Source organism: Gnatocerus cornutus, chromosome 9 (assembly GCF_029298725.1).
Source record: "Gnatocerus cornutus isolate USDA-ARS CGAHR chromosome 9, icGnaCorn1.1, whole genome shotgun sequence".
Taxonomy (NCBI): domain Eukaryota; kingdom Metazoa; phylum Arthropoda; class Insecta; order Coleoptera; family Tenebrionidae; genus Gnatocerus; species Gnatocerus cornutus.
Genome location: NC_142241.1, coordinates 10,522,246 through 10,661,647, shown reverse-complemented (window position 1 = coordinate 10,661,647; position 139,402 = coordinate 10,522,246). Strand labels below are relative to the sequence as shown.

Genomic DNA, 139,402 nt, shown 5'->3' with positions numbered 1-139,402 from the left:
GTCGGAGGACGAATTTTCTGTTCACATCTCCATATAAATTTCAGACCAGCCGAGCTAATATCACGTGTATTGGGATCAAAAGAGTCTTCTGCAGTTACAACGACATTAGTCTCCGCAGCTACCATTCTTTCTAATCCTCCGTTTAGTACGGCAACTGGAGGAAACGGCAGAAGAGATAAACAACAATGAAGAGTTGGAGTTTTTAAAATACTGGAAGGCCCATTTGTTACGTGAGATTTTCTTTTTGTTTCCACCGTTATGATGTAATTTTTTGGTGGTAAACCATAAGGAGGTATTTCCAGTTTCATTGTTTTATTAGGCATGAGCTTCAACCAGTCTTTCAGGATTATGCTTGAATCATCAATTTTGTACGTCCAGTCGTAATTTAAGCTCAATTCGTACTCCTCTTTTGACGTACAAGTCGGTGTTATAATTATTGTGTCGTGCGGAAAGAAAGATCGTTCTTTGAAATTTGAGAAACTGTGCCAAACAATTAATTTATTCTCCAAACGTAAAAAGGGTACTTACCAATTTGTTACTGCGAGGTAGTCGCCGCCTGATATTAAAATTAGTACCAAACAAAAACCCGCTTTTAAATTACTTACAAATGATTCTAGAAGACATTAAAACAACAACACATAACTTTAAACTTAATATAGAAGCGCTACGAGCCATTTTGCCTTCCAACTTTTGATAAGTTGTAATAGCAAGACAGCAAGTAAATAATTGTTTTACTTCAAAACCATAGAAACCAGCCACGATTCAAATTTTTTATTTTCTTGCTAATTGAAACAAATAGGCCCCCAAAAGTTTCGTCCCTTCATAAAAAATACGATCAGTTATATTCTCATTATCCCTGCAGGAGTTGGAACCGCGGCTCACCATTGGTAAGAGAACGACGTTCTTCTCCAGTACTCTATCAAGAATTGTGACATTTTCTCTAGCTCTGTCTTCCCGAATCAAACTTGGTTCCTCTTTGTAAATCTAACAAATTCAAAATTAAGTTGGTTCGTTCCTTGTCGGTTTACCTGGATGGTGGCTCGTCTAGCAGCTTCGTAGTTATGACTAGCTACATTTTCATGCCAGTATCGAGTCTCCATTGTAGACTCACACGTAACTTTATTCTCAATTTTGAGCTTCTGAACAACTGTGTTGATGTGGTGGAAAATGAGTGCTTTAGTACTATCAATAATCTGTCGCGGTACTATTTTCACGATAAAGTGTCTTTTGATCTTCGAAGTGTCTTTGTTGGGACAAGTGCATTCTTCAGTTTCTCCCACCCAGATGGATGGCAACCTCCAATAGTGCATTAACAATTTTACTTTATCCCATTTCTGCCTGTATGGCGGTAAAGTACTTCTTCAAAGACAAGTTTAAGTATTTATTCCGCCACTTGAGTACCTACCTGACATCCTCCACATGGAACTCAGAAATCTGCTCATACAACTTCTCTTCTGCTGGTGTAATTTGCGTGACGATATCGCTAAAGTGTGGTATTAAAACCTCGTCATGCTCGTTCACGACTTTCTGGAAGATGTTAACCATGTCGTCCCGCGGATCTGTTTTGGAGTCAGCTACTTTCTCTATAAAGATATCAAAGTGGATGACTCCAACAGTTCCATAGATGATACAAGGATGTTTTTCTCCGATCCATTCAGAATCACACATGACCACAGAATCAATACCAACCAAAAAATCTTGTTTTCGGAGAGTCAGAAAATCGGCCAAACCAACACTGTTATAGTGGTACATCCCTTCAATTATAAACTTGAGATTAACAGGAATGTTGACTTTGCTCTGTTGAAACGCGAGGACTACGTGAAACCACTGCAGTAAGTTCACTTTTCCTTGGGCAACACCAACTCCGTAGATTTTCCGTCCGATTTGTGTCAGCGTCCACGGATCTGTTTTCCATCGACTAACATCCGGTTCTTTAACATCCAAACTGGTATAAACACAAAGAGTTTTCTTCCGCGGATTCGTTCCCAAAGTCGCTAAAAGAACAGTCGGAAGCCTAACTTTCTGACCTCCCAGCTCATGAAAACCGATATTAAAACGCTCGTATTTAAAATCCAACTTTTCCAGCCAATGCTGAGTGAAATCGACCATTTTATGTAGCTCGTCTCTGTATTTCAAACTGCCGGAGACAGATTTGATTTCCACAAACTTCGCGAGATTATCCAGGAAAGGACCACGATGGGAGTCGATGAATTGGATGATTTTTAAAAGATTGGGTTGGACTGCTATTTTTTTGCTTTCATGTTGGGCGTAGTAGTCTCCATAGACGCTGTTTGTGGTCTTCGTTTCGCTGTGCTCCGTTCGGTAGGTGTGGGGATAAACCATTTTGGTGAAGAAAGTAAAACTTCAAAGAAAATAAGATTTGACGGGGCGCCGAAGTTACTATGGATATATTTTAAGTAGAAGCATAGAAACTGAAAGTAGCCCAAAGTGAAAATGAAGAAAAGTTTGAAATTGAAGAAAAATAAGTCAAGAAGAAGCGACGAAGATTTGGGCAAGTGTTACAAGAGGATGAGGAAAAGAAAGAGTAAAAATAAAAAACGCTTAAAATAAAAAAATGTATTGACTTTTGACAAAATAAGTCTTTAAACATTGAAGTTATCTTCATTTTGTTGATATGGCTTCCTCTGCGCGACGAGTTCTATCGTTGCATTCCTTTCGATGTCTTCTTCATTACGTCGGTTACATATCCAGCACAATACACCCGCAAAAGCATATTTGCCAATAGTCAAAATGGCAACAATAGAAGTGGTCGGTACAGCAAAAAAGAAGAAAAGAGCCACAAAGACTCTAACATTACTCCAAAAATCAGTCTCATTATCCAGCAAGATATCTTGAAAGATTTCAGACTTGATACCAATAACTGGTTTATCACGAGAACAGTTAAATCCTCCAGAGATCAAACCAATCAAATCTCCGTCGTTATTAAATATAGGTCCGCCAGAATCTCCAAAACAAGGAATGTTTTCTCCTTCAACTTCCACCCAAAGAATTGGTTCTCTTTCAACACAATCTTCGGACTTGTTCTTGATAATTCTTCCCATTTTTATAAGTGGTACTTCAGAAAATTCGGTGCCATTAACGTAGCCTATCATGTAGACCCGAGTTTTGTCCCGATCAAATTTACATCTCTTGGGATAAAACGGAAAATTTGTTTCGATTGTCAGAGCCGCAATGTCGTAAGGGTCGTTATTTTCGTTCTTAAACTTTTCATGAACCACAATAGTGGTAACTTCGGTGGAGAAATTTCCTTGGTTTTCGAGTAAATTGCCAAAAACGATGGAAATATTCGACGTGGGAAGAACTCTGGATAAGAAAAATGTAGAGAAAATATTAGTTTTACGCATTACTTACCCGTTCTTAGTCGAAATGCAATGTGCTGCTGTTAGAAGAGTATTTTCCTGGATTCGAGTACCGGTGCAGAAAGATTCATTGTGTTCGTGAGTCAAGAGTAATAAAGCCATTGTATTTTCGCAGGAAGACAAGTCTAATTCGGATTTTACTAAGAACACTGAAAGCATGCGAAAGTTATTACATAGTTGTGAAATCAGATGATGCAATAGTAAATAAAATTATATCCTTTACTTACAACTTTCGGTTAAAGCTTCCTTTACATAAGATGACTTATTTAACGTCTGCATATGTAATATGAAAAATGTTTATACTTACACATCATAATTAGAAGAGTAATTTTAGTAACACAACCGTCCTCCATCAATTCAGAACCACAACTAGATTATGACTAATCATTTCAAGATTTGGTTACTATCCTTGATGATTCACAGGGTCAATAAAACAATAAAATAATTGAAACTCACAGATTTTCGGTAATTTTTATTAAAATACGACGACTTTAACGCCTTTTAAATCCGTACTTTTTCCGTTCATAAAACAGATCTGTCTTCGAACTACCTAAATTAACGATTTTCGGACACCCATCTCTGTCTTTTTCCTGTATTGTACACTCTTTACAATAATACGCGTCTGAGACTCCTGGACCCCCACAAATTACACATCTTCCTTGGTATGAACCGTAATTACATTCGTCACATATTCGAACTAGAGTACAGGGCCTTACATACGAATCGCAAATAACACATTTTCCATCGCATTTTTCACAAAGCCTCCCGATGGCAACCCCCGGCTGTTTACGACAAAATATCAGATCTGGATGATGCTTGGCCATGCTGAAATAATTCAATTTAGTAATAATTCAATAAAAAACGAGCGGTTCTTACTTTAATGGCCTAATCTCACTGTATATAAATAACTTTGGTCTTCTGCTTCTATTTACGAATTAGTTGGGTTATGTTTATGACAAACGGTGACAGGTGACAGCCGGGACGCCGGTGTCCAAGGTTACCAGTCAAGCCAATCCCGAACGGTAAAATCCCTAGCACAAATTGTTATAAATCGTGTTTAAAACACATTAGCGCGTTTTTATAAAGTCTGTTGACCATTCCAAGACCTTTTTGTTTGGTAAAATCTGATATTCCGCGACAACAAGTCGAAATACAGCGATTGCAATAACCGTTTTAGTTTTGTCAGGTTGGCGGTTTGCGTATTGACAAAAACAAGAGTGTGTCGCTGTTGCAGCTGTTTTTCAAACTGCCAAAGACAGCAAAAACAGTTAAACGAACCCAAAAAGTGTCTTTTATCTGTTTCAGGTCACATCTCTAGTGCGACTTTACTAGTAAAACGTGTTAATTTTAGTTCATTCTAACCAAGAATTGAAAATGGTTTGGTCACCAGGAATTCGCGTTTTCTCCGACGAAAGTAAGTTCATGATTTTTCTTTCTGCTTTGTCTAACTAAGACACATTTTCAGACGTCGAAACTGTGATGAAGAAACCGGGATCCACTAATTTATTGCCCCGAAAACCGTTCGAGGACAGACCAGTCAACGCCGCCTCTCCTGCCTTCAGCAAGAATTTAAAACCTGATTATTTGGAGAAGACAGCTTCTAAACTCGCTACTGCAACGGTTCCTGCTGAGGCAAAAACTGAAGAAGATTTGTTTTTTTATGACACATGTTCCTTTAAAACTTTTGAAGGTTTGATTTTAACTCCCAGGTCTTGGTGAATCTAATTTGATTTTTCTATTCAGATTCACAACTATTTCCACCTCTTGACATTGTGAAAATTCTACGCTCGTACTGTCAATACGATGAGATGAAAACTCCTCCACCGCTATCACCCAAGGAGGAGATATGGAATGAGTTTGAAGAGGTGCCAGAAATGGATTTTACGTTTGAAGATGATCCAAGTGAGAAACTTGTTGAATACAGCATTGAAGATGTGTCATTACCTGAGATTGAGTTTGATTAGTTTTTTGAATAAAGTTTTCAATTAAAATGTTTATTGAAAATACACTGAGGCCTACATGTTAAAATTCAATGGTATAAATAAAACAAACGTGCTGCCTTGTACAGTTTGTGCTTCAGCCGCCTGCTGACAATATCACAATTATGACGTTTCTGAATTGAAGCTTAAAGTGGAAGACAACTAAACATAATGACTACACATCAAATGAGATCTAATCAGGACTAGTATATGATCCACTAATTTGAAGCTTACAGGTCAGAACACTGCCTCACACCAACAATTCTACCGCTAATGTAATAATTTACGCCTTGTTGACGTTTTCTAAAACCATAGAACACAAATGAAGGCAAAATTTTGTAGAAAACTCCTTCAGAAACCCCACCGAGTCTCTCTTATCTTTAATAATATCATCGTCACTGAAATTCTTGCAAAACAGGAGAATTGACAACGGGTAGAAATACTTATCCATGTTCTTTAAGAGAACGTTTTCTAAAATAGGAACTGGTAAATTATTACTCAACCAAAAATCGATACACTTCATCAGCACGTTCTGCATTAAGATGTGATTCTCAGATACGTAAATCTTTTTTATGTAAAACTCAATTAGTTTCGAAGCATTGTCGATTATCTCCTTTGTCTTTTCGTCTTTAATTTCAAGATCTATGAACTCGTCGTCGCTGTTCGTCCTCCTTTTTATCTCGGAAGCGGAAACTCTTTTAGAAACGCTCGAAATTGGAGGAGAATTATCGTTGCTTTTTAATGACTGAACGTAATGAGTCATACTCTGACGAATATCCCCAATGTCGGACATCTCACAGGGGCTCTCACAGCCCCCTTGGTGCTCCACATCGTCCCCCCATTGTCGAATACTATCGAGAGACGAACTCGTGCTCAAAATATGCGCCGGGGAATGAATGTACGTTTTCTCCCCGAAATCCTCTTGGATGTTCTTCACCACAAAGTCCACGAAGTCTTGTTCTTTCTCTTTGATGTTGTCGTACATTTCTTTGTTAACGAAAATCGAATCTAGATCTAAACTACAAGAGTCCATGTACTTCTTGAACGCTGTAAGTTGGAAACCTAAACTGTCCCCGAAGTGGCCGTCTAGAATTGAAATTTTACTAGCTGCTTGGTGATTGTTCATATCCAAACACTTGGACATGACGTTCTCAGTGTCGTATAGACCATGGTACGCTTCCAGTGCGTAGTGAAGAGTTTTTTGCCCCAACTTCAATTTCGGGATGTTTTGGATGAAACTCAGAGGCGACGTGCTCTTGGTCACTGGGGCGAAAATCGGCTCAAAATCTCCTTCGTTTTCAACTTGCAGCACTGCGTATGGAACATACTTCTTCGCGAATAGCAATCGGTGATCGGTGGGGTTAAACGTAATCGCCATCGATGGTAATCCGGGAACTTCTATAGGGAAACACTCGGAGTTCCCATCGAAATTGTTGGGGAATTTAATAACTCTTCGAGTATTCTTGAAGATCAGTACTCTGCCTTCCGTGGAGGACTTCCCGTCGTCGTCCAAAGGCCGTCCAAGAATAGTCTAAAAAAATAATTACGGTTCTGAAGTGTTAGAAGTTGAACTTACTTGTGCCATGGACGGGCTTCCCCAAGCAAGAAGTTTCCCGCTGTGGTCAATCGCCATGGTGTAATCCAATCCGCACGCAATATGTGTGAATTTGTGAGTGAACAAGTTAATATTGTCCTTGTCTTTGAGTTTGGGGGGGTTCAACTCCTCCTCCTTGCTCTTACCCCACAAAATCTTCCCGTTGTGTAAAATCACGGAATGTCGGTACCCCACAGCTACTTGCTCAATCGGTTTTTTACTACCACTAGAATACACGTGAACACTGGCTTTCCACGAATCAGGAGCTTTCAAAATAACCCCATTCTGCTTCTGCAAGTTCTTTGATTGTAAAATCCGGACTTCTTGGGGGTTCGCACCCCATGTAAACACCTCCTGGTCCACTCGAATCGCAATCTGCAAACAACTCAATGAAGAAACGAACAATTTAAGTTTATTTTCGTACGTTATGGAAGTACCCTGAAGAAACTTTTTCAATTGGTGTGTACATGTCAGGCATAAGTACTACTAAAACAGGACTTGTTGACTTATTGGAGTCAATCTGGCAGCTTTCCAGTTGTCCAAAAACATTCGAACCGAAACCGAACAACTTCCCCTCTTTTGTCAAAATCAAACTGTGGGCATGCCCAGCCACAACTTGCACGATTTGGTGTTTAAATGGTAACAATTTTGGGTAAAAAAGGTTGTCGGAGTTACCATGGCCGAGTTGACCATGAATACCCCAACCCCAACTGTAAACTTGACCGCTGGAACTCAATGCCAAACTGTGGTACTGTCCTGTCGTGACTTCCACTATTTTATTAAACGCCAGTGCGGTTACCACTTGGGGATATGGAGTTTCGTGGATCAAAGGTCCCAATCCCAGTTGCCCGTACGCGTTGGACCCCCACGCATATACCTATAATAAAAATTAGCACAAAAAACACGTTTTTTGGAAGTTACCCCAAAATCTGTCAACGCAAGAGTGTGCTTCCGACCACAACTAACACTCAAGACCTTCACTTTCAAGTCGGATAAAGTTTGGACGAGTTTCGGGGGGCTACTTTGCGTTAAAAGCGGTCCTAAACCGAGACAACCTGAGCTGGAAACCCCCATTGTGTACACAGCTGAATTTCGAACCACGGCGGCGTGCTCGTAGCCGCAACTCAGAGGATGCAAGTCGGGAAGTTTCTGTATAACCAGTTCTTCTTCTGGGACTTCTGGGGGCTCCACGTTCTCCAGCAGATCGATATCGTAGCTACAATCAAAACAATAAAAATTAAACAATGTTTAAATTAAGTTAATTTCACCTTTCTTTGTCGTTTTTCCCCACAAGTCGGACCAAAACCACCAAAAACGTTTCTATTAAGTCTTTCACAGCTATGACCGCCTTGTCGGGGTTTTCCATGTCCACGGATTCTATGGTGGTATCAAAACTCGTCGAATATCTGTTGGAAGAGAAAATTCGGCCAATTAACGGGACCACGCTGGGATGACTCGGATCCAATTGCACCGCAAAGCGTTGAAGGATATCGACAGTAAAAGCATCGACATTTGTGCGGATAAAGTTAAAAATCTCGCGACTGCTCTGTGAGTAAATCACAAGACTCTGCGTTAAACTCGGCTCTGACAACGCAAACAGGAAATCTCTGTCGTTGGCTCTAGGAGCTCGAGCACTTTGTAGTATTTGCCCAAACGCTGAAACGACTTCCGGTTGTAGTCCTCGACACTTCGCCAATAAAGACACGATATTCCACTGACCGGCCTGGCAAGCGACGTTCACAGCGAGGATCTGATCGAAAAACTCCTCAAATCGCAAGAAATTCCTACAAAAGAACATCAAACAATTTATTATTAATTCGATTGTCCATTACATGAAGTCCTTGGAATTTGAAAGCCTCGCAGGTCCTCCGTGTCGTAAAATCAGCTCAGTGTAAGCCATAACGGCTAAATTCCCGATGTGGATTTTGGTGGCTATGGACATATCGACACGACTTGAACTTAAGCAAAGATGTACGAATTTTAGTAGAGTTCGGCAGTCGGCTGATATGGCGAGTTTCAAAACACGTTTGAGGAGATGAACTTTTGCTTGTTTGTACAAAATAATACCAGAATGGAAAGATCTTTTTGAGACCATGAGATCGCCGCACGCTTCTAATAACTGTTGCATGTTTAGTCCAAAGATTAGGGAGAGTTTTTCGGCCTTCTCAAAGTCCTTTTCGACCGTGACGAAATGTGCGAACCTGCTGATTGGCGAACGACTAAAAAGGGATGATTAAAATAAATTATTGAAGAAATAACTTTAGTGACTTACGTAAGAATGACCCTGTAGACAGATGAGGTAGTCACGACGATGCACGTGTCAATTTTCGGTCTTCTTATAGTCAAATCCTCTGTGGTTTTGGGCATTTCAAAATGTTTTTCCTTTTTCTGATCTTCCTTGCCTTTCCTGGTTCTTCCAACGGAAAAATCTGTTTGTTTGTACACGCCCAAAACTTCCTCCTTTCCAATGGTAAACTGAATAATTAAAGCTTCTGGGTTAAACTTCTACAAAAACGTTCCATTAGGGAAAAGAATTAAAAGACTTTAGAACTAACAGCGTCTCCTTCCATCCTACACTCTGAAAGGTGAGTGCTGACGACAGAAACAACATCTCCTTCTTGATTAACAGTGTAAATTAACTTATCAGTTAACAACACAGAATTTGTCCCTGCCATTAATTTATGCACGAACAAAGGTGCAGATTCCACATCCACTGCATGCACAGTGAGTAAACTTGTGGGTTTATAAAAAGCGGAAAATAAATAACGACTTCTTGCATATTGAGGTGCAAAAATAGTATCACAAAGACAAGGCAATAATTCAGGTCCTGAAGGTGTAGATTCCGAATGTGATGATTCGCTTGCTGTATCGCTCTGACTGTCCCGACGACCACCTCTTGCCTCAACTAATCTCTGCTTCAAAGAGGCCAATTTATCAACTCCCATCTGCCTTAAACTGTGCAGTCTTGAACGCGTTAGATCGTCGGAATGACTGGCGGATTCTGGGGGCCATAAACAGCCGACAGAGTTTTGTTCCAATACCAAGCGCCACTGTTGGCCACTCTCTCCATTGATCTAAAAAAGGAAATTTTAATAAAATAAAAGAAGAGTCTGGAGATGTTACCAGTAATGAAACTGAGTCCAAAGTGTTGTCTTGACATAGGGCTAAGCCAGTGACAGGTTCAGAAATGGCGCAACACCCTAAACACCTCCCATCTGTTAAGCTAATGAGAGCTATAGCCCCACTGTCATACCCCACCAAAGCATTCTGGTTGGAATCAAATGTTTGCCACCACACCACACAAGTGGGCTTAGCATCAGGAGTCTGAGAATGTTTAGGAAAATGAGTCAAATCGTTCAGTGACCATTTACAATCAATTCTTTGCTTCTTATCAGTTAAGCTAAGAGCTGGGATGATGTACAAAGAGCCATCAAGAGCTAAAAATGAGTTTAACACAACCTGATTTTAAGTCTCAGAGAACACTTACAAACAACCAAAAGCCACGTCGCTGTAGAATCAAAACAAACAGCCTGTATATACTTGCCAGAGTCTGTAAACCACGGAATTCTTTTCAAAACGGGGGCTAACTCCCCGTAAGTGTAATGTAGCACAACTTCATCCTCACTAAAAAAATGTTGTTATGGTCTGTTTTAGTACAATAAAACTTACCTTGTAACTAAAGCCAAGAGTTGTTTCACTCCACTTTCAATGCGGCAACACAACCTGATTTTTATTTCCGATAAAATACATTTTAACTGAAAGATATCTTGGATATTCTGGACATTCGTCATTTTAACTGTTTAACAGCACTGTATTGTGTTTACATTATTTATCGCTTGTTTATAAATGTTATCTAAAAATCGATTCATAAAGGGCAATGTCAATTATTTAAAAGTTTGACGTTTTGATTTGACAGCTGACAGTTCGGCGCACGGGGCTGCGTTCATAAAAATCACTCTGCGTAAAGTTTGTGTAAAATGTGAGACAAAAGCGCTAATAAAAATGCGCAATGTTTGTTGCCATAAATCATTGTTTCTTAACCTTTCAAATAAGCCGCACCCCTTTGAACCTGAAAATAGGTCTCCGCACCCCGTTGAAAATTGTACAGTATTGTATTACTGGTTGCATATAAAACTTGTTTCGACAAAAAAAAAACACTTCTAGAATATTGAGTTTACTAAATGACGCATAGTATAAATAGATTAAGATATTATAGAATAATAAAAAACTTTTCGTTTAAAGTCAGCCAAATATTTACCTTCACAAAAATTGCATGTAAAGCAGGTAACCAACAATACAGCTGCCTGTTATGCAAGTTACAATCGAATTTCGATTCGTCGTCTCACATTAGTCGAAATTTCTTCGAAAACTAGGATTTCGCACATTTATTTAAATTTTCGCGCAAAAATAATGACAACAATGTGGCGGTCTTAATTCACCGACGAATAAACGCGAAGGGCAGTTTTTACCGAGGTTTCGTAATGACTTTATTCCTTTGTTTAATTAGTTGAGCGCTGCCACTTGGCCGAGTCGGATGTGTTTGTGCATGTGAAGTGAAATTGTGCCGTTTTAGAATTTGAATTGAAAGGTAGGTGCTGAATGAGTTTATTTGAGAACCACGCAGGGCAGAAATATTTCGCGAAAGATTCAAATTTATAACATACGCAACTAACAATACAGTGTATTATTATACACACTTTAGTTTCACTACACTATTTTTTCTATTTGTCTAGAGCCACAGAATCTGACTTGTATTTTAACCGCAAAAATTATTTGAAATCGACGCTCCATGTCAACGTAAGTCCTGCTTTTAAAACGTGCGCAAACTCATCGGTTTGAATTCACTGACGAATGAACGCGAAGGACAATTTTTTGCTCAATTACCGATGTTTCGTAATGACTTAATCACTTCATTTCAATCAGTTCAGCGTTGCGACTGGACGGAGTCGGATGTGTTTGTGCATGTGAAGTGAAAATGTGCCGTTTTGGATTAAAATTGAAAAAGTAGGTGCTAAACAAGTTTATTTGGGAACAATGCAGTGCAGAAACATTTCGCGGGACTTTCGATTCAATGCAAAGTTTAATTGATAGAGCTTTACGCGTTAACTTCTCTAGTGGATAGATACAGTAATTTAATTAAAATATCGGGTTTATTTAATTTCAAGTTTCTTCACTTTGGGATTTAGAAACGTTTATTAGTACACAGTGTTCTTTTGAGATAGTATTATAAGTCGGTCGAGGTGTCAATCGAACCGCGCTTTTAAAATTGAATACTTGCGGGGTGGGTTCTAGCAGATAGTTTAGTTAGTGCCGTTTCAGTTTAGACATTTTGCGTTAGTTTCTCGGGTTGTTTTGTTTATTAGTTTAAACAATTTTGCTTTGGTTTAAAGTTAGTCGTGTTAAAGTTAATCGATAATCAGCGCAGTTCTATGGTGTTAGTCGGTCCGCGCTTTTGGAATTAAATAGTTGCAGAAAGGGTACTAGCAGATAGTTTACTTAGAGACGACTCAATTTAGACACATTTTGCATTAGTATTTCGGAACCTGTCGTTTATTTTTATTGGTTTAAACAATTTTGCCTTTGTTTAAAGTTATTATATGACTTTACGCGTTAGCTCTTCAAGTGGATAGTGACCGAAAAATATAGGAAACGTTCGGTTTATTCCCTTTAAATTTTCATAGTTTAAAAGTGCAGTGCGTTTGTTAGCGCAAACATTTTTTTGCGCAATAAGAAAAACAGTTAGGTAATCACGTAATTAGTTGGTCGGGGTCTCAATCATTTAGCGATTTTGTCCGGGCCTTTGTCTGCCACTATTAATTTTTTTGCAATGACAAAAAAAGTTAGGTATCACGTAACAGTATTTAATTAGTCGGTCGAGAGGGCAGTTGTGCAGTGGCTCTCGACGAAGAAAGACGTGTTATCAGTGCGTTTGTAGAAATAAAGTGACTTTTGAATTGAATCGTCGCAGGGTGAGTACTAGAGTGATAGTTGATTTGGGGACGTTTCGCGTTAGTTTCTTGTGACTTTTCGATTACCTTTTTACCGGACCGCGCTTTTGGAATTAAATAGTAGCAAGGTGGGTACTAGTGGATAGTTCACTTTTAGAACCGTTTCCATTTAGACACTTCACATTCGTTCCTCGGGATTTTCGTTTATTAGTTTAAACAATTTACCTATATAGAACATTCCGTTTATTTTAATTGTGATAGTTTTGAGAGTGCCTTTGTTAGCGAACAATTTTTTGCGCAATAAGAAAAAGAAAAAAGTTAGGTAATCACGTAATCCTATTTAATTAGTTGGTCGGGGTGTAAATCAATTAGCGCCTCTGGTCCGGGCCTTTGTCTGCTACAACAATTTTTTGGGCAATGACGACAATAGTTAGGTAATCACGTTGTAATCGTCTTTAATTAGTCGGTCGGGAGGGCAGTTGTGCAGTGGCTTTCGTCGAAGACAGACGTGTTAACCTTGCGTTTGTGAAAAATAAAGTGATTTTCAAATTGAATCGTTGCAGGGTTGATAGTAGAGAGAGAATGTTTCGGTTTAGGCACATTTCCCGCTAGTTTCTCGGGACTTTTCGTATACTAATTTAAAGTTATATGTGTTTAAATGTCATTCAGTGCGCGGCTTATTTAAGAAGTTTGATTTTGGTTTGATTTGATTTTTAACTCCGCCTGCAGCGTCCTGGAGTGCATTGAGTAAAGCACTAAGGACGCTGCTGCCGGTCCCAAGCCCGGATAAAAGGAGGAGGGTTTGTGGACACGGTTTGCTAGCGACCTGTTCACTGTAAAAAAAAAAGAGAAGCTTCAGGACTCATTCCTGTTGGCTCTCTCCACGGAAATCTTCAGATGGGTTGATGGGAACAAATGTTACACTCTTTTCTTAGTCATAAAGCAGAGAAGCGATACCTTTGACAAACTCAAGTGTGTCCTTATTAAATTCTTTTTTGATAATTCCAGGTTTCAGCAGATTTCGAAGTGGAAAATGAAATTTTCTTCACCAACTGGATAGATAGAGTGTGGATCGCCGAGTGCATCGATGAATTGTCAAGCACCCAACGCAACTTCCCATAACTGACTTCTTGATGCTTTTCACTAATTTTTGTTTGTTTTAGGTGTATTCCAGTTCCATTTTCTTCAGCGATTCTTCTTTCTTGTAATTAGTATCTTTTGTATGTCTTTATTTCAGAGCTCTCCTGTACCTAGTATAGTTAGCTAAGTTAGCAAATAAGTTAGCAATTAAGTAGCAACTAAGTTTAGAAATAAGGTTTTGTGATAAGTTATAGTACAAGTGCACTACTAACAAAACGGGATTTACAATCTAACTGAAAGATTTTAATTAATGGGAAACTAACATTTTGGGACTAACACGAATATGCAACATGATTTGTTTCAGATTTTAGAATTCTGCGAATTTTCCGGTTTCACAACATTGCAATCCACCAGATCGGTCTGTCAACGCAGAAGATGCCAACTTCCAGAAGGACCTTCAGGATGCGACGACTCAACGCCACGGCCAGCAAGCAAGTCCCATTTCATTACTGCTTTCCTTTTCAGGGTTTGTCTAGAAGTTTTTAATGTTCTGAATGTTACAGAGAGCAGCCGTCATCGAGGTGGAGGACACGACTTCGACTTCCAGGGCCGTCTTCAAGAGTGCGAGGATTCAACGCCCCGGCCAGCAAGCAAGTGTCATTTTATTTATACTAGATTCCTTTTCAGGGCTCGCCTAGAAGTTTTTAATGTTCTGAATGTTACAGAGAGCAGCCGTCATCGAGGTGGAGGACACGACTTCCACTTCCAGGACCGTCTTCAAGAGTGAGAGGATTCAACGCCTCGGCCAGCAAGCAAGTGTCATTTTATTTATACTAGATTCCATTTCAGGGCTCGTCTAGAAGTTTTTAATGTTCTGAATGTTACAGAGAGCAGCCGTCATCGAGGTGGAGGACACGACTTCCACTTCCAGGACCGTCTTCAAGAGTGCGAGGATTCAACGCCCCGGCCAGCAAGCAAGTGTCATTTTATTTATACTAGATTCCTTTTCAGGGCTCATCTAGGAGTTTTTAATGTTCTGAATGTTACAGACAGCAGCCATCATCGAGGTGGAGGACACGACTTCCACTTCCAGGGCCGTCTTCAAGAGTGCGAGAATTCAACGCCCCGGCCAGCAAGCAAGTGTCATTTTATTTATACTAGATTCCTTTTCAGGGCTCGCCTAGAAGTTTTTAATGTTCTGAATGTTACAGAGAGCAGCCGTCATCGAGGTGGAGGACACGACTTCCACTTCCAGGACCGTCTTCAAGAGTGAGAGGATTCAACGCCTCGGCCAGCAAGCAAGTGTCATTTTATTTTATACTAGATTCCTTTTCAGGGCTCGTCTAGAAGTTTTTAATGTTCTGAATGTTACAGAGAGCAGCCGTCATCGAGGTGGAGGACACGACTTCCACTTCCAGGACCGTCTTCAAGAGTGCGAGGATTCAACGCCCCGGCCAGCAAGCAAGTGTCATTTTATTTATACTAGATTCCTTTTCAGGGCTCGTCTAGAAGTTTTTAATGTTCTGAATGTTACAGAGAGCAGCCGTCATCGAGGTGGAGGACACGACTTCCACTTCCAGGACCGTCTTCAAGAGTGAGAGGATTCAACGCCTCGGCCAGCAAGCAAGTGTCATTTTATTTATACTAGATTCCTTTTCAGGGCTCGTCTAGAAGTTTTTAATGTTCTGAATGTTACAGAGAGCAGCCGACATCGAGGTGGAGGACACGACTTCGACTTCCAGGGCCGTCTTCAAGAGTGCGAGGATTCAACGCCCCGGCCAGCAAGCAAGTGTCATTTTATTTATACTAGATTCCTTTTCAGGGCTCGCCTAGAAGTTTTTAATGTTCTGAATGTTACAGAGAGCAGCCGTCATCGAGGTGGAGGACACGACTTCCACTTCCAGGACCGTCTTCAAGAGTGAGAGGATTCAACGCCTCGGCCAGCAAGCAAGTGTCATTTTATTTATACTAGATTCCTTTTCAGGGCTCGCCTAGAAGTTTTTAATGTTCTGAATGTTACAGAGAGCAGCCGTCATCGAGGTGGAGGACACGACTTCCACTTCCAGGACCGTCTTCAAGAGTGCGAGGATTCAACGCCCCGGCCAGCAAGCAAGTGTCATTTTATTTATACTAGATTCCTTTTCAGGGCTCGCCTAGAAGTTTTTAATGTTCTGAATGTTACAGAGAGCAGCCGTCATCGAGGTGGAGGACACGACTTCCACTTCCAGGACCGTCTTCAAGAGTGAGAGGATTCAACGCCTCGGCCAGCAAGCAAGTGTCATTTTATTTTATACTAGATTCCTTTTCAGGGCTCGTCTAGAAGTTTTTAATGTTCTGAATGTTACAGAGAGCAGCCGTCATCGAGGTGGAGGACACGACTTCCACTTCCAGGACCGTCTTCAAGAGTGCGAGGATTCAACGCCCCGGCCAGCAAGCAAGTGTCATTTTATTTATACTAGATTCCTTTTCAGGGCTCGTCTAGAAGTTTTTAATGTTCTGAATGTTACAGAGAGCAGCCGTCATCGAGGTGGAGGACACGACTTCCACTTCCAGGACCGTCTTCAAGAGTGAGAGGATTCAACGCCTCGGCCAGCAAGCAAGTGTCATTTTATTTATACTAGATTCCTTTTCAGGGCTCGTCTAGAAGTTTTTAATGTTCTGAATGTTACAGAGAGCAGCCGACATCGAGGTGGAGGACACGACTTCGACTTCCAGGGCCGTCTTCAAGAGTGCGAGGATTCAACGCCCCGGCCAGCAAGCAAGTGTCATTTTATTTATACTAGATTCCTTTTCAGGGCTCGCCTAGAAGTTTTTAATGTTCTGAATGTTACAGAGAGCAGCCGTCATCGAGGTGGAGGACACGACTTCCACTTCCAGGACCGTCTTCAAGAGTGAGAGGATTCAACGCCTCGGCCAGCAAGCAAGTGTCATTTTATTTATACTAGATTCCTTTTCAGGGCTCGTCTAGAAGTTTTTAATGTTCTGAATGTTACAGAGAGCAGCCGTCATCGAGGTGGAGGACACGACTTCCACTTCCAGGACCGTCTTCAAGAGTGCGAGGATTCAACGCCCCGGCCAGCAAGCAAGTGTCATTTTATTTATACTAGATTCCTTTTCAGGGCTCGTCTAGAAGTTTTTAATGTTCTGAATGTTACAGAGAGCAGCCGTCATCGAGGTGGAGGACACGACTTCCACTTCCAGGACCGTCTTCAAGAGTGAGAGGATTCAACGCCTCGGCCAGCAAGCAAGTGTCATTTTATTTATACTAGATTCCTTTTCAGGGCTCGTCTAGAAGTTTTTAATGTTCTGAATGTTACAGAGAGCAGCCGACATCGAGGTGGAGGACACGACTTCGACTTCCAGGGCCGTCTTCAAGAGTGCGAGGATTCAACGCCCCGGCCAGCAAGCAAGTGTCATTTTATTTATACTAGATTCCTTTTCAGAGCTCGTCTAGGAGTTTTTAATGTTCTGAATGTTAAAGAGAGCAGCCGACATCGAGGTGGAGGACACGACTTCGACTTCCAGGGCCGTCTTCAAGAGTGCGAGGATTCAACGCCCCGGCCAGCAAGCAAGTGTCATTTTATTTATACTAGATTCCTTTTCAGGGCTCGTCTAGGAGTTTTTAATGTTCTGAATGTTACAGAGAGCAGCCGACATCGAGGTGGAGGACACGACTTCGACTTCCAGGGCCGTCTTCAAGAGTGCGAGGATTCAACGCCCCGGCCAGCAAGCAAGTGTCATTTTATTTATACTAGATTCCTTTTCAGAGCTCGTCTAGGAGTTTTTAATGTTCTGAATGTTAAAGAGAGCAGCCGACATCGAGGTGGAGGACACGACTTCGACTTCCAGGGCCGTCTTCAAGAGTGCGAGGATTCAACGCCCCGGCCAGCAAGCAAGTGTCATTTTATTTATACTAGATTCCTTTTCAGGGCTCGTCTAGGAGTTTTTAATGTTCTGAATGTTACAGAGAGCAGCCGACATCGAGGTGGAGGACACGACTTCCACTTCCAGGACCGTCTTCAAGAGTGCGAGGATTCAACGCCCCGGCCAGCAAGCAAGTGTCATTTTATTTATACTAGATTCCTTTTCAGGGCTCGTCTAGAAGTTTTTAATGTTCTGAATGTTACAGAGAGCAGCCGACATCGAGGTGGAGGACACGACTTCGACTTCCAGGGCCGTCTTCAAGAGTGCGAGGATTCAACGCCCCGGCCAGCAAGCAAGTGTCATTTTATTTATACTAGATTCCTTTTCAGAGCTCGTCTAGGAGTTTTTAATGTTCTGAATGTTAAAGAGAGCAGCCGACATCGAGGTGGAGGACACGACTTCGACTTCCAGGGCCGTCTTCAAGAGTGCGAGGATTCAACGCCCCGGCCAGCAAGCAAGTGTCATTTTATTTATACTAGATTCCTTTTCAGGGCTCGTCTAGGAGTTTTTAATGTTCTGAATGTTACAGAGAGCAGCCGACATCGAGGTGGAGGACACGACTTCGACTTCCAGGGCCGTCTTCAAGAGTGCGAGGATTCAACGCCCCGGCCAGCAAGCAAGTGTCATTTTATTTATACTAGATTCCTTTTCAGAGCTCGTCTAGGAGTTTTTAATGTTCTGAATGTTAAAGAGAGCAGCCGACATCGAGGTGGAGGACACGACTTCGACTTCCAGGGCCGTCTTCAAGAGTGCGAGGATTCAACGCCCCGGCCAGCAAGCAAGTGTCATTTTATTTATACTAGATTCCTTTTCAGGGCTCGTCTAGGAGTTTTTAATGTTCTGAATGTTACAGAGAGCAGCCGACATCGAGGTGGAGGACACGACTTCCACTTCCAGGACCGTCTTCAAGAGTGCGAGGATTCAACGCCCCGGCCAGCAAGCAAGTGTCATTTTATTTATACTAGATTCCTTTTCAGGGCTCGTCTAGGAGTTTTTAATGTTCTGAATGTTACAGAGAGCAGCCGACATCGAGGTGGAGGACACGACTTCGACTTCCAGGGCCGTCTTCAAGAGTGCGAGGATTCAACGCCCCGGCCAGCAAGCAAGTGTCATTTTATTTATACTAGATTCCTTTTCAGGGCTCGTCTAGGAGTTTTTAATGTTCTGAATGTTACAGAGAGCAGCCGACATCGAGGTGGAGGACACGACTTCCACTTCCAGGACCGTCTTCAAGAGTGCGAGGATTCAACGCCCCGGCCAGCAAGCAAGTGTCATTTTATTTATACTAGATTCCTTTTCAGGGCTCGTCTAGGAGTTTTTAATGTTCTGAATGTTACAGAGAGCAGCCGACATCGAGGTGGAGGACACGACTTCGACTTCCAGGGCCGTCTTCAAGAGTGCGAGGATTCAACGCCCCGGCCAGCAAGCAAGTGTCATTTTATTTATACTAGATTCCTTTTCAGGGCTCGTCTAGGAGTTTTTAATGTTCTGAATGTTACAGAGAGCAGCCGACATCGAGGTGGAGGACACGACTTCGACTTCCAGGGCCGTCTTCAAGAGTGCGAGGATTCAACGCCCCGGCCAGCAAGCAAGTGTCATTTTATTTATACTAGATTCCTTTTCAGAGCTCGTCTAGGAGTTTTTAATGTTCTGAATGTTAAAGAGAGCAGCCGACATCGAGGTGGAGGACACGACTTCGACTTCCAGGGCCGTCTTCAAGAGTGCGAGGATTCAACGCCCCGGCCAGCAAGCAAGTGTCATTTTATTTATACTAGATTCCTTTTCAGGGCTCGTCTAGGAGTTTTTAATGTTCTGAATGTTACAGAGAGCAGCCGACATCGAGGTGGAGGACACGACTTCCACTTCCAGGACCGTCTTCAAGAGTGCGAGGATTCAACGCCCCGGCCAGCAAGCAAGTGTCATTTTATTTATACTAGATTCCTTTTCAGGGCTCGTCTAGAAGTTTTTAATGTTCTGAATGTTACAGAGAGCAGCCGACATCGAGGTGGAGGACACGACTTCGACTTCCAGGGCCGTCTTCAAGAGTGCGAGGATTCAACGCCCCGGCCAGCAAGCAAGTGTCATTTTATTTATACTAGATTCCTTTTCAGAGCTCGTCTAGGAGTTTTTAATGTTCTGAATGTTAAAGAGAGCAGCCGACATCGAGGTGGAGGACACGACTTCGACTTCCAGGGCCGTCTTCAAGAGTGCGAGGATTCAACGCCCCGGCCAGCAAGCAAGTGTCATTTTATTTATACTAGATTCCTTTTCAGGGCTCGTCTAGGAGTTTTTAATGTTCTGAATGTTACAGAGAGCAGCCGACATCGAGGTGGAGGACACGACTTCGACTTCCAGGGCCGTCTTCAAGAGTGCGAGGATTCAACGCCCCGGCCAGCAAGCAAGTGTCATTTTATTTATACTAGATTCCTTTTCAGAGCTCGTCTAGGAGTTTTTAATGTTCTGAATGTTAAAGAGAGCAGCCGACATCGAGGTGGAGGACACGACTTCGACTTCCAGGGCCGTCTTCAAGAGTGCGAGGATTCAACGCCCCGGCCAGCAAGCAAGTGTCATTTTATTTATACTAGATTCCTTTTCAGGGCTCGTCTAGGAGTTTTTAATGTTCTGAATGTTACAGAGAGCAGCCGACATCGAGGTGGAGGACACGACTTCCACTTCCAGGACCGTCTTCAAGAGTGCGAGGATTCAACGCCCCGGCCAGCAAGCAAGTGTCATTTTATTTATACTAGATTCCTTTTCAGGGCTCGTCTAGGAGTTTTTAATGTTCTGAATGTTACAGAGAGCAGCCGACATCGAGGTGGAGGACACGACTTCGACTTCCAGGGCCGTCTTCAAGAGTGCGAGGATTCAACGCCCCGGCCAGCAAGCAAGTGTCATTTTATTTATACTAGATTCCTTTTCAGGGCTCGTCTAGGAGTTTTTAATGTTCTGAATGTTACAGAGAGCAGCCGACATCGAGGTGGAGGACACGACTTCCACTTCCAGGACCGTCTTCAAGAGTGCGAGGATTCAACGCCCCGGCCAGCAAGCAAGTGTCATTTTATTTATACTAGATTCCTTTTCAGGGCTCGTCTAGGAGTTTTTAATGTTCTGAATGTTACAGAGAGCAGCCGACATCGAGGTGGAGGACACGACTTCGACTTCCAGGGCCGTCTTCAAGAGTGCGAGGATTCAACGCCCCGGCCAGCAAGCAAGTGTCATTTTATTTATACTAGATTCCTTTTCAGGGCTCGTCTAGGAGTTTTTAATGTTCTGAATGTTACAGAGAGCAGCCGACATCGAGGTGGAGGACACGACTTCCACTTCCAGGACCGTCTTCAAGAGTGCGAGGATTCAACGCCCCGGCCAGCAAGCAAGTGTCATTTTATTTATACTAGATTCCTTTTCAGGGCTCGTCTAGGAGTTTTTAATGTTCTGAATGTTACAGAGAGCAGCCGACATCGAGGTGGAGGACACGACTTCGACTTCCAGGGCCGTCTTCAAGAGTGCGAGGATTCAACGCCCCGGCCAGCAAGCAAGTGTCATTTTATTTATACTAGATTCCTTTTCAGGGCTCGTCTAGGAGTTTTTAATGTTCTGAATGTTACAGAGAGCAGCCGACATCGAGGTGGAGGACACGACTTCCACTTCCAGGACCGTCTTCAAGAGTGCGAGGATTCAACGCCCCGGCCAGCAAGCAAGTGTCATTTTATTTATACTAGATTCCTTTTCAGGGCTCGTCTAGGAGTTTTTAATGTTCTGAATGTTACAGAGAGCAGCCGACATCGAGGTGGAGGACACGACTTCGACTTCCAGGGCCGTCTTCAAGAGTGCGAGGATTCAACGCCTCGGCCAGCAAGCAAGTGTCATTTTATTTATACTAGATTCCTTTTCAGGGCTCGTCTAGAAGTTTTTAATGTTCTGAATGTTACAGAGAGCAGCCGACATCGAGGTGGAGGACACGACTTCGACTTCCAGGGCCGTCTTCAAGAGTGCGAGGATTCAACGCCCCGGCCAGCAAGCAAGTGTCATTTTATTTATACTAGATTCCTTTTCAGGGCTCGTCTAGGAGTTTTTAATGTTCTGAATGTTACAGAGAGCAGCCGACATCGAGGTGGAGGACACGACTTCGACTTCCAGGGCCGTCTTCAAGAGTGCGAGGATTCAACGCCCCGGCCAGCAAGCAAGTGTCATTTTATTTATACTAGATTCCTTTTCAGGGCTCGTCTAGGAGTTTTTAATGTTCTGAATGTTACAGAGAGCAGCCGACATCGAGGTGGAGGACACGACTTCCACTTCCAGGACCGTCTTCAAGAGTGAGAGGATTCAACGCCTCGGCCAGCAAGCAAGTGTCATTTTATTTATACTAGATTCCTTTTCAGGGCTCGTCTAGGAGTTTTTAATGTTCTGAATGTTACAGAGAGCAGCCATCATCGAGGTGGAGGACACGACTTCCACTTCCAGGGCCGTGTTCAAGAGTGCGAGAATTCAACGCCCCGGCCAGCAAGCAAGTGTCATTTTATTTATACTAGATTCCTTTTCAGGGCTCGCCTAGAAGTTTTTAATGTTCTGAATGTTACAGAGAGCAGCCGTCATCGAGGTGGACGACTTCCACTTCCAGGACCGTCTTCAAGAGTGAGAGGATTCAACGCCTCGGCCAGCAAGCAAGTGTCATTTTATTTATACTAGATTCCTTTTCAGGGCTCGTCTAGGAGTTTTTAATGTTCTGAATGTTACAGAGAGCAGCCGACATCGAGGTGGAGGACACGACTTCGACTTCCAGGGCCGTCTTCAAGAGTGAGAGGATTCAACGCCTCGGCCAGCAAGCAAGTGTCATTTTATTTATACTAGATTCCTTTTCAGGGCTCGTCTAGAAGTTTTTAATGTTCTGAATGTTACAGAGAGCAGCCATCATCGAGGTGGAGGACACGACTTCCACTTCCAGGACCGTCTTCAAGAGTGAGATGATTCAACGCCCCGGCCAGCAAGCAAGTGTCATTTTATTTATACTAGATTCCTTTTCAGGGCTCGTCTAGAAGTTTTTAATGTTCTGAATGTTACAGAGAGCAGCCGTCATCGAGGTGGAGGACACGACTTCCACTTCCAGGACCGTCTTCAAGAGTGAGAGGATTCAACGCCCCGGCCAGCAAGCAAGTGTCATTTTATTTATACTAGATTCCTTTTCAGGGCTCGTCTAGAAGTTTTTAATGTTCTGAATGTTACAGAGAGCAGCCGTCATCGAAGTGGAGCACAGGACGTCAACTTCCAGAAGCTTCTTCAGGATGCGAGGAATCAACGCCCCGGCCAGCAAGCAAGTCCCCTTTCATTACTACTTTCCTTTTCAGGGATCGTCTAGAAGTTTTTAATGTTCTGAGTGTTACAGATTGCAGCAGTCATCATCGAAGTGGAGCACAGGAAGTCAACTTCCAGAAGCTTCTTCAGGATGCGAGGAATCAACGCCCCGGCTAGCACGCAAGTCCCATTTCATTACTACTTTTCTTTTCAGGGATCGTCTAGAAGTTTTTAATGTTCTGAGTGTTACAGATTGCAGCAGTCATCATCGGAGTGGAGGACAGGATGTCAACGTCCAGAAGGACCTTCAGGATGCGAGGATTCAACGCCCCGGCCAGCAAGCAAGTCCCATTTCATTACTACTTTCCTTTTCAGAGCTTGTTTATAACTGAATTCTTGATTCTTTTCACTAATTTCTGCTTCTTTCAGATGTATTCCAGTGAAGAATTTTCTTCGGTGATTCTTCCTTCTTCTAATTAGTGTCTTTTGTATGTTTTTTTTTCAGAGCTCGCCTGTACCTAGTTATAGTTAGTTAAGTTAGCAACTAAGTTTAGAAAGTAAGTTATGAAATAAGTTTTAGAATAAGTGCGCAATTAATAAATCGGAATATGAAAACAATTATTTGGTAACATTGGGGTTTTAACCATAACTAACTATTGGGAAACTAACATTTCGGAGTACTAATACGGGACTAACACCAATATGTAACTATAATACGTTTCAGATTTTAGAATTCTGCAGGAAATTCCAGTGCTCACAACGTCACAGTCCACTAGGTCGAGCTGTCAACGCTGAAGATGTCGACGACAGGTTTGAATTTCGAACGGTTTCTCTTTCAGGTTTTGAAATGTTGAGTGCTAGCACTCAATGGGTTTGTTGATTTGTTTTGTGTTGTGTTGTTTTTGTTTCAGATAGCAGAGTTCTGCAGAGTTCCCTTGGTCACTTGTGGAGCGCTTGCGCCCACTACACCAGGGTCGGCCTTTGGGCCGGCCCGTCTCACTAAAATAAGTTTTTTCCAGAGCCCAAATGGCAGGCGACCAGTAGTCGAACAAGCCGTTCTTGAAGAGATAAGGTGTCCAACCACGGTAATTGATTTTCTTTTTGTAATTGCTGTCTCCAATAACACGAAGTGTAATTTCAGATTCGAAGTCCAAAGGAAATCGATCCTCTCATCGTCTTCAGCCAGGAAGTGGAGAGCCCCGCTCCCGGTGAGTACATTTCTTCCTTTCACTATTACACACAAAACAGATACTTACACACAAACAGATTTTTAACTCCGCCTGCAGCGTCCTGAAGTGCATTAAGTAAGGCACTAAGGACGCTGCTGCCGGTCCCAAGCCCGGATAAAAGGAGGAGGGTTTGTGGACAGGTTTGCTAGCGACCTGTCCACTGTAAAAGAACTTGAGAAGCTTCAGGACTCATTCCTGTTGGCTCTCTCCACGGAAATCTTCAGATGGGTTGATGGGAACAAATGTTGCACTCTTTTTTTAGTCATGAAGCAGAGAAGCGATTCCTCAAGTGTGTGTCTTTATTAATTTCTTTTTTGATATTTCTAGGTAGCATTGGAGGAAAGAGGGAATTTCTAGGGCAGCAGTTTTTGAAATGGAAGATAGAATTTCCTTCACGAACTGGATGGATAGAATGTGGATCGCCGAGTACATCGATGGATTGGCAAGCACCCAACTCAACCTCCCACAACTAACTGACTTCTTGATGCCTTTCACTAATTTCTATTTGTTTCAGGTGTATTCCAGATCCATTTTCTTCAATGATTCTTCTTTCTTCTGATTAATATCTTTTGTATGTTTTTATTTCAGAGCTCTCCTGTACCTAGTATAGGTAGCTAAGTTAGCAATTATGTTAGCAATTAAGTTAGCAACTAAGTTTAGAAATAAGGTTTTGTGATAAGTTATAGTACAAGTGCACTACTAACAAAACGGGATTTACAATCTAACTGAAAGATTTTAATTAATGGGAAACTAACATTTTGGGACTAACACGAATATGCAACATGATTTGTTTCAGATTTTAAAATTCTGCGAATTTTCCGGTTTCACAACATTGCAGTCCACCACATCGGGCTGTCAACGCAGAAGATGACGACTTCCCGGAGGATCTTCAGGATGCGAGCAATCAACGCCTCGGCTAGCATGCAAGTCCCATTTCATTACTACTTTCCTTTTCAGGGCTCGCCTAGAAGTTTTTAATGTTCTGAATGTTACAGAGAGCAGCCGTCATCGAGGTGGAGGACACGACTTCCACTTCCAGGACCGTCTTCAAGAGTGCGAGGATTCAACGCCCCGGCCAGCAAGCAAGTGTCATTTTATTTATACTAGATTCCTTTTCAGGGCTCGTCTAGGAGTTTTTAATGTTCTGAATGTTACAGAGAGCAGCCGTCATCGAGGTGGAGGACACGACTTCCACTTCCAGGACCGTCTTCAAGAGTGCGAGGATTCAACGCCCCGGCCAGCAAGCAAGTGTCATTTTATTTATACTAGATTCCTTTTCAGGGCTCGTCTAGGAGTTTTTAATGTTCTGAATGTTACAGAGAGCAGCCGACATCGAGGTGGAGGACACGACTTCGACTTCCAGAGCCGTCTTCAAGAGTGAGAGGATTCAACGCCCCGGCCAGCAAGCAAGTGTCATTTTATTTATACTAGATTCCTTTTCAGGGCTCGTCTAGGAGTTTTTAATGTTCTGAATGTTACAGAGAGCAGCCGACATCGAGGTGGAGGACACGACTTCGACTTCCAGGGCCGTCTTCAAGAGTGCGAGGATTCAACGCCCCGGCCAGCAAGCAAGTGTCATTTTATTTATACTAGATTCCTTTTCAGGGCTCGTCTAGGAGTTTTTAATGTTCTGAATGTTACAGAGAGCAGCCGACATCGAGGTGGAGGACACGACTTCGACTTCCAGAGCCGTCTTCAAGAGTGAGAGGATTCAACGCCCCGGCCAGCAAGCAAGTGTCATTTTATTTATACTAGATTCCTTTTCAGGGCTCGTCTAGGAGTTTTTAATGTTCTGAATGTTACAGAGAGCAGCCGACATCGAGGTGGAGGACACGACTTCGACTTCCAGAGCCGTCTTCAAGAGTGAGAGGATTCAACGCCCCGGCCAGCAAGCAAGTCCCCTTTCATTACTACTTTCTTTTTCAGGGATCGTCTAGAAGTTTTTAATGTTCTGAGTGTTACAGATTGCAGCAGTCATCATCGAAGTGGAGCACAGGACGTCAACTTCCAGAAGCTTCTTCAGGATGCGAGGAATCAACGCCCCGGCCAGCAAGCAAGTCCCCTTTCATTACTACTTTCCTTTTCAGGGATCGTCTAGAAGTTTTTAATGTTCTGAGTGTTACAGATTGCACCAGTCATCATCGAAGTGGAGCACAGGACGTCAACTTCCAGAAGCTTCTTCAGGATGCGAGGAATCAACGCCCCGGCTAGCACGCAAGTCCCATTTCATTACTACTTTTCTTTTCAGGAATCGTCTAGAAGTTTTTAATGTTCTGAGTGTTACAGATTGCAGCAGTCATCATCGGAATGGAGGACAGGATGTCAACGTCCAGAAGGACCTTCAGGATGCGAGGATTCAACGCCCCGGCCAGCAAGCAAGTCCCATTTCATTACTACTTTCTTTTTCAGAGCTTGTTTATAACTGAATTCTTGATTCTTTTCACTAATTTCTGCTTCTTTCAGATGTATTCCAGTGAAGAATTTTCTTCGGTGATTCTTCCTTCTTCTAATTAGTGTCTTTTGTATGTTTTTTTTTCAGAGCTCGCCTGTACCTAGTTATAGTTAGTTAAGTTAGCAACTAAGTTTAGAAAGTAAGTTATGAAATAAGTTTTAGAATAAGTGCGCAATTAATAAATCGGAATATGAAAACAATTATTTGGTAACATTGGGGTTTTAACCATAACTAACTATTGGGAAGCTAACATTTCGGAGTACTAATACGGGACTAACACCAATATGTAACTATAATACGTTTCAGATTTTAGAATTCTGCAGGAAATTCCAGTGCTCACAACGTCACAGTCCACTAGGTCGAGCTGTCAACGCTGAAGATGTCGACGACAGGTTTGAATTTCGAACCGTTTCTCTTTCAGGTTTTGAAATGTTGAGTGCTAGCACTCAATGGGTTTGTTGATTTGTTTTGTGTTGTGTTGTTTTTGTTTCAGATAGCAGAGTTCTGCAGAGTTCCCTTGGTCACTTGTGGAGCGCTTGCGCCCACTACACCAGGGTCGGCCTTTGGGCCGGCCCGTCTCACTAAAATAAGTTTTTTCCAGAGCAGAAATAACAGAGGACCAGTTGTCAAACGAGCCGTTCTTGAAGACGCAAGATTACTCAGCGAAGGTAACAGTTTTTCTTTTTGTAATCACTGTTCCCAATAACACGAAATGTAATTTCAGATTCGGAGTCCAAAGGAAATCCAGCCTCGCATCGTCTACAGCTAGGAAGTGGAGACTCCTGGTGAGTACATTTCTTCCTTTCACTATTACGCACAAAACAGATACTTACACACAAACAGATTTTTAACTCCGCCTGCAGCGTCCTGGAGTGCATTGAGTAAAGCACTAAGGACGCTGCTGCCGGTCCCAAGCCCGGATAAAAGGAGGAGGGTTTGTGGACACGGTTTGCTAGCGACCTGTTCACTGTAAAAATTGCTGTCCCCATAACACGAAATGTAATTTCAGATACGGAGTCCAAAGGAAATCGAGGCGCTCGTCGTCTACCAGCTAGGGGGTAGAGACCCCCGGGTGAGTGTACATTTGTTTTTTTTTCACTCTCAGATAAAACACGTCTTGTCCTCTTTTGTTTCGAGTCAATCATTGGGGATCCAAGTCTGGAGAGTCCGGTTCTGCTCAAATTCACCGATACGTTACGACGGTTCACATATCTATTTGTCCCTTTCATGGGTTGAAAACGAAGAGTGTTTAACATTTAAAGCTAAAGATTGTTAAGATTTATTAATTTAATAAAGTTATGTTTGCATTATAATAGTATGAATATATTGTATCTAAATTAATAAAATTTGTACAAAAATCAATGGATTTTAATTTATTTCCCTCACTTTGAAACTATACACTTGAACCTCGAAACAGAAAGCACAAATAATCGCTTTTTTTGAAAAAAAAAACAAGTTTAACTAGAAATTTGTATCAAACCACGAAATAGAACACAATGTAAAGTAGCACCACGCGTGGCACCTTTTAGAAATAATAGTAAATTTGGCCCTCCGGCCAAAAACCCAAAATTTTAAACGGCCATAACTCGGTTATTTGTTGACAAAAATTAAAAAATTATCATGTTTTTGAATTCAGCGTAAAATTCTGCGTAAAATGAGACCCAAATTCGTTGAGTTTGCTTAATAAATAAACGAGGTATTTGCCAAAAACTGTTTTGAAAACGTCATTATAGGGTGATTTTCAATCAAATTTGAGATGTATAGGACAAATAGTTTTCGAGTTATGGCCAAAAATAAAAAAAATGAAAAATTTTCATCGTTAGTCGTAATTTTTTTTCGCGAAAAATCGACTATCGAATTTTGGGCTTTTGAGAACATTTTCTAACATAAAATGAGCCGAGAAAAAGAATAGCGCAAACCACATCCCAATATCTCAAATGGTTTCCGAGATATTTAACTTTAAAAATTACGAAAAATGAGGAAAAATGAAAATCAACTTTCCGAAACTTTAATCGGCCATACCTCAGCTATTTCTTGTCGGATGTGAATTTAAATCCCAGATTTGAAATCTGCGGAAAATTCAGCGTACACTGATGTATAATAACTTATAATAATAATAAGTTTAGTCGAAAAAATAAGCGAGATGTCGATATCAGAAGTTTGGTATAGTTTTTGTCATAAATTTTCGCGAAAATTGCGTTTTGTATGTAGTTGATGTACCTATTTGTCGAACATTTAAATAACCACGGAAACCGTGTATAAACGCAACAACACTCTGGCGAATCTCATTAGAGTGTTAATCACATCACTCTGACGTCACACGCGCCAACAGACGTCTCACTTTATGAACACACCCCAGTTCGACGTTTCACTGGCCTTGGCGGTAATTTCAAAATATTGAGGAGGTTTGCCTGTTTCTCGTTTCGTTTGATGTTGAAAGTGAATGTGATTTAATAAAACAACAGAATTTTAATACTATTTTTATAAAACAACCTGTACACATTTTCCATTGGAATTAAAATCTTATTTCTGATAAACATATTTACATTCACATGGCGAAATCAACGTATGAACTTTTTCACGATGTCTTCCTAACTTAAATGCTGAATTTGATGTAAAATAGGACAGGAAATAAGCCTCAAGAGACAAGATTTGTCACGATAAAAAAAAACCATTCCCACGAAGCGAGTCACTGGACTCGTTTAAAGTAATAAAAAGTTTCTGCGCGCTTCTGAAAAAAGAAGCAGATTGGGTGCTTCCCACCGTCGCAAAATTTTAATTTCAATTTAGAATTGTATCCGCGGTTATTTTTAGCGTTAAAAAATTAAGTTTATGAACAAAAACACAGACATGTAATCACAACAAATTAACGATTAACTTTAACCGCGATTTAAAGTATGAGTTGCAACTTGAATTCACTTGTCACAGTGCGTTACGTCTAAATTCTAAGCTCCACTCTGTTATTTCCCTCTTCAAATGAAAGCAATTGGAGAAGCTTATCTTAGTAATATACGATGTGGTTTTAGTTAGTTTGTGGCCACATTTGAAATGATCGTTTTCTACCAGCAGGGTTAAAAAATATGCTATAAATTTAATTAAAGTTATATTTTGTAATAAAATTGAAGAGGAAATAAATTAAGTTGGTTTTGAAAACTTTACTGTGTAATTCATACACACTGTATTTACAACGGTAGATATACCAAAGAAAAAATGTGAACGTTGTATAAAATAAAAGTATAGATACAAGTACATAAACAATAAAGTAACGATACATTTTGCGTTTTTTTTGCTACTAAGACATGACTTCTTAGTTAATTTCTTATCACAATGTCTGTGGCGCACCACCCACACAAACAGCACAGTATAAATAAGTAACATGTATTTTTTAATTATTTGCGAGTTTTACTTATATCGGACATGTTTGGCATTCACTTCTTATATTGCAGCTTCATAATATTTACAAAACAAAGATGACGAAGAATGTACGTTGACCTTTACACACAACCCTAATTTATTCAGCAACTCTGCAATGTACACTGTGCACTGTACAAACTAGGTCCGTACATTTTTCCATCACTTGGTACACTTTTAAACAACTGTTTCAGATCGGATATTTGAGACATTTTCATGGAAAATTCACAATAACCCCACTAATATAAAGTAACAAGCTTTCAAATATATACACCCTGCTAGCGGGTAACATGTATCTAGAAATTATACAGTGTGGCACATGTTCAAACTCGCGTCGTCGATACACATCACGGATACCGTAACGAATATCGAGGGTGAAAGTACCGCCTAAACACTCCTAAAGTTATGCAACTAAATTTGTTCACAATTTTGATACAATATTACGACTACTGTTTCTACCATTCCTATTCTATCGAATTTAAAATTGGTTCCACGTTCTTCAAAACCAGGAGAAGGTGGTTTCAAAAAACTTTAAAATAACTGAGTACTCGTACATATCGATCGTTGGTGCCTCACACTGTATATCGCGTATAATATTGAGGTTATTGACTTTAATCGCATTTTAATACTAGTTTTACGCCCTAAATGATGTATATTTTAGAAGTTTAGAACGAGTCTGTGAAAACAAAAATGTCTCAAAAAGCTGCTGGGAGAAAAATGAGCTTATTAAATATGTTCCAATTTATTTAATAAGCGACCATTTTCGCGTCATGTGGGGATACAAACATGAGCCTTTTGCATATGATACACTATTTAATGAAGAGGGAACAAGACGCAGCGAACCAAATACACACTATGGTACAAAGCAAGGTCACTTCAAAAAAATAACTTAATAATGTTCTATATGTATATAGCTTAGAAAGGAAACATACAGACTATTGTTCTTGTTTCTGTACTGAACTGGACTGAGACTTTGGTTCTCATTATAAAGGTAGATATTTAACCAAATGTACACATATATGTATATATTGCATTTACTCCATACATATGAGGAAAATAGCCAGAGAGCGAGATACAAATAACAGTGTTGCTTTAGTACACTAAGATTCTAGTTCGATCCAACCTTTATAACAAAAACCCTCAAGGGGAAGCGTAAGCAACAAGAGAAAGAAGTTGAAAGAGTCCTTGGATCGCACACACTGCGCGTCTTTTACAACATTCGCACTAGAAATAACATTTTCACCACGCAACTAGTTCAATCTTGATCTGAGCGTCCCACTACAATCGTCAATAATTATTAACTAATGTACGTTTTTATGAGTAGTATTTTAAACATATGAATTAAATAACTTAAATAAACACAGCACTGCACTAAGATGAAGAGGAAGCGTTCATTGCCCCGAAAAGTCCCGTGGAAAACGAGCCCGCTTGTTGCTGTTGTTGCTGCTGCTGCTGTTGTTGTTGCTGCTGCTGTTGCTGACTCGACGCCACTCTCGAATGTTTAGGCATGGGGGGTTGCAAATATTCGTGTTTGGCTAGTGATAAAACGTCAATACGGTCTTCTTTCCTATACGCTAGGCAGCTCCTTATAAAACTCTGAAAAACAATCACATTTTTATACATTTTCAGGAAATCGTACTACTAATCTTTTTATTCATATTCAAACATGTTGGCCTTGACAGTTATTCAAAATACATGCATAATTGATCGCCGTTAAAACTATCGATTTGTAATGAAACAAAGTTTCTATAATATAAAACTGAATTCAATTTTACCACGTAAAAGTTCTTACCTTAGCCTCATTCGTCACTGCCGGTTTATTCGCGAATTGTACCTCAGTCGCCTTCAAGATCGTATTTTCTTCTAAAATCGTCGCTTGCGATTGGTTATGTCCAAACGGTTTCTTGCCGTACAAACACTGATAAAAGATGACACCTACACTCCACACGTCTACTTTCGAAGATATCTTCGGAGGATTTTTACCGACTACGAAGCACTCAGGAGGAAGATACCTAAACCAAAGTCCTCAGTAACACTTTCAATTGAGAATGAAGGAAATATTACCAATAGGTACCAGCTCCTTGCGACGTGAGGTCCATACCATGATCCGGATTGTAGTTTTCTTCATCCATTACTTTACTCAAACCAAAGTCAGTAATCTTGATCTCACCACAGACGTTTCCTTCCGTGAGCAAAATATTACCGGGTTTGAGATCGTAGTGAATCACGGGTGGCTTAATCTCATTCAGGTACTTTAAAGCTGACACAACCTGCATTATTATAGATCTTGCTTCTCTCTCCGGTATTGTCTTATGCTAAAAACAGACATTGCGATATACCACTGGAAGATGAAAGTCATTTTAGAGATAGACGGTTTTGACTCAGTCCCGTCTTGAAACATGATAGCCATCACAGAATGTCTGGCAAAACATTATCATCATTTTATTTTCGAGAAGAAATTTATAGTAATTGGAAGAAGTCTCACCTGCTTTAAATAAAAATCAAGATCATGACCATCACAATATTCTAGGACTGTACAGAAGGAATTTGCATCTATTTCAAAAACATCATACAATTTTACTACACGAGGATGATCTAAAGCCTTATGGATATTGTATTCCCTTAACGCGTGCCTGGAAGAAAACGAGTCGTGTTAAATAACAGAAGACCGGAAGTCGTCGAAATTTTTGAGAAAGTTGAACTGATTTTTACCACTCACTTGATATAGTTTGCTTTCTTATCTTCTTTCCAGTCTTTATTGAGTTGATGAACTTTACAGGCCACATATCTCTGTTCTTTAAGGTCAAAAGCCTTATGCACTTCACTAAACCCACCCTTGCCCAACAACATTAACAACAAATATCTATCGTTGAGCACTGGATGGTTGTTAAACCTAGACTGATCCTCGTTGTGTATACGTTTTAACTCCCTAATATGAAGGTTACGTTCTCGTTCGAGTTTCTCCATCTCCAGTTGAAGATCCGAATCCTCTTTCTTCAGAGCGTTTTGCCTCAGCTTCAAGATTTCATCGGCTTCATAATACTCTTGTAACGTCAAGGAACCGGGAACGGCGTCAGGTTTGAGAAAACCAGAATCCGTTCCGTTGTGCATCGCGTTGGAATTATTTCTTTTCCTACCGCTCTCGTTGTTTGAAGGCCTCTTCTTCAACAACAATTTCTTCTGCCTATCGATTTCCTCCCGTTCTGCCGTAATTTCCTCCTGCCGCCTAACCAAAAGAAACAAATCAGTCCAAAACACGTCATATTATTATATTTTATATTTTACCTCGCCAACTCTTGGAACGCGTGTCCGTCAGTCCAGTTCTCTTGGAAAGTGGCGCCCACCCTCTGCGTCACAAACTGCCCTAGCCTTAGCCTATTCTGCATGCATCTCTGCCGCGCTTCTTTCTTCTCTATCGAACTCTTCTCTTTGAGCAGTTTCTTCACTACTTCGATGCATTTATTAATTTGCTGTTTATGTTGGTCCGTTGCCTTTTGTTGGGTTGATATTTGGTGTCGGTATTCTTCGTTTTGCCGATTCAGTTCTTCGATTTTATTATTTCGAACTTCGAGATCCGACGACGCTTGCGTCTCGAACTCCTGTATCCTGTGACACGTTAATTCAGTCTGGAATCATAGAAAAAATGCCTCAATGACCTGGAAAAACAGACTAAACTTCAAACAACCATATTTACTAATTCAGTTGGTAGTGCATGTTATGTATAATCATGAGGATCATACAGTGGTGAGAAGTTTTCATCATAAAATCGCTCAGTCCAATCAAAATAAACAGTATTACAAAAAGTTGGGTGAATCATAGTCTCTTTGATCGTGTTACGCATGGGGAAAAAATAGTTCGAGATATCACGTCATTGCTCATATTGGACCTTTCGCAAGGTTAAAAAAATTGTGTGAAATAATTTTTTCTCTTTGTCCACCTTGAAAAAGACCTTAACTGCAACAATTGCAATGTTTTCTAAAAACAATGGAAGTAACTTACATCATTTTTGCTACAGGGTCAGAATGACGTGACCACCTCTAATATTAAGTATGTTTTTCAATCAATAAATCCCACTAGTGGGTTTCTCATCGCATCAAGTATTCATAAGAAACAATTCAAACGGAAATTTGGAGCGTTGGTAATTGGCCTTTTTCAGCTAGAAGACGTTACAATGAACAGAATAACCGCTATAATACCAAATTAATTCAGAACAGTGTCTACTACGGTTACAAGTTCGTATTGTAAAATATAACAGAACCTGACATAATGACATTCAGTTGTTAGATCGTGTGAAAGCCAAAATCGACTGATTTTAAATACTGAAAGATTTCTTATGATTGTCGCCAATGCAGTTTTGTATTTTTGTGCAATGGAGGCCGGCTGGCGACAAAAACGCAAACCAAGGTAACAAATGCACATACCTGTACTTGTTTGTTAACCATCGCAGTTTGAGGCAACCGAGGAGGTTGTTTATAAAAATCGTAAGGAACAGTATTGACCTGCGGTGAGGGCAGACCCACCTGTTGAGGTGATGGAGGAAACTGTAACAAAACATCTAAATAACAAAACTTATAAAATAATAAAATTAGATGTGTCAACTATGCGTAATCAGTTGGTAGTGCATGATCGAAGATTAATCATTACTCATACAGTGGTGAGATTGTCATCATTTGGATTTAAAAGAAGGAGGATGGTTTGGGTTGGCTTACCATTGGATAAGGAGTTTGTTGAGGCGACGGACTTTTCGCCCCCCCGTGTCTAATAGGACTATTTCCAGAATGTTTAAAGTATTCATTAATTTTCTTATCCGAGGTAGCGTTTCGTACGCCCTTAACAGGCACACCGCCACTGTCGTCCGCTTTTCTTTTCCTCTTCCTTTCGGAAGGGGTTCTCGGCACCTTCTCCGGAGTATTGGGGTCCACCTCTTTGTCGCTATGAGACGAACCTTTAAGAAAAAGTGGATAAGAACTTGTACAATCGCTACAAATTGGAATTTCATTGTCCTCGATTCGTTCACCTCATTGCATAATTAGCGTTTCTAAAATGTTAGTTTTGATGTTATAGAACACGGAGGAAATCATCCTATATCTGATACCGGCGTTACTAAAAATATCCCGAGTATAAATATACTTCGACTAGAATACATCGCAGGAAGATAATTCCCGAAAACGAGTCTCGTTGGGTGAATTGAATAATTAAAACACTTCTCGAAAGTTATAATAGAGAGGTTCTTGTATCTAATTTCCACATTGAAACTCGATACAACTACAATAACGTATAAACAACATAATAAATGTTTATTCTCAAGGTGAAAATGGTCTAGAACGCCATTGCTTGTAAATGTAAAAGTGTCTCTCTTCCAAATATGCAAAACTTCTTTATACCTGTACTCATATTGGAGTCTTGGCTATGTACGGGTTGATGGGTTGTGTTGATCGTAGACTGCGGTGCCATCTGTATCTGAGATCCAGCTGACATCTGAAAGAAAAACGAATTTGGATTAGTCTGGCAAATTTTGATCTCTCGTTTTAAAATTGTACAATCAGTGAAATATGCAGCCGACGTTTTCAGGTTTGCCAGTAGTGGTATCGAGGAGTGAATATTTTGCTTGTCGAAAGAAATCCGCGGATTCGCACACTCGACACCGGAATGTATTACGCCTTGTCCATTTTAATGTAAACTCCATATTAAAACGAAACCGTAACCAGTTCGCGCAGGAGCATCGTCCACGACGTCATTCCATCGCCAATCGAAAAAACCGACGATTTTTTAGAAACAAACTCAAGCTGGTATCTACACCTACTATACTACGACCGAGCGGACATCATGATCGTGTTAAGGTGCGTCCTCACTTGTAACAGAACATCGTAACGTAACCTCGTCGCGTAACATTTTTGTGGTACGCGATGAAGTTACGATATAATGATTTTTGACGCGTATCGCAACATCGCATCGTAACATAGAAGCGAACATTATGCCGTTCCGATTTCTTCAGTTAATATCGTCCACTGCATCAAGATGGATGTTGCTGCTGCGGCTTACATTGTTATTCATCATTTAATAATGAAGAAAAAAAAACCTAGACAACGACGATATTGGCAGAATCGCTTATTTTACAGTAGAACTGCATATGGTGGAAAAGAGTTACTGTTGGACTTGAAATTTCAAGCAGTTAGTGGCTTATATAAAAACTTTACGAGAATGTTACGAAAGTTACGCATTGATGTTGCACATGCCGTCCACACGTGTAACCAACACTCCATCATGGTCGCGTAACATTCCTTTGATGTGACGCTGAAAAACCGACAAGCGATGGAACGCTCCGATGTTACGATGTTACGGTGTTGCGTTGTTACGGAGTACCCGTCCACATTGATACGCGGCGATGTTACGTTACGATGTTCTGTTACAAGTGAGGACGCACCTTTATACCTGACACGGTGTGCAGAATCTCAACGCTGGCGTTTAATTGCCGAGTTGAAGGAACTATTTTTTCAACTACAACCGACTTAACAAATGTCAACATCAAAACTAAAATGAAATGAGTCACTAGTCACCGATTTAGACTGCACGCAGGGAGAAGTCGGAATTATTCTTCTGTGTACCGTTTGCGTCGGTTTACGTTAAAAGGGTCCGTGCGCGCCATAAGCCCAAACATCTCGACAATCCTATTATACAAGATAACATTTGAACTCGTATTCAAGTTAGCAACATTATGTTTGAGTTTTATTCGTAAAAAATACCGCTTTATCACACATACAGTTTATAATTTGGCCGATAACACCGGTGCTGATAACGTTATGTCTTTCCTTACAAGTGACGCCCTCAAAGTTTTTACCATTTATCGAACACACGGTAGAGAGAACGCCACCGATATCATCTGCTTCCTCTTGCACACCGGGACAACTTGCCAAAAGGAAAACACAATGGCTACACAAATAGACTGAAAAGATCTCACCCCGTCGACTAACAACAGAAAAACAAACTCTCTGCACACGATCGCACTGTCCGATCATCAAACAAACTTTCTTCAACCTTACCAACATTGCAAATTTTGACCTTTACATTTCAATTTCAATTTGTAGTTAAAGTACTACTTGCGTTATCATCTCCCAGCCACGGTCACAAACATCAAACCAAAATGTCCACGTCGATAACTAAAAGATAGCTAAATGAAAAACAATACGAACGATAAGGAAAGAAAGCTGGTCGTGGATTTTTTCTTTAAAACCATTCACCGGTCGAGTTACAACATACCGAAAACTGCTCTGAGATTTTCTTATCTCGCAGTGAAACGCAATGAGTGACTAGAAAATGTTAGCAAAATTCTCGCAGCGGATGTTTGTAAAAACATCTAGTCAAGAGATGTGACATTAAAAATCATCCCAGTATCCTTGACCTCTTGGAATATAACCCAAAAACTTTCCTCTTATCATAGTGACAATAATTATGAATGGAACATCGAATTCAAAGACAAAAGCACGAAGGACACCACCTCCAAAATATGCCCACGTCACGAAAGAAGATACTTTTTGATGGATCCGACTACCTACGATAGTAATGAATAAAGAGGCACCCATCGAGGAGGTAAACATAATCTCGACCTCAGGTATAACTAAATCTAATCCCAAGAGCACAACAGGGTTGCTATTTGACACACAATGGTACTAACCTGAACTTGTAAATTTGTGGAACGAGCTTTATTCCCTCCGACCACGGAAAATAGCCCAACGGTTTAGTTCAAACTTCCACGTGTGCAAAAAAGCGACATTTCACTTCAAGTAAACGCACCTTGAAATGAAAATGTGACAAGACAACGTAAAAAAAAGAGCAGTTTGAACTAGGAACTGATCGTACCGTGGTCAGGCAGGTCGCTGCGCTAACACCAACAACACATCGGGTATCGTTGGAATGAAATAATTTCCTTGTCACGGGCTAATCAATGCAATGTGCTCGTGAGTCTGCTTACGCCATCATCACATTATTGGACTTGGGGGCCCGTTGTGGCTGTACAGAGCAGCCAGACATTTTTAGAACGGCTAATAAACTAAAGGCCTCCTCCTTGGCGTTCATCGACTACTTACTACTGCGAGAGCTGTGTGTGCGACCATTCAGACCAGGTAAAAGACATATAATAGAATGCTTAATAATGTAGGTTATCGACCCATACGAACACCAACCGGCCGGGCTCACTTCCATCCGACTGCTGAGACTTCGGAAGAGCTCGCCATCTTTTTCGAAAGTGGTAAGGACACGCACGCATTACAAAATCCAAGACAAAAATCTTTGAACAGATCGAACGAAATGTGACGTGTGTAATGGTAGTTCGGAACCCAACCACCTGAATCGTTTTATTATGGCACGTCACTTTGGGCGTGTATAAGTTCTCGATTTCGCTAACATCAGATTGAAACAGAGGTGGAAGAGGAGAGGAGGGTGCAATATTGATTATTCCGGAGAAGTTGGACACCCCTATCGTGTACGCGACCTTTCTGTAAGTACACTCGCACACCGACACTCTTGGCTGCCTCTATTTATAAAAGGCACATCTTGGTCGGTTAGCATTCAATTATGAACGGAACTGTACCAAAGCTAGGGACGAAGAGGATATGAAGAACGGAAGGCGCTCACCTGACGCTTTATATTCGACAGGGTCGGAGCTTGAAGCCTAAACCATGAAGAAAATGCGTTTGTCTTTAATTAACGCAAAAAGAAAGAAAAAATTACGTGCACGGGTTGTCGAGCATGAGTGCTTGTCCACTCCCATCAAGTCCACGCAATCTCGCCTACTCACATGAAAAAGGGTTCGTGAGTCGGCCAATGGCCAGTGAAAATTTGCAATAGGGAAAACTCGAAGCTTAATTATGTATGAGGATTATGAATCTGCGATAACCGCCGTGGAAACGATGACTGACAACAAGAACATTTAAGTCGTCGATATATTGACAGGCTATGAATCCACGGAACTTAATCAGAAAAAACTTTCACCTCATTAACAAGTATCACAATACATTTACGTATGCTCGCAATGGGTATAGAAAAACGGAGGTGGTCGTCATATTGTGAAATATTCTGAATCATAACTGATCGTTGCGTAAACAACTGTGCAGCGGAAAACTGAAGATGAACCTGAGATTATCACCAAAAAAGGAAAAACTTCAGTATATTATCAAAAAACATTACAAGCTAGCAACAGTTCAATCAAGTTCTGTAAACTGCTTTAAAAATGCAGTTGAAAGTATAGTGTAGTCAGGTTTTTGTCCTTAATAGCGGTTTTACTACAACTCGGTGATTTATTACCTTTTCAATGCCATTTGACTTCACCATAATTTCCACTAAAATTTTCACTAACTGACTTAAAGAACATAATTGCGCATTCATTCCACCATTTTTGCGGTTCTACTAGAAAATCGATTCCTGATTAATTACTGGAAATTAACCATATTGCTATTCTGGTATGCCTGTGGAAATCCCAACAAATATTTTAACAGTTTCGAATGGTGAAAAACAAATAGTTTGCGCGAGTACGTAAGTTTTTTTATTGTTTTTAACAACAGAACGGTTTGTACATTCAGAGCAAAACTTGTTGAGTAGCAATATGAACAAAATCTCGAACTTTTGTTTACGAAACCTATTAAAATACCAAAAGTGATACGAATACCATTTTTATCATCTCAATGATTGGAAAATTAGTGATCTGTAAGCACCTGCCGTAAACAGCTAAAACACATTTTTAAATTTCTGCGATAAAGATTTTCTTTAAATAGAATTCCATGCTTTTATCTGTCCCACATAACATTTTCACTAAAACAGCCATAATCTGTTTCTAATTGAGAGTGGAAATAATTCAACTACTCCGAAAATCAAATTGAGCTATTAAAACTTATCCAATATTAAAAGCTTCATAAAACCAATTTCTAAGGAATACAGCTAATCAAGCTTGACAATTCTTTAAGAATTGATTCTACTGCGCGAGTTACAATCTACTCGCTCGATCGCTCGCATTTATAATTCGCTGGAAAGTGAAAATGATAGCGAGCGGCGAGAATAAGCAAGCACATTTCTACTTTACTCGCTCCATCGGAGTTGGCAGATTAAAAGCTTAATTGTAATTGAGCTTTTAGTTACTACACCGATGCGAGATGAATATTTTAACAAATTGATAGCTAAATGGGATATGATGGAACTGGGTCAAATCCCCAAAAGTCGATAAAACGCAGAATCTCTGTTAAAATAAATGAATTTAATATCTAGCGAGTGTCGCGAGGCTTCTTTAAACTCGTCGGCCGTGCTTTCGTAGTTATATTGTATTCTCTAAACAAAACCAGACATGCCTACCTCACTCAATAATAATGAAATCGGGGCAAATAACAAAACGTCTTAACAGATAACGTTGAAACAAAATAATTTCACTATCTCTCGTTTGATTTATTGCTAAAGTGGAGTAAGACATAACATTATCGCGAATTACTTGGTTACCCTTTTTTCTAAAATTTGCCGTAGCCAATTCAATAGTTTAATGGCTATTGAACCATTCCATTTGTTCATTGGGTCTAGTTCCATTCACTGTATACTAATTTGTGCCAATTCGTCACCCAGAGAGACCGAGATTAAATAGTGGAACTCTACCACGCCAATAAAATGTTAAATTTCTTGTATCCGAGAAAATTAAAGAAGTCACGTTTATATTCAATGAGAGCGTCACGTGAACTATGGAAAGTGCCAGAAATTTGGAGAATCCTCGCCCCCCCTGTTTGTCTGACATTTTTATTTCTGAACGTAATTATTTATGGTTAGTCAAACATCGATCGCGAGTTGTGGGAAAGAAATACAAACTAGCAAATGTCTGCGAAACGCTTGGAGCGACCATAAAAATTAAACAAAATCAATTAAACTAGGTATGCAAATGAAAACCATCTTTTATAAAATATAAGTTTTCGAACTTTGGTATTCTTGCTGAAAATATGGAGTCCTACCATTAACCTGCTTTCTTGAATTAATTACTGAACATTAGACTATGAATAAGTCGCCATTTTCACATAACCGAAACTCGATTTAGCTAGTTTCCGCTTACTTTGACATTTAACAAAAAATGAGAACTATAACTTCCTCATAAACTGTAATTGCGTTGGATCAAGAATATGAAAGTCAATAAGCGAAAAAGTGAAACTCAAGAAAAATGTAGCTTACCAAAAAGTGCCACGAAGATTTGTTGCAGCGAGCCGAGAAATTGTAAAATTTGTAATTCGCGTAATATGAGGTCAACAAAATGTTGCCAAATACTGTTGTAAAATAAAAAGTCACGACGACGTGGAAATATAGTGGGAGAGTTAGCAAGTAAAGATTAGAAACAATGCAGCTATCTATTACGGTAAGTAAAAACATCGAGCGGACGTAAAATTTATTTTAACGTAATAACGATTTTGTTTGCGACGATAATAATCGCTCTTTCTGGTCGGAACGTTAGAAAGTAGCTGCCTACCTCAATATCGCGAACTCATTCGACAGTCACACGACCACCAAGTATTCGGAAAAATAACTAATATGTTGATAAGAGCTTATCAAGGAGGAAACCAACAAAGTAATCCACGAAAAATAAAAATACCCTGTGAGGAAATCGCAGATAAGATGGCGCGGAAACGAACCGCACATGTCTCAGCCTCATCGTCATATTAATTTAAAAGCGGCGAACAAGTTAAAACTCCCGTCTGGTCCGTGTTGTAAAATCAATGAAAGCCGGAGACTAGGTCAGGCCGTCGTCGTGGCGGCGACGGCGTACAGACGCAGCACGTGTTGGCCGATAGCGAAACGAAAACAAACTAACGCCGCGCCGTCGAAATTTACCTGGTGGCTGAGATGATAGTGAACCAGGAGAGCTTGCAACAGCCCTTCCATGGCGTCGTTGCTTCCCGCACATGTCTACATCACACCAACAGCACCGCACTGCACCGAGACAGACCTTGCAATGCCATTCATCGAGGCCATCGCACGGCAACACCGCCTTCAGCTATCAGCTGGCGCCGGCCGTTGTTGCCGCATCGCGCATGCCGGATCACAACACCACAACTTGGCGCACACGATTCATTCGTCAGCGAGACGTTGTAGCGGTATGACGCATGTTAGCTGTAGTCTGACTATACATCGAGTGACGAGGAGGTACAAGTTATACTACTACGATTGTGATAGTAACCAAGTGACAGTGATAATTACGGCTTGCGCTAACGCGGTGTGATGAATCGGAGTGGTTTGAATGTGAAAAAAGTCGACGATCGGAGTGTACCACACTAATCGGGTCAACTCGGCGACAAATAATCACGCGTGCTAGAAATAGACGAGTTGCAATGTGTGGAATGCAGCGCGATGGCTGCGTGTACACGAGGAAAACAAGTCTGTCGTTTATAGCGGCTCTAACTTCTTTATGGCGAAATATAAACCGCAAAATTACATTGACGCGCTGAAAATAACCGGCGACGTTATTAACCCAATATATCTGATTCGGAACGGGTTTAACTACCTGTCGATGATTCGGACGAAGACGGAGGGTGTACTATACAGGGTCCGGCAACACTTGTGTCCACCCCCAAAATCGTTTTTAATTTTAAAGATAAAATTTTGAAAATTTGCATACACTCATAGTTGACAAAGCTCTAGAAGCCGACGCAAAAATTTATTTTTTATCACTTATAGTTTTGGCGTCGCGACGCCTTAAAAGTGTATTTTTTAGCTAATTGTGAAGTTTTATGAAATGAACCTCTAATTTAATTTTTTTTCAATATAAATGTGTTAAAAATATCTCAGTTGACATTTTAGATTTAATGTAAATTGTATTCAAAATTTGAGGAAAAAATGCTGTTTTATCAAGTTAGTTTTCAATTTTATTACGTCAAAATTGGGAACTACGTTTACACCCATCTGTCAACATCTTGTGTCACAAAAGACATCTATTCTTTGGTTCGTTTTAGAAGGTAACAAAAGTCTTACTTGGCGAAATTGTCGCTTTGTCGATGTTAATTAACGATTTCTAGTGTCCAGAACGTGCAACATACCCGAGCTAATCAAAATTCACCTTCATATGAGTGAATGAAGTGACTTGTGAAATTTTGGTGTAAACGTAGTTTGTCACTGCACCGTCAAAATGTTGAAAACTAACTTGATAAAACAGCGTTTTTTTCGCAAATTTTAAACACCATTTGAAGTAGATTTAAAATAAAAACTCAAATATTTGTATTACAGTTATGTTGAAAAAAAATTGAATTCGCTAATATTACCGCAAAAAGCCAAAAATCGCTAAAAATTAAACTTTTTAGGCGTCGCGACGCCAAAGAATCCGTGATATAAAAACAAATTTTTGTGTCAGCTTCTAGAGCCTTGTCAACTATAAGCGTATGCAAATTTTCAAAATTTTATCTTTAAAATTAAAGACGATTTTAGGGGTGGACACAAGTGTTGCCGGACCCTGTATACTACCTACTACAAGTTCCGAGATTGGTGCTGGGCGTCGGCTGGGTTATTAGCCCGATCTGATGGGGATCCCCTCCCGATCTCGCCACGACCGAATGATGAATCTTCCGATTCCCATCGCCTAATACGGCATGCTTTCTGTGCTATTACGAAGTAGATGTCGTTGTTTTCACAACTAACTAATCCCGCAGCGCAATTACCAGTGAAAGCCTTCAACGGATTAAGTTTTGCATAAAAATGACGGCTGTTTTCGAGCCAAGGTCTCGAGTCTCGCGAATGGAGAGAGAAGAGAGAGTGAACCCGCTGCGCTTCCACTTGTCTGGTTCTTGGATCGACCCACCGACTCGACTGACTGTTGTGTGTGTGTTGAATCGTTGAATGTGTGTGCCGTAATCGTGTAGTCGGACATGATACTAAATGCCGAGACCGCTGAGTTGTGGCGCAAGTTCAACGCTCGCCGCACAATGCGGCTGGGTAAATCGGGCTTTTCAGTCCTTCAACGCAACACAAGTGGCCCGATTTTAACCGCTGATCCGACGAACAAACACAGTCACGTCCCACGCGAGAGATTATGACGGACACAAAAAATTATTACGATCATATTGGCGCACTTGCGATCTTTGCAGCACCTCGATTGTACCTCCCGCTATTAATAATTATGTTTGTTTAACAAGCTCAATTTAGCATCACGTTCTAATCTACGACAATAATGAAATGTCACACAGTGCTAGAGACCTTGCTGTTTAGAGTTAGAAGACACTTACTTCACCTTGAAGACAAGATAACGATAAAAACCACTCACAACACATATGAAGACTTGGTTACAATAAATCATATACCCCAAGCGAGGAAAAAAAACTCAAGACGTCACACATGTTTATCTAATCTGCGTAATAATACGATTATGCGACCCGAATTACTACGCCGAAATTATTTTCTAAGCAATTAGAAAGCTCTCCAATCTGCAAGACTTACCAACATAAAAGGAGCAAATTGTTGCGCGCACACGTCAGTAGCCATAAAATTTAAAACTCAATGTAACACCGAAGAGACGTCATCGGAAACACAAAATAGATACTGCCAAAGATAATAGAACGTTTTCGAGTTCGTCGAGTGTTGTATAAATAACTTTTGGTGCGGACTGTACTAGATTCGCATTGCAACTAAGTGCAACGACACCATTCTTATAAAACGTACACCTCACGACCGATCTTCTAAACACGTTTACATATTCGACATGACAATGCGTTGAAAAGAGAAGAGGAGCTCGTTTGCAGAATCTTCCTGAAAATCGCGCGCCACTGCCACAATCGAGATAGGTGTACGAAAGGAAAAAATATGGCGCACACGTCCGATTTCCGGAAGCAACGCGCTAAATTCGACGGTTGTGAGTCGACCTTTTTCTGCTATCTCGACACGTTTGATTACGAACGCGAATCGGGACGAACCCCAACTGGTTTCATTCAAGTTTTAAAAAATATAAAAAGTCTGTAACGACGACTCGCACCTGCATCTCCCCCTTTTGTCCACCACAACAATCTCCAAGCTTCAAACAAAGACATTTAGTCACGGCGAACAAAAGAAGATCGATATTTTACTTAATATTTAATCAAGCTAACTGGTTTCTACTAGATCAAATATTCAACCACACAATAGATAGAATACCTACAAGTATGTAAACAAGGCGACTGAAGGAGTTATTTTTAAGACGAGAATGATATTTTTGCGGAATTTTTAGTTTATCTTCGGACGTTTCCGTCTACTCGGGCAACCTTTACCTAGGCCTACGAATTGCTCCAAGTTTTTTTGCTTGTCGCTTTACCGATTCAAAATTAGAATCTAATTAGTAACCCGCTGTGCGCATTCGCCAACACCTTACGTCATTTCCCAAATGTCTAGTCTACGGAACCTGTTAACAACTAACTACTGCCTAAGTCATTATCTAATAGTGGAGAGAAAACCACCGCGGCTGCGTGATGGGTGAAGAAGAGGTGGATGGTTGTTTGGAAAAATAAACAAAATTTGTAAAAAAAAAAAGATAATTTTGTAGGCACTCACCCTAGCGCCCAGGAAGCGCGCCTCCAGGAGCTCCTGTTTCCGGGGGTCGAGCGCCGCCTGGAAATGCTCCATCTTCACTCCAGCGCCTGTAACAACGCCGAGGTCACAGATATATGCATTTCAAGGGGGCTAAAGCGGGATAAAATCGGGACGAGAGAGAGAAAGAAAAAGAGAGGCCGGATGGCACAGGATACCCATTCTACGCTCCTTCAAACTTGACCACGGTACGGTCGCCATCCGTTAATTTTGTTAGTAACGCACACACCCTACGCTACGGAAACAAACGCTTGTATTTTCTGACTTTTTCAGCAATTTGCAAATTAGATTGCTAAGAATAGGTTCAATGTCAATCTGTTGATAGGTCGAAGCAAGCGCGCTGTTTTAACTAAATTAGAGCGAGAAAACTGTCAAGAACAATGGACTATTATTACTGGCTGTTCGTCTGCATGTTACATATTCTTAATAGTCAGCCCACGACTTGTAGAAAAATGCGATTTTTTCGACGAAAGAAAAAAGTACCGTGGGTTAACTTCAGCGACATGTGACTAATGCAAAGATTATCATTGACAATAACAATATGGCGTCGAAAGTCCGGAAGTGGCCTGGCCGTGACGTCATTCGATCTCGCGTGGCACGTTAACATTGATCGGACGGGGGGTCTGAACCGGGGGTGGTGGGTGGATTTTGTACGGCGGCACAAGGACCCCCAATTACGACCGTCAGATGGAGCCACTGAAAATTGAAAAAGTTCCTCCTTGGGGCAACACCCAAGCAGAGAGAGCACACTATATATAGCAGGCAACCAACCACTTTGTCGAGAGCGTCAATTCTAAACTGATCCCGCGAACGACATATCCAAGGAATTTTCACACTGGTGGAGGAGATGCAGAGACAGGGATTCTCAAACGGTTTGAGGTAAACACCGACCTTGAAACACACTCGGCTACATTTCCAAAAATTTCCCATTTCTGCAAACTTTTCAATAAATGGTACGACGAGACCTTGGGGGTTAAGATGTTTGGAGGCTTCTGGGGGTGGAAAATTTTTCTGGGGGATGCGAAACAATCGATACTTCATCAATCCGTTATTCGGCACCCACTGCTAATTCCGTGGGTGTCAATTTGAAATGTCATAGGCCAGGAGCGGGAGCAATTAATAGAATCCATTAGTGTCTTTTTTTCGGTATTAACAGCGTGAGAAGACACACCCAAATTCAAAGATCAATGCTTTTCCGTAGGGGATCAACAGTGGTTTAGGGGTGGAAATCTTACAATAACCTCGTCCGTTCCCTCTCCTTACGCATTGTCCGACTTTCTCGGCTAATTATAAAATTCTTGGATGATACAGTAGGTAAACTCTAGGTGGAAATTGCAGCAACCGCAAGCTGCGAGATCGATATCTAAACAAAGTCGGATGGGATAAAAGCAGAAAAGGTTAGCATGTAACATTCCATCATGCGATTCTGTTCTAACTAAAGACTAGAGCGGTCGGTATGATGTGCATTCAGTTATGGAAGGAACGAAGTCGTTCGACCGAACAAAAGGGTGCACGACGTTATTTCGAAGGAATTATACAGAACGTCTCTACAATCCACGTCTAAAATCTAAATACAGGGCGTGGCCGGATCCTCTTTTTTTTCCTCTCTACATCAGTCAAGGGTTCAAATTATCGCGCGCTGCGCTTCGTCCAACTTTGATCCGCTTATTGCTCCCGTTTGTTCCAGGTGAACTGACCGAAGAGGTGGTGGTTTTAATATGCGGATAAGTGGTATTTCACACCGGAATTTTACCGTAACACCAAAACGGATCAATACACACACACATGTATGTAGACATATTCGGTTTTGCAGAAATTGAGTGACCAATAAAATGAGCAGATCGCAAGATGAAAATCGACGGCGAGTCCACTCGTGCTTATCTTGGGGGTGTCGGTGTAGCCAAATAAATTGAACTTTGTTCATAAATAGCGAGCTTTATAGGAGGCGACAACGATATTTTTACGGACAGTGGAGAACACGGGAAAATTTTGGCCACGCGATGTTCTCAGTCAAAAAAAGGATCGCAAAGTTTTCCCGTTAGCCGGTGATTGACACCCATCTTCTTACGACAATACGTTTTAACAAAACAAACATTAAAGATTATTACCTACTTTCAATAAAACGTGGTCATGCATGAAAAACGCAAGAAATGGTTTTAGCTTCCCGTTAAAAACAACTAACGTCTCTGCGGATAAACTTTTTTGACGCGGGCTTCTTTCTGTCGAATGATTCTAAGATGGATATTAAAAGTTTATTATAAGAGATTAATGCCCTTGTATTAATCCCTGATTAAAGGTAACAGAACTTTTATCGCCAGGTACGATGTAGTTGACACTAATCCGAATGTTTATGATTATATGATTACCAACTTGTCAATAAGATTCTTCTGTAAAGCAGCTAAATTATTTGGCCAATGAATATTCAATACTGTCACGTAAACGTACATTCACCACTAATATTTAAAATATTGTTAAACCAACAATACCTCAATCCTTTGTCATTCTCAGATTCGACATCATATTAATCATGTCGAAATTCTTTTGTGGTGACAAAACCGGGGAGTTGCCAACGATTACTGTTTGTCGTTCACGAAACTATCCTCAGATGGTTAAAATTTAGATAAGTTTAACAAGCATTACACTACTTTTAGAAGACTGTAATATTGTTCACTTTAAACAGATTATGAGATCAGTGTTGACTTTAACGTCACAGTCCTTCTTTCATACGATAAATAACCTTTGAAATATCTTGGAATTTTAAGTTTGCGGTGGGCTTTTCCCGATTCGCGGAAGTTGTCTTCGGACGATCAAAACAAAATGCGGCGTCGAAAAAAAATTACAAAAAAAATCCAAGTCAAATGAAAAGGTACTTGCAAAAACGGGTTTCTCCGTTTCTTTAAACATTATCCGATGTCTCGACCTCATACCATAACTATACGTTTTACTGTATGATTGACCATAAAAGCATATTACATCAGAAGGTAAGGTGAGAAATTTACTATGTACTTGAGCAGTGAAATTCGTGAACGCGGCCTGTGGAGGCACTAAAACTCTCGAAAAAAACTTTGTTGGTACTTTGCCTCCACTACATTTCCCTTGTGATGAGAAGCAAAAAATCTCAAGTTCGCTACTGGTCTAGACCGTTTCGCTAAACGTTCATGAGCTTAATTGTTGCGACCTATTAGTGCCGTCATGAAAATTTCGCGTCCAGAGCTTTTACTTTTGCGTGTGTTATTTTTAACTTGCCGCCTACCAACCGCAGGAAGAAAGATACGCCAAAACCACTTCCAACTTGGCAGTAAGTAGGTGGAGGAGTTGTTTTGACAAAGTCAATCTGAACGCAGCGCCACTGGACCTGATCTCGCCGTCATTTTCCCTTCAACTAAAGAGCAGTCGTAAAAGTCAAATCGCGTGATGCTCCTACGACGATCATATTTTACAGACAAGATGTAAATAATTCAGAAGCGAATCGAACAAAGAAAATTTTATGATGGCGTTTAAATAATAGACCAATATGTATGTAGGTCGGTGTTAATTAGATGTAGCTATCTTTTATGTCGATAGTTTACGGTTCGGGCCGATACAACAGTGTGTTCATTTATTGATGGCCAATCTTCGTTTCGTTATAAATATTTAAGCAGACGGTTGTATTGGTGGAACGCCTGCCATTTTTGTGGAAACAAACGGCGGCAGCGGTTAATACATGCCGCAAGGTCAGGTGCGAGCACGGAACGGCCAACCTCGGGGATAAAATGGATCGATTTCATCTCTCACTCGCTGCACCAACAAACTCTGTACGTCGTTTCGACTGGAAACGGTGCTCGTTCCGCAACATTTTATGCAAAAGCGCCAATTTCGAACAGAGCATCCCATCCGGGAAACCTCTTCTCGTTAACGTCGTGTATGACGTTATGCTATAGGCTTCTCTCCCCTTCGATGATGGCCTCTATTAACGGGTCGAGACCCGGCGGTAATCGGCGAGGTGTCGAGTTTACGCCCTTCGATTCGTAATACACCGACAGAGTCAACATTTTTAGTCTCGTGTGTAGAATGATTCACAAATGGAAGCTGTGGGAATGTGTCGCATACTCTTGGCACGGCTGTACCGAGTGCGGATCGGCGCGAGTGAGAGATTCTAGACACCCCCGTTCCCCTCGTCGAATGTTCGACCTGATGACGGTTCCATTTCAACCAGAAACGGCATCTCTCCGGTTTCCCGGGATTTCGACCTCTTTTCTCCATTTCGAGGTTGATGAAAATGCTGCTGGTACTCTTTCAAGGGGGAGAAAGAATTTCCATATCTCGTTCCGTACACCCAGAAGGACAACATCCAGTCCAGACCCTCTTGTCAAAACGAACAAACTTTGACAAGTTCGCTCTGTGGGTCATAGTAGTCCAACCTTTTTTTCTTGTGAATGTATTCAGATGTAATCTATAATACGGATGAATATTTTGCACGGTCACGGGCATTTTTTCCTGTTGTACTTCTCTCTCTTGCCGACGGAACCCGGCAACGTGTGCCACTCCACAGGTCTCTCTCTGTATATGTTAACATCTCTCGGCACACAGGGCCGCTACTACGTCGAGTTTTGGTTACAGTTGTGTGCACGAAGCAAATCTAAAAATAAATACGGTATTGATCTGGCGTGGAGGACTATCTACACCAGGTTTAGAGAGAGGTTGCTAGTTTTGACGGGTGCGCAATGAAATTAAAAATTCATGGATTTGGTACAAATTTAAAAGTCTTAAACTTCGCCAGGTTCTCTTCGGAATTCCCGACTCAAACCAGCTGGATTGAGTTAAGCTAAACGGTTTTTAGTATCGTGCTAACCAAGTATGTAATTGTTAAAGGGGAAAAATTCAAAGTATTTCGAGTAATATGCAAGTTCAAGTCCACAGATGTCGCGTCGGCGAACAATTTAGTTCACGAACACAACACACAACGTGGATACATAAAATCGTGACGAGGTAAGACGACGAGAGACTAAAATGCCCTTTGACCCCTATCTTGGCGGCCACAGAAATCAATACGTTACCAAGCAAGCTCTGTCCGCAATATGTGTAGATATACACTACGACTTGCAAACATAGCGACGAGCTAAATCGTGTATCTCGAAAAGGCGACAAAGAATAAGTGGATCGGAACTCTTTAGTGCACGTGGGCTAGAGCAAGACGAACAGGAGGAGCGAAGAACGCTCGCGACGAAGACGGACAGCTCTGCGGTCATAAACGATACACCTTTCGAGGCTTAAGCACATACAATCGAAGCTGAACTGGCCCTGCTACCTTAAAATCGTCCCACCCATCCCTTCGTGTTAATTGTAAGGGAAAAACCGAGTGCTTATAATAATAACGAGCTAACGAATGAATCATCGGGATAAGAGGATCTGTGCTCCCAAACTGGCAACAACGCACTTCCTTTCGAACGTTTCCCTTTAACACTTCCTATGCCGTTGTGATTCGGTTTTATTCTACGGCGAAATTTTCGCTCCAGTCGCACAGAAACAGCAAATTTCCTCTCCGTTCCGACGTAGAGAGCGGCCAAAACCCGAATCGCACGGAACATCCTGCACACCACGTGACAAGGTTCGTCCTTCTGGAATGCAAACTGTTCGCCGACGTCCTCATCGACGATAATACCGAAAACTATTACAGTTAGTTGCAAATTATTGATTGAAAGGCAACATCAGTGGGAATTTTCCCGAGTTGAAGATCTCGCCGGGGGTGCATGTTTACGTTGTATCTACGCAGTTGGGGAAAAGTGTGAACCCTTACCAACAGAAGATCTAAGTACAGCCATGGCATATCAGCAAGAAGAAGTGATGTTATTGAAGATTAATCCAGCGGGGGCGGCACCGACGGCACTTACACACCCCTGGCACTGCACTCGCACCACATCACCTCCGGGGTTCGGGTTCAGTTCTGCGGAACTGAATAACAAGGCAAAGTTTAGAGCGCACTCGTCAGTGATGCACTGCGGCCGCCGCACGCTGCTGTTGCTAATAGGCGCCATCCGCCATGTTACCGCCTTGCTTTGATATGTGTATGCGATAGGGTAAACAGAGACGGGCGGGCGCGCGCCTTTGTAACCGGCAGCAGAAGCAAGATGTGACTCTCCGAATCCATCGGGACACGTCCTCGACCGCCGACGCCAGGCTCTATCCGAGTGAAATATCGATTCCGCGATCGCCCTTGTGCATATGTACTACTCCCTTCAACCAACCGCACCGACGGCCTAGGTGAAAATGTCGTCCATTAAACGCGAGACGAAAGAGACAAACTGTCTGCGATTCCCGGCTCCCGTTCTCGCAACGGGGCTGTTCCGTTAAACCTCGCTCAAACGACCAAATGGTACAGAAGCGGTCATGCTTCCTTCATTTCGATGGATCTTACCCTACACACACGTTAAACTTCAAACCTTCTTGTAAACGCGACACTAAAACAACACACCTGACACAGGTTCTAACATATACAGGTAAAACTCCCGCATCTACGCCATCGTTATGCCCTTGAACAAGTCACATATTCTTCAAATGCCTTGTTCTGCAGTAACGGCATTGCAATTAAGGATATCATCGTTTATGTCGCTGTTGAAACATAAAATCTCCACTTGATGTGATTTCAGAAAAGAAATCCAATAAGTTTAAATCAAAATGAGAGAGCGGCCACTGACTCGTCTACTTCAGTATAGGGCAAAAGGCGAAGGAGTGCCATCTACTTGACACCGTACGTCTTAAAAGTCAATACTGGAACCAACAAACTTGCATGTTTTCATTACTATAAGCCACATAAGTCACGTTATTACTAAACGGACCAAACTTAAGATTTGATACAACTTTGTTCAGAATTTACGAACTTCGAAAGAACTTTATAAATCGTTGATATCGTTCGAACACGGTTTCAAAACCTGGTTCCTTTGAAGTCTTCTCTTCACATGCAAATGTGCAGGGTAGTAATGCAACTCCATAATCGCATAAACATTTGAGGTCATGCAAGAAACGTAATGCTCTCTCCTTAAAAAATTTAGCGCCAAGAATGCACTCCGACATTCAAAACATTAAATGGGATTTGAAACTCTCTTACAAACATTTATAACCGAAACAAATCGCACGTATAGATAAATAATTTCAGTTCTTAAACCATGAAGCCTCAAGAGTTCGTTTCTTGCAACGCAGGTTAATATTTGTTCGTATTTTTTTTGTAAAGACTGTTTGTTTGTAGCTGCACCAAATTTTATGGCTACCGATCGTGTTATCTCCGCAGAAGTTCTTTATTTCACCATTAATTGTTGCTCACCGCGCTTGTAAATAAGAAACTCCTACTGAGATAAGTAGATCTACGGCAATAAAACTTTTTCCAAACCACAAACCACCACGACTCACCTTAACGGATCACCAGAGGGAAATATGTATTATTTTCGCAATTTTAAATGCTCTTTAACGGACACTCAACTTTATAGCGCGTGTTTAAATGGATTTAGCGTCAAAGTAGTTATTAAAACCAATGATGTATGCCTTATGTGAACTTTGACAAGTGCAAATAAAAATATAATTCTGTAAATGTTGTGTTGTAAAGCAGCGTTTTGATTAACTATTTGTGTAATTAGCGATTAACACGAGTGAAGTTGCCATAATCACGAACCGCCTTTCTTAAGTTACTGGTTTAGTAAACAATTGCGAGGTTCATCCATCGAAAAGTTGAGAAAATTAGTGCGCCAATAACTAGCTCACTTCCACAAAATGTTTTCCGAAGTTTCACCGGCCGGTGCTTAGTGCAAGTTTAAGCTGAGCTTAACTACGCCAGGCGGTAAGCTTCGCTCAGCTGAATTTCCACGAGCAACGCCTCTCTCTAACTCTAGCTTAACTTAAGACAGGGTTGCTCAATCAAACTTGAGGTGCAAATTTGAAGTCGAAGAAAAGTTAATGTATATATTTGACTTTTTGCAATCAAGGATGGTCATGTTTCGCCAACAAAAATTCCCACGTTTCTTGTTGGTGGTGGTGTAGGCCTTGTTGGCAAAAACCGTCGACAAAAAGATTAATCGTCGTCGAGTTTAACCCTTAAAAACATCCCTTAAATGTTTACACGATCATCTATCGATTGGCGAGGAGAATGCGTCACATATCCAAAAATGTCGAACCCATCGAAACCCACCTCCCCACAATTATCGATAGGAAGGAAGTTTACCAGATTCGTCCCCTCCTTCTATTGATCTAGAAAGTCGTTTGATTAAAACCGGCGGTGTAATTGTCGCCGTCCATAAAATACCGAAAACTTCGTATGGTATTAGAGAATTGAGGAGGGCAGATGAGAGAGCAGTCAGAGGCGGATCAATGTAGCTGCTAGGGAGTCCAAGTGCAATTTACTCAATCCCGCCATCTGCACGCCCGCCAGGACACCTCTTCCTAACACACTTCAACAGGGAGAGAATATTCGGGACTCGCCGTTCTCTCACGCCACCTCCGTTTAAATTCGCAGCTTTTTAAAGCTCTCTGGGGGCCTCGATGTTCGCTCTCTTCGGCGACGCACTGCGCAAATTCCATTCAAGTAGCCGGACGTAAACCTAATTAATTGTTCAGCACGCAAATTACGTGCACGGGATGAGATGATCATTGAAAAGTCGTCGAAATGATGGGTGTTGTTCAGTTGAAAATTTCTCGCCAGGTTCTAGACTGGCGCATCCACCATTTTTACACCGACCGACTTTCGGCGTAAACAAAACTAGAGGAAAGCATCGCGTCGTCGGAAAGAAATATATAATATATTATTGATTTTCTTCCTACGAGTTCGACGGAGAAGTGGCTCTGCGACGCAATAATTCTATGAAAACACCCCACAGACCGTGTATGTATGATTCTCAAATATGTCCCGGAAGGAGCTTGATGGAGCGCATAGTTATAGTTATTTTGCGTTGTGTAACAAACACAAATGTTTCGTTTACTTAAGCAAACAAGATGATTATGGGAGGATTATTAAAACTGACGACTATCGTCTTCTGAATCAGCCTCTAGCACCACGGAACGCAAATTTCAACCTACTTAGCAGCCATGTCACCAATGGAAAATTCAAGCGCCCTCTTTCTAATAATCTCCATCATCAAAACCGGCAAAGGTCTTGTTACACAAACGACTGCTGATATCGCTTTGTCTATAATTGATTTCCCAATTCCTAACATTTACGTATAAATTGATACTTACATAAATCGTTTCGAAACTGAGGTGACAGGAAATTTGATAAAAGCTAAAAATATCCAAACAAGCTTTTGTATGAGAGTTTCGATGTCATCTAAATATGTATCTTAATGTTTCGAAACATCAAAATACACAACAATTTATGTAAATATTGGTCGGGTGTAGAGACCAATTACGTTTTTTACCTTTGATACAGCTTACTTGACACGCCATTTTTAAACCACTGAGCACTGATTTCGGAACAAATCCGTTCACTTATAGTTGTGTTTGTTTATTTGTTCCTCGGCTTTGGAGTAGAGTGAACACGTGAGCGCGTGCTCTGCATGTTCGTTGCGCACCGAACGATTACACGAACGCGTCCTTTGACTGATCTTTGATGAATTAAATAAACGACCAATAATATATCTTGATTGATTCAAGGTGTGTCCTGAATTTGTTCAAAGTCAAAAAAATACTAATTGAAAGTAGCAACTGTGGTATCGATGTGTATACTTTGATAACATACCAATATTAACGGCAAATATTTGCCGAAAAATTACCACAAATAAAACCAGAATTGATCAAGTGTGAAACTTATTGCCTGCAATTCGCATAATTAGAGCTTGTTGATCAGAATAATAAGAACCTTTGCAATTGAACTGTTACGTATGAAGACGAATATAATTACAAACTTCGTTGAATTTCTCCAATTAGCGATCAAGTGAAGTATACGAGTTTTAATGGCGATTGAAACTGAAATTTTTTCTTCTTTCATCACACATCTGTCTGGTCTTTTGTTCGGTCAATATTGTCGTTTGGTCGACACGGATCTTTTTCAGGTAGTCGTGGCCAACATTTGCTTAAAAAAAACGTGCTCGTGAAATAGCGGAAAATCCGACAAAATGCCCGAGCTGTGACAGTTTTCAAGGATACGCATACATTCGGCGCCAATATCAGCCTAACAACAAAATACAACAAGTAAATAGTTTCGTTACCATAAAATGGAATCAATGGAAAAAATTTGAGCGAAAAAAAATTATCTAATCTGACATCAAATCGAGAAGAGTGATAAAGAAGTGAATGCACAGGGCACACAAAAATGTTCCAACATGTCGGATTTTGAAGTGGGTGTTGTCGAAAGCGTATAATTGTAACTTGCAAATTAGCCATGAGGACATGACACAGTTTGAATTTCATCGAGTGTTTGCGCAAACACCTTCACACGAATGAGAGAATATTAGAAATGGTTAATAAAGGAAAAAAAAGGCATACCTGAACAAAACTGCAGCATAACCACCACTTTTGTTGTCTTAGTTTTTAAATGATAAGTTTACGGTAACTATGCCGAATAATTTCCATCAATACGTTATAAAAATATCTACAAGGACACATTAATCCTACGCACAAAAATAAGGCACGGGTAACTTTCCACTGTTTTATTATACTGTCATTGTTCCACTACGTTGTGATGGACCCCGACAGAGGTTAGAACACCATTATCAACAACTCAAATCATTCGATAACAACCGACCCTCATCGCTTATTCACGATCTTCGCCATACACGAAAAATAAAGACAACACGTAACAAACAGTACAAATGGCAACATGATCAATTCCGATCTAACAAAACGCGATAAACCTTGTTGACTCAAATGCTTTTCTAAGAATACCACCGTGTGTGGATTGTGGTTCATTTCACCAGTTCCTTTCCTTGTGTATTATATTTTTTCCAGTGTGAATCTCAGACCGCGGTTTAATTGGAGTTGGCTGTGAGGGCGATCGATGTTCGAGTCGACTTCCGAACAGATCGAGAGTGCCACGACGTAAACGTGACAACGTCGCAACGACGTGATGAGTGCTTCACACCGGCTAATGGGCTCCGTGCGCCGCGCACAGGACTAACTCGCCACCGTCCCACCTCAACACTCGGAAAATGAGCCATTAAAAAACTAAAAATACAAATATTCGCGCCTATTTTTAGAACCCGATACCGATATATCTCCCCACTTCTCGCGCAATTGTTGCGCATAAATGAGTCGATGCAACGACGATCTACTGCAGTATCCCTTCGCGTTGACTCCTGCCCTTATTTTTAGGCATTCCGTTCCAAAAATGACTCCGGTGGCTCCGGTGCATCGATCGAACACTTGTTGCACTCGCTCGCTTTTCCCACCGAAACGGGCAGAGCGATGCCAACGAACGGCAAAAGCTGCAGAATTCCGTAGATATCATCGCCTCTTAAGGCGCACTCAAAAGACAAAGTCCTGCTTTACCAACAATACCAATTAAAATGCACGTTTGGAAAATTTATTTCGAAATCGACCTGCAATGTCCGATGGGAATGGTAAAACGAGAATATCTGTGCACCCTCTACATTCAAAGCGCAATAAAACGGACCGTAAAGTGTAATACTATCGGAAGAAAAATTAAAACTGCGAAACCTGTTGCAGTAATGTCTATACACCGGGGGCAAGAGGGCACTTCTAATAGAGATTTAATGTGACGGAACATTATTACTACATTCTACTTAAAAAAACTTCATTAAAGTAATCAAAAACATGGCTATCCTGCGGAAAATAAATGCAAAATCTACGGACGTCAAGTCAATGAACTTTAGAATATTCTTGACACTCGATGCAAGCCCATTCCAGACCGCATCATCGATTTTCTTATTTAATTCAACTGAAATGCGAAGTTTAGAAAATCACCAAACGCACGGAAATAAAATCACCAGTCTGAAACTATGGGAAAATACTGTTTTCGCTTAAATAAAACACGACCAGGTTTAACAGGTCTATAAATTACAATCCTGACAAGTAATGTTTCTAAAATATCCAAAGGAAAAGTGATTGTTACGAAGATTTTACGACGACTTTAGCTTGGGATTTCAAACTTTTTTGAAATTTTTGCGTTTTTTCTAATGAGTAAAGACCTCAAGTTCTTTCGTTCTCAGATTCTCGCACTTTCAGAACTTTTTTGGGTATCAAAATTTGGAATTTTCCTTTTTCCCAGATTTTTACCTTATGAAACTAGAAGTTTTCCTAGATTCAAATCTTTTAGGGCGCCCTAATTTTTATTTTCCTAGGTACATAATAGGATAGCTTCTGTCCCCAGAATTAAGCTCTTCTCTACATTTTCAGTTCTTTATCAACAACAAGGTAATAAATGACGTAAACATATTTTGAACAGTATCTCCTTTAATTTTTAGGTACAAAACAACAACAGTTACGTCTCTCAAAATAAATATTATTTAACTTTGACTGTTTGGCGTTGCTAATTACACAGCAACAAAAGCTTTGTTATATAAGATGTCGCCCTTTCAATTGTCTGTCTGATAATAACACAAAACGGGATCGTGAGTAAACAGCAAATTGATCAAATCTATTTTTAATATGCAACGTTGTTATCTTAAATCGGTCAAATTCTTTAACCTTTGACTGTGTTGAAATAGGCGAGAATTTTATATTTCACCCAAACATTTAAAATACTCCTCGGTCATCAAAATCCGTTTTAAGTAACGACGAAACATATGATGCAGGTTGTAATTAATAACAATAGAATGCCTTAATTTAATTTCCGTTTTTCTAGACAACTTTTAGAAGCTTTAAAACAACGGAAAATTAAGCACAAAATTTTTGTAGTTTCCCAATGAGACTGTTTCTTTGAAATGACGAGTATTTTGTCATTTTAACAAACATCTTCCAATTTAAAACCCATTAAAAGCCATCATTAATTCAAGCTCGAGTTCATAACTGCATGAATCAATACTGACAGAAGTCTTGCCACGACCGACTTATGAATATTTTATCAAAAGTAATTTAAGTCTGGAAGCTATCCGCAAAAGGGATAAAAACGTAGTTATAATATACACTAGTCAATAGAGACAACAACCCCTTTTATAACGCTTACGATACAATTACCCAAGTTTATAAAACCGACTTTGAAGACTGTTTAAAAATCATGAAAGAAAAATTAGCCAAGTTAACATCTGGAAAGTTTTAATGAGCTTCGCAGAGCTTGAAAGCTCTCAACATTTCGAAAAATACGGAAAATTTTCCAGAGCTCATGGTGAAATTTTCCGGGGGTTTATGTCGTCACCTCTTCATCATTACAGATGCCTAGATTTGATGGTTTGATGCAAACAATACGAAAGTTGCGTTGAACACAAGATTCCGTTTGCAGTTGAACTTTCCGTCGCTAGATTTCGCTACTGCTATTTGTACAAAATAAAATTACTGCAAAATGTATATTATCATTATACAAGAAATACAGTCGTGTGAATCTCATACGCATATGTTTGAATGTATTGCTATAGACCAGATTTACCAAGGTCATGCTTTTCTTTCCAAATGTTTTATTTTATTTAACATCGATGGATTTTGTCGGGCAATCGCTTCACTGAAAAGGTCACGTCTTGTCACCTTTAAAAAAAATCCATAACGGAGCAGCCGAGGCGACATCGGCAAGAAATTGAGAATATTAATGCAAAAAGAACATGGAGCTCCGAAGACGAGTTTACATAATAAACGACCCAGTCGGTTGTTATTAAACATTTTTCAACATTATCTCTACAGTGTTATAAATATTTTGCTTTTCATGATAGCACTATCTTTAACACAACAATAACGACTTAAATTTACTTTACGGTTCGTTGGGACAAAATTTCGTGGTGAACAAACTGGCGAAGCTCGAAGATTCCGAACCGCAATCCAATCAATAAAATCTAATTTTAAGTCCAACTTACCGCCTCCAGAGAAACACCGGTTATCTGCCATACCGCCACTTCCTCTGGCGCTCCATTCGAACCTGCGAACATGAAAGAAAAAATGTCAGCAATTCTGAACATTCCACGAAAAAATTAGTTTTTCTCCGTTATGAGTCATTAAGCGAGAAATTTTCTCGATTCGCCGTTTCACCATCGTGATTGATATTTCCAACTCCGATGGCTGACACGAGATGGAACTGAAGGCGTATCGAAAGGACTGCTTTCTGCGTGGGCCATCGCCGCAATAATTCGCTGAATTGATTCCAATTTTAGACCAAATGCTTCATCTGAACGAGGAAAACAGTACATCACCGAGGAAAAACTACAACCGTGACCATATCTGATAATTTACCCATACTATTCAAAACCAATGAACACAGGAAGAAGTGTGCGGTTTGCGGCTTGCGAAAAAATGTTTCTTTGAATTGACACTTTCGCTAACACAATTGAAAAAAAAACTCAAACGATCTTCATGTTTGCACGGTTTTATGAGAGAATTTTGCATAAAAGTCATTGACTCTAACACCACTCGTGGTGGTGCTAAATAACAATCACTTGAACCTGTTATACTTGTTCCGTTGAAACAATTTTTAGATGCGACTCTATTTTCCGTTTTGTTTTTCCTCGGTAGAAAGCAATGGTTAAGGCGTGGGTTCAAAAAATGCAACAAGTTTAACATACCAGAGAGTTCAACAGGCAAGATTTTTCAATATGTACCGACATTTTGAAAAAATCTTACTTAATTTCAATTATTTCCTAATGAAAATCTACGGAATGCAAAAAACAAAAAAACTAAAACCCGAAGAATCTTGAGCCGTTGAGGAATCTAAGTACGAACAGGATCTGAAGGACACAAAAATCTTCAGGATCTATAACTTTCCAGTTGAGAACGCCTTTAATTTGCTAAGATTCCCATAAAAACCTCGAAAACTAAGCCAACTTAAATACCCATTCGATTAACCGACTCGTATCCTAAATTCGGTTTCATTAAACAAAGCTCTCCACAACAAAAGGTTATTAAAAGTTTTTGTTTCCATTTTATGGCCGCTTAAACTTTAGGATTACAACTTTTGGAAAAACGTATAAAAACTTGTTAACCAAGTTGGAATTGGGTTTTAATTGTAAGGACGTCCCCTTGGCTACTTTGCTGGTCCACTAAGAAGAAAACAATTACGTTCACTTCTTAAGGCACCGTCTGTTTTTGTATTACGTAAGTGATAATAATTGAAAGGTTTTACGACTCAAGTCGGTGAAGTTGAAACATTTTGTAAAAATGCAAATGAAGAACCGAAACTTAAAATTAAGATATGGACGCCTTTTTCAGATTAATAAAACAATACCGCATTAGAGTTGGTTGAAAAAACAAGAAAACCTATCGACGCTAAACTGTAATAATAATTCAAATCAAAATGAACGACAGTGGATTGTATGCTAATTCCTTCCTCAGTAAACTCTGTTATCTTCGGATGTAATTTAATAAAATAAATTGAACTCGTTTTCATTTCAATTTAGTCAAATTTCCCCCGATATCTCGGAACACTATAAAAGAAAATTAATTTTGTTATCGCCAGCTTTCATTTCAAACTTGACTCTAATTTTATTCGTACGTTTAAAATTGAACTGGTTACGATCACGAAGTAAAAAACTATAAAAAACTGCAAAGATGTTAATATGTTTAGGTTTTCGCAATAAACATTCAGCCTTTAAACAAACAGTGTTATTATTCCCAAAACATTTCATTTCCTCGAAGAGCCAAGGAAAATTTTCTCTCACATTTTCTCTCAGATTCAAAATAAAAACTTGTTTACAACAAAGGTAGCTGATTTAACTTAAAAATTTAATTAAACAGCCCACGCCATCTCTTATCCTAAAAGACTGTAAAACACTGGAAGCATAAAAATAAACTGTAGGTAAAACAGGTGAAAATAATATAAACTTGGCACAACAAAATAATGACAAAACCAATTATTCTCGCCAAAATAGATGACATTTCCATCTTTGTGGTTAATTCCAACGTCTCTATCTAGCACGTGCAAACGACACGTGTCCTGCAATTCTTTGAAAACATCAAAACAATTAACAGCTATTAGTTACTGTGAACTTTAATCAAAATTGTGACGTCTCAACCAAAGATAATCAAAAATCGTTTTTCTGAAGGTGTACGACTTCGCGATTATCAATTTTACTTGTAACCTTTGAAACTAATCAGCTGATAGCATAATGTATTGTAAATGATTGAAGCAAATTCAGCGGTTGGTATTCTTCAGCAGTTTTTAAATTCAAATTTTCGTTTTTGATAGGAACACGATACTCAGAATGTCAGTAACTTTCAATAAATCCTTCGAACGCGAAAAACATTGCCGAATTTCTACCGCAGATTTGCCAACTGTTTAAATTGTTCTCTCCGATTCAAATCTTCAAAAAAGATCGTCGAGATTAAATTTCTGACGCAAAACATGAAAAGTGTATTACCTAATCTTCTTGGTAATTTCGATGTTGATTACATTTTCTTTAACTTGATTAAGACTTGAGATAAAGTCGTCTCAAAAACACGAGAAATGACGTTATAGAGAGTGAAATGATTCTATTTTATAAATCGTCACCTTTTTATGTGACCATAAATTGTCTACTTTTCATAAAACGACTAGGCGCGAACACTTTTCCGATACATTTTTCATTGTAACGTCACACCTACAAGGCATTAAAATTTTTAATTATGGAATTACCACGCATTTATGGAATGGCACTTTTCTTCAAGTCATGAATTTAAAAAGCTGTTATCTAAAAATGTAAAATTTAAATTTTCTTAATGACCATGTTTAAGCTAGGAATGTCAAAAACGTTTGCAATAATGGTACAAGTTGGTTCAGTTTTAAACATTTTAAACGCAAACCAAAAAGATAAAAAAATTATAATAAAATATTTCCGCCTCATGTTCCTTAAAACATCAATTGTCGATGCTAAGAAACAAGAAAGTAAAGGCGGGCATTAAACAAATCCTTTCAACATAAATTTCTTATTTTGAAACGTTTGCAACATCAAAGGCATGAGCTTTCATTAGCACTCTACTTTTGATAACAGCAAAGCCTTCCTTACTGTTTTCGTAGTTACATTAATCTCTTCATTGAATGTAATTTACAGATGTAAATTTACAGATGTAAATTTACAGATGTAACACTATAAAAAATTAAATTAAACCGGCTTATCCTGAGATAAAATAAAAAAATCTCTTTGCATACCGAAAATGTATAGATTGCATTGCAGTTTCAATTATGCACTGTACTAATCCCCGTGTTGGAAAAGAATTAAATATGATTATTCGACCAGGCTGAAAATGACATTGTGAATGTCCCCATTTCGCAGTTAACGAATCACATCCGATATTTAGCGTTCAATAACCGAACAACCTTAACTAAAATGAACCTAAATCGGTTAAAAGAACGATTCGACAAGCAATGCTAACTAATTAGCCACGTAAATCCAAGACGAGAGTTAAATGAATTCATTGACATGATTTTTATCTTTTTCAAAAACTGTAATGTAAAAGTTTCGAGCTCTTGTTAAGAAAAGGTTTCTCAAGATTTAGCAAGATTTTTCATAGAAAATACAAGTTTTTCACAAAAAAAATACATAAAAGAGGCAAGAAGTGTGTGAACTATTCAAGAAAACAATGTATTCAGCTCAACGTACCAACAAAGTTCTAGTAGAAGCAGGAAATTCAATCTAAATTTCAACTGTCAATTTATACTGTGTTCTGTCTATAGCGAATAATGAGGAACATTCAATGTCCTCTGAAATTCATTGGTGTTACCTAGGTACAATTGCGGGTTAAAATCGCAAACATTATAATTCTGTTATATTTTAGAGTGAATTCAAAGGCAAGTCTAGAGTAATTTTACATATTTAAAAAGTGTTCTTTTTACGGTAAATGTAAAACTGGGGACCTTACAGTATGGCTCACTCAAAAATTTTGACCGCGATATCTTTATTATTTGTAAACGAATTTTAACAAAATTTAAAACGAAGATTATTGAGTACATAAGGCTTAATTGGACATTTAAAAATGCAATTTTAACCATTTTTTAACAGTTAAATTTATTCACAATGTTTACTATCACGTAGAGTACAAAAAATTACATGAATCCACCAAAAATTGACTGGATCCTTGTTTCCGTTCAAGAGAATTAGTCGATTTGGCCTATTAAAATAGTTATTTTTGAAACGATTTAGTAACAATATTTTTGAAACAAAAAATGAAAGAACTGATTTTATGCACCCCTGCTGACACTGCTTTTTGAAGTTTGAATTTCTACACATTTTAACAGTTTCTGTGTCAATACATCGCATATTTTCGACACAATCGAAATAACAAACCATAATAGAGCCGGAATAATCCTCTTTCCAAAATGAAAAATGCCAAAAACGGTTAAAACAAACTCAGGGATGTTCAAAACTGTCCTCGGTTTCATAGCCGGGGATGATTTTTGTAGTTTTTGGAAATGTTAGCTTGGTTTTTGCTCTTTTTTTTTAACCGAACCTTATGGACCTATTATATTATTGCCGCTTTATAAGATAAGATTAATTTTAAATGATTCTACTTTAAATTAAGACAAATAAAAATAACCTTTGTGCGCCTCCGTCGATTTTCATGAGATTTGTGATACTCATTTGCAGCAAGAAAATCACCTTTTGAATGTCTAGGCAGTCAAACGTGACATTTCGAATAGTTGGTGTTATTTTACAAGTTGGCATCGCTGCATAAATGTCAATTGTGTCAATTTGTGTGCAGATTTGGAAGCCAACGACCTTCGAAAATAATAAAGGTAAATTAATTAAGTAGAGATACCAGAAAAATTTGATGAACACATTTGAATTTACATTAATCTGGAATCGTTTTATTTGAATGGGGTGCTACCAACCTATTTCCCAGCTGATGAAATTCCCCTAAATGAGGGAATGACGTTTCAAATTCAAACCAAAAGTCAAAATAAATAACTATTAATAATTGTCGGCGCACAAAATTTCGTGTTTGTCACGGCTAGAAAATGTTTAGGAAATGCTTGGATTTCAATACTTTCCTTGCATTTCCAAAAAAACATTTTCTAGCCTAGTGAAACAAATAACTATTTCCAGAAAAGGGTGTCGGTTGCAATGCTAAATCAATCTTTACTTGTTCAGTTAACTTGCTTTTAAATTTCATTAAAATCCGTTCATAAAAAAAAAACAGGAAAATCTTGGAAATATCAAAATTTTATATTAAACATTCACAAAACAGAAAAATCAAATCAGAGTCTACTTGACAATCTACATAAATCGAATTCTCCATCGGACTGTACTTTTTTTTTAATAATATTTTTAATAAAATTTTTATTAATATTAGATGCATTTATTTATTTTAAGTTACCTAAGAGAAATGTTGAGGATCCAACTGATACCTGTCAATGCAGAAATTATCTTTTTTTTAATTTTTCTCGCATAACGTAAAATTCTAGTCGAATTTAAAACTTTTTAATTAAGTTTTGAGATTAGAAATGTCAATTGCCCATTTAGTTACCACCATCGCCAACTGTCACGTTTAGAATGTCTTGTTTTCGCCAACCTTAGTAATTTTAGTGTTTTGGAAATGAATATTAAGTTATTGGAAGGTTTCGACGAATTGCCTGCGACTTTGACACCTTGAGGTTAAACAGTTCAAAAACAACGGATAATAAAAGTAAATTGCTCAAGCATATGCCAATTCTTAACGCGTAAGACATCTTCAAACAATTTCAACGAAATCTATGATTTATATTGACATGAATCACCCTGTAAATGTTTCATAATTTTTGTTTTGGCAGTGACAACTGTATAAAGCTTGCAAATGTTCATCCCGTCAGGGTGACATGTTAAAATTCACTTCGGTTGTCTACCAACCTTGTCCAATATAAATGAATTTTTACTAATAACTCTAGATTTCTTCGTTGCTATAAAAGGAATCTGTTGTAGAGTCTGAATCTGTGCCAATAAGAGGTGAAGTGCCTTTAAATTTATTGTCGTTAATTTATAGCCGTCCATTTATTTAACATGTAAGATTGTAATTTGATTACACATTTTAAATCAATCCACCGTAATGAAAAATTCCAATATAGTCCTCCTACCATAGTTGTACAGTAAAACCAACAAAGTGGAGCAAAATGTTCCTGCAATTTATGAATTATTAATATTAAAACCACACGTAAATGTGAAAAAAATGCACGCATGCGTTCAAATGGTAAAATTTGCGTTTTTCATGAATCCTTCAGGAACATTCTCTGTGACGTTCGTGTTGGTCAAATAAATATAATAAAGTCGTAATCTCGTCGTCGAAAATAGCCAGTGGTTTCACATTAAGGATAATGGAATTTTTTTTAACAATTGAGCAATTCGTGTCTTGGTGGGCGTCTCGTCATTTTTCGACTGAAATCTGCAAGACACGTTGACAGAAAACTGTAAAAATGATTAGAGATTAAATGGTTCGTATCCGAGTTCAGTTACGTAGTCTGAGAGGCACGGCTTGAACATTTTGATGTCTTCAGGGTTAGTGAAACCTCATCTTTGTTTAAAACATGGGTACAGTTGCACCAAAAGAAGAGAATAGGAGGAATGAACATACACACCTGGCATCCTAAAATTAAATATGGCCTACTTAAAGACACACGCAAATAAATCTTTTTTATGTGCTTCGGAGGTGACTAGCAAAAAGGTTATAAAGAGTTTACTTCTTCGGCCCGATTAATGATATTTTTAGCACATAGGTAAAGTCGGGTTGTCTCGCATGATTTTATTTGATTGGGCGACATTTCCGATGAATTATGCATGTGTAGGAAAAGTACTGGGGCTCCAGGGATGAGTCTAGGATTGAGGATTATTAGGACTGTGTTTCCATCGCAAAATTTGACGTTTGTGGGACAGAGAAGAGGCCGACTTTTGGCAGTTTGTACGACGGGAGATTAGTCGTTGGCACAACCGTAATGGCTACACAATAGCTGTAAAATTGGCGATAGAAACACAGCTTGAATGCGAGGATGGTCAAACGAAGGCGTTGATGGAGCGCGATATTTGCGAACTCACCTGAAGTTTGTGGGGTGTATAATCCTCTGGTTAAAAAGTCCAATTAGCGGCACTTGGAGGGCACAAAACGTCAAACGCCGAAAAGCATCATTATCCCGTATTAAATCTTGAATAATTACAAGAGAAAAAGTAGCGAGAAAGATGGCGACCGCCTGCTAGTTACGGATAAATTATTTTCTTTCACGGTCATTTTGGATGTTTGTTGGTCAACAAACCGCACTTTTAACACCACTAATCACTGCTTGAAGGTTCACACTGGCCAAATTCCGACGCGAAAACGCTTATCCAGGCTTAATAATAATCGAGGAAGGACTTAAATAACTTGACATGCGTTTACCGAGAATCACAGATTGATCTACTTTGTAATGTTTTGCATAGAGGAGCAGGATGTAAGCAAGCAAGTACGGATTGTTCGGACGTAGGTGACAGGCCTGTCGGGAAATCGGCTGTGAACGGTGGGAAAATAAACAAACTATTATACCGGCTCAATAGCGCGCGAAACCGCCCTCTATTTACTCGCACCGAAAAAAAGGAACCACGACCATTAAAAAAAAACAATAAATGCGCATTTTTTACTGTTTTAACACCATGGAAGGTCGGAAGTCCCATGGGTTCGGACAGGAGAATGGAGCAAACGGGAAACTATCCTTAATTGAGCGTAAATGATTACAACCCCCGCGCGTGTATTTATTTATAGACCTTTTATTTTATTTATATTCTGTATTTTTACAATCATGTACAATAACACAGTTTGATTATATTATTAACAAAATTAGTTTCATTTGTTGTATCTTTGGCGGTTTTATTGCTTTTAAATAGTGGGCTTTAAAAATTTAAGTGACTTTTTGTGGCAACTTTTGTGCGAAAAAATCCCTAAAACGCGGCACTTTCTCTTTCTTAAACAGGGTCTCAAAATACTATTTTTATGTGTGAAGCTTGAAAATAGACCGACACAACAGTGTCACAAAAATTAGCATCTTACAGAGTTTCCTGTAAAATTACTGTAGACCTAATTTTTTTGACAATTTAAAAATAAAATTTGAGTGTAGTCTATATGCATTACTGTCAATTTTGACATGAGACATTTAAGCGATTTTGTAAAAAGTGAGAGTAATAATGAAATAAATAAAGGGTGCTTTACACTTTACAAATAATTTGGCCGCGATTGTATCCACAGTATAAATTTTTTATTTTTCATATGTTACTTCATGAATGATTCAAATTAAAAATTAAGTTAAATCAAATAATTGTTTTAATTTATTACATAACAATTTTTTTTTCTTTGAATATTGAAAAAAAAAAGTTATTACAATTTTTTTTTTTTCAAATCAGTTTTGGGTATGACTATTATGGAGGAGACCATCTAAACTCTAGTCCGCCTTTTATTAATTTTACACCGTAATTAGCTTCTTCCTGTTTTGGTCACGAAAAACTCAACATGGAAGCAGTGACGTATCATTACAAAACGCAGGAAAAATTGAAGATAATTGAAGACTTGACATAAATAACGGGCTAAGCGCCAAATCACGTTTTGAAATTATCAAACATTTTCGTTTAAACGAGCCATTAGCCATTGTCCTTTTAACCTGACGGCAAAAATTTTATTGCCAACATAATTTTGACCGTCAGGTTAATAAGACAATAAAGCCTAGCATAAAAGAAAATGTTTAATAAACTCATGCGTGAGTGTGATTTTTTAAATGGTGCTTAGCCCGTTATTTATATCAAGTCTTTAATTTTGATTAAATTTGTTTTAATTTCTATTTGCTATACAGAAAAAAAAAGATTAAAAAGGGTTTCAGATCTGAAGTTTGTTGGTAGTTCTGTTTTTTGACAATTGTATTGACGTGTATCACAAATATTTAAAAAAAAAACAGCGTTGACAACATTTAGAAAAATATATTATATTATATCCTTATTTTTTTTTGTCTGAATTTAAAAAAAATAGAACATTTATCCACGATCATTTGGCAACATTGTGCATATTCTTAAGAAGCGTTCACACCAAAGCAAGATACAGGGTGTACCCGAATAAAGTGCAAAGATTTCAACTCCAATCTCAGACAACGCAGTTTGACATAATGGTCAAATTTCGCGTCACCGTTTCAGGGAAAATTGCCACTTCAATGCGATTATGTCAGTAAAGTTGGGAATAAAAACGCTAATAAACGAGTGGCAAAAAATGTCTTTGGAGTTCCCGTCAGTTTAACAATAATCGTGGTAAAAGAAACATGCATTTTTCAGTGCCCCATTGTTCAAATTTTGATTATTTTGAGTTAATTTTTTTTAATTTTTTGCCTGTGGTTCTTTCCAAAGTGTTGTGATAAACCTAAAATTTTAAAAGTGTTTTCTTTACGGATGAAACTGAATTGGATTGTCCAATGGAGAACATTTTTCGTAACAAATACAGGTAACTTTTTCATTAATTCGTTTCTATGTAATTAATTTTTTTATCCACAAAACGGCTCGGGAAAAATTGTCTCACCACCTTACAAACCAATCGAGATAAAAATTGGCCCTTTTAAAGGCTCAATCTATTTCAAACAAATTAATTTATCGTATAAGGCATTTACGATAATAGCGAACGTTTTTTGTTCGAACGATTTTTGCAGTTTTTAGGAAAAAATTGTTGAATTCAGTGCCATAAGTGTCGAATAACGGGTAATCCGAGGGAGTTTTGCCCTATTCGATTTTCGATTTTTTTTGCAGAATCAGTATCTACAGCGCTTTGCCCTTTATTCCTTATTATAGAAGATCCTTTAAATAAATTCAGTGAATGTTTCAAACTTTGAAACGCTATGGGCCAGTTTACATAAGCTAAATTAAATCTTTAATTTCGATTAAATATTTAACATCGTGTTATTGTGACTTGTGACCGTTTTTCCGCCAATCAAATGTCGAAAATTATCTTAATTTAAATTAAATGAATGTATAAAGCGGCTTTATATATTTTTAACAAAAAGGAAAATAATTATTTCGGAGGAAATTATTCTACACTTTCGCTCATACAATTTTAAACAGGATTTTTACGTTTATGTCAAAAAAAAATATGCAAACTATACTTTTATGTTATTACGATTGATGTTTAAAAACTTGGCAGTAGAGTTTTCATGGGAAACATTTCACATTTCGTCGGCTTAAGTCGTTAAGTGCATTTTGAATTTTTTAACGGAGGTCTAGAAATACTTTTTTTATATTTATCGTCAAATCCACACTAAATCTTGTTATCTACAAGTTGCTGAAAACAACAAAAAAAGTTACTCCATGTTGCTTTAGTGTAAATACTGCTTTATGTTCGAAAATTTTGTATTGAAACTATTGAAATAAATAAACCAAAATAGTTTCGTCATGTCTCTTAGTGCTAGTCAATTAGTGCTAGTGTGTGGTTCTCAATTGTTCTACAGAACCATTTTTGTTCGTTTCCGGATTCGTTTTTACAACTTTCCGGTCTAGATCAAAAAACAATGTGAAAATAAAATCAATTAAAGCCCAGAAAACTTTATGTGCTTGTTACCACTCGAAAATAATAAAAAAAATATTCGAAAGAGTTCGTAGATAGGAGAACGTGTTCCTCATTCCCAAAACTTTTTCGGACGAATAATTTTAATTCTTACGAAGAGAGTCAGTTCTAAAAACTGCAGTTATAAACTGTTACGAGAAATTAATTTTTCTGTGAAAACTGCTCCATTAAGCGGAGTACTAAGAATAACCGTGACATAAACAAAAAGCCGAGTTTCTTCTCCGAAATCCAAAGTTTATGTATGTGAAAAAAGCGTCCTTACTTCGATGACAATTTGACTTGATTAGCTCACTATCAACTTTGATTGCAGAAGGATCGCGTTAAATGCACCAAAGTGCAGTTGAAACGATACCAATAAAAAGCGCGAAGTTAAACCCGTTGAACTTGATTTTCTTGAAATTTTATGATAACATTATGTAGACGATTTTATCACGGACCAAGTTAACAAAATACGATTTTTTAACTTCAATTCGTTTAAAGTGGAAAAAATGTCAACGGACAAATAACTTTTTTACTCGTTCAATTACCAAGTGCTAATTTAAGTAATTTAACTGCGTGGAAATTAAAGGATTCACACTTTACATTTGGTGTACAAATAGTCATTTTTTTGCCTCGTAAGATGTTAGTGTCGCCACCAATTAAAGTAGTGACTGCTTAAACGTCCTACAAATACAAACCGTGGCTTTAGGGGACTATAAACTGTTTTATCACTCTGGAAGCTATAAAGACACACATAGATCAAAAAGAACCATTTAGGACTTGACGTAAATTATAAAAATCAAAATGAAGAATTATGTCCAGTGCGCAAATATTGTACGTTTTTTTTACTCCGGAACTTTGTCATAATAAATCAAATAAAAACTATAAAACGAACAATTAAGATTTATACAAAGTGGAATCGAAAGTTCGAGAAGCTATCAGCTGCGATAAAACAGTAATATGGTTTCACCAAAACATTTATGGTAATTGAATTTAAATTAGTTATTATATTTAGCGAATTTTAACGACCCTTAACCGCAAAGTTCTGTGCCGTACAATAGGAAAGTTATAAAATTAAAACGCGAACGGTAAACACGTATAAAAAGTGGAGAAATATTATAACAAAAAGACAAATCAAATGCATGATTCGTTCCATACATTAATACCAAAAACAGACCTTGAAATTCAAATTGAAATTTATGCAATAAAACCCTTATGAATACCAATTTCAATGTTAAGTACAACAAAGTGGCTAAAGTTTTCTTTTCAAACGTGTACAACACGAAAATTAAAACGTACTTTTATTACCTTTTTACGATCATTGTTCTGAACTGACGCGTTCAAATTTCTGATCCAGGAAGTTAATATAATTATGTTAAAAAGTCAACGAAAGAGAAATGATCAAATACTTTTCTAACAATTAATTAACATATCTTATAATTGTGGAAACCAACCTCTAAATTTGCAAACATTCCTACATAGTTTTCCACTTAAAATTAAAAGCTTTACATTCACGTTTGATCGATAATTTTGTAATACCTCTCGGAAATAAACTAAGTTTGATTCCAAAAACCAAATCAATAGCAATGACATGTTTAAATATAAACGAGGTTTCATTACAACTAGTAAGGCCACAACAAGAACACTTTTTTAAGGATTTCACCCTATTTTTAAACTACCTACTCGTTTTTAAAACTCAAATTTAATCAAATCTACCATGTTTTGACGGCTTTTTTAAAAAGTTTAATTTTATGGAATCTATCTCGTTTTTCAAAGTATGTACCTTCTTTACATTCTACCATTTTGCATTTTTTCAAGTAACAGAAACATTTTCCCTTTTTACGAACTGCGACAGAAAATATTGATTATAGGTGATTATAGGAAAAAGTTCTGTAGATTAGTTAATGTTCGGACAATTTAGTCGTACTTTGAAAAACAGGGTAAATTTGTTAAAAAAATATGTGTGCTGAAGGGGTTAACAGGAAAAAAAGACTGTACAAACTTCAAAATAGGGTAAAATTTTTGAAAAATGTTAATTTTAAAAAAGCCGTTAAAAACGGGTAAAATGCTTAAAAAACAAAGTGTTCTGAAAGGTTCTAGTAAAAATAGGTTTTGCCTTAATTTCATAAGCTGTCTGGACGAAACCGTATTCATTTTTGTGCTGAAGTGGCACAACAAAAAAACAGGGTAGCTTCGTTAAAATTGTAACTTTTTAAAAGTACTTTAAAAAATAGCATAGATTCCATAAAATTTTAACTTCTAAAAAAGACCATTCAAAACATGGTAGATTTGATAAATTTGAGTTTTAAAAACGGTGAAATCCTTTAAAAAGTGTTGTGTTTTGAAGGGGCCTTACTAGTAGTTTCAATCAGATTTTTCTTGATGACAGAAAATTTCCATTGGGTTCTCCACTGTTGGAAAGGTCACGTACACCGAGTCCTCAATTTTCTTTGCACAAAAACAGGATCAAATAATTTAGAAACTCGCGTGAAAATGATGATAAAACAATTTTATTCAGTGCCTGACTTGTTGGTCACATGTTAGTTCGCGTGCCGGATTTTCCTGGTTAGAAAAAATGTCGCATGCGAAATTTTCCATCCTATCGCCACTGCAATCGTTTTTAAAAACATTAACTTACATAACGGGGAGGATAAAATCTTGTTAGTATTATGGCTGAACAATGTGCTAAACGGTCGTGAAATTTGGTAGTCAAATATTTCACTACGAGGAAAATCACAATTAGAAGGTTGAATTTTGGTGGATTCGCCGGGAGAAAAAGTTACTTTTTAAAGTATAGCATTTATTGTGTACAACGTAACATTGTATAACGGCCAAAATAAACATTTCAACATAAAAAAAATAATAAAAAAAAGTATAAAGAATGGTTTTAAGTACATAACACTATTTTGATTCTACATTGCACAATATTTTAAAAATATTTATTATTATGATAATTTGAATATGGTTGGGCCTCCTACTTTAAAAATATCTTATACTTAAAATTGTAGTCTTAACAAAAGATCACAACAATAACATCAATAAATAAAAGCCGCCAGCGCGTTTATACAGTGTGTACTTCTCCAGGCTGGTGAATACTATTTGGCAAGGAACAATCAGACCCCTCCTCATTAAAACTACTTTTTTCTATATTACCATTGCTTATGTTAACACTTTTTGGAATGTTTTGTTCATTTGTGGAATCATCTATCATTGTATTATCAGGGAAAGCTTCCAAAGCCTTTTGTACAGGTTCAGGACTCACTAGTAAATTACTCCACCAGTTTGAAAACACCCCTTTTGCTTGAGAGAACGCACCTCCGACAGCTTTACTAGTTGTTGCAACAGCTCTACCTGTCGAAGCCATCGCTTGGTTGAGTTTCCTACCACTGTCTGAAGTCTGCATTGTACTGAAACAACCAAATAGAGAAGAAAAAACAACTTTTGACTTACTGTGCGAGCCTCAGTTTCATATCAGCTACTGATAATTGACCGGCGAAGGGGTGTCCCGGATTCACGTCTAAAATCCCCGGATTTATCCCGCTCAACCAGATTTTATAATTGTGGGTTTCCCTCCAGGAACACACGAAACTTGAGTTAAAATGTTCGATTTCTTTGCCGCCGTCTACAAAAAATTATTAGTCTGGTTGGTTTTTCACTTTAAGAAAAACCTTGTAAAAGGGACGTCCTCAGAAGACATAATAAGTAAATTCGAAATTGAGTCCTAATCCATTCGTCGCCCCCTTCCCAGCCTACGCCGTCTAAAAACACGTCGTGTCTTTCCTCAGACACGTGTTTTACGATGTAGTCTGCAAAACGGAGATCCTCAGTGGTTAAGTGAAGCTGTTTTCTTAGTTCGGCGTCTTGGCATTCTATTCTACCGGCGTCTATATCTACCAAGACATCGTAGAGTTGACTTTTTTGTTTGAAGAGGATATTCGTCGCTCCTACTACGTACCCCCTTACGTTAATATCAGTCAACAGATCTAAATATGGCAGTGACAGATAAGGGAGGCACATGAAGCCCTTTGTAAAAATGGCCAAAGGAAACCCGCAAGACGATGTACTAAGGTGAGCTAAATAAGCCATATTATTGTGCACAGAATCGGCGATTGTATCCGAGCTAACGTCTCTCTGTAAACTATTACTCTTTCCATTTACCGCGTCGTTTTGGATAGCCTCTGTGATTTCAATGCCCACTTCAGTGATCCCCTTCACTTCATTATTATCTTCATTTTCTCGGTGTTCTAGGATTTTCATTTCCTTCGTTTTTACATTCTCTACTATGTTTTGATTAGTATTGTCTATATTTAGTACTTGCGTTTTAGCAGGACTAGAATTTGGGGACTGGTCATCATCAGAGAACTCAGGCATTGGTGACATTGGTCTTGACAGTCTTATACAAGCTGACTGACTCATACCTTTCTCAATCATTTCCGGGAACAGAGAGACTAAAGTCAAAATTGTTGAGCATAGAGGGTGGACTGGTGACTTGTAAAAAATCAAGCGCCTCTCCAACAATAACAATTTAAATAACAACACCGCTTTGTGTCTCCATTGTAAGACAAAATCTCGTGCCGACAAACCTGGAAATAAAAATCAAACAAGACAATCTTCCACAATGGGGCAACATACCAACAAAAATCTGTTGATAAAAATCATTTTGAGTCAAAATTGAGTTCAAATGGTGGTAAGTATCCTCTAATATCGAAACTTTACTAAAGTCACCCTCATCAAAGTATGCATGTGTAATCAGCGACATTTTTACCTGTATCTGTCCATATAAAGGTATTTTACTCAACACACAAACTGATTTCTGTATAGTTCCTCTCGTCATATCAGACGTGCGGTTCTTAATTTTCTAAAATAAACAAAATAAAACCTCCCCAATACAACTAGTTTTTAGTTTACTTCAATGGGAATTTGTCGAAAACAAGAAATTCCATAAACTGTTTGTTTAGGATTTGTGAGACTTGGCAAGTGAAAAAACACTGTATCTTCATCGTAATTATGAGATCCATCGGGTAAAGCAAGTGTAGGCAAGTATTTCCAACCTGGGGGGCATTCGTTGGGGGAGCCTGGGACGAGAGGTGGAAACGAAAATTCCACCTACAAGACAATTAGTCGCAGTGGTACTATTTAATAACTACAGTACCTGACAGCCCTTCTTATGGTGAAAGCCGACCACTACCACGTAGAGAATGGGTCCGTCTTGCATTTCCATTACCTTTTTTACAAATTATTTAAGTAAAACGGAATTTTGAGACAAAAATATTGGTTGGCTGAAATTGACAGACAGTTGACATTTTAGTGATACAGGGCTGACAATCGTAATTGATGTGGTGTACAATTAATTATTTCAACAAGAAGTAAGCAGACATTACACACTCACACGTGGGATTTTTAATTAGTTTCCACGTAGTACATTGAGTTTGTTTTAAATTACTGTCGCACAAAAGTTATGTGACCGTTACGCAATAAAATAAAATTCCCTAGGGTGTTTGACACATGTCATATTTTGTTGGTAAATAAAAGTGTCCATTCAAATTTAATAATCAACTTTTTGAAGTGTTTCAGACGAAAATCCCGGAAAATGTCCCACGACAGGTATTTTGAAAACCTTTTTGATGACTACAGTGCAGAAACTGCTTGTGTTCTCGAAAATGGAAAGGTATTGTTCTCAGGTTACCCAAACTTTCCATAATTATCGTTTCCAGATTAAATGCGACTGTAAAATAACGTGTAAATTGGAGGAGAAGTGGAATCAGACCTTGTCACTTTTCAAACAGCTCGATCACAATGACTACAGTGTTTATACAGGAACTTCAGGCATAGCTTTACTAAAACTGAAAAAAGACGGTGAAAGTAAACAGAATCTTCAGGAAGCGAAGGAGTTGTTGTCATTGCCCAGATTAAAAAAAAAGAGAGTCACGTTTTTATGCGGGGACGCAGGCCCTCTTGCAATTGGGGCGCTCATTGATTTTAAATTGGGTAATAAATCATATTTGGATTACATTCAACGGTAGGTAAGACATTCTCATTGAAACCACTCATGGAAATTTAGTTTGAAGTCAATGGGCGACGAAATTACTAGTGTGGACACAGATTTACCCAATGAGTACATGTATGGACGTGCTGGATATTTATTTGCGATTTTGTTTGTAAATAAACATGTTTCGCCGGCGCCGTTTGACGAAAATTTTGTCAGAAAAGTATGATTTTATTGGGGATGGTGCAAAATCGAGCAGTATTTGAGGGAAAAACAGTTTTGTTGTTTTTTTTTTGCTTCCACTCCACAGAAAATAATTAGATAAATAAATGAAAATGTTAATTATACTTACAAAAACATTTTATGTTATATTGGATCAGGGATATTAACTTTTTTCGTAATTGCGCACTAGTGCTGTGACATATGCTGCTATAAATCAACGAACTTTTTGTCTACATTTACACCGAAAAAACAGTAAAAAGTTGTTAGAGATGTATTTATGTCGACTTTATCGATTACAACACTCAAATTAGATTAGGAATAATTAAAAAAGTGCACTTATTATTTGATAAAATATTTGATTGTTTTAATCGTATTATATCCATGTATTTGATGTACTCGGATTTACGTTTATTGTTGTTACCATTATATTAATCCGCGGGTTTTACAACCAAATACTGCAATTTTGCGCCCACATTACCGTTTCCACCTCTACTTTTTCGTAGGTCATTGAGATTATCTTACTTTGTGGTAAAAACGAAGCTAAAGCTGGTAAATTCAAATGTCCACTGATGTATCAGTGGCACGACAGTTATTACTTGGGTGCCGCCCATGGCCTGTCGGGAATTCTATATTTACTGCTTCAAGCCGAAGATTATCTAACAGAAACCGAGTTGAATACTCTCATCAAACCAACTATCGACTATCTAGATAGTTTGAGGTTTCCAACTGGAAACTTTCCTTCTTCAGTTGGAAGGGAACAAGATAAATACGTTCAATGGTGCCATGGGGCTCCTGGCTTCTTGTACCTGTTCAGCATGGCTCATAAAGTACGATTTCATATTAGAATAATTGAAATTCTCTTTCGATTTAGGTTTTTGGCGACCCCAAATATCTCCTTGTAGCACTAGATTGCGGTGAAGTAATTTGGTCCAGAGGTTTGTTGAGAAAAGGGTACAGCATTTGTCACGGAGTTGCGGGAAATGCGTATTGTTTTCTAGAGTTGTTTCAAACAACCAACGTAAGTTCAACTTCTTCGAAACTGTTCTTTCATTTTGAATTTTAGGATGAAAAGCATTTATACAGAGCGTACAAATTCGCGGAGTGGTGCTTTGAATATGCTAAACAGCACGAAGAGCACACTCCTGATCGTCCACTTTCGTTGTATGAAGGAAAAGCTGGTATCATGTATTTGCTGCTTGATATACAGAATCCGAAGGACGCGAAATTTCCAGGTTTTACCCTGTAATTCTTTGTAATATTAAATGAAAATTCCAGTAAATAAACTCTCTGTTAATAAATTGTTTTATTTCGTAAAAAAATGTAGCTCGCTTTGTGATTGGGTGAATGAAAATTGCAGTAAATAAAATATCCACTTTATTACAATAAATCATTCAACTAATACTTTTAACATCTAATAATAATCTTATGTACAATTTGTTATCTACTAAAATAGCAAACAGAATTTATAATATGGAATAACAATGCAAAGACTACATACATTCCATACCGTCTGTAAACAACACAAGGCATCATTATGTAGCTAGGAAAACAAGGAAATAATAGATCAATAGTTACTTTGGGTGCAAAAGTAGTCAAGATATTTCCATTCGATATGTAAAAATATATTACATACATACATTTATGTACATTCAATAAGCCTATTAGACCAATAATATTCCACTTTTTTCTTTAAATATTTTGTAACATTACCACGAAAGTAGCTGAAGAAACTGATGGCACATAAACTGAACTGTAATGTTACCAAATATTATTTTTGTTATAAATTAAACCTAAGAAGGCACTCCATCAGGTCTGGACAATTGAAAATAAATAGTTTATACAACATGTTGTTACCAATATTTACATCGGCTCTTAAAAAATATATTAAATGTTTCACAAGCCTTTTTTGTCCAATATTTTACATAATATACATCAGCGTTATTTTCAACTGGAGCACAAAGAAATAAACTTTCAATTAAAATAACAATTTGGATATTTACAAATTAAACCTAAAATATCGTACAGATCAATAAGTAAAAAATGCAATTTGATATTTTATATCATTTTAAAAATAAACCAACATATAGTAAAACTTTCATTGAATCTTTGGTCAACTAAATCCTGAAAATCATTTGATACCATACCCAGGTAACATTAAATGAAGCTAAATCCAGCATGTGCGAAAATTTTACATTGCACTATTTCTTTAGTTACATACTGATCATTTTTAGCACAAAGCTATTCTACTCGGCCAGTTTCCCTTGGTAATGTAGTCCTTCACCACTGTAAAAACAAAACACCAACCTCATTCCGTTTTCTGTTGGCAATACAGTTCTTTAAGAGATTTCAACTCGTCTATTAACGCTTTGTTTTGATTCTCCAACACTGCCACCCTATTTTCGAGGCACTTTATATACTCTTTCTTTTTTCTCCGACACTCTCGCGCCGCCTCTCTATTCTTCAGCAGCCTCATCTCACGCTTCCTGTCTTGGTCCTCCCCGTTACCACTGCTGATGTTGCCTCCCTGTGCTACAACTACAAGAGGAAGTTGTTACTCAAAAATTCCAAGAAAAGGGAAATTTTACTCACCAGGCACGAAGAACTCCTGCCCTTGAGCGTATTGCACAATAGCGCCCCCCGCCGTCGAGTTGGTCATGGTTAAAGTATGAATCCCTTGAGCCCCCTTTCCTCCGGAAATCTGAATTGCTGTTCCCGGCAAAACTGTAACAAAAAAGATGAATTTTACGATCGAACGAGGAAAAAGTCCCACAACACCGTCAGTTAATTTTATGTTTAATGAATGAAATTACAGCACTGAAAAAATGCATGCTACTTAAAAGTGTACAGAATTTGATTTAATGGCTTCAACTATGATCCATACACTTTTAGAAAGTGTTAGTGGACTAAAGTGCTTGGGCTAATCTGGATGGAGTTAGGTGCTTACATTTTTGTTCTTATTAAACTAACCTGTGTGGTATGGGATAGAGTGTGAGGACAACTCACTGTCGGCTTCTGAGGAAATTTGTTCAACCTTGGTTTCTGTGAACACCATCGTCTTATTACTACTTGTCACCTTATTACTGCACAATTTTGAAATGCCCAGTGTTTACTTAGTAAGACAAAGAATCCAAAAAATAAAAATATCCTTTTAGCCCATGCATGCAAATTCAAATAATATTTCATAAAAATCATTTCAAATTTTCGGGAAAACTGGTAATATAACGTACCAACAGACATAAAACCGATAGCGCCGATATGTTATATTACCGTTCATAAAATGAAAGTTTGTCCATGCACATTGGAAAAGAGAAAAACGTTTACAAGTATGGAGATACTAAAACTGCCAAGGGTTGGAGGAGAGGGTGAGAAAACAACTGATTTACAACGCAACTCGTCGTCACTTGTTTTTACATGACTTGAATAATTCAGTTTCGTGACGTCACTGGTAAAGAACTTACAATTTAAAGTAGCAAATTGCTTAATGACTTCTTTATTAAGTGCACAGGCTTCACGAGGTGTTCTTTTGTTTAGCGTGCGCGTTAATCAAAACTGAGTTTTTTTTTTGCAATTTTAAGTTTGGGAGGGCAATAAATAAATTAGATAAAAAGTACGATTATGAAGGTCGTTTATTTATAAGAAGCCAGTTGTAAGGGAATTTGGCAAACAAACGTAGGTTACGATTAAATGAAAGAATGGCAAGGTCATGACGTAATTACAGTAAGAGACCGAAAATGTCCAGAAATTTGTCAGTGCACTTTGTTACGTGTTTATTGTTTTCGCTCAAAACAAAGCAACGTGGAAAATTTTCCCCATCCTCTCCCACTTTTGAACTTTGGTATCCATACCTATAAACTTGCAGGCGCATGCAATAAAAAAACAAAAAAAAAATACCTCACACTTAACATAAATACGTCCTTACAAAATATTGAATATGAACTGAACTAAAAGAAGTGTTAACTTTTCCAAAACATCAAGAGCCTCCCAAAACATGCAAAAAATAACATACCAGCTATCTCACCCCCGCCAAGATCGTTGAGAATCTTTCTGTATGAAGGTCTCCTGGTCAACAGGTCCCGCCTCTTTTTCGGTGATTCCTCCTCCGAGAAACTGTCGTCACTTGCGGTTTCCACCACCTGGAACTCCTACTCTTAAAGCCTCCTCACAAGACTGAAAATAGTAACTCACTTTGACTTGGAGAGTCTGTAGTCCGCTGAGACTCCCTTGTGTGGTTTGTATGACTGAGTTTGGTTTGCTGACAAGTATGACGTTGCCTTTCCCTAGCATGGGCTGTATATTCGCCGCAGTTTGAATGACAGACTGTTGGTTGGGTTGTATGACACTCTGCACCTACGAATAAAAACGTGTGACTCGATTTTCGTCATGAAAAAAAAAAGTCTAAGGAGCATGCACGGTGGGGTAGGGAAACCCCTACCTGTGCTTGGGTTTGAGTGGGCAATGTTAGTTGGACTATATTAGTAGCTGTCATCAGATGAGACTGGGAGTTAGTGACCCCTACCGATGCGATGGGTGACTGTGGGTCCGGCGATGGGGCCAATGGATCAACTGCACCGTTCTCTTCCACTATCCCTTCCATTGCCTAAGTACAAAACCACCTGGAAACAACACATTTCATTAAAGGCTTGATTCACGTGGCAGGGCCGCAACACGTGACCTTATCAATTATTAATTTTCTTGTGACGCCATTCGGGAAAGAAGCAATTTGAGGATTTTTCCCGCTCAAAAGTGTTGGGTGGAAGCTACTTTGTATTCGAGTGACGTAATCATATATTAAAAATATCCACCCTGCTTAACTTACGTGCGCTTTCAAATATTGACTTTTTAAATTATTATAACCTGTTTAATACCAAAACAGGTCATAATGATAACGAACGCCAGTTTAAACAAGCAACAATGAACGTGTTTATTCTTTTAATAAGAATAAAGTAATATGAACGTGCCACCAAGCATTTTAATTCGATCGTTCGTATTTAACTTTAGAACATTAAAATTGACGATGGGTCAAAATAGGGTGATAACGTAACCTTGGATGACGCTCATAGCAAATTAACATATGCTAATCCTTTGGGGTTTTACTGAAATTCGATATCGGTAACTGGGCGGGAATAATAAATCCTTACTCGTTATTACGAACAGTATTTTCACTCTTTTTCATGGAGGAAAACAGACGGGTATTGTCTACTTCATCGAGTAATTAAATTAAATTATAAAAGGAGAAAAAACAAGTTCAGATTTCAAGGAAGCTTTCAAGTGCACGGATTCTTTAGTTGTTTCTACAAATTAGTTGCAGCATTCTTTTCTTTCTTTCGGAGAATAAAAAGTGAAAAATATCAGTGGATCGCACGAAACATTATTTCTCTTATCTTTTAACATTCCACAAAACTCCACAATTTTCTGCAAACGGTATGAATTTGGGGTGCGAAAAAAATGGGGCAAACTACTAGAAATAACATCTCCAAATTTTATCGTTTTTACGTTTAAATCAACAATTTTTGTTTGCTTCTGAAAACAAGCTTCTAAAATTTTGCTACATTGTTCCATTTTCAAATTTGATACACTTAATAAACTTACAGAAAGTAGGAACCCGTAAAATTTCGTTGTTTTAAAGTCAAAATTCAATACAATTTTGGTAGTTGTGGATTCACCCCATTTTTTTTAATTTCTTGAACAATTTTGCAGCGCAGTGTCGCCATGTTTCCAAATTCCATAATTTTGCGCTTGAAACAAAGAAAGTTACGAAACTGAACTGAAAAATGTGAGTTTTGTTTGCTTCTAAAAATAATTTCTCCAATTTGGCACTTTTGGATTCGTGTCTGTAGTAAATTAAGTATTAGTTTCAAAATCCTTTGATCTCGCTCAATAGCAAAACTATCCAATTATCCACCTTTTATTAATGTTATTTGACATCAAGGTGAAGCATTTTTATTAATTATTGTGTTACTCATACAGAAGACTATTATGTGTTCCCTTATCAATAAAATCTGCAGTTTAATGGAGGTGAAGTTCAGGGCACAGAAAAAACGCATTAACTTAAAAAAAGACATTCAATTTAATTCAACAGTCATTCGTTTTTCATAAATTTTAATTTGATTATTATTGGCAGGGCATAAATAAAACATGAATTTCTCCATTGTTGTAATTCTTCGTAACATCATGGCTCCAATGACGTTACTATAAGAAAATGAAAAATGTTAATTGGTGACCAGTGTGGCGATTGATTTATATCTTCCAGGGTGATACAGTTTAGACGAGATTGTAAATAAACATCTCTTTTTAGATTAACAATTATCAAATGTTGTTACACCGGATAAACTAGATAATTTATATTTTTACTTTTATGACGTCATTAGCAGCATATAAAAACACTTACAAGAGATAGATTTTTGTGGGATAAAATTAGAATTCAAAATTTGTGAAGCTCGAACAAATTGGTACAGCTAATTGGTTTACAGGTCTTAATATAGATTTTGAAAAATTTTCCTGTAGTTCGAAGGTTGTACCAATTTTGAGAAAGTAGACTCGCCGGGTATTGTTGGTTGCGGACCGGCGGCGTTAATTTAAAAATTGAAGACTTTTCGCGTAATATTGCGTTATATTTTAAATCATTTCAGAGAACAAGGCTGTATTATTATGTAAGCAAAGCAACCCAGCGTGTTAGCACAGTTAATTGCTTGAAGATTTATGTTTTTATTCAGGTAGAGTTTGGGTTATTATGAAAAAATTGTAAATGTCAGTTTGACACTGTTTGTCCTAACCCCAATTCTCGTTTGAAATCAAAGCCAACACAAATTAATCATGACTAAGCAAATCGGCGAGCATCACCAAGCAAGCCTTGAAACAACGATTTTGACAGAAAGAACGTCAAAAAATACCGAAAAATGTCATACAAAATGTGTGTCCGTGCGTATATCTAAATTTAAAACGCGAGTAGAACAACCAATATGACGCCATATTCAATACCTTTTCCAATAAACTCGCAAAACACTTCGTCGACATTTTAAAAACGTCCGCACAAAACACTGGCTATACTGAATCACCACCTCTGAAGGGATGTCTGGACCACGTCGGCACAGTGTTATTATTCTTCAGCTGGGTACTTACCAGTTACGTATTCGTCGTCACCGAGTTTGCAGCGATCGGAGTGGGTAAGCGGGCTATACGTAGTAACCACGTCAAAATTTCTGGGCGGTCGTCACTGGACGAGAACAGAACACAAGTGCGCGTCACAGCAATGGCGCCCGAGAGCGCGCTTACGACCTCTCCTCCTGCCGCACCTCCTCCCGCTGAACCCTACAGTCGGTCTCCATGCCTTGACCCATGCGAAGAGCACCTCCAGCTAAATTCCTTCGAAACACCCTCGGAATGGGGTTGATACTCGATAATTATGCAATGTTCACCTGGCGATGGGAAAACTGCGATAAATGCAGTTATTTCGAGGAAACCGTTGGAGCAATGGCTTGGTTTATAGGTGGGTATCGGAAGAATGTGGGATTTGCCTCGTTTGTGCAAATGTGCAACTTATTAGATGTGGACAATTAGCGGCTTTTTGAGAGAATGCAGTGATGCGAAATTGCATATTGATACATCTTGCGAGTACAATTTCGTCTTCGTCATCATGTCTACATTCTCCATATGACTGGCACTTTTAAGTTCATTTCATTTTGTTTTTTTATCAATTTGATGTATTACAAGTTTATTTTATTCACCAATACAAAAGAGATGATATTGTTGATACAGGTGTTCCAAAATGCCAACACCACTTGGAACACATGACACGTGAAAGCTGTCCTCTTTAGATTCTTTTTTTTATTTTAGACCCAAAATAGAAGAAGAAGAATTAAACAAAGAAAATTTACAATGCTCCAGAAGTAAATATCTTATTACAGTGAATTCTACCAGAATAATGCTGATGATGCCACTGAAACACCCGGAAGAAATCTCTATTAGAAAATAATTTAAAACAAGTTTGGCAGAAAATCTAATAGGTAATCTTAATCTTATAGAACATTAGTGGCGCCTAAGCAGACTTGAAATTTGACGTCTGTTGCTACTTCAATAGCCCCCACCAAAAGACACAAAGCTTGGTTGCCGCCGTTTTATTTTTCGATCAAATGGTGCCTTTATTTTAGTGCCATTGCAATATCATTCGCTGATTTGCATAGAAAGTGAATATTGCCCCTAATCCGGCAATTAAAATTTAATATTTTTGTTGTCCATTTATGGCTACCTCTGCCTGTCAGTCAAAAAGGGGTTCAATTGAGAACAAATTTATTTATGACCGACCAGTTTTATGAAAGCGGTCCCTGTGGTTAAAAAGGGTAGCTAAAGTTGACGAAACACCAATAAAACTGTCTTGCAGTTAATGCCCTATTGTGGGGGGTTGTTCACTTTCTCTTTGAGGGATCAGAATTATAATGATAAAGTATGGAAGTTTGCGAGGCTTTAAATTGCAGTATTGTTTAGGGTTGACATTTTTTACCTTATCGTTGTGACAAAACTGTTTTATTTCAGTTTTATTAAAAAATCACAAGTTTTTTGATTGATTGAACGTTTATTAGGGTCTCCCTTAATTATTCAATCTGGCTTTACATGTTCAATCGGTCATCAATCTGATCGATCAATTGGAGCCTGAAGAAAAATGATGTGTTTCACAATGGCAAATAATCAAAATATGTTTGCAAAAAATGACAGATATGCGTGTCATCTAAGCAACCTAAAATGATTATGACAGTTCAGAAATGATCCTGAAATAGTATATTAAAAAACTAGTTTTATAAAATGCAGCGTATTAAAACACGAGTTTTATGAAATTTAACTTTTTTACAAGATATTCCGACCTTTCTGTGGTAATGAAGCTACTATCGCACCCGATGCGGAAACGGTGTGTTAACGCACTCCAAACGAATGCGGAAATAGCTCTGTTACCACAGCAAATTAGGAAAAATCTTCGGAGTTCTGCGTTCGCGAACTTGGCAAACATGTTTAATGTGCCTTTAAAACTAACTGAACCGTTGAAACTGATTTAATTAATTTCTATGTTTATTTCATTTATTATTTATTTTTGGAGAAGCACATGTTTGACCACAATATTTTTCCAATGGGGCGAAATGACCGTTTATAAATAGTTAATCGCGTTCTCTTTTCAGGTTTCATTTATAGATTCGCTCATGTGCAAACAAAATCGCTAAGATTTTCAACAATTCATTTTTTCTTTGGGATATTATGTTGGTACCATCTGGAAATGTCACTTTGACACAGTTAAATTTGTAGACAGGAGTGCCACAACGAGTAGAAAAGCAAGGTTTACTAGTCGCTTTTTAATATTCACAGTTTTAAAGAAAGTTAAATAGAACTTCATTAAAAACCACGTCATTTGCAAGCTCGTTTTCCATACAAACGCGAGTAAAATTTTCCGAGCACTTGTTCAATCTAATGAATAGTGGGAAATTATTAATCAAAATTAATTTGATTTACAAGAGTTATCGTAAATTATGTCGTCCACCAAGAAATTTCAATGCATAACTGCATTTATCACATAGTAGGTGTAGTTTTTTATGGTTTTTATAATGAGCTAAATTATACGGTTACCTACTGCACTTCGAATGCATTACGATTGCGGTCATTCTAGTGGGAAACCCAGTTGTTATTTTTACTTTGAAGGCGTTTTTATTAATTTTTGCATAGGTTCTTGAACCGATATGTTACAATACTACAAAGCAACGACAAAAATGGTATCATGAACAGGTCAAAATTTCCATTCGGATATAAAATCGTCCACCAATTAGACTCGGTACATGTGTTATCTCACCATTTTATAGCTTACATTAAGTAACATAAATACTTATCTATATATCTGTAGAAGCTATAGATTTAATTCCATTACTTTACTGCGAAGCACGGTGCTAAAATTAGACCCTTTTAAATATCTACCTGCACTAATTTATAGCAGTGCCCGAAATTTTCAGACAGCTCCAAAAGATAATCACTGATAATGTTCGTAAACTTGGAGTAGCTACAACTTAACTTCTTGTTCAGTTCGAGTTAGTTTGCTCACAAAGACGCTACTTTACGGTTCGAGTAGTTTACAAGGCAAATTTGCAAGAGGGGTTTGGGATTATAAATTATCAGGACGATAAATTTGTGGTTTTATGAATGAAAATTGTAGTAAAACCACCGGTGCGAAAAAGTTAAGGAGCTTTGGAGTTGGTAACACTGACAGGTCTACCAACTGATTCCAAACTCCAAAGCCTTTAAAATTTTTAGTTTGGACATCAGGACGTTTCAGATCCTTGCCAACGCAGTTTTACAAGGTGCCGGTACAAATAATCATAGCTTGATTGATTTATAATGTACCACAGTGAATAATAACAATCTTTATCCTTCTGCATGTCCTCGCAAACTGGGGTAACGTTTAATTATCTGTTATTATTTACTTAGGGATTTCATTGGCATAACTTGTTTCGCTGCTCTTCATTCATTTTTTGCGATAAACTGAACGCGGCGACAGACTTGTATTAGTTAATCTGAGTGAGTTTATTTGTTGTTAATAAAAAGAACAAATGTCATGATATGAGGGTGTAACCAGTAGCAACCACTTATCTTTTAATCTCTTTGCTAGTCAAACTACAATTCTCGGATTTTAGGTGTGTAACAAATACTTGTTATTCTAATAGACAAAATTATAATCACATTTGCTTAAAAGCAAAAACGTCTCGCTCTTACATAAGGCTTGACGTCAGACGGTGTCTATGAAAAATTCCCCCCAAATACGACTAAAACGCGAATTGTTTTTAGCAAGCAAGTTACAACTATTTTGAAACACATTTTCTTCATGCGTAAATATCGTCCTTGAGCATCATCGAAATGTTTTTTTCATTATCGTATTCCATACTAAAACGAAACGAAAACTCAATTTGCGTCGTATTCTCTCCTCTCCCGGATTCATTTCAATTTGTTGGAAGGTCATGTCCCCAGCCCTTGATGACGCAATTGAGCACATGCCGACCTATCTTACGTCATCACACTCTGCGATGACGTCATCGTGAATCATCCGATACACGGTATTACGAATCGCGGATTTCATTCCGGAATTGTTTCGTTCAATGATTTTTAGACGGAGAAAAAGAGATGTTTATGCCAACTGAAAAAAGGTTGCAAACGGATTTATGTAAGCATGTAAAATAGGCTGTCTAAATTGCAAATGCGATTTATCTGCTCGGTTTGTATCATAATTCTGATAGGTTCCGGTTATTGATTGGTAGTTATTTTCTTTTGCGTCGTAGAGGCAATGGGTTGAATAATAGCGAAAGTAGTTTTGCTGTGCGCGCTGGTAGGCACGACGCTCTCAGGGGCGAAATGTTGGTTGCATACGATTGCTCTTTGGGTCTTTATTTTCATTAAATTATTTAATATTATTCTTTCTATATTCTTTGGGTGTTCGTTTTTTTTTATTTTTTTGTTTTTTTGGAACTATTTAATTTTGTTGCATTCTTTTGGTGTTTTTTTTTGTTACATTTACGATCCTTTAGATCCTTTGGGTTCTTTTCAAATCCCATTGATTGTTCGATTTTTTTGAAAAGTTTGTTTAAAATCTTTTAGATCTTTTTTTAATATTCCCTGATATTGTTTTTCCTATTTACTGAACTGATTCCAGTTCTTCCCTTTTTATACTCCAGCACTTCCTGGTCTCTTCTGTCTTCTAACTTTTTATACTCGTCCAACCCGTCTCAGCAGTACTAAATTTATGGTTATTGCTTTTATTTAATGACTTGTGTGCCAATAAAGCGTAAGTTTTATTATCCAAAGCAGCATAAATGATCCACGTCACTTTTATACGTCCTCATAAAACAATTAAACTTGTCGTTTTTTATTATCACTTTTTACAGGACTTAAAATTTGCTTATTAATAAAAGTCTATGATAAGATTTTTTATTTAGACAACCACTGCTCGAGAAGTTCAATTTGTTTAGTTACACTGCTTTTGGCGGTACCTCCGATCGCTTGGTACTGTTCCACGCTGTTTTCGTAGTTCCACACTTTTCCAACATCAATACTAAACGAGGAACTGATATTCTTCAACTCTTCTAAAGTCAAATCAGAAATGGAGACTCCTTTTCGTTCTGCTTCTGCCACGACTTTTCCTGCAACATGGTGGGCTTCTCGGAACGGTACTCCTTTTCGTACTAAATAGTAAGCGACATCAGTTGCCAACATTTCGTAGTTAAGAGCACTTTTACATTTATTTTGATTGATCTGAAATTAGAAACATTAACTGGTCGAATTCGAAACTCCAATCACCTTCAAAGTCTTAACAGTTCCGGTAGCGACTTCCAAGATGGATTTTAACTTATCAAACGTCGTAAACATAGCTTCCTTGTCGTACTGCAGATCCTTATTATACGTCGAAGGCAAACTCTTCAAGACCATCATAAAGCTGCAACACTGTCCGAACAAACTCCCTCCAATACCTCGAATCAGTTCTAAGCTATCAGGATTTCTCTTTTGCGGCATCAAACTGCTCCCGGTCGAATACGAATCGTCTATTTTCACAAACTCAAACTCCTTGGAACTGTATAAAATTAAATCTTCAGCGAGACGACTCAAATGGATGCCGACCATGGAAGCCCAAAACAAAAACTCCGCTAAACGTGGAGCTGAGTCAAGTTCTAACTTTGTAGTTACCAATGAAATCGCGGTCTCCCACAGCTTGCATGCTATTTTGAGTGACTGAACTAAAATTAAGGGATGATGCTAAAGCCACGCGGTCTATAGGGAAGGGGTTGCCGGCGAGAGCTCCACTTCCTAAGGGTAGAAAATCGACAACTTTGACGATGTCATCCAATCGGTCGCAATCTTTCTTCAAATTCCAAGCGTGGCTGTTGGAAAATTGGTATTAAAGGATAGTAGTACTATTTTAGTACCTCAGTAAATAGTGGCTCCATCTAACAGGTTGCGCCCTTTGGAGATGCGTGTATCCTGGCATCAACACGTCAATTTCGTTCTCTGATCGGATGACTATAACCTTTATTAAAGATCGCACGGTATTGTCTAACTCTTTCAAATGTGTTCGTAGCCATAACTTCATGTCAGTTACCACTTGGTCGTTCCTGCTGCGCCCCACGTGGAGTTTTGTAGCGGGCTCCCCTATGATTTCCTATGCAACAATTTTACGAATTTTACTTTTAGTTGAACTCACTTTCAATCGCCTTTCATTGGCGGTGTGGATATCCTCATCTCCATCTTTCACTTCGAAGATGTTTTTCTCCCATTCAATCTTAACTTTGTCTAAACCGTCACAGATAGACGCGGTTTCACCCTCAGTCAAAAGACTGATTTTTTGTAAGGATTGAGCATAGGCTTTGCTGCCTTCAATGTCTTCAGCAAACATGCGCCTATCAAAGTTAATCGACGCGTTTAATTTTTCCAGAGCCGTGTTGGTACCTTCGGTAAATCGACCACCCCATAATTTGTGACTTTCCTAAAAGTAAATGGAGCGTGTTGAAATTCTTTTTTACGAACTTACCATTTTCTTTCTTTCCATTCACATAGTTTACTAGCGTCTATTAATGAAATACAATTTTTAATTATGCAATATCACTGTTTATCTAAAGGTTAAGGTTAAGTTGATAACAATTTGAATTATAACTTGTTCGGAGTTGAATTAGAGTAAATTTGTTTCACGCTGGGAGAAAAATTGGAGTTGGTGGAAGAACGTCGATTTTATTATTTGAAGTTTGTTTTGTTGTGTTTACGACTGCTTATTAGTTATTAACTTATTACAGTCGGCTGACACTGCTTGATAAGATAATACTTTTGGTTTTTTTATGTTTCAAGGCTAAGGTTTTTATTAAACTCTGAGATTTAAATAATTACAACAAGAAAATTTTATTAAATTAAAATGTGCTTTTAAAAACAGAAGTTGAGTCTTGAAAATGACTTCAGACATTGTAGGGATAATCGTGGGATTAAACTGACCATAATCCCACTCGGGACTTGCGGGTAAAACTCTATTTTAATTCCTTGTTGAATGAATATCTATTATGACGAGACGATGGAAGATTTCCGAACATAAACAACATTCCTGTTTTTGTTTTTTATAGTCTAATAACAGTAATAACAATTACAGAGCGAGATTTATTTATAAATTTGAGAAGTAAATTGATTTCGAAATAAATTTATTATGCTAGTCAAAATAATTTTAGTTTTTATCCACAGAGAACAAGGGCGTGTTTTTTTTTTCATTCATTGTATCTAACAATAAGAAACGAATTAACTTAATGAACGAATGAACTTTTTTAGAATGCGCTCTCAAAAATTATTATTTTACGGACTCATTTAAGTCCCTGTGGTTCAATACAACAACTAAACAACTTTATTTGACATCAGTAGAAATAAATTAATGGGTTTTAAAGGAACTCTAAGACAATTTTCTTCGCGTTTTCTGTAATTTTTTCAGAATTCTGCATTTTGTGCAAAAAAACTTCACTTTTTTGTGTTGCGCACTATTTGCGAGTAATAATTAATTATACAAGAGGCTTGAATGCATTTTTGGAAGCTTTACCTAAAACATGTTTGTAACACGCATCTAAAAAGTTTTTTCGGACGCACTACTACTTGCCCGCTGCGTCCGTAAAAAGCAAGGATTAGTACGAAAAAACTGTATTTTAAGTATGTGTAACAAAAAGAGCTACATATTTTCATTCATTGTCTATTTTTTGTGTACGAAGTAAAACTCTTTGTATTAATTATAAATTTATTAATAAAACATCACAAAACCAAAGCAGTTTAAGATCACAATTATTTGAGAAAGTTAAAAATAAATTACAAAATTATTAAATAAATGTTAAGCATTAAGTAAGCACAACTCACATGTTATTAAATGCAATTCAAAACGTCCGTTTTGGTCCTTGGAATTAATTGAACGTTTAAACTAATTTTAGGAACTTACATGCTAGTACGGCAGGATATTATACAATCAAGTCGTATACTAATCTTATAACATACACAAATAACTAAAAAAGGTGGATGGATCTCTTCACGAGTGTCTTGTTCCTTCGTCGGCTCGCTGACATTTCTTGATATTCCTAAAACAGAAAAAACAGTTGGAATGGTTTCGTTAAAATAATGTCGATGACTTTAGTACAAAATTGGCGATTATATTTTACGTGGAATGTCTACAAGACCTACGCTAGGTAGAGGATCAATTACCATTCACTACTCTACCATGATTTGGTAATGGTACATGTTAATGTGCAAGTTAAACTACATTACATGTTTCTTCAAGTCGATTAGCAGGGTATTAGTCCGACTACAAGATTAGTCAAGAAAATCGAAATCTCTACAAAAATTGAAAATTGTTCTACCTAGCGTAGTTCTAATTGTCAAGAACATAAACATGGACACTCGTCAACTTGTTGAGTGCTGTGTACATTTCGACTTCTAGGTCTACAAACAGGTACATACGCTGTGGAAATTCGGTGATTAGAAACCTCTCTGGACGAAGCTGGCTTCTTTAGATCACTTCTCGACGGAATGCCTGCAAGAAAGAATATTCATATCACTACGATAACACAATTTTTACCACCTTTCGAAGTTTCTCTCTTCTGGGAAATCTTCCGCTTCGAATCCTCAACTCGAGTTCTGCTTCTGTCACGACTAGACTTTTCCGCGGTGCTTCTTATCGTGGAAACTGCAGTTTTGTGTCGAATCTCTTGCACAGGTTCCACTCTGAAACAACCAAGTTAGATTATAAAGTACGCGAAATCCCAGTACCTTTCTTCCGTTCTGGTTTTCGAAAGATCTCTCTTACGCCTGGGCGGATTCGGCGGTGTGCTCTTCTTATTCATTTCAATCCCATTGGTAACACTCAACTGTGTCGCCTTCGTCTTCCTAATTTGTCTGGGTTTCCGCGGAGGAACCTCCACCGTCGCCCCTAAATCTTCAGACGAGCTCCCATGAGAATGCAACAAAGCTTCTCTACTACTAGCCCGCTGCAACCTCCTCGCTTTCGTTGTAGCTCTAGTTGAAGATTCATTCGTCGTGATTTTCTTCTTAACAGGAGCCGTCCGCGCCGGTTGTGGTCTTCTAGGTCTCGACAGACTCTCCACCGAAGAAGTCGATGAAGTGTGTCTCAGTTTTGTTTTAACTTTCGATTGTTTGTTAGCCACAACTTCCTTTTTACTTTTGCTCCACGACTTGCTTTCCGCGATCGTATCTAAAGGCTCTTTAACATTCGTTTCGTCACCACTGCACTTATCGTCATCGGTGAATCCATTGACGGCTAACATAATCTGATCGGCTGCTTTCGTTAGTTCTTCAAGTATGTTACTATCAAACTCCTTCGATCGGGTCTTGCTCTTCGCGACGTTCTCGTAGATCGGCTGCTCTTTCTCCGGCGAACTTTTCCTTAATCTAGTTCTACTACTAGGACTATCAGTTTTCATGTGTTGTAAGAGATCAGGTTTTTCAGACAGTTTAGTTTCTCTATGTATCACAGTTTCTTCGAATTTTTTCCGTGATTGTGGTGAAATTCTGACACCGAAGTACGTCATTTCTGACTTTTTCGGTTGGCGAAGGACGATGTCGTTTGAGGAATGTTTTTGGTGAAGTTTTGTATCTGATATATTAGCGAAGTTTCTTTTCGTTTCCGTAAGATTTACGTATTCTCTGTTTTCTGCATGGTTGTAATCTGAGCGCAGATCGCTTTTTGAGCTGCGAGTGACCAGAGACGGACTCGACAATTTCTCGTTCGCTGTGGCGGTTTTTAGCTCGGCTTTTTTCGCGAGAGCCGCGTTTTTCCGCATGACTATGGGAGAGTATTTACTATCTTTTAATTTAATTCGGTAAGTTTTCGATGAGGGTTCGTTTTGATGAGAGTCCCCGGGTCCAAACTTAAATTTGGCACTTTCTTTTGGATCATCTGCAATTGATAGAATTAACAATTATCTTTATTTAACACAGGGGGGGAAATTAACACAGTGAAACACCAGAGTAAGAATCATTTTCCTAATCGACAGGTACCTTTTTCTACTTTTGCACTTATTCTAGAGCTTGGAATTTCCCGAGTTACAGTTTTCTTGTTAATTTGTTCGTTTAGTATCCTGCAAGCTCTCATTTTACTCCAGCTGCCGGAGACTTCGCTCGTATTGTCGAAGTCGTAGTCTCTTCCGTCCATTCTTCCCATTAGAACTTGGACTTCTTTGTCTGCATCGCTATCACTTTGTACGTCTTCGTAGAGTTTCTTCAGTGCTTCTAACTGTTGAACGTGGTTCGTTTTAACTTCGTTCTTAATAGTGTCTAGGACTAAAGAGGTAGATTTGAAGCAGTGAGATCGCTTGGTTTGAGGAACTATTGGGGAGTTTTGGAGTTTCGTGTTAGTGGGTGAAGGACTTAAGTCTATTGTGATTTTCGTTGTGGTCGTCGTGCTTGAATCCATCGACGTAGTTTTAGAACATACTGTATGTTTAGAAGTGCAGTCGTCTCGTCCTATCCTAACCACAAGTCCTTTGTTTAAAATTCTCTCCGAGTCTGCAAGTTTCAGTTTAATGAAGGCTTTTGGTTATGGTTGGCAAGTCAGAAGAAAGGTTAATCTACATTTTACGAAAGGCGCATGCAAAAATAGAATAAGGTACCTTCTACTGATGTACACAACGTGGCTTAATTACAAAAAGGAGTTTAATTCTACTACATTACTCTGCTTATTTACATGTCTGATTATAATATACACTAAATAATTCCACACTCTATAAGATAATGAGTACTTAAATTACTGTTTAGTTAGAGAAAGGTAAGAGGAAAGGGGTAATTAGACTAGAAGCTGCTACATACAAGAAGTGTTAAGTACCTTTAACAGGATTCTCCTTTTTGTTCCATGCCGGTTGGTCTTTTTGCTCCACAACGGCAGCTCCACCATCTCCAAAATTGACCTTGGTGGAATAAACCTTATTTTCTGCCCATTGACTGTCTTCACTTAATTTAACTCTATCAGCAACAGACCATGATTTCCGATTATCGGTGCTCGTGACGAATTTTACACTCGAAAAATTTTCGGAATTTCGCTGATTGGACAACAGATCCGGTTTGTTCCCACTGGTTGGTCTTAAATTCCTCAACAACTTCTGAAATTCCGGCTGTTCATCGTTCTCTTCATCCTGGCTGTAGACCGTGTTATGCAGCGTTACAGTGGACTTCCAATACGGCGGCTCGTTCTTTTGCACCGGCTTCAGTCGAATGCCCCATTTCCCACTATCACTGTCGGAATTGCTGTTCAAAAAGTGTTCTTCTCCAAGGTGGTAGGGCGTGGGTTTGATCGGTTTGTTCTTCAGGATCCCTTTCACGTTCTCAGCGGAGTCCTTTTTTTCGTCCTCTTGGAATTCTAAAGGAGCTGAAGTCGTGTTGACAGTAACAGTACTGCACGAAACATTTGACTGTGAATTCTGGTAGATGTTATCATCGCTTGTTTGCGGGTCCAAATTACTTTCGTCGGTCACACCTAACAGCACTTTCTCATAAGAACTATCACCAAAATGCAGAACCGGTAAGCCGTTTCTTTCGAAATCGTCACCAATGACAGGGCCGGAGTTTCTTCTTCTTCTCCGGAAGTTATTCGTGGGAGGTGGTTTCTCATCTGTTTCTACAATGTTGACTTTACCTGATTCCGCAGCGAAGTGGACTTCCGTTTTACAAAACTCCACTTTTTTTGATTTACGATTGAAGTTGTTGTCATCTACCGGATTCATCGCCAAACTCGTCCGTCTGAATCTATTGTCGTTGTGACCTGTGACGTACTTCGATTCATCCACAGCTATGGAATGTCTTTTAACTTCTTTTTCCGGCACGTCGTCCCAACTCAAATCCACGAAGTTCGAGTTGGGTTTTGAGACTATCGGAATCGTGATCGTGGTGGATTTGATGTCTCGATTGAAACCTTGATCGAAAATTGACGACATTTTCTTTACGCTGGTAAAAGTGTTTTCATCACAGTTCTCCGTCTTTGTGGTTGGCGTGAGGACGATCTCTGAAGATCTGCAGATTCCGCTGTCGGTTGAAGATTCAACTCGTCCTTTGCTCTTGAGCGAAATGGGACTGGGGGTTTCGGCGTGATTGTGGACTTGCTCAAATCCGTACGACTTGCGGCGGTTGTACCAATCTTCGTTGCGAAGACTGGTGCTACCGTTGAGTAATTTTGAGCGGGATTCCAAGCTGCCGGTGCCCACGATGGGTTTTTTGTTTATAGTTTCCATACCATAAACGTAAGACCGGACGCGGGATTTTTCACTTACTGGCATTTCGTTGGCTTCTTCAGTAACTATACCGTCATCAGTCTCTTCGTCTTTATTAACATTGTAAATGTCTTCTGTGGGCGTGCTGGTGCGCCTCAATCGACCCCTGACTTCTTGTAAAGTCTCAACGGTGACGAAAGAATTGCGTTTTTGTTTTTTTGTGTCCGAGTCGTCTGGGTTTTCCTCAGGTTTGTCCGACTGGTTGCTACTCGAACTCGAGATGCTTTGTAAAATCTGGTCTAAAGCTTGCAAGTCGACGCTGTTGTTTCGCAAAGCTGTGCTCAGTCTTCTTCCTTTTTCTAGTTCTTCCCGGATTTTGCGGACACTGCCGCTGTTTTCTGGTAAGTCTGCAGGTTTCGAAGTTTGTGCTTTCGTTTCCTTGGGGTATTGTAAAGATCGTCTCAATTTCGAAGTTCTTCGCCAACTCTGTAACTGTTCGAGGTCTTCGAGATCTTCAGTGCTTTTAGTCGATTTGTCTTCCAAATGCAAGTCTTCGCTGCTTGTGCTCTTCGTCCGTGTCAAGCTCGGATGTCCGTTCAACCTCTCGTTGTCGTTAAATTCGTTTTGTCGAATCGTTTGTTTCACGGCGTTCTCGTGGATTTGATGGCAGAGCCTGGATACGCGATATAAATTCTGCTGGGCGGACCTTAAGGATTCGTCTTTAGCTCGCGGTCGTGAAGGTGGCCGCCTACCGACACTTCTTCCTACGTTTGCTTTAGATTTTTGCGAGCTCAAATCCAGTGGGTTCAGTGAGAGCTGCAACATGACTAACATTCACAACTTTCATTAAACACAATAAACAAACAGAACTGACCTGGAGGTTCTCAAAGTCTTTGATCGGGACATCTTGCAAATGTGTCGATTTGTTGCTCCACCGGCTACTCGAGACGGTCTGGGTCTTGATGACTTGTAGATGACCCCCAGGGATCTGGCTTTGGAACACTTCTAGTTGCCTCCTCGCTTGTTGTTGCAAAGCACCGTCCGCGTTGGTTCGAGCTCGCGAGTCCACTACCTGCAACAACGGAACGATGACGATAATTATCATTTGGTGAAGGTTACTCATCACATGCACAAGTATGGAACATGCATTTGTTAGAAACTCCGGAGGTGATTTTACCTAATAACGTCATAAATTTCGAGAAGGTTTATTCACAGTGGTAGTGACTTTGATGTAAATGTCACTTGCTGTTATAAGGACAATCAGTTCACTTGCGCAACGGTCTTACGACACTGAGTTGCATTCAGGAAATCCAATGATACACGTAATCATAACAGTGCAAAGTTGACTCTGCGAATTATGTGGCAAAACAGCGTACCATCACAGCCTTGTGTTAATTACAAAAATATGTAAGGCTTTCAGGTTGATGTAAAGAGATAATGGGCACGTTTCCAAAGACCTTCGCGCTTGTTGGCACCATTTAATTCGGATCGGAGTTTGTGTAAAACTACATCGTTACCTTTCCGAGAATCTCACTTGCACTCTTTTTTCGCGCTTTTGGTGGTTTCAAGGAAGTTGCCGCAACCTCTACCGAAATTATTATTTCAAAACGGTGAACTTCTGAAGCGTGATGGCAATTTATTGAAATAGTTTCCAAGAAGTATTATTTCCAGAGTGAATATACCCATATCAGGAAAGTCGACGTTATTTAGCAAGATCGTGGAGATAACGCGATACTTTGTCTTTAATTTTAAAGCGTGAATCAACATTCTTCTCGACGAATCAGCCGTAACACTATCGCCACGTAATGACCGGATTTGTTGAAAACGTCTGGAAGGACGGAAGAAGTAATTGGCGGTCCATCCGGATCTCAATTAAATTCACAGCAGGTTGTGAGGTTATCAACTTTGTGAATTAAAATCGTGTGTTAATAAGTTATCAAATATTTAACAAGCTTGAGGATATTTGTCCACCGGTTGAAATTTTCTCAAACGCCTAGAAAACAAATTTTACACCCACGATTTTGACAGCTCCCAATGAGTTTGGAATAAATTTGGCGGTGATGTTGATGAATTGCTGTGTATAAACTAGACGTTTTGAATGGAGACACGCATTTACATAATTTAGCAATAAAGTGTTATGCAACCGAACAGTTCCATGGAAGCAGCTTATCTGGTTTATTATCAAGTAAATTACATGTCATTATTGCACTAATCTCGGGATATCTCCTTGATCCTGATCGCAGAAAACAGGATATCTGTGAACTGGTTAAAGCGACATGGCCTTTTTCGGAGACCAGTCCCGACGATGCATTCCGGGACACCCACTGTTTAGTCTCGGCACTTTATCACCCATCTCCTTGGACGTCAGTTTTTTTCTTTCTCAGCTCTTCGAACCTTACCCTGTGGAGTCCGGTCAGGTTCGTCGCTTGACGCACCATCGGAGTCTCCGAACATGTGTGGTCTTAACAATCGCTTACTTTATGATTCCATCAATCAAACACAAGTTTGTCGAGTATCCCATTTCCATTCTACCGTTAATTTTAAGTATATGCGCTTCGTATTAAGATAGCTTCTAAACGGGAGGTGGGTGTGTGCCGCCCCCACGATACTTTCGACAAATATTAGACGCTAACATATGGCACGGCGTGTGGAAATTTGTTTAGCATTTTCACTTGCTCTATTACAATTTCAAATGTAACAAATTAAGACGGATTACTCAAGCTTGGAAATAATACATGCGTGAAATGTGCATTGAGTTATCTAATTTTCTGAGCGTGCATCAGACTGTGTTTACTTTCACTCTTGATCACCTACTGTCTTCTCTAAGCGAGCTACCTACGGAGCGACTTTATCTAGATCCATGACTGTTCTCTTACTCGATGAAACGAAAATGCGATTTTATTGCATAATTACAACCCTGCTCGCATCAAGGACATGAATTATAGCCACGACGGCAATGGAATGCATCGGGTTTATAGGGGTCGTTGTGCACGTGATTCTTTGTAGTGACATTCGAACTTTGACCTCGCTTGTGCACGCATTTTCGATTTGTGCGGTTTTTAAATCTGCTTTCCATGTAGGGTGACGTGGTCAAAAATCCGCACAAAGGGGCCAAATTAACATAATTTTATGTCTGCTGTTCTTTAGATAAGTTCACGTTGACAGGACCACGCCTTATGGGTTCCCAATATGGATTAGTCATTTCAAAATCGAATTTGTAAAGCCATCATAATCACTCCATCCCAGTTGGAGGTGTTGAAATAAGAAGAGGTGCTTGTCAAAATACGAATTAGAAAAGATGCTCACTGCCAAAACCCACCGAGGTCAATAATCTCAATTAAAACTCATCGCAATTACCGGCGGGATTCCAAGAAATTATGCAAATAGAACAGTCCGGGTCAAAACAAATCGTTCGTTTTTTAATACCAACCCTGCGAGTTCTTGATGCAACATCAAACCGGTATGTTATTCCATTATAACGCTTCGTGATCGAATAATTCGCGAAGGTACTTCTTGACATTGACTTTGAACCGAGCTCGGAAAAATGCTCCACAAGAATGCGCATAATTGCAAATGATTCCGATGCATTGTTTTTGAACCGTGTGTGTACACCTGCCGTAAAAATGGTTCCACTCTTTGAACCTGTCTGGATCTACTGCATATTCATATTTCCATAAATAGAGGAAACTGGCAATTTGGTCCGACAATGGTACATCGCGGTTCTGCCACACTGAATGTGAACTGATGGTACCGTAATCACACACGGAATCAACGTCCATGTAGGGAAAAGAAGCACTTTTGCTGTCACTGCTGCAACAAAGCGTCTTGCTGCACTAAGGTGAGAGTTCAAGGCGAAAGAAAGAAAGAAAGAAATTTTATTCCCATCACTTACACACCTCATTGCATAACAGATGGCTCGAGCTATTGTAACTGCTAAACGACAGTACTACTAGAATACATTTGTTGAGACAATAGCTGTAAAATGGAAAGATACCATCGACACTATTAAATGTACGCTCTAATCTGATCTTTAATTTTTGACAATTGGATTCTCACCAGCAAAAAGCGCTTGCAAATTAACACGTTTCTAAGAATTTCGTCATTGTTGTGGCAATGATTAATTAAGTTTTTTGTTTGACTTATTTGATCACACTCATTATGAGAATCCTGTTTTGGAGAGATCTCTTATTTTACAGATTCTCGTCCCGCTACGAATTCTTCAAAACATGTCAATCATATTTGCCTTTAAAACAAGAAAATCTCGCCTGTCTTGCAGTTTTGTTCTTTTATTTTGACTTTTTCTCAATGTATCCATTTCAGGTAAGAAATTTTTTAAATTTAGCCGCTCCATTTAGAACAGTGAAATTAGATGAAATTATAAAGATTTGGTGTTGTTTTAGAAAAATTAAGTCAATTAGAGGCCGAATTTAAGCATCTTAATATCTGTCCTATTTAATGGAGATATGGAAGCCCCGAAAAATACCAAAATTGATTTTTCGAAAATTTTTGTGGATTTCCAGCACAGTTCAGCCGATTTCTCAAGAGTTAACTGTTAAATCTTTGTAAAACTTTATTATTTAAAGAATTTCGATCTATACTTTGCGGGTACAGACTTAAAAACCGTTTGGCTTCAATTTTAATTGATTTTTCTATGACTTTTGTGGATTTCAAACACATTTCAGCCGGAAATTTTAAATGCTGATAGCTAAATTTACCGTAATCCTTCAAATATAAGACGCATTCTTGTTTCGAGGCACTAAATTTGATTTTTTTTTATTTCTGTCCATCATTTACTATTTCGACCTTAAGAATCAATTTTCATCAATTTATCGATTATAAAAAGCACCCAAATTTTCAAAATTCAAAAACGGGCCTTGGAAAATGCAAAATAAAAATCATGAAAAAAATACAAACCCGAGGCATAGCCGAGGTTTCCTTTTTCAAAATTAAAAAAAATGTTTTTTGTCTAAAAAGGTGGAAGATAATTCTGAATAAGTAATGCAAATAAATTTCTCAAAATTATTTGATCTGACAAATCCTAGAAAGTTGGATAAGAAGCCATTATTAATTTTACCCATAATTGTGAAAAATTTTATAAACCAAAATACAAACCGAGGTTTACTCTTTTTTTTTAAATACAAATCGAGGCGTAGCCGAGGTTTACTTTTTTCAAATTTTTTAAAAATATTTTGAACTTAGTCTGTAGAAAATTGGAATATGGGTCATTATAAATTTTACTGATAATGGTGAAAAAAAAATACAAATCGAGGCGTAACCGAGGTTTACTTATGTCAACATTTTTAAAAATATTTTGTACTTGGTCTGTAGAAAAGTTGGAAGATGAGCCATAATAATTATTGTGAATAAATAAATATATTTTTTTTAAATTATTTGATCTGACAAATCCTTGAAAGTTGGAAAATGAGCGATTATAAATTTTAGTCATGATTCTAAATAAATGTTTGGATTTTATTTTTTTCAAAATTTTTCAAAAAAAATATAAATTTATTGTTTTTATATGTTTAAATTGCTGACAAAATTTAAATTAAACTGTTTCAATAACTACTTTCAAATTTTGAATCTTTAAGTAAAAATGGGAATATCATAATTTCGTTTTTAAATCCTTAATACCGTAATAAAAGGCACCTCGAACATAAACCCAATTTTCGCGATACCAAAACCGACAAAAATCGAAGGATAACAGAATATTGTTATTTATTTTTGCGTTAAAAAGGGTCGAAAACGACCAAATTACCCCAAAGCAAAAATAAAATCCTAATATGAACTACTAAGTGGGTAATTTGTATTTCCTAGCATGATTAAGTGCGCTCAACCTAATATAGACGCATGTTGAGACAATATTTAATTTTTATTTAGCACTAACAGAAGGTTAAAAAATCAGAAAAACCTTCCATTGGAGGGCAACGTTCAGATTAAAATCAAATTAGAGTTATTTGCTATCACTGCGAAATAAAATATAGTTTATAACACGTGACAAAAACCATCAAGGATAACGAAAGATCACGAAATTGTTTGATTACGGCAGTAGAAAGTGAATGTGTCGCGTTAATTGTCAACAAATCAAGATCAATTCGGAGAAATCTTTAAACCTCTTGACCGGAAACACAGTAGTTCCGGAGTCCAAATAAAGGCGTCTGCCAGCAGATGTTAATATAGTTGCCAAAGGAAAAAAGTGTAGAAACGCCCATGATTGCAACGATATTAAAATAATTGATGGACGCTGTCACCGATTTGAATACTTCTTCTGTTGATTTATTACCAGCAATCACTTGCGGCAATTTTGCGGCAGGAAATATGCAAATAAATTTATTTCACCATTGTTGGCAACAATGTGGTACCTTGGGGCAATAGATGTTCCACCTCGAGAGGTGTTTTTTCCACGGCTGGCCAGGGTTAACATTTGCCATACAAGTGTCCATTTAAATTAACTGTAACTGCATTAGAACGTCGCGTGTAACTGTACTATAAATAATACAATTAGAACTGGTCTTTTTGGTTTGTTTTTTGTGAGAAGAGATCTCACATATAAAAATCGGCTACCATTCTGTATTTACAGATGCTTATCGGTCTTGAATGTAAATAGAATAGGATTTATAGGCAGGTGTTGGCGTAAGTTATACGTTGCTTTTATACGTACCGCTGGAGTGTTTCGAATTCATATTTATTCTGTAATATTTATTTATGTATGTACACAATTCCTGTCCATACTAGCTTCGGATACTGAGAATTTTCATTGAAAAACATACAAAAGGTGTAGTTAATGGTTTATCATTTAATACACATGTGGACTGTGGGTGAGAGTGTTACACACATGTTAATGAACGTATTTTATCTTCAATTAACATAACCACTTCGAACGGCTACCGTGTGAAGTTTTGTTCCTCCAATTTTTTCGAATAAAAACGCAATTAAGACGAACGTCTACTTTCACTCCAAAACTCACAACTTCCATGTTTGTGACAAACACAAAAAGAAGAGAAACTAAGCGGTTTTGAAAGCACAAATTGTCAACGCATCGTTGCTCCATACCCAACTTTCCAACACTTGTAGTTTCTGTAAATTTGAAAATAATTGCCGGCCTAATAATTTCGTTACAATTTATTGCTGTCCACCTTCTGACAACAGGTGGTAATAAATTGTTGCTATTTATTCTCCGGTGTTGCTAACGCTTATAGCCCGTCACTCAGCAGTTCCGAGGAAAAAGTGGCAAAGCAACAAATGTAATGTGCCCTAATGAGGGTACTGACATCAAAATGTGATGGGATCCAACCATAACCGGCGTAACAAAGTGTTCATCAAGGAGCGGTTTTCGCTCAATTCCATCAAGAGCAATTTTGGCACGTTAGACGTTTTCTTATTGTTGCAGTTCTATAAATCTCACCTCCGCTAAATCATCCTCCATTGTGCACAAGTGATGCAACAAAACCCAATAATAATACTCGTTCTGGCATGTGGTACAATTTATTTTTCTTGAACCAAGTTCTTGTTCTTATTATTCCACGTTTAAGGTGTTTCAAGAAAGCTTATTTATTGTCCGAAAATTATAGGGATGCTTGATTTGGGATGTTGCCAATAATTTTAAGTGATTGCAAAAATTACGGGTTGTGGAAACTTCATGTGGGTGATTCATTGTTCCCCTAATACTAGGAATTTCAAGTGCAAACCACAAGAGATAGATGGAGTCTGATAAAAAGATGATATATGCCAGGGAGATCCAGTTTTTAACCTTTGTTCTACAAGTTCTACAAGTTCTACGGCTTGGCTGTTATGAGCAGATTTCTCAATATGTACTTAGTTTCCAGTTGGAGTCATAATTTTAGACCGTCTTTATCAAGACACGAGATCCGTGAGACCGCAATTTTATTAAATTCGAATCTTCCTTTTTAACACTGAATAGATTTTTGAAATGTCAAAATTTATTTGTAAAATTAAAAATAATACTTTGGATAAAACGATCCAAAGGTCTAACTGGGCAACGTCAAAAAATTGAAAAAATTAGTTTATCGTTAAATTTTTTCGAATTTATTTTTGTCCTTTTATCCTTTACATTTGTTTTTGTCATTTTTTCCCCCGTAACATTTGCAACCTGCGTATAATGTAGAGATGGGTGGGAAGCACTTAAAATTAGAAATATCTAATACATGCACCATTTTACATTTTTGTTTTACATTCTATTTTCAAAATTTCTCACCCCTAAGAGATCAGATTTTCTTGTCATTCATTTAATCCTGAAAAATTTATTTATGTTTTAATTCTAATTGATAAAATAAACAACGTGTGAATAAATTAAATTAAAACAAGTTATAATTTTTCAGTTATTTAAAAATTTACGTCGAATTTTCTCTTCCCGGGCTATTTCATCAAAACACGGAAACTTTTGTTTATTAAAATTCATATCTTTGTTAGTTTATAAGTTATAACAATGAAATTTGGGAAGGTTACTACTTCTAAAGCATTTATTATTTGTGCCAAAATACAAACTTTTAGAACAAGAAATAGAGATTTTAGAAAATTTCGTCTTAGGACGAACCAAATATTTTCAACTTTTTTTTATTAAAATTCATATCTTTGTTAGTTTTTAAGTTATATTAATAAAATTTGGAAAGGTTACTATTTCTGAAGTGTTCAATAACTGTGTCAAAGTACAAAATTTTAGAATACGAAATAAAGATTTTGGAAAATTTCATTTAGGACGAACTAAATATTTTTAACTTTTTTTTATTAAAATTCATATCTTTGTTAGTTTTTGAATTATAATAATGAAATTGGGTGAGGTTGCTACTCCTGAAATGTTTATTATGTGTGCCAAAGTGCAAAATTTTAGAACAAGAAATAGAGATTTTGGAAAATTTAATTTTAGGACGAACCAAATATTTTCAACTTTTTTTAATTAGTGTTTTTAATTTTTCGAAGTGTTAAGATTGTATTCTTAGGGGTCAATTCTAATTCAGTGCCGCAAATCGGTTACGCAGCGGCAAAGTTGCCGCACTGTCAAATGCAAAATAAAATGAAGCACAGGGCGCTAAAGCATTGTCGAGCGTCAATATTTTTTCAAACATGGAGTAGACAAGTAGTTGAGGAAATGACTTGCATTATCTCATGCTTGTAGTGCTAACCAATTAAGCAAGATTCAAAATGCTAAAATGAAGCCGAATGACAGATGCCGCAATATCCATGGTAACCACGGTTTGCGTTAACGCAAAATCGAATTAGAATTAGGCCGTTAGACAAAAAAGTGCCAGAAAAACGATGGTAAAAACCCCATCTTTCGTTCTGTCTTAGTTTCGGAGATATCGAGCTTTAAACCTTTAGTAAATAAATATTCAATACCTGTATTTTACACGCTTCTAATTAGGTAATTTATTGACATAGGTACGTAAATATATCGCCCAGGTTTGGATTCTACGTAAAATTCTGCGTAAAATGAGCACCAATAGTTTAAAATTGTACCTGAAGTAAGCTAGATATCGACCGCATTAGATTTGGAAAAATTTAAATTTTAACCTGTCCTAAGTATTTATTCTAACAAGGCAATAAACTAAAAAAATAATTTGACGTTTTCTTATTTAGGGAATTCGTCGTGATACCAAAACCGCTTATCGCAGAATCGCCCAAAAATATTTGGAATTTACCATTTGCCAATTTTAGCATCCCAAGCTCAGGAATCCCACTTTACCAGAAATCGTCGAAATCTGCGATAATTCGAACCAGCCAAGCATGTCTCGTTCGTTGTCACTTTTAGAAATGTTTGTGGGATTTCAAGGAAAAAAATGCACATTACACCATTATCTACTCTAATACACCATAAAAATGCCATGGCTGAAATTATCGACAGATAGGGAAACATCTGTTCACCGAAGCAATCTCTTTTATTTGACACTTGAGAACTAAGCGTTTTCGTTTTATTTGTGAACATCATAATTACCAGTTGGAAAGATAATCTTCGATGAGCGTTAGCAGAAGACACGCAAACTTTCGCCTTAAAAAAGCGTTGTGAAGCTAAACACCATTAATTTGTTTATTACCGTGCTCTAGTTATCACCGCCAAGATTATGGAGATTGTCGGTGACCGTGATCCAGATAAGGTAAAAATCGAGTCAATTGTGTAGAAACATAATACAATTTTTGCCAATTTTTTTCTATCGTGCTAAGACTAACCTTGAAATTTCTCTAATTAGGTGCAGCTTCAAGATTGACAGTGAGATAGCAATCAGTTCATTAAAATTTACAGTTAAGTCTATGATTTTTTTCAAAGCAACGGAAATTTTGTAAAGGGCTTACCAGTTCCAGAAGTGATCAGCATCAGCACGCAGTTAGCACTTTTACTGGAACGCACTGGTTTGCGTACAGGATTTTTCTCTTTAAACAAGTTATGGCTAATTGGCGTAGATACAAGTGTTACATTCACGTTAGATCACAGGTCGTACGGGTTATAATTATTAATAACCGTCTTCGATGGCAGAGTTCAACAATGAGGAAAGCAAAACCGCCGAACTACAATGTGGAGCATTTATTACTCGCTCAAATGAACCTTTTGTGTTAAATGACAGCCGATATTTTGCAACGATTTAAGACTTTACCTTTGCTCTCTTTTTGAATAAGGACAGACGGCGAATTACTTTCACTGGACTACTCATTTATTTAAATTGCATTGTGGCAAAAACGCCTGGTGGTCGAAGAAAAATCCAAAAACATGACCCGTGAGAAGATCGAAGATTCATGAAGAGTTGCTAGGATCATCTATAATGTATAGCCTTTAACGCGATCTCTTCACTAATGAGTTGCTTACCGCTACCCGGGATATCATTAATCATTATGATAAATACAAGGGAATGATCCCATATCTCATCCATAATATCTACGTTTTTTCGTATTCGGCCAATTTGCCTAAAACAGCACTACATCATTACCTACCAGTCATAATTGGAAGAAAAACGTTTAAAATTCAATTATTGTAATTTCATGGAGCTAATTTCTGTTATTTTGATATTACGGTGCTTTGCCTCCTCGGCGGAAAACGATGACGAGATAGCAGTGCTACAGTGATGATCTTGCCATTTGCCAAAGTGAAGAAAGAACAACGTCATTGTGCATATATAATAGACATTTCGATTTATTAAGTATCTGCTATATTTCCGTTAGATTCTTCACAGTGACTTGGCATGCTCAGGGCCGGCTTTAGATAGGAAGCACGCAAGCCAATTGCTTGAAATTTTCATTACACCAATTACTAAATAAACGCGATTTCGTAACCATGAAAGCGGAAAATTGGCGCAATTTTGTCTTCTTCTAAAATCTAGCAAAATATTCTCCTATTAATCTAATACTCCTATCTAATTACTAAAAATATCGTGAGCGTGGAGGCGTGCATTTGCATCTTCCAAAAGCGTAAATAATCCGTTTAAGCAGCTTTTTAACTTACCGTCTCTGACTTGCACAATAAATTTTCGTCTTCAAAGCGGCATATTTTATTTGCGTTGTGTCAAAAAATGACATTGACGAATTTATAGCTCGCAGACTCGTATTCAAAAAACAATAGCTCCAGTCCTTCACTAAAAAACTCCAAATCATCATAACTCCGAGCGCAACGACACATTTAAATCGATTTAATTGGTGTTTTATGGAATTTGTTTGGAATGATTCATCGTCAAGACAACATTCCTCGTTAATGGGTTGTTGCAAAAACCAGAAAAGAGGTCATTCTATGCAATTCCAACGAGTTAATAACAAACAAAAGGTTTGGGGAAAATCTGAAGAAGCTTTGGCGTTATCTGATCATCGCGAGGAAGTGACGATAGTTGGATTAACATGTCTGAGAATCGTGACTGAAAAAATCCTCACGTTTATTCAAATTGAATTTAAGTAATTTTCGTCGGTCGAATTTCTCCAAGCTTCCGATAGGTGCAGAAAAATTCAATTACGCCGAGCAAATGTCAGTAAACGGTACCTATCATTTGCTCAAAGGGTAATTGATAGTAATTTAGCTGCTGTGGTAATTTTCTTGTGGGTGGTGCACAGATCAATAAAAATATGTGACTTCCACCGATTACATAAGTCACCACTTTCTGAAGTTAATTAGATAGAGCAACGGTACACACAATGGAATCGACATCATTACAACATAATAAATCTTTTGAGAAGTTAATTCATAATAGGAAGTTTGGTTCGAATTGCACTTTTTCATATCACTCATTAAGTTGTGGTTGGAGCTTTGATAAGGTTAATTGAGGTTAAAACAGTTAGCTTTCTAGCTGTTTATCGACGTCGTTGTGTAACTGTACAATTTTCAGCTGAATTGTTCGTCAAGTTCAACCTAATTATGAACCAATTAACTAATCTGGTATCATTATTATTAGAGATTTTACAGGTCAATTTGCATAATTGAGCACGCTTTTAGTGAGGAGAATGTTCGTTTAATAAGAACCGATCTGAGAATGTTGTTCGGATGGTATAATGGGCTAAAAAAACACGTTGGTTGACGGATTTCTGGAGGAAGCTCATTCCGAAAATGTGGGAATTTCATGGGTTTCACAACATCTCCTTTTAGAGGCGAGTTCATTCTAGTGCCTGTATCCGAATATCTGTCTTCTGCAGCGACACTCCCAGATAGTAGTTAGCATCGTTGCCCTCGACCTTACATGGGTGCGCCGGAAGTACGACTTTTCCACGGTTCTTGTCTCGAGAAAAATTTCGAAAAGCTATTAAGTTTCAAAAACGTCGCACGCTCAAGTGATAGGTTTTGCAACTTTAATTTACGGTTTACATTCCGACACAATCACGAACTTTTCAAACAGGAGTAATGATATCTCGACTTGTAAAAAGCAAGAATGAATCGGTGTAAATCGTGCTTGCCAATCCATGTAATTGTCGATACATTAATTAAACATTCAGTGAGTCTGGTGGCAATTACGAATTTTTATTCAGGGTGTGTAACGGCGCCGTAACACGGCCAAACACCCACAGCCTTTGTTTTCGACACAACTGACCTTTCCGTATTTGTGGCAGGAGGTGCTGGTATTGGCGGTCCAATGGTCAGTTTCCAGGCGAGCCCTTTCCAGAACTCCGGTGAGACTGTCGAGTCGGGACCACTCGCGCACGTCATGGTCGTGGAAAGGAGGCACTCCTCCGGTGCCGGGGGTTGCTGCGACCACTTCCATCTTATTTTGGACAAGGCGTGTTATCAAATGCTATTGACATTGACCTGGAAAAAGAAAGTTGACTTTTACTGAACTTCAAGACAAGATGAGATATAAAATCGATCGGGAAAGATTTATAACTTGTCTTGAGCTAGATCTGTTAGAGTTGACGCCTATGTTCTATTGTCTGGGCGGTGGAATTAAAAGTTACTAGAAAGGGATAATAAATTGTTTAACTTTGTGCTTCAGTATAACAAATAAACCGGAACCGCTTACTCATAGTGTTAATGCAAGAGCAAATAATAACCTCTTGTACTGGGTCAATTTAAATGTAAATAAGTCTTGTGCAACCTTGGATAAGCTCACTTTTAAACAAAAATTTTATATTCTCTGTTAGATACCACGAAAACTTTGAAGATAACGGACCACAAACGTTGTTCTAATGACTAATGACTACTTTTACAAGGTAGGCGTTTTGTCATTTGCCCGGGGACAAAGAATTTAATAGTTTCTCATTTTTCATTAATAAAAAGCGTCTTGAAAGAATTTATGACACTCTCCATCGCAGAAAAATCTTCATAATAAGTGCACGAAACCACAGAACAGATGGCAACGTTTCCTTGTAGGTGTTGGAATATTAAACAATATACTTTCAACGGTTTTTCTCTAGATTAGAAAATCTGTATTTATAGCACTGCACCGACTGCACAACGGTAAAACACGACACAGCTAAGAGCTAATTACTCCATCCAACGCACCTCCAAACTCCCAAATCTGGCCGATATAGTGGCACCATTCGTCAACGTCTATCTAAATGTTTATTTACGTCACTTTACGAGATGGCGGTATTGTCTTGTTTACTGATCCTGGCACAGACTAGATGTTATCACAGCAAAGCACCTGTTGGGAAGCACTTTTACACACGATGCCTTGCCTGGATTAAAATTCAATTATATGACTAAATATGATTTAATGAAGCTCTGAGAAACACAGACCAACTAAATTTTCGGTGTACAGACAGCTGGGTATAAAATCCCACATATGATCTAAATATGGTCAAGACCACTTTTTGCTAGCACGTTGCGTTCCTTTATCCAACAATATGCTCTTCTAACGAAAGCAGGTGTATGTTAAATTTAGCTCGAGGCGTGCATATTTTAAATTACGCGTAATTTTTCGCGCCAGAAATTTGATTTATTAAGGGGGTGGAGAGAGAATTTGTCGCGGTAAATGGGAATGATGGAGATGCAGTTAGTGGCGAATTAATTGGAATGACTTCGAGATTCTAGACGCCTGTTTTAACAGATCTGATAGTTGCATTGTCACATTTTGATGCCCTCGAAGAAGCAAAAAGAAAGTTTGTTAGACAGTGCAATATTTAATTTGTCGGACAAACGTAAAATCTAAATTTTTTAGGTAATTGAATTTGAGTTGAATTTTCCCTAAAAATGCCAACCACAAAACCTAGAAATGCCAAGTTTTTGATTCGTAGAGCAAAGATGAAGTAGGAGCACTCATTTTACTTAGATTTTCAAGCAGAATCTAAAATTGCACTCGAAATTTACCTAGGACTACAAATAACTGAATTAGAAGCGATAAAATTTCCGGGTTGTGGTAAATAAAATGAAATTTTAAAAATTCTGATGCTACAATTTCCGAAACTAGGACAGACAGCAAAATGCGGTTGTAGCCATTGCTTTAATCGACTTTTATAACCTAAAAATTCGGTCCTATCTCAAATTTGAAAATTTTGTTTTTTGCATGAAAGTTTTGTGGTCTAAACAAAATTTTTCGATTTTTACCTGTATCTCGTAAACTATTTCAAATTTGGCTGTTTTCACCATTGCTTTTCTCGTTTTTTATAAACTAAGATTTCAGTTTTAATTTGAATTTCGTAAATTTAATTTTTAACAAAAAATTTTTCTCCATAGCATTTTGTAAACTACTTTATCAATCGACCTGAAATTTGGGTAGTTTATAGATCTCGATCTCCTCTTTCTATTGGTATGACATGCAAAGGCATTAAGCGTCGTTTTCGTTCCGAAAAAGTTACTTTAAAATTCACATAAATTTAAGATGCCAATATCTTTTTTATTCGTACGGTAAACATGTAAGTATGAGCACTCATTTTTTCGTAGATTTTCACACAGAATTCAAAACTGTGCACGAAAATGTCTCTCCGTCAACAAATATCTGAATTAGAAGCGATTAAAATTTCCGGTGGTCGCCAAACGGTAAAATTTTGAAATTCTGGAATTTCCTGTGCTCCAGCTAGGACAAATAGAAACATTCTCGCTGTCCTATCCTGACTTTGAAAATTTAGTTTTTTTGCAAACAAGTTCAATCTTATAATTTGATCAGTTTATAGATCACGAGCTGCTCTTTCGATTGATATAACATACAAAAACATAAGACATCGTTTTTGTCGCGAAAAAGCTACTTTAAAATGGCTCCCAAATGGTATCCAGAAAACTTACAGATGCCAATATATTTTTTATTCGTAGAGTGAATATGAAGTAGGAGGGCATATTTTACTTAGATTTTCACGGAGAATATAAACCGGTGCTCAAAATTTTCTTTCGCCAACCAATATGTAACTGAATTAGAAACGATTAAATTTTCGGGTTTTTGCAAACGGCAAAAATTTTTAAGTTTTGGAATTTCCGGTGCTCTAATCTCCATAACTAGGACAGATTAAAAGACGCGCCACTACTTTTGTCGTATTTTATAAACCGGTCTTATCTCGACTCGACTTTAAAAAAACTAAACGAACAAAAAAAGATCTTGCTTTATCAACTTTTCCCTGTTTTTCGTAAACTACTGGACTTGATCTCATATTTATTCAGTTTAAAGATCTTGAGATGCTATTGGACGCCGTTTTCGGCCAGAAAAAACTGCTTAACTAAACTAAAAGTGAAATTCCGCAGATAATTTTGTAAATAAAATAATGGAATCATGTCAATAGATGGAATCAACGAAACACAACAACGTTGCTAAACGAATTTGACGATGCACGTCGCGATATTGTAATGTCAGTCGAGATTACTTTAAATTAGAAATGAGATATGACTTGAGATAAAACATAATAGACAATAGAAGGCTCTATCATTCTCAATCACTGATATCCGCATAATTAAGTTATGTTTACCTTTTGAATGAAAAAACGTTAAAGAATGTCGCCGCATTATAAACATAAACATAAATATTATTCAAAACTGGTTTCCTCCTTTTAATTTTTTACTGCAGATTGTAATTGAAATTAACACAGCTATGATGGTTTTCAGACTTCTTCTTATTGCTCTTTGTTTGTTGAGGAGACACGCCTCGTGAAGAAAATTGGTGATTTTGAACCGTAAGCTTAGATTTGTGTTAGTCATGGCGACCTTTACGCCAACAGGAAGAACCGCTGAAATAATGACAGTTCAGGTCACAGTATTGTTTTGAACTTTACATGTATCTAACTGTTCCTCGATTACCTACCACAACTAATTAACTTTCCTGCCTACATGTTGCACCAGAAAAATTGCCAATACAAAAGACGCGGCTAATAAAAAACTGCCATAATTATACTCCACATACATTTTATTGGTGGATTTTTTCTCGTGGCCTGGAGTAGTTAGGATCGAAAATAAACCACAAGGAGGGACCCCTATCCGTATAAATTACCCATAAACGTGTATGTACACAGAACCATGAAGCTCGCTTCAGGCATCCGCTGAATTTTTGAAAAAAAGGCGCAAGCTATTAAAATCCTTTCTCGTTTGTTAACAACCTTTTTCTATCGCGGATTATTAAAATGTTGCATAAAATCCAGAACAGAAACGGCAAATGTAGTTTTAATGATGCAATTACCGTGGAGCAGATGGCTTTATCTTTTTTCATCGCCAATTAGTTTCGTTTAATTAAATGTAAGTCTAATAAAATCGGTGAATTATACTTTAGAGGTTTGTGGGCGACGCTTTTTCGGAAAAATCAATTTCAGAGTTTAATGGCCGCTGAAAATTCTCATTTCAGACGAGTCATTAACCCAAAACACTGCAGCGATGTGGTCACCCAGGGCGCAAATCTCCTTCGTACACATGACTTGGCAACATGCTGACGGCATTTATGAAAAAAGAAATAATTATCCAAGACGAAAAAACAATGAACATCATCACTCATTTCAACTTGTTGGATGTTGTTCTTACCTTAGAAGCGTTTATTGAGCGTGGTAAATTTCAGTTTTTGAAAGAACAATGAACGTCCTCACTGGAATTTTTCCTTGATGAGGTTACATTGGTAATCTATTTTCACCTTATTAAATGAGGTAAACTGTGAATAATCTGTGTAATAACAATTATTGTAAATACAAATTACATCCTGCATGGAAACCTTGACGGCTGTCATATAAGGGAGAACGAAAAATATCGCAACACAATAACATTAAACAATAATTTGAGTGAAATTACTCACTGTTTTTTCAGGTAGCTTTATTTGCACAGCAGTCTTTCAGACATTCATATTGCAAATACTCGACTACACCATTAATCAGATTCGATGTATCCGTCATCGGAGGTTAATATCAATAAGTACATATTGTCCTTTCACAGTGATATTTTTCATCCGTTTTGTAATTTGACAGATTTATTACACGTCTCTCCGTGATGAATAAATGCAATTTAGTTTCAATTATCTACACTTTACTCCACCACCTAAATAAATATTTGCTTTGGAAATTAATGACTCGAGTGCAATTATTGTCCGAATGTGTTCCAATAAACAGGACATTAAACGGTGGAATAACTTGCTGAACTGCAGATATGCCACATTACCGTTGAAACGCGCCTTTCTGGTGCAGGAATGCAGAAGTGTTAAATACTTGCGACGGCCAGCTCCACATTTTTAACATGATTTTAATTTATATTGTTCTGTTGCAGGAATAGGAAATCGAATTTTTTCAAATCTTGAAGACGGCAGATCGTGCCATGAAATAATGCAGTGAAGTAATAGATCGTCTCAAGGCTATACCGAGGATTTCGTTCTCACGTTGTACCAGACGTCCATAAACTGTCCACTGCTGTCTGATTTAAAATCCATACGGATACAATGCAAAAATCTATAAACGTACGATTCCGTCCAGAGAAACCCGAACAACATCCCGCCAGGTAATAAATCAGCAATAATATTGATTTACGAGACGTAAAAGTCAAAACGACGTGATCTCGCCTGTAAACAAGATACTCTTATTCGGAGAAGTGGAATTGGCGAAGACAATGGACAAACCCGGCCGTTCCTCCCCAGTTTTTAGACTGTCAAGTTCATGGAGTTTTATCTCTTTCGGGCCTGATTTACAGAAATGCCGATTCAACAACGGGGACTACTAAATATCGAATTAAATTTAATCACAGATTATCGTTTAATCCAGGATTAAGTCGTTTCTGCAGTCGCATTTTTGTAAACTTCTGCGCGCCGCGGCTTCCTTTTGGGTCACCTGCAGGTGAGTTAAACTGGGACTAAAGGGTAGCTGGCGTAAAAACCGTTGCCTCTAAAACGACTTCCTCATCCTCATCGTGCGCCCATATTTGGTATAGCATCAGCACATGAGTCCGTTAAAAAGGTTGACCTGGAGGATCAATCATGAGGTGTTTGTTCTCGACACCCATTATCGCGGATAATGACCAGGAAGTGGTGGCTGGACTAGGTCATGGCACCGCCGGAGGAACTAGATTAATTTATACATTATTACATTCAGCAATCGAGATGCTGCTACTGGTCTTTGCGGTCAAGCAAGTGTCATTGTCCCTTCGGTGCAAGCCATACAGTCTTAACTAGCAACTGAGTGACAAATGGTACGACTAGTACCAAATTGGGTTAGAGAAACTAAACGATTTTTTACGCAGCTGCGTTTTGCAATCCAGTCCTGGCATGAAGTATTTGAGCAACACTTTTTCCATCGGTTTCTCTTGAGATGAGGATACGTTTAGCAATTGTCACTTCAGTAATCGATTAGCAATTCACGAAGCGTTTTTCCTCTGAGAAAAAATCTAGCAGACGAAGCGAGTTCCACAGGATAGTACCTTATATGGACCTCGCCTGACAGGGTAGCTGCTGTTTTATGCGAGACTTGAACTTTGGTATTCGTTTATTAACCGTGTGGTATACCGCTACGACTTGTCTGTCAACTTCTTATTTTTACAAATTCGCCCACACCTCCAACAATTCGGACATCTTTAATCCCTTTTGCATGGTTCACAGCTTAAATTTAATCCGATATTGGCGCTTCCTCGTATCCTTGATCTTTACACCACAACCGAGCTAACAATTCTAGATGCCCTTCGGTTCCCTAAATGGGCAAACCTTGATCGAACAAATTAGCTTATTCAAACAAGTAGAAAATTCCGACAACTTCCATTATCGAATTTTCTCACAACGTGCGAAAATCCGATCATTATTTAATTTAAATGATGCTATTGTTGGCCTTCATTACCGATTTTTTTAAATAATAATTGAAATAAATCGGTTCCTTGAACAGATAACATTGCGGTCCACCCAAAAAACGCCGCACTCAAGGAGACCTTTGTTGTTCTTACATAATGGTCATGAGCTTTTTTCGACTTGCAATTTAAATTTAGCAGTGCGTGATTAACAGACTCTCTTGCACCTGTATTTAAGACAATTTACTGAACGCTGCAAATTATTGGTTAAGTGTGTAAACTGTTCTATTTATAGAACAATTTTTCTTTAAACAAATAACTGGAATCTTTGACTCACCTGCTAATACGATTTTTTAGCTCACGTAGGAAAATACAGAACAGTGTAAACAACACTGGTAGGAACTCGTACACAAATTAGAAGAAGCGATCATTTGAATTTTAAATTCTTGACACTTATTGTGTTTTCTGGACGATATAGTCATTTCTTTGAACGCCAATTAATTCGTAATGAGCTGTCAAAGCGCGTACTTTATTCGTTTTTTATTAAAATTTTGCCTTTAAGTAAATTATTCGCAAATGTTTTACGTCCCACTTTCTAAAATCTTACGCGACTGCACTTAAATTGTTTAAATTTCAAATCCTCGTTCTTTGGTCAATTCTCCAAAATTTTTGATTGAAATGAGAGGAGAATTATTCATGACCAAGGTAAAATGGAAAGTGGTCGCTGCATATGAGCGGAGTCATAAAATCTAGTGCAGAAGATAATGGGAAGAGTTCCTATTGTAGTCTAAATCGAAGCGAAGAATGTGGAAAAGACTGGGGGAACTTTACTGTCCTTAATTTTCAATGACACCCAACACAAGGTGTAGGTTTCTTTAAATTTAAATATGTTTTCGTTTGTTTTTCTTCTTGTTTATGAATGCTTGTTCGGTACAAAACGTAGCACCTTGTAGGCGAATGAAGTTAAATATTAATTACCGCTGCATGTCAAATGACACATTCTGGGAACTTTCATCCACATTCCCTTTGTTTTAGTGATCGTTTTTTCCAGAAATTCAGGTTTCCATATAGAGAAATCATGCGCATATTTTAGAATAAAAATCAGCAGTAAATTTCGGCGAATCCCAGCGAATCGATGGGAAAGCGCGAGGAGCATTCCGCGGTCAATTTGCATCAGCGATGATTCAAATCTGGATGAGGCAATGTGATTTTTTCCCAGTTTTTTGTATCAACCCACCAGTTGGTTACCATAAAAATTCAGAATATTCCTGGCGCATTTAAGAGCGTCGTTCCAAGCAATCTTTTGTCGGTAATAAAAAGCAAAATGTGGTTTTAAGGGTCAGTAAATCGTTTAATTAATGGATTTCTCCAAGTGTGTTGATGTTTAATTGTAAATTTAAAGTAAATCATGTTGTTTCGAAATTAATTAAGTCTACGTTGGACTAAAAACACTCACCCAATAACATACAGCTGAACGTTCCAGTTAAGAACGGTGAATCCGTAAGTACCATAAATTCTGGTACCATACGCTATTAGCACCTTTCCCAAACACCAACACTAGACGCGCGCGCTGAGTCAAATGCTCAGAAACCGCCAAGTGCAAGTCTTGAGTTCCTCCGAATGGTTCCCCTACCTTCCTTCCTTCCGCTGAGGTCACTCACTTAACACTCTCTCATCGAGAGTCATGACCTTACGACGAAATGGGTTCTTTTTTGAACGAGGGACTTTTATGCGAAAATTCGTAACGTCCGATAGAAAACTTACTCATCAACTGATTTACCGCATTATTATGCAAATGGTTCTCAAGGCTGCTTCTTCTTCCAAAGGTTCCATTTCGGCAACGAAAGTACCAAGAAAACTTGTTTACACATGACAATTAACGCTTTGGCGAAGACCCAGTTTGGTGAGCTTTTGGGCTGATTTACATGGATCGACAAGCTAAATTTACGACTGGCCTATTTTGCCATGTCTTTGGAAGTCTAGACAAAATTTTTAAACTTTGCTCACTGAATGTCCCCCGACGGGCACAACCTTGAATATAAAACACCAATTTCTTTAGATACATAGATCTTGCCACTTAATTTGATTTGAAAGTTGCGCCTGCCACTGTCAGGGCCAGTTATTTAAACTCCGAAAACAGTCTCTTGTTGTCAAGATTTTTTTAGAGAAAGTTGTCTTTATTCGGATAAATTATCACTACTTCTTCCGGAGCAATTAGCTTTTGAGCATTTTTCATTTCAAATTGATTTGGAGATAAACGCTTGTCTTATTATTTTTTAATCCTCGAGAGAGCATTTTTTCCTAAGACAGTATAATGGGACATGCTGAATTTTAAAACAATACAATAGTGGCTATGATATTAATTAAAAAACAATCATATCGGTGATTTTTCACAATTATTACAATCCTACATTCGGTCGTAAGACTACAATTAAACGTGTATTAAACTAGGCACTCAATGATAAATACAGATGTGTGCAATTTGCCAGTCTAGTTTGGAATCGTTTGCCATCTCGACTCCAAAATGAACGTGTTAACCGCGACTTTTATTGGAGTTTTAATTTCTCTTGTAAGTAAGAAGTTTTGGGTTTCACTGCGCAAAAACCACAATTTAATCTTGTCATTAAGTAGAAGTTAACAATTCGTTTATAGCTGAGTTCCGATATTAACGCGTACAACTGTGAGCATGAGAGATCTTATAGAAGCTTGTTTCCATTTTCTGCGTTTCCGAAAAATTCGATTCGGTCTAAAACTGAAGAAGCGGAAGATCCATCAAACCTGGGAATTTTTTTGAGAAAAATTGATGACCCAAGTAAGTAAAAATTAAAGTTTTTTTCTAAACTCATTTTTGTTTATAGGTGCTAGCGATTTCGAAGACTTTTCTAATGTCTCTCCAAATATGGGTTTAGATGCATGGCAAAGTATTTTTGACAAAAAAGTTTCCTTAAAATCGATGTATATGTCTGTGGTAAATTTTCTGAAGTCATGGGTGCCCAACTGGATTCTTAGACCTTTGCAGAGCATCAAGTCGCAATGGCTTTTGTTACAAGCATCTGTGCAAAAATAGAAAAAATATTATATTAAATTCTAGAAGCTAAAATCGTTGTTTCTTCTTTTATACATCCTTTTATACAATTTGTGAATTTCAGGAATTGGAAGCGTGATATACTGAGAACTGAATATCAGATCAGAATAATCTCAAAATCTCAGAAGTGTAAAAAATTGAAAGACTAAGGGCCGGTTGAAGAAGCACGCTTCAAAATTTGAACCGGTTCAAATCTGACTTAAACCAGACTTAAATGATTTTTGCGTTGCAGATTTTTGAGCGGTTCAAATACAAGTTAGCACGATGTTAAACTAAGCCAGGTTCAGAGGTGGAATAAGCCGGTGTTCAAAGTGACAGCTGGATTTGTGAATTTTTAGAATACAATAAATACACAAATTAAAAGCAAATTTTTACATTTTATGCGTAATAATTGATTTAGTTTTCGAGATATTTAACTTTAAAAATTACGAAAAATGAGGAAAAATGAAAATCAACTTTCCAAAACTTTGATCGGCCATACCTCAGTTATTTGTTGTCGGATCTGAATTTAAATCCCAGATTTGGAATCTATGGAAAATTCTGCGTACATTGATGTATAATAACTGAAGTTTACTCTAAAAAATAAGCGAGATATCAATATCAAAAATTTGGCATAGTTTTAGTCATGAATTTTTGCGAAAATTTGCAAATTTCAACTGTAAAAAAATTAAAGAACTATTTCTTATGTAAAAAATTGCGAAAAAAACGATGGCGGAAACCGCATCTCAATATCTGAAAAAGTTTCCGAGATATCGAGCACGAATTGTTTCGAACCTTCAAAAATTTGGCCCTCTGACGACAACCCAAAAATTCGAACGACCATAACTCAGTTATTTGTTGACGAAAATTAAAAATTCTCATGTTTTTGGATTCAGCGTGACATTCTGCGTAAAATGGGACCCAAATTTGTTGAGTTTGCTTAATAAATAGACGAGGCATTGGCCAAAAACTGTTTTGAAAACGTCATTTTAGGGTGATTTTCAATCAATGTTTTCAAAATGAAAACGACGTTTAATATCTTTGAATTATACATCAGTCGAAAGAGGAGCTCGAAATCTATCTACTGGCCGAATTTGAGATCTATCGGACAAATAGTTTACGAGTTATGACCAATATTAAAAAAATTGAAAAATTTTCATCGATTGAGTCGGATTTTTTTTTCGAGAAAAATCGACTATTGAATTTTGGGCTTTTGATAACATTTTCTAACGTAAAATGCGCCGAGAAAAAGAATGGCGCAAACCGCATCTCAATATCTCAAACAGTTTTCGAGATATTTAACTTTAAAAATTAGAAAAAATGGGGAAAAATGAAAATCAACTTTTCGAAACTTTGATCGGCCATAACTCAGTTATTTGTTGTCGAATCTGAATTTAAATCCCAGATTTGGAATCTATGGAAAATTCTGCGTACATTGATGTATAATAACTGAAGTTTACTCTAAAAAATAAGCGAGATATCAATATCAAAAATTTGGCATAGTTTTAGTCATGAATTTTTGCGAAAATTTGCAAATTTCAACTGTAAAAAAATTAAAGAACTATTTCTTATGTAAAAAATTGCGAAAAAAACGATGGCGTAAACCGCATCTCAATATCTGAAAAAGTTTCCGAGATATCGAGCACGAATTGTTTCGAACCTTCAAAAATTTGGCCTTCTGACGACAACCCAAAAATTCGAACGACCATAACTCAGTTATTTGTTGACGAAAATTAAAAATTCTCATGTTTTTGGATTCCTCGTGACATTCTGCGTAAAATGGGACCCAAATTTGTTGAGTTTGCTTAATAAATAAACGAGGCATTGGCCAAAAACTGTTTTGAAAACGTCATTTTAGGGTGATTTTCAATCAATGTTTTCAAAATGAAAACGACGTTTAATATCTTTGAATTATACATCAGTCGAAAGAGGAGCTCGAAATCTATCTACTGGCCGAATTTGAGATCTATCGGACAAATAGTTTACGAGTTATGACCAATATTAAAAAAATTGAAAAATTTTCATCGATTGAGTCGGATTTTTTTTTCGCGAAAAATCGACTATTGAACTTTGGGCTTTTGATAACATTTTCTAACGTAAAATGCGCCGAGAAAAAGAATGGCGCAAACCGCATCTCAATATCTCAAACAGTTTTCGAGATATTTAACTTTAAAAATTAGAAAAAATGGGGAAAAATGAAAATCAACTTTTCGAAACTTTGATCGGCCATAACTCAGTTATTTATTGTCGAATCTGAATTTAAATCCCAGATTTGGAATCTATGGAAAATTCTGCGTACATTGATGTATAATAACTGAAGTTTACTCTAAAAAATAAGCGAGATATCAATATCAAAAATTTGGAATAGTTTTAGTCATGAATTTTTGCGAAAATTTGCAAATTTCAACTGTAAAAAAATTAAAGAACTATTTCTTATGTAAAAAATTGCGAAAAAAACGATGGCGTAAACCGCATCTCAATATCTGAAAAAGTTTCCGAGATATCGAGCACGAATTGTTTCGAACCTTCAAAAATTTGGCCTTCTGACGACAACCCAAAAATTCGAACGACCATAACTCAGTTATTTGTTGACGAAAATTAAAAATTCTCATGTTTTTGGATTCCTCGTGACATTCTGCGTAAAATGGGACCCAAATTTGTTGAGTTTGCTTAATAAATAAACGAGGCATTGGCCAAAAACTGTTTTGAAAACGTCATTTTAGGGTGATTTTCAATCAATGTTTTCAAAATTAAAACGACGTTTAATATCTTTGAATTATACATCAGTCGAAAGAGGAGCTCGAAATCTATCTACTGGCCGAATTTGAGATCTATCGGACAAATAGTTTACGAGTTATGACCAATATTAAAAAAATTGAAAAATTTTCATCGATTGAGTCGGATTTTTTTTTCGCGAAAAATCGACTATCGAATTTTGGGCTTTTGATAACATTTTCTAACGTAAAATGCGCCGAGAAAAAGAATGGCGCAAACCGCATCTCAATATCTCAAACAGTTTTCGAGATATTTAACTTTAAAAATTAGAAAAAATGGGGAAAAATGAAAATCAACTTTCCGAAACTTTGATCGGCCATAACTCAGTTATTTGTTGTCGAATCTGAATTTAAATCTCAGATTTGGAATCTGCGGAAAATTCTGCGTACACTGATGTATAATAACTTAAGTTTACTCGGAAAAATAAGCGAGATGTCGATATCAGAAGTTTGGTATAGTTTTTGTCATGATTTTTCTAATAATTTAAAAATCACTCTTGAAATCTGAGAATTAAAAAGTTTTATTTTTGAGCAACTAAACTTAACAGTCTGTGGACCCCTGAGAGTTAATAGATGATTTAAAGTTAATCTCTTAAAATCCCGAAAATGGTGTGGTAATTCTAAAAATTATTGATTAAGAGGAATGAAGAACTTGGAAGTTCAGAAACTTTGAGAGCTCGTGATATTAAAAAGAATATAAAATTGATAATCTGGAAGTCATTTTGAAAACTGGGGACCTGAGAATTTGAAAATTTTACATCTGGGAGAAACCGAAATTTGAGAATGAAAACCTGGGAATCTAAAATAAGCGAATAAAGAAACTTGAAAATTTGCAGTTTTCAAAAACTGAATGAATGCTCTGAGTGTTTTATCTTTGGGGTAATGTAAGAATTTAAATACGAGATACCCCAAGAAGTAGAGTACTTATATAACTAAAAATTTGGGCAAGTCTGAGCGAAAATTTGCAAATCCACAAAAATAGCAAAGCTTTTATAAACTTATGATGCTTATCTCCAATTATAATATTCTGTTAATCCTCTGTCACTGTAAAAAAATTACTGTTGGCGTGTTAATATTCTTTATATTTTGTTATTTACTTATTATCTATTACTTATTGAACAAACTGGGTTACGAGAATTTTTAATAAAAATATTATTCAGTCTTAATATTGTTTAAATTAAAACGAAATGCAAAGGCCCATAAAAAAAGCTGTTTTTATTAAATTTTATAATTAATTTATTAGACTGAAAATTGATTTATGAAATTATACTTACAAGAAGTGTCTCGTTTAATCCAGATCAACTAAAACCAAGGAAAACTTCGGATTATTGAGAAGTTTGCACCTGTTATTTCAAAAAACGAGCATATTATTATACACGCAAATAATTTTTTTCAACTACAATTTAAATATTTAACTGGATGAGAGAGAGGTTGAAATTTCTTAAAAGTCCAGTTTATTCCAAAGTTTTATTGAATCTGGACAGCAAAACGAATTACGAAACATACCTATACAAGGACAAAAACTGATTCGGATTAGGTCTGAACCATCGAGTCCAATTGAATTTTACTTTACGTTTTTCAATTTTTCGCTATTGGATCCGGTTTCTTGTGCCAAGTTAAGTTTTGAATCAATTTTTTGTCTTAAGAAATGTGAATTTTGGCACCCTCGACTAGATGTCTTGGTTCTGGACTCGGGTTAAGTTAGAAAATTGTATGTTTTATAATTGTATATTCTTAAAATTCTAGGAGTTGCTTCTAATTGTAAGTCAGATATTTAATTTTCACATTTCAACGCCTAAAAAGTGATTATTAAGTAATTAAGATGATTCTCGAAATAATAACAAAGATTTATCAATGTATTGTATACAAATACCAGAAAAATAGGCGTGGAACGAATTACAATTGCTTATTTATCATTTAGATTAAAACTTTTCATATAGTCTTAAGTAAATTATTTTGATATTACTCGAACCAATTGTGGCAGTGAGTTTTTTGTAATTTTTATTATTATTACTCATTTCCGTCCGACAATTGATCACCTTATTGTGATAATACAAATCGTTTTATTAATATGTTTTAAACCGTCTGAAAGGTCGCACTTTGCATAAGCCCTCAAAATCCTTTTAGTCAGTGTCACCTTATAATTGGAGATCTTATTTCCCGTTTAAGAAGCAAGGTCTGTGGTAAACAGTCATTGTTGCAAACAGCCGATGATATCAGAGATGAGAGTCATGTCCGGGACATCCTGCACAAAATTTACTATTGGAGGAGTCTGAAGTCTTTTTATTTGAAATTTTCCAGTTGGCTTGGCAGTGCGGTGAATGTTATAATAATATGTTAAATGGTTCACTAACAAGACAGACATAAGTTATTTTAACACGGTGCAACATTTATTGTTCTGTTTTCTTATATCCAGAGAGTAAGAGGTGTTTTTTTGTCTTTATGAACGCGATAAATTCTAGTTATGTTAGAGCATTGTACAACTCGCTGCATTGTCTTCCACGTAACATATAACGACAATTAACGTCGCTTGGTGTCACACAATTTCAATTTTCTCAAAATTATATGCAGGTAAATCCAAGGCCGGTACATATGTCTGTACTTGAACTCTTAAATTAGTTCGTTCGATGACAATAAACCACCATTTTGTTGTTTTTCTAACCTTGGGATGGTTTAGGTTTGGTTTAGGTTTGGCTGTTGACAAGAGATAATCGAGAAAAATCAACGATATCAAATTGGTCGGAAATCTCTAGCACCGCGACAATACTCGAGCGCTAATATGGAAATTGGCCTTGCAAAGGTGCTTGCGACAATTAAATCTGTCAGTGTAATTAATAAGCATGCGATATTTCCGCTTAATAAAACTGTTCTGTGACAGACACTGGATGAAATCTCGCTAAATTAACTTGTCCAAGGGTTTTCTTCGTGGTAAACACTATACACCTACCTGTTGTACCGTAATTACCGTAAATAAAAACAGATATTACACTAAACTTAATTATGGATGCAATAAGATGTCGAGTTGATGGTGGCAGATGTTGCCAGTTCCCTTTTGCGCAAAAACTTCATTTTTCATTGTAAATTTTAATAGAACGCGATCATTTCGTATTAATAGAAATGCATAACTACATCCTACATAACGTTGAATTACCACGTCGTAAAGACAGCGGAATTCACCTACGAGTAATTATTCGTTTCCAGAAGACCCAGGTGTTTGAACTATGCTGATGTGTTTAACAATCATATTCGTGCTAATTACGGTGAGAGTAGGTGATGGATTATTCCGCGTTTACGGTATTATCTGATTTCAGAAGATTTATTGAAAGAACCCGTGGCTACCTTTTCGGAGCGGAAGATTTATTTAACAGCTTGCATTCATTCACGCTACAAATACGATTAAAAAGTTTAAAAATAACAATGACGAAGGCGCCGATTTGCACCTAAAACAAATGAACAACTGTAATACTAACGGGCAACTAATTACGAAGACCGTGCAATCAACATTCCATATGAATTAAAAAAAAAAACTCATGTGAAATACTCCTACGTGATTGCCTTCAGTTCAAACTGCAAAAATCGGAATTTTTCATCTGACGATGGAACTAATATCATTTTCCGTTAATTCAATTCTATGTATGGACGGACTTGGTTGTGAATTGCTAGAAAAAACTGATTTTGATTGCAATGTGCCACATAACTGGTGAATTTATGTTGCCCAAGAGAAATTCCATCAGATCTAAAAAGTAGTTCAATCATTTTGATGGGTTTTTACCAAATAATCAAAACGGTAGCAATCAAAGGTTTCTAAACGTTCAACTTTTGCGGATATTAATGAAAAGTAACTGTAAAATTGTCGGTAGGATTGAGTGAAAAATCACACTTGAATTGAAAAGTTAAAAAGTAGCCAAACCGGTAGAAGGAAATTTCCCAGAAAGGCAATAACAGGCATTGCCGAAAACCGCTAAAAGTCACATGCAAATTTTAATAACGGAAGGAGGCCAAATGAATGAAGGACAATTTATTATTTTTCGTGCAAAAAATTGCTGTCAACGTGCTTCTTAACACCTACGTTGCCTCGAAGAACTGGAACTAGAATTGCCGGTATTTGGTGGTTTCAAAATTTTGCTTTTGGTAGTGTTTTTAGTTGAAGCAGGTTCTGATGATTTCGTTCGAATAAAAAATGAATTGAGTACAAAAATCAACATTCGGATTCTGTCACGATTTATCAATAAAAAAAAGTGAAAAGTTTGATCCAAATATACAAAATACATTGAAAACTAAAAAAGATAAAGACTAGAAAAAACAAATCTAAAAAGATTGTCATTTAAATTCAAAGCAAATTTTAAATCAAATTTTTAAATTTTCTAGATTCTCGTGTTCTCTTCAGATTCTCTTTACGTTCTCTCGAAATTCATTTATACATCGGGTTTCTCCCTAAATTCGCTCTTGATTTCTATCTAAATATTTCTTTCAATTTCTTTTGGTTTCTTTCAATTTTATAAATGCTATTTTAGTATTTTTTGGATGGTCTGTCGATTTTCCCTTTTTATTAGATTCATTTCAAGTTCAATTTTAGAAACATCTTAGATTCTCTCTCTAAATTCTCATTCTCTTTATATTCTTTACAGATTTTCTCGATTTTTAGAGCCTTTAGATTTTTTCTAAATCCTTCGTTCGATTTCTTCAGTCTCAGTAATTTTCATTTTATTAAATCTCAAGACTCGCTGTAGAAATTGTTTTCGATTCTGTTTACATTATCTTTACTTAATATTCTTTTTAAATACTCTTTAGATTTTCTGTTACTCTACATTTCATTTTCATTTTCTCAAGAATCTTCTGATTTTTATATAATCTTTTTTGCTTCATAAATATTTTTAAATTATTTATATTTTTTTTAAATTTAGGAAAAATAATTTTATGTTTAACTTCTATTTTCCATTTTGGTTCATTTTAGACCTTCAAGAGTAGATATAACTGTTGTAATAATGTAATTTTGGGGTTTTGTGGAGTAAAAGAAGTCAAAGAGAATTCAAAATTTATAGAAATTGAATATGTATTTTAGTCTCAAGAAAAAAATTAACCAGAAGAATGCTCAAAAAATAGATCGAAAAATCGAAATTTTAAAAACATAATTCTGTAATTTTTGAGACTTTTGAAACCTGTAATTTGCTTATTTACATCTTATAAAATTAGTTCAGTTTTTTATAACGCAAATTTTCATCAATAATTAATTATAAAAAAGAATTTGTAGAAATAAGTTGAAACTTTATTAAGATCTCATCTATAACAAAATTAAAATATCAATACAAAGACCAAACAATTTTCATTGCATTGAATTGAATATTTCACAGTTAATTCGTATTACTACAAATCTCGATTAATCACATTCCTAGCACCACAAACGCTCAATTATTTTAAATGAATAATGATGTTATTCCCTGCGCGCGATTCAAAATAAACAAGAACAAAAACAATTTAAAATTTGATAACATGTAGGCACATCGATGGCAATTTTTTGTGAAAACAATTGTTAATTACATAGCTAATGGCTACACGCCATCAAGAACTAAACTACTTATAATCAGTAATAAATTTCAGCAAATTTCCGTTGAGAATTGATCCTGTCCACGCATGTAAGATCCAATCATACTAAAATTATTTACTTAACAATAATCTATATTTAACTAGTAGTTAAGTTTTTTGTGAGCAGTAGTGCAATTAAACGACGCCTCTGGAGGTTTGTTCTAATCGTAACAATATTTCAACTGTCTTTAATTTTTATCTAAAGTTTGGTCTGCCTGTCAGCTGAAAATTATAGCTTCTGTCAAGTTAAGTAGTGTGTTGATTTATTTCTTTGATGTGTTTCATAATATAGTAGGTACACATATATTAATAATTTGTTCAATGTCGCGATACTCCTCTATATGAGAGTTGATCTTTTAATTATTAGCATTTCATAACAACCTTCATACTGACAAGTCAGTAACTGGTGATCATTTATCTAGCGACTTCTTGGAACTTGGAAGCAATCTACCAAGTATTCATTTAAAATTCAATTGTACAGCTTCTAACTAGGTGACTATGTATAAAGTGAACTTTGGAAATGGTGAAAACTGTAAGTTTTCTCCCCGTGGCAATACTAATATCATTTTTAACGCAATAAAAAGCGTTGCAATAATAGATTTGATCCAATTTCTGTTAAGTGAAAGCGTTAATTTATTGTACGGCTCGGCATGTAGTGTGCATACAAATTGTGCGTGTATGTTTGATGAGAATCAAAGGTGAAATGCTGCATAATATCAATGTTAATTAATAAAAAAGAAAAGTCTAGAAAATGTATGAGCTTCTGATTCCTTTGGAAGCTGCGCGCTACCAGAAAGAGAAGATAATCTGGATCTTTAGGGTATCCATTGTTTTACAACGAAACCATAATGCACATTTCTTTTGTTCTTTTATCTTAAGAGACTTTCTCCTTGTCAATTTTTCGATGGAATGGTCGTATCCGGACGATGACGCGCCGACCATGATTTAGCAACTAGATCGGAAAAATCAGCTCGAGGAATCAATTCGATGACTTATCAAATATCCATCTGAGTGTAGGTTTCAGACTGTTGCCCCCTGAACATCGACCTTGGGCCAATTCACTACACCTACCCACATTGACGACCACGACTTTTACTAAAGGAAAGTGAATATAGATATCGCGTTGCATACGCGCCCGAATTATCTAATCCTGCTCTTTCGTCGTCAAAATCACTCAGTTGCGAAATCGATAGATGCGGAGATATTGTCAAAACACGATCGTGTTGTTGACTCTGCTTGTCATAACCTAACGGGTTCTTTTCTTGTATTTGCTAACAAAACGATTCGCAAAGTTGTAATTACATGACAAAGGAAAAATTGTTATAGTATTTCGGGTAACGGCTCACCAATTACCCGGTCAAAATTACACCACATTACCCGAAAAAATGTAAGTCAATGACGAATCCTGTTATGAGTGACGAAGGAATAAACCGACAAAATTATATGAAATTAAAATCGGAGATGAGGTAATAAAAACTTACCTGACCAAACTGGCTTGAGAACTACACGACACTTGGCACTGAAGGAAATTTCGCGGCTTTTCCGCGTGTCGCGGTTCTAGATGACAGTAACGCAGCTTAACTTGTGCAAGCCAGTTCTAAACTAAGTAGAAACCTTCGCCAAGAAAGTCAGTCACCTAACCTGAGACAAAAACTAGTTGTACTCTGTGTCTCCAATATAGGTATGCTCGACTTAAGCCATCGACAATTCAGTAGTGTGATCGGATCCGTTCTGAACTGACCCGGATTGGGGATGCAAGTTCTTTACCTTCCTCTCCAAACAATCAGTGTTTTGGCTAATCCGCTATTTGTTCTGATTTAAAGCTCTGTGACGGAAGAACAAGTCGCTAATTTAGCGAGTTCGAGAATGATGGATTTCGACGAACTTAATCTTCTTGATTGATCCATTGTGTCTTTATTGAATGCTCAATTTGTTTACAAGAATAGCTGTAAATTTGTTGGTCCGACTATTGGCAACAATCCAATCGTCCTTTATTAATCATTTCGTTATCATAAACTACGAAATAGTCACGGCAATGAAAAGCGATGAAACTGATACCAATCCGCATTTCATCGTTAACCTTCAGATATACTATTTTGGTTTTCAAAGTTACTTTAATTGACACAAGATATAATTAAAATCTTTTTGTTACAACGTCCGCTGAATGCGCAGATTAACATTTCAAGGAAATATTTCAACAGTTTTTTGAAGAAATGTCGAAACTAATTATCAAAATTTGAAGGGTTTGTTGCGGGTATTATTTAGCTGGGTGTGTCCTTTTTACGCCATATTTCCGAAATTACCACAGACAGAAATACGCAGTTTTTGCCATCAGACTCCTCAAAATAACCCCTACAAAACTATTTCGGTCGATATTTCACTTATTTAAATTTTTAAGTTTTTTCAAGCAGAATTTCACGTAGAATCCAAAACATCTGCTATTTTAAACGTACGTTAACAAATAACAGAATTAGATACTTTAGATAGGTCTTTGTCGTCGTTTTTCTCACGCTTTTGTTGCTTACAATCCGCTCTCTGATAGCCAAAATTTGTTGGCAACTCTAACAAAAAAAAATGAATATTTTGTTTTTTGACCATCTTTCATAAACTTCTTGTCCTACTGATCTGAGATTTGGCCAGTTAATAAAGCTCGACTTGCTCTTTCGATTGATGTATAACTCAAAGGTATTAAACGTCGTTTTTGCCACAAAAAAGCGACCCCAAAAAGACCCTCTGAAAACCTGTTTCAGTCAACATCTAGTTTATTTGTGGTGCAAACTTAAGTTATTGGTGTTCATTTAACGCAGAATTTCACGGGGAGTCCTAAACTGTGCTAATTTTTTCCGTATATCAACAAATAACTGAATTTAAAGCGATAGAAGTTTTGGTTTCTTGCGGAAAGATTTTTAGGCTTCGGAATATTTGGTGCTACATATTTTCGGAACTACGACAGATAGAAAGATGCAGTTTTTATTGTCGGCCTTCTAAAGAATAACTCTAAAATATCCTCTAAAAATCTAAGTTATTGATGCTCATTTTACCCAGAATTTCACGCAGAATCCAAAACATGTGCTATTTTTAACGTACGTCAACAAAATAACAGAACTTGACGCTCCGGATAAGTCTTCACCATTGTTTTTCTCACGCTTTTATTGCTTAGAATCCGCTATCTGATACCAAAAATTTGTTGCTCGATTTAAACTAAAAACATTGAACTTTTCTCCTAAATTTCTTGTCTAACTGATCTAAGATTTAGCTCTTTCGATTGTTCAATCATATTGAACGTTGTTTTCGCCCCTAAAAAGCTCGTTAAAAATGACCCCAAAAAAAACTATTTGGGCCAACATCTTGTTTATTTGTATAGCTAATTAAGGTTATTGGTACTCATTTAACGCAGAATTTCACGCCGAATCTTAAACTGTGCTAATTTTTTCCGTATGTCAACAAATAATTGAGTTAAAAACGATTGCAGTTTTGGGTTGTCTTCAGCGGGCAAAAGTTTTAAAGCTCTGGAATATTTGGTGTTTCATATTTCTGGACCTTCGACAAATAAAAGTATGCGGTTGCGACATTGTTTTTTTCGCTTTTTTGCTAAGAATCCGGTCTTATGTATCCGGAAATCAAAAATCTTAATCTATTTCAGTTGATATCTTGTTTATTTGCGAAGAAAACTAAAATTATATAATTTTTAAAATAATTGTTATTAACAAATATGATATAAAAAAATTGTATCAGATCTTGCAGAGAGCAAAACGGCCGTTATCTAGAAAATAAGAAACCAAATTAAATTTCTGTAAAGTAGGCAACCAAACATACATCACACGGCTAAAATTGAAATAATGTGAATTAAAATAATTGTACCAATTCAACAATAAAATACTTTGTAGTGTAGCCTGTTTTCAACAAAAATAACATTTTTTATACAATAAATCTAACAATTTTATTGATTTCAAATTTTTACGCTGCCTACTTTACCGGCAATCCAGATGGCGCTGGCTGTAAAATTTTGACATTTTGTCTCAAATTCAACCAATAGCAGTCGAGTATTCCACATTTCGAACGTGAATGTAACGGTTGAAGCAGTTGAAGTCCGATAAACAAGTTTGAAAAAAGTTGATGGCAGAATTTGAAGATTTATCGGTGTTTTTAAGAAGACACGTGCACGCAAGTCTCTATAAAAAGCCAAGTGAAACGACGTGTACGCTGGAGAAAAGAGTGATAACAATGAACAAAGTACGAAGAAGCAACCGTCACGAAGCAATGTTTGAAAAAAGGAAAATCCCTGAAGACATGTCTCCGGTGGTGACGCCAGTGAAAATCCCTCAGAAGAAAAAGAAGACACCGGGGAAAACCGTACAACCTAAACCCGACGAACAAACTAAAACTGAAACAAATAAAAGGTACGAAATGTTAGTTAAATGGAAGGCTGAAAGGGAGAAGAAGAAAGCCGCAGAGAGGAAACTTCTAAAGCCGGTATTTAAAGTTTCTTCGGTGACAACGAATGTAGGACTGCCGAATCTCGAAATGGTCAACAAACAGATTAAAGGAAAACCGTTTAAATCGAAATTTGCTCCTGTGAACCATCAGTTTAAACCACCTGCGAACATCCAACCGATTTATTTTGATATCGCAAAAACGCAACAGAAGAGCACAAGTAAAAAAGTTAACACTACGACACCACGACGGATGGTTACCAGATCTCAAACCAAGACAACCTCAGTGAAGTCACAGAGTTCTCCAAGAAGTACAAGAGTGAAAACCGCGCAACGGAAAACAGGGAAAAAACAAAGTGAAAAAACAGACACAAGGAACAAAACACCGTAAGTTTCATCATATTTTGTTGAAATTTCATTTTAAAGTTACGCTGCAGGGTTAAACAAAAAAGCGCGGCAAACCCTTTGGAAACTGTTTGTACAAGTACAAAAAGGGCCGCCAAAGAATTAGAAAAGTTAGACCATGATGATAAAATAGACAGTCAAAGTGCCACAAAAGAAGAAATTATAAACAATAAGGAAAATACACCGTGAGCCTCTTTCTTCATAAATTGTTGCATTTCATTGTAAAGTTATTCTTCAGAGATCAAAAAAGTGGGGCGAAACCCCCAACGTACATCAGTCCGTTCGTAACGGTTTCCCGAGGTAAACAAAAAGCCCGCGAAGAATTTGAATCTAGAAGATCAGGAAAGTCATTCTCTGCAAAATCAGATCATGAAATTAACTCATCTCCTAAAGCTGGTGCTGCATATTTCCGGTGGTTACTGCAAAATCACATCACCAGGCTACAGGGAATTTGCGACGAGTGGACCAAATACAAAGTAAACTTCCTTTCTCAAGTACCTCAGTTCAATTTTACTCTTTCTAGACCGATTTAAACCCCCCAGAAGAGGCAGTTTCAATGATCGATGTCGCAATTGGGCAAACAAACCTTTTAATGTCGAAGAAATTTCAACAATTTAACGGATTGATCGACAAATGCGAACACAAAGACACTGAAACTCCGGTTACGTGCGAAGATTTACATGGGTTTTGGGACATGATCCATCTTCAGATCGATAATGTTGGTAAAAGATTCGAGAACTTGGAAAAGCTAAAGTCTAACAATTGGGAAGAAATTTTACCTGAAGTAAAAAAAGTTGTTAAGAAGAACAACAAAAAAACCAAAAGTGTGAAAGCATCAGCAGGGTTGCGAGCGGCAATACAAGCCGCGCGAAAAAAGAAACTTGAGGAACCCCAAGACGATGTTCAAAAGACGCCGAAAAATCGAAACAGCACGCGGTTGTCTGTTTTGAAATCGCAAGAAAAGAACCAGACGAAGACTTCACCAGGATTGACGATGATGAAAGTGGCGCAATACGCGAAATCTGTTGAGGTAAGCTTCGGTTCTTGTTTTCATGATGTTAAGATTAGTTTTTAGACTCCTGGTAAGAGTATTTTAAGATCTGACACTGCGAAAAAGTCTGCGAAAAGCCACTCAAAGTCTGTACTTTTTATAGATGAAGTCGACACAAGTGTAGATAATGTAGAAAACGATTTGAATAAATCGAATAAAGGTATTAGTTTGGATGAAGACTCATTCAGATGCCTAATAATAGGTTGTTTTAGGTAAAACGCCGAGGAAATCTGGACGCTTGACAAGAAGTAAATTGTTTTAAATTTTTTTTTATTGTGTAAGTGAATGTTTTATATGGTTAAACCTAAAATCAGAAGCTCAGAAAGCAGTATTATTGAAATCCTTTTTACTTTTTGCTATTTTTGGGGGGTTTCGTAGTAATTATTTTTTTACCGTCATTCTCTCGTTTATTTTAACTTCTAATTTTCTATGCGTTTTATTACACCCCCCAAGCATTTCAGTTTTTTCCACTTCTAATCGCTCGTTGTGTTTTGTTAAGTAACTACTTATTGCTTTTTATACTAAAGGAGATAAAACACAAATATCATGCAAAAGTTTATTTGCAAAGTGGTTAGTTAATTCGACATTACTTAAAGTGTGCAATATTTACGACCAAAACAACAGAAATTAGTCATTACACAACGAGGTATTACGTAAATAAAGAAACGTTACTCACAAATTACCAAAGTGCATCCACCGTATCAACAAAAGCGTTAATTTAACCAACCTATTGACTTACAAACTTACTAGAGTATTTACACGGTTGTATGTATCTTAACAATGGCAATATGTACACAGGCGTGGTGTTATTTTACAAAGCTAAAATTTCACCTTTCATGCATTTTACAATTACCAAAATTACTTTGGGATCCTGTCCCTCAGGTAACTCAATACTGTGGCGGTTCCTTGTTCCAAAATTGCGTATCTAGGCTGCCGGAAACAGTTTCCTTTTAATTCCAGAGATCTGAAAGTAATTACGGTTTTACTAAGTACAAGTTCAACTGACTTAAGTCACCTTAACTGGGTCATATTCCCCAGTTCTGGGGGAATCTGACTGATATTATTGTTAGTCAGGTCCAAAGTAGCGATCCTTGTCAAACCTTTCAATCCATCGACGTTAATTTCGGTGATTTTGTTATCACTAATTAGTAGAATTTCCAAACCTACCATACCGTACACACATTCTGGGATTGTGTTAAGTCTGTTACTACTAAGCACCAGCTCTCGTAAACTAGTCAAAGAACTCAAACATTCTGGTAAATTAGTCAAGCAGTTGTTCCCTAAATCAAGGTATTTCAAGTTAGTACAGCTACTGATAAATTCGGGGATTTCCGCGAGCAAATTCATGGAGAGATTTAACTCCGACAAGTTTTCAGCTATTAAACTTAGCCCAGTAGGTACAACCTGCAACTTATTTTTACACAAATCTACAATGGTAACTTCCGCTATTTTGGCTTCTTCAAATACTTCTTCAGGTACTGTGGTCAGTTGCTTCATGGCGACATTGAGCGCTCGTGAATGTTTCATTGAGTACCTGCAAACTCACTTAAGCTCACTTTTTAAGTCTCCGCTATACTTATCAGGGAATGTTCTAGCTTCATAAACCTCCACATTCTTAGTTCTTGGTGCATTTTCTAACTCCTCGCCATCAAATTGTTCTTTTAAATGCCTCAAAATTCGGAGAGTACCCGCTTTGATAATATCAGCTCTGATCTTCTTGAGTTTGTTCCCTTCAAGTTGCAAGTTCTGTAGATGCGCTAGCAAACCCAAAGAGTTTGGGAGACTAGAAAACTATTTTTAGAATGATGAACATTGATATTTGAATTTATCATACTCTGATAAATCATTGTTGGTCAAGTCGAGCCGGATCAGGTGTTGTAACATCGCGATTTCATTTGGTAGCTTTTCAAGTTTGTTGTCTCTGAGATCGAGGATCTTCAAGTTGCTCATGTTCTCACAAAAATCGGCAGTGATTTCCTTGATATAATTATTGCCAAAGTAAATCTGTTGTAGGTGATTACAACCCTCAAAATCTGGTACTTCTTCAATGTTATTATGTTGGGCGTATAAAAACTGTAACTTGGTTAGTTCCCCCATTTTTGGAAGAAGCACCAAGTCGTTATGAGTGACATCAAGTTTCAATAAACCTTAAAACATTGTTAAAAACAGAGTTTGTTATTTGTGGTACCCACCCCGCAGGTTAACTATGTCAGGTGGTAATTCAATTAGTTTATTGTGTGAGAGATTTATTTCAGTTAAACGCACCAAAAATCCCATCCCTGGTGGTAGTTTAGTTAAAACGTTATGTGATAAATCCTAGAAATTACCCTTAGAATATAACATCTATAAATTTATTATTGATACCAATTGTTGCAGCATCACCAAGTCTGAAAAGTTTTTTGAAAGTTTCTCCAAATGGTTATGAGCTATTGAGAGTACTTGCAGTTCAGTTAAATTGTAAAATTCAGTTGGTAACAGGTTAATCTTATTATGGCTGAGATTTAGTTTTGTTAACTTTGTTAATTTTCCGATTTCTGGGGGTAAACTGATTATGCTGTTATCTTGTAACTACAAAAAACTGAAGTATGAAAGTTTTACTACAAGATTTAATACATTGAACACTGTCAGGTCCTCAAATATTCCAATCTTCTCAGGAATTTCCTGCAGGACATTCGAGCTCAAGTCTAAATACGCCAAGGATTTGAAATGCCACCAGTTTTCTTCATCTGGCTCTTTATTAAAATCAATGTAATTACTGCTGTCTTCAGGTGTTAGTTCATACATAGAAAACATTTTCTCAGGTACTGAAAATGAGGCTCAAACTTAAATTACTACGTTATCATCATTACCGTGGGCAAGGCTACGTCCAGATAAATTGAGCTGACCTGTCCTTCGAACAATTTTGATCATACCCTTTGTAAGTTGACTGTCATTTTCTTCTTTTGTTTGTAAATGAAAGACAGGATTTATTATTTTACGTCTAGACTTGACACTGGATTGTTTGGCCATTTTGAAGAGGGTTTATTAAGGGAATAATATTGATTAGTGACATAAACATAACCTTAACATTGTTATGACGTTTGTGGCGACTTTCAAATGACCTTGTCTGACGTTTGTGAGCGCGGACAAGCGAGCTCTATAAAAAAGAGCGCGGCGAATATCACAGAGGTAAATAGGCGTTTTTCACCTATTTATAGATTTAGGAATTACAATAAAAATTTAAATTGGTGGGGAGTTGTTTTCCAAATTTTGTATGCTTAAATTTTTTATGTATTAGGAAAAAACGTTAAAATGCACTTCACTGAAATTCAAATAGTTAGTTTAGGTTGCAAATCTCCTCTTTTTAATATGTATTTATTTTTTTATTTAAAGTTGGAATCTTGATGAATTAACTTTGGAAATTTTAGAATGACAAAGTTGGTATCATTATTTCCCACAATTTGACATTTGACAATTTTGACATGACATTTGTTGTTGCAAGCCTTAAAAATATCTTAAGTGAAGTGAAATTTCTTTGAGATGTGACCGCTGTTTAAAAACGGTAACAAACAAATTTAATTCTAACGCAAAACGATCGTTTTTTGTGCTCCCAAAACCGAATTCACGTAACATCGCCACTGCAACGTTTATAATAATAAAATAAACAATAAAAATGGCGTCCAAGATTCAGATAATTAAAACTAATCTGAATATTCAGAAAAAATAGTAACGACTTCTGTGCAATTTACATTAGACATCAATAGGCAGTTACCTCATCTTCAACAAAAAATGGAATTGCTTGGTTTTACACCCAACCTATCAATTGGTAAGAATAAAATAAGATAATTAGTATTGCATTTTTCATTTTTACATTTGGGGTCCTTTTTTGCGATTTGCTTAGAATTTACGTAACTACCAACAAACTTGTTAGTTAATTGTCGTCCTCCATGCGGGAAAGACCATTCAATATTCACAGCGAATTAACGCTGATAGTGAAAGTGTTCCTATAATTACGGGTTCCTTTTCGAGGGCTATGTGTTACACTATTTCAAGGATTCCGGGAAGCAGGTAATCTGGTGCTCATCAGGACTATACGCAATTCACAACGTCCTGATAACATGGATGTAGAAAGCCGTCAAATCTCGTATAGTCACGTTTGGCCGTTTTTTAATATTTATAACTTTGTTATTATCACTGTCGTTTCCTTAACAAATATACTTGTCGGTCTTGTTTCATACATAACTATTTTTCACATTGAAAAACTTTTGGTTTGTCCCGCGCTCTAGGCTTAACAAAACTAGATTTTTTCTCTATGAACGTTCGTTCGTTCTGATGATATGTAGTAAGGATAAAAAGTTTTATTTATCTATTATGTACTTCAAATCTATTTTCAGTTTTTATCCTAACTTTATAATGGATCTGTCATTCAAAGCCTCTAATATGATTGTGTTTGATGTGTACGCCCACAGTATGCTTGGACAATTATTTTTTTAATTTAATCTAATTGTTGCAGTAACTAATCAAACCGATCTTGTATTCGCAATTGTATTAAAGGAGTTTTTTTTTAATTTAAATAGTTTTTCCAAATTAAATTAGCGTTATTCCAAAACTTGAGACGTTAGAATGCTATCTACTACAAACAGAGCACTTAAACTCTTCACTTTATCACAGCCATGACAAGACATTTGATTACGAAAAGTTGTACCAATTTCTCACTTCAATTTTTAAGATAAATGAACTAAAAATTGTATAAAAATGACTGCTGAAAGTACCTGTTTATCACCTCTTTTGAAAAGATAACATCTTCACCTTCAAATAGCGCTCCAAAAACAAAACCTTGACCAGTTAACTGCTCTCCCAACATGAATAAACTACTTTTTGGCCTCCTCTGTGTGTTTTTGACTCAACAGGTTCGTAAATCCAACATTACAGACACCATTCTAATGATTATTTTGTAGGACGTCTTCAGTGCGACTGATGAGGAAGTTCAGCAAGCATATGCCGAATTTGAGAACGTCACTTACGATGTGTTATATTCACTAGCAGCTGACCGCACCAACTACTCTGAACACTTTCTACAAAGAATAGCTGTCGAGCGATTGGACGGCAAATTGGAATTGAATTTCAGACTCACTGAGCTTACTGAGCAAATTAATGCTCTTACCACAAAAGCTGAAGGTTACGAAGAACTCAATGTTACCCTCTGCGCCGAGGGTGTCATCGAGGGTTTAAAAACTGTCCACGATTCTTTATTTGCAGCTTTATCAACGTGTTTACTCGACGTCCGATACCAAATTGGTTCAAATATCGTGTCTGCACGATGGGCCAACATTGTTCATTTGGGTCTAAACTACTTGACGTGTAGCGCGCGATCTGTGCTTGATTGTAAAGGAAACGCAGATTGTAATGACCAGATTATCGCCGAGATTAAATTGAAGCAAGAAGAAGCACCGAAAATCCTCAAAATGTTTGGGGCAAACATGCTAAATAGTTTGGACACGTTCCCTGTTAGATGCAAGGAACAGATTTTCGAGGAGTTTAACAATCGCGTGTCCGACACTCTGGAAGGTGTTGCAACTTGCGTTGATGCGTTTGTTAGCAACTTGGTTCCTTTCATGTGCGAACTGACCGATCCTGACAAGAAATTCGAACGGTTTTTGAAGTTGGGTAATTAGCTCGTTCCACCAGTTGAAATAAATTTTTTCGTTACAAATCTGACTTTTCTTATGTTTGAACGTTATGAATCTTCTCCCTCTTGCTTCGCAGTGAAGCGCACTTAACTTTTATTGCAGCAATTTAGCCGAAGGGAGAATCACATGTTCATTTTTTAACAATTTGCACGTAATTCAGAAGGATAATGAAGCGACGTCAACCACTACTGGATTATTGTTAAAAATGCATTGAAAGTTTTCGTATCAAATCCAGAAAAATGCTGGTCGTTGCGAAACTTTGAAGAGATTATTGATTTTGTGGATTTGATATCCACATAAGTTATAAAATATATAGACCTATTTTTTGTTTTTTATTGTGTGGATTCATAGATAGAGTATGCTGCACAGGGGATCAAAAGTTTTATGAAGTTTCTGCCTGCTCTAGACTTTTATTGCAAATTAACAAACTTTAGCGACCGGGTTTGGAAGCTAATTCTAATAGATAGGAATCCCGTCTAGTAATTTTATTATTTTTTGTGTCCCTTTAATTACTTTTTATTCCAGGATACTGTTTTCCTTAACGACAAGACACAATTGAAAGGATGTGGAAAAAGTATAGTACGTGATATATTAACCTACTATACTTACGAATTTGATTGTGTTGGGAGAAATTGCAGATATGTTCTGAAGAATTAGGAATTGGTTTTTCGTCATAAGTTAAAAAGTAGTTCATTTCAAATCTGGCAGAATCGTTTTGACAATTTTGGCAGAGAATGACGTGATATGATAAAATTGAAAAAAATGTGGAATTTTGTTTTGAGCCTGACGTCGTGGGAGTGTATCGAAATGGCATCCTATAAAACAAAATCTGCATGCGTTAATCAATCATCCGGAGCGAATAAAGCTCGAAATTCGGAAGCTTTTAATGTCAAGCGAGCAGAATCAATAGTGCAAACTCAAATTCATAAATAATTTGGTCAATTTAAATTTGCAACACGAATTAGCACTCTATCAAAATGGAAAACATCCGATTGTGCCAGAGCTTAGCGCAAAACTCGGAAGTTAGTTGATGAAAGCGCC

At 37.7% G+C, this 139,402-nt stretch overlaps 14 protein-coding genes, 2 long non-coding RNA genes and 1 pseudogene across 35 annotated transcripts; 6 read left to right on the top strand and 11 right to left on the bottom strand.

Moving 5' to 3' along the window:
- Positions 1 to 771: 771 nt before the first annotated feature.
- LOC148168763 (uncharacterized) lies at positions 772 to 2,343 on the bottom strand. The gene is made up of 3 exons (XM_088046249.1): positions 1,406 to 2,343; positions 1,029 to 1,359; positions 772 to 984 (listed from the first exon to the last, which is right to left on the bottom strand). Exons 1-3 carry the CDS (start codon positions 2,341 to 2,343, stop codon positions 772 to 774), a joined length of 1,482 nt encoding a protein of 493 aa, XP_087902375.1.
- A 260-nt stretch (positions 2,344 to 2,603) lies between these two features.
- Positions 2,604 to 3,818, bottom strand: LOC148168762 (uncharacterized). Its single transcript, XM_088046248.1, has 3 exons — positions 3,688 to 3,818; positions 3,373 to 3,529; positions 2,604 to 3,324 (listed from the first exon to the last, which is right to left on the bottom strand). The coding sequence occupies exons 1-3, from the start codon at positions 3,731 to 3,733 to the stop codon at positions 2,604 to 2,606; spliced, it is 924 nt and encodes a 307-aa protein (XP_087902374.1). The 5' UTR covers positions 3,734 to 3,818.
- A 21-nt stretch (positions 3,819 to 3,839) lies between these two features.
- Positions 3,840 to 4,452, bottom strand: LOC148168761 (PHD finger-like domain-containing protein 5A). The gene is made up of 2 exons (XM_088045002.1): positions 4,257 to 4,452; positions 3,840 to 4,205 (listed from the first exon to the last, which is right to left on the bottom strand). Exon 2 carries the CDS (start codon positions 4,202 to 4,204, stop codon positions 3,872 to 3,874), a length of 333 nt encoding a protein of 110 aa, XP_087901128.1. The 5' UTR covers position 4,205; positions 4,257 to 4,452; the 3' UTR covers positions 3,840 to 3,871.
- A 117-nt stretch (positions 4,453 to 4,569) lies between these two features.
- LOC148168760 (uncharacterized) lies at positions 4,570 to 5,375 on the top strand. Its single transcript, XM_088045001.1, has 3 exons — positions 4,570 to 4,794; positions 4,846 to 5,070; positions 5,124 to 5,375. Exons 1-3 carry the CDS (start codon positions 4,755 to 4,757, stop codon positions 5,342 to 5,344), a joined length of 486 nt encoding a protein of 161 aa, XP_087901127.1. The 5' UTR covers positions 4,570 to 4,754; the 3' UTR covers positions 5,345 to 5,375.
- On the bottom strand, positions 5,365 to 10,868 carry ca (RCC1 and BTB domain containing protein claret). The gene is made up of 11 exons (XM_088045000.1): positions 10,623 to 10,868; positions 10,441 to 10,577; positions 10,077 to 10,390; positions 9,509 to 10,027; positions 9,226 to 9,458; positions 8,786 to 9,172; positions 8,222 to 8,737; positions 7,875 to 8,169; positions 7,378 to 7,830; positions 6,936 to 7,328; positions 5,365 to 6,890 (listed from the first exon to the last, which is right to left on the bottom strand). Exons 1-11 carry the CDS (start codon positions 10,742 to 10,744, stop codon positions 5,643 to 5,645), a joined length of 4,617 nt encoding a protein of 1,538 aa, XP_087901126.1. The 5' UTR covers positions 10,745 to 10,868; the 3' UTR covers positions 5,365 to 5,642.
- Positions 10,869 to 30,015: 19,147 nt separating this feature from the next.
- Positions 30,016 to 67,285, bottom strand: LOC148168758 (serine/threonine-protein kinase tousled-like 2). 10 transcript variants are annotated; one of them, XM_088046607.1, is made up of 12 exons: positions 66,868 to 67,285; positions 59,758 to 59,819; positions 45,806 to 45,891; positions 35,671 to 35,764; positions 34,996 to 35,231; positions 34,708 to 34,827; positions 33,572 to 33,912; positions 33,006 to 33,512; positions 32,772 to 32,919; positions 32,351 to 32,601; positions 32,079 to 32,298; positions 30,016 to 31,882 (listed from the first exon to the last, which is right to left on the bottom strand). In XM_088046607.1, the coding sequence occupies exons 2-12, from the start codon at positions 59,786 to 59,788 to the stop codon at positions 31,658 to 31,660; spliced, it is 2,259 nt and encodes a 752-aa protein (XP_087902733.1). In that variant the 5' UTR covers positions 59,789 to 59,819; positions 66,868 to 67,285; the 3' UTR covers positions 30,016 to 31,657. The 10 variants fall into 10 exon arrangements, with proteins under 10 accessions (XP_087902733.1, XP_087902739.1, XP_087902735.1 ...); XM_088046613.1 differs by lacking the exon at positions 45,806 to 45,891; XM_088046609.1 differs by lacking the exons at positions 59,758 to 59,819; positions 66,868 to 67,285 and adding an exon at positions 56,285 to 56,511.
- Positions 67,286 to 73,191: 5,906 nt separating this feature from the next.
- LOC148168757 (late secretory pathway protein AVL9 homolog) lies at positions 73,192 to 75,699 on the bottom strand. Its single transcript, XM_088046831.1, has 6 exons — positions 75,519 to 75,699; positions 75,275 to 75,472; positions 74,999 to 75,224; positions 74,035 to 74,949; positions 73,817 to 73,988; positions 73,192 to 73,773 (listed from the first exon to the last, which is right to left on the bottom strand). Exons 1-6 carry the CDS (start codon positions 75,585 to 75,587, stop codon positions 73,428 to 73,430), a joined length of 1,926 nt encoding a protein of 641 aa, XP_087902957.1. The 5' UTR covers positions 75,588 to 75,699; the 3' UTR covers positions 73,192 to 73,427.
- Positions 75,700 to 75,793: 94 nt separating this feature from the next.
- Positions 75,794 to 77,872, top strand: LOC148168756 (lanC-like protein 2). 2 transcript variants are annotated; one of them, XM_088046832.1, is made up of 7 exons: positions 75,794 to 75,883; positions 75,933 to 76,034; positions 76,081 to 76,385; positions 76,428 to 76,575; positions 77,078 to 77,401; positions 77,446 to 77,592; positions 77,638 to 77,872. In XM_088046832.1, exons 1-7 carry the CDS (start codon positions 75,872 to 75,874, stop codon positions 77,818 to 77,820), a joined length of 1,221 nt encoding a protein of 406 aa, XP_087902958.1. In that variant the 5' UTR covers positions 75,794 to 75,871; the 3' UTR covers positions 77,821 to 77,872. The 2 variants fall into 2 exon arrangements, with proteins under 2 accessions (XP_087902958.1, XP_087902959.1); XM_088046833.1 differs by having other exon boundaries at positions 75,797 to 75,887.
- A 59-nt stretch (positions 77,873 to 77,931) lies between these two features.
- On the bottom strand, positions 77,932 to 83,671 carry CrebB (Cyclic-AMP response element binding protein B). Of its 6 annotated transcripts, none has more exons than XM_088046835.1 (7): positions 83,553 to 83,671; positions 81,007 to 81,187; positions 80,760 to 80,921; positions 80,581 to 80,707; positions 79,542 to 79,613; positions 79,164 to 79,295; positions 77,932 to 79,109 (listed from the first exon to the last, which is right to left on the bottom strand). In XM_088046835.1, exons 2-7 carry the CDS (start codon positions 81,166 to 81,168, stop codon positions 78,880 to 78,882), a joined length of 885 nt encoding a protein of 294 aa, XP_087902961.1. In that variant the 5' UTR covers positions 81,169 to 81,187; positions 83,553 to 83,671; the 3' UTR covers positions 77,932 to 78,879. The 6 variants fall into 6 exon arrangements, with proteins under 6 accessions (XP_087902961.1, XP_087902960.1, XP_087902962.1 ...); XM_088046834.1 differs by having other exon boundaries at positions 80,581 to 80,716; positions 83,553 to 83,670; XM_088046836.1 differs by having other exon boundaries at positions 80,593 to 80,716; positions 83,553 to 83,669.
- On the bottom strand, positions 81,195 to 83,784 carry LOC148168754 (uncharacterized). The gene is made up of 2 exons (XR_015770844.1): positions 83,694 to 83,784; positions 81,195 to 82,763 (listed from the first exon to the last, which is right to left on the bottom strand). It is a non-coding gene; the product is annotated as an uncharacterized LOC148168754 (long non-coding RNA).
- LOC148168753 (uncharacterized) lies at positions 83,345 to 83,932 on the top strand (annotated as a pseudogene).
- Positions 83,933 to 88,442: 4,510 nt separating this feature from the next.
- On the bottom strand, positions 88,443 to 90,314 carry Argl (Argininosuccinate lyase). The gene is made up of 6 exons (XM_088045245.1): positions 90,115 to 90,314; positions 89,788 to 90,069; positions 89,513 to 89,745; positions 89,274 to 89,467; positions 88,890 to 89,233; positions 88,443 to 88,844 (listed from the first exon to the last, which is right to left on the bottom strand). The coding sequence occupies exons 1-6, from the start codon at positions 90,130 to 90,132 to the stop codon at positions 88,521 to 88,523; spliced, it is 1,395 nt and encodes a 464-aa protein (XP_087901371.1). The 5' UTR covers positions 90,133 to 90,314; the 3' UTR covers positions 88,443 to 88,520.
- Positions 90,315 to 91,535: 1,221 nt separating this feature from the next.
- On the bottom strand, positions 91,536 to 128,462 carry LOC148168750 (uncharacterized). Of its 5 annotated transcripts, none has more exons than XM_088044641.1 (9): positions 116,839 to 116,981; positions 108,820 to 109,034; positions 96,687 to 96,884; positions 94,435 to 96,628; positions 93,612 to 94,118; positions 92,364 to 93,510; positions 92,176 to 92,318; positions 92,055 to 92,127; positions 91,536 to 91,675 (listed from the first exon to the last, which is right to left on the bottom strand). In XM_088044641.1, exons 2-9 carry the CDS (start codon positions 108,988 to 108,990, stop codon positions 91,627 to 91,629), a joined length of 4,482 nt encoding a protein of 1,493 aa, XP_087900767.1. In that variant the 5' UTR covers positions 108,991 to 109,034; positions 116,839 to 116,981; the 3' UTR covers positions 91,536 to 91,626. The 5 variants fall into 5 exon arrangements, with proteins under 5 accessions (XP_087900767.1, XP_087900769.1, XP_087900765.1 ...); XM_088044639.1 differs by lacking the exon at positions 116,839 to 116,981 and adding an exon at positions 128,285 to 128,462 and having other exon boundaries at positions 91,589 to 91,675; positions 91,955 to 92,127; XM_088044638.1 differs by having other exon boundaries at positions 91,589 to 91,675; positions 91,955 to 92,127.
- Positions 114,487 to 114,921, top strand: LOC148168751 (uncharacterized). Its single transcript, XR_015770694.1, has 2 exons — positions 114,487 to 114,797; positions 114,849 to 114,921. It is a non-coding gene; the product is annotated as an uncharacterized LOC148168751 (long non-coding RNA).
- A 2,369-nt stretch (positions 128,463 to 130,831) lies between the features above and the next one.
- Positions 130,832 to 133,029, top strand: mars (guanylate kinase-associated family member mars). Its single transcript, XM_088045142.1, has 6 exons — positions 130,832 to 131,623; positions 131,674 to 131,826; positions 131,880 to 132,117; positions 132,165 to 132,671; positions 132,717 to 132,852; positions 132,905 to 133,029. The coding sequence occupies exons 1-6, from the start codon at positions 130,920 to 130,922 to the stop codon at positions 132,952 to 132,954; spliced, it is 1,788 nt and encodes a 595-aa protein (XP_087901268.1). The 5' UTR covers positions 130,832 to 130,919; the 3' UTR covers positions 132,955 to 133,029.
- A 205-nt stretch (positions 133,030 to 133,234) lies between these two features.
- LOC148168748 (leucine-rich repeat-containing protein 40-like) lies at positions 133,235 to 135,817 on the bottom strand. The gene is made up of 8 exons (XM_088045141.1): positions 135,542 to 135,817; positions 135,306 to 135,496; positions 135,057 to 135,260; positions 134,885 to 135,008; positions 134,527 to 134,839; positions 134,269 to 134,475; positions 133,708 to 134,226; positions 133,235 to 133,656 (listed from the first exon to the last, which is right to left on the bottom strand). Exons 1-8 carry the CDS (start codon positions 135,699 to 135,701, stop codon positions 133,551 to 133,553), a joined length of 1,824 nt encoding a protein of 607 aa, XP_087901267.1. The 5' UTR covers positions 135,702 to 135,817; the 3' UTR covers positions 133,235 to 133,550.
- A 1,617-nt stretch (positions 135,818 to 137,434) lies between these two features.
- On the top strand, positions 137,435 to 138,384 carry LOC148168747 (uncharacterized). Its single transcript, XM_088045143.1, has 2 exons — positions 137,435 to 137,581; positions 137,630 to 138,384. The coding sequence occupies exons 1-2, from the start codon at positions 137,534 to 137,536 to the stop codon at positions 138,344 to 138,346; spliced, it is 765 nt and encodes a 254-aa protein (XP_087901269.1). The 5' UTR covers positions 137,435 to 137,533; the 3' UTR covers positions 138,347 to 138,384.
- The last annotated feature ends 1,018 nt before the right edge of the window (positions 138,385 to 139,402 follow it).

Excerpts from the sequence above, each read along its gene's own strand:
- LOC148168763 (XM_088046249.1), bottom strand. The coding sequence starts at position 2,343 with ATGGTTTATCCCCACACCTACCGAACGGAGCACAGCGAAACGAAGACC. Across the intron at positions 1,360-1,405 it reads TTCCATGTGGAGGATGTCAG|AAGTACTTTACCGCCATACA; the intron begins GTAGGTACTCAA and ends TTGTCTTTGAAG. Across the intron at positions 985-1,028 it reads CTAGACGAGCCACCATCCAG|ATTTACAAAGAGGAACCAAG; the intron begins GTAAACCGACAA and ends TGAATTTGTTAG.
- LOC148168762 (XM_088046248.1), bottom strand. The coding sequence starts at position 3,733 with ATGGAGGACGGTTGTGTTACTAAAATTACTCTTCTAATTATGATGT. Across the intron at positions 3,530-3,687 it reads TACTCTTCTAATTATGATGT|TGTTCTTAGTAAAATCCGAA; the intron begins GTAAGTATAAAC and ends GCATGCTTTCAG. Across the intron at positions 3,325-3,372 it reads TGCATTTCGACTAAGAACGG|AGTTCTTCCCACGTCGAATA; the intron begins GTAAGTAATGCG and ends TTTCTTATCCAG.
- LOC148168761 (XM_088045002.1), bottom strand. The coding sequence starts at position 4,204 with ATGGCCAAGCATCATCCAGATCTGATATTTTGTCGTAAACAGCCGGGG.
- LOC148168760 (XM_088045001.1), top strand. The coding sequence starts at position 4,755 with ATGGTTTGGTCACCAGGAATTCGCGTTTTCTCCGACGAAA. Across the intron at positions 4,795-4,845 it reads TCGCGTTTTCTCCGACGAAA|ACGTCGAAACTGTGATGAAG; the intron begins GTAAGTTCATGA and ends ACACATTTTCAG. Across the intron at positions 5,071-5,123 it reads TTCCTTTAAAACTTTTGAAG|ATTCACAACTATTTCCACCT; the intron begins GTTTGATTTTAA and ends TTTTCTATTCAG.
- ca (XM_088045000.1), bottom strand. The coding sequence starts at position 10,744 with ATGACGAATGTCCAGAATATCCAAGATATCTTTCAGTTAAAATGTATT. Across the intron at positions 9,459-9,508 it reads GTAGGATGGAAGGAGACGCT|AAGTTTAACCCAGAAGCTTT; the intron begins GTTAGTTCTAAA and ends ACGTTTTTGTAG. Across the intron at positions 7,329-7,377 it reads CTTCAGGGTACTTCCATAAC|ATTGCGATTCGAGTGGACCA; the intron begins GTACGAAAATAA and ends AGTTGTTTGCAG.
- LOC148168758 (XM_088046606.1), bottom strand. The coding sequence starts at position 41,671 with ATGTTTTTACTTACCGTAATAGATAGCTGCATTGTTTCTAATCTTTAC. Across the intron at positions 32,920-33,005 it reads AAGAAAGCAAACTATATCAA|GCACGCGTTAAGGGAATACA; the intron begins GTGAGTGGTAAA and ends GTTTTCTTCCAG. Across the intron at positions 31,883-32,078 it reads CAGTGACGAATGAGGCTAAG|AGTTTTATAAGGAGCTGCCT; the intron begins GTAAGAACTTTT and ends ATTGTTTTTCAG.
- LOC148168757 (XM_088046831.1), bottom strand. The coding sequence starts at position 75,587 with ATGGAAATGCAAGACGGACCCATTCTCTACGTGGTAGTGGTCGGCTTT. Across the intron at positions 75,225-75,274 it reads TTCGACAAATTCCCATTGAA|AAAATTAAGAACCGCACGTC; the intron begins GTAAACTAAAAA and ends TGTTTATTTTAG. Across the intron at positions 74,950-74,998 it reads TTATCAACAGATTTTTGTTG|GTTTGTCGGCACGAGATTTT; the intron begins GTATGTTGCCCC and ends TTTTATTTCCAG.
- LOC148168756 (XM_088046832.1), top strand. Across the intron at positions 77,402-77,445 it reads TGTTCAGCATGGCTCATAAA|GTTTTTGGCGACCCCAAATA; the intron begins GTACGATTTCAT and ends CTTTCGATTTAG. Across the intron at positions 77,593-77,637 it reads AGTTGTTTCAAACAACCAAC|GATGAAAAGCATTTATACAG; the intron begins GTAAGTTCAACT and ends TTTGAATTTTAG.
- CrebB (XM_088046834.1), bottom strand. The coding sequence starts at position 81,168 with ATGGAAGGGATAGTGGAAGAGAACGGTGCAGTTGATCCATTGGCCCCA. Across the intron at positions 80,717-80,759 it reads TACAGACTCTCCAAGTCAAA|GAGTTCCAGGTGGTGGAAAC; the intron begins GTGAGTTACTAT and ends CTTTAAGAGTAG. Across the intron at positions 79,614-80,580 it reads TGGCGGGGGTGAGATAGCTG|AAACCAAGGTTGAACAAATT; the intron begins GTATGTTATTTT and ends TGGTGTTCACAG.
- Argl (XM_088045245.1), bottom strand. Across the intron at positions 89,746-89,787 it reads CCAATGAAAGGCGATTGAAA|GAAATCATAGGGGAGCCCGC; the intron begins GTGAGTTCAACT and ends ATTGTTGCATAG. Across the intron at positions 89,468-89,512 it reads TGGAGCCACTATTTACTGAG|CCACGCTTGGAATTTGAAGA; the intron begins GTACTAAAATAG and ends ATTTTCCAACAG.
- LOC148168750 (XM_088044639.1), bottom strand. The coding sequence starts at position 108,990 with ATGGAAGTGGTCGCAGCAACCCCCGGCACCGGAGGAGTGCCTCCTTTC. Across the intron at positions 93,511-93,611 it reads AAGTGCAAAAGTAGAAAAAG|ATGATCCAAAAGAAAGTGCC; the intron begins GTACCTGTCGAT and ends TATCAATTGCAG. Across the intron at positions 92,319-92,363 it reads AAAACCAGAACGGAAGAAAG|AGTGGAACCTGTGCAAGAGA; the intron begins GTACTGGGATTT and ends TGGTTGTTTCAG.
- mars (XM_088045142.1), top strand. The coding sequence starts at position 130,920 with ATGGCAGAATTTGAAGATTTATCGGTGTTTTTAAGAAGACACGTGCAC. Across the intron at positions 131,624-131,673 it reads GACACAAGGAACAAAACACC|GGTTAAACAAAAAAGCGCGG; the intron begins GTAAGTTTCATC and ends GTTACGCTGCAG. Across the intron at positions 132,118-132,164 it reads ACGAGTGGACCAAATACAAA|ACCGATTTAAACCCCCCAGA; the intron begins GTAAACTTCCTT and ends TACTCTTTCTAG.
- LOC148168748 (XM_088045141.1), bottom strand. The coding sequence starts at position 135,701 with ATGGCCAAACAATCCAGTGTCAAGTCTAGACGTAAAATAATAAATCCT. Across the intron at positions 135,497-135,541 it reads TGGACGTAGCCTTGCCCACG|TACCTGAGAAAATGTTTTCT; the intron begins GTAATGATGATA and ends CCTCATTTTCAG. Across the intron at positions 134,227-134,268 it reads GCTAGAACATTCCCTGATAA|GTACTCAATGAAACATTCAC; the intron begins GTATAGCGGAGA and ends GTGAGTTTGCAG.
- LOC148168747 (XM_088045143.1), top strand. The coding sequence starts at position 137,534 with ATGAATAAACTACTTTTTGGCCTCCTCTGTGTGTTTTTGACTCAACAG. Across the intron at positions 137,582-137,629 it reads GTGTGTTTTTGACTCAACAG|GACGTCTTCAGTGCGACTGA; the intron begins GTTCGTAAATCC and ends ATTATTTTGTAG.